Source organism: Terrapene carolina, unplaced genomic scaffold, assembly GCF_002925995.2.
Source record: "Terrapene carolina triunguis isolate 2854851 unplaced genomic scaffold, T_m_triunguis-2.0 Scaffold85, whole genome shotgun sequence".
NCBI lineage: Eukaryota > Metazoa > Chordata > Testudines > Emydidae > Terrapene > Terrapene triunguis.
Window position 1 is genome coordinate 40242320 of NW_020664436.1, and position 144179 is coordinate 40386498.

Consider the following 144179-nt stretch of genomic DNA (forward strand, 5'->3'; position numbering starts at 1 on the left):
ATACTTTTGGGCTATTCAATGTCTTCCTACGGCTAAAATGCGTGTGTTAGCAATAAGTTAAATATCTACTTCCCTTAGTTTCATAATCTTAGCAACTGTTGAGGTCATTTAGATACATTTTGGTTGATAAGAATTTCAATGAGAAAAGTTTTAGTTTGCATTGTGTAATATTGTACTCCCATATTAAATCTTGGATCATGGACCTGTAACCATGAATCAGTTAAGGACTGGTACAAGTTTACCAAATTAGGGACTCAATGGTTCAAGAAAACTGAGGTACCACACAGGCCCTTTGTATTACTATCTGCTCTTTCCTGGGTACTGGTACTTTTTTAATCTCTACAAACTGATCTATACATATCACTGTATGCAGATAGACTCTTTGGACACATACCCACCAAGATGCTTGTAAAGACTTACAGCTTCACTTACAAGACTTTTCATTTCACAAGCAGTTTAGAAGTACTTTGACTACGATAGTGAGTGCTTACACCCTAAGAAATAATTTCTGTTTTGGTGTAGAAAATAGTGGGTCCTGTGAGTTACAGGAACCCAATCTTTTCCACATCAAAACAAAGATTAATACTGTAGCTGTTATAATTCAAGTATAATTCAGATATGTAGTGTCAGCTAGTATACACCATATAACAAGGACTGTACATTTGTATAGTGCTTAGCACTGAGGTTTCAAATTGGTTGAGACCGCTACATGTGATCTCAACAAATGATAATTCCGAAGAACCCTCATCCAATACATTTGATCAATTCTGATATATGCAATTATAAGGTTGAAAAACAATTGACGTAACCAACTGTTCTCATCTCTATGACTACAGATCATAACACCGCATAACTATCTTAACAAGAGTAACATAATATTTCTGTAGCCAATGCTAACAGCAGGTTGGATGGCCAAAATTGTATATATCTGTAAATATATTACAAAAACAGGTGGCCTTTTTTTTTATTTTATTTTTTACGGTTACCTCATATATAACGAACCACTTTCCAGCAGGTGATTTATAACATCTGCATAAACCTCCCCTGCTAATTTCCCTTCCCCCATTTTTAAAAGAAAGAAAATGAAAGAAAAACCACATATTATAAGTTCAATTACACTAAGAGAAATAATGTTTTTTCCTTGCAAGGGTTTTAAAACAAATTCATAAAAGAAAACCAACAACTGAAGCATACAAAATATTCTATAGCCATAGCCTTTGTCAGTGCTACAATGACAATGTTTTTTTTTTTCAAACAATTTCCTATAAACTTGGCTGATGGATTGACCAAGGAGAGTTACAGAGGTATGGCCTGATGGGGTTTGTGCATTTCAGTTTCACTTCACACAGGATGATTTTTTTTGCCATAACCCATTTTTTTCCATTGCTTATAAATCACTCAAAAAAAGCTCAGAGGCATGCAGAGGGCTAATCTCCTAAATCAGAAATAAATCAGACTTTCAAGATGGAAAAGATCTATTAAATCATCAAGTCTATCCCCCTGCAAGTGCATTATATAGTCCCCAGATAGAGGATGCATCAGATGTAAAACAGATTTAAAATTTTTATTAAAGTTAATGTTTAAAGTCAAATTTACACAAGTTAAAAGGGAAGGTACTGTACATCTGGGGTCAGGCTTGCTGCTACACTTCATTTTAGCCAAAAGGACGAGAAAGATATTGACAAACGGTCATATGCAATCATTGAATAACCAAGTATATATTGTAAAATGGGTAAAATAACATTCTGTTATCAGATCACACTGGAAAGAATGACAAATGTCACATGAAATAATCCATAACACAATGAGCAATATTTTAAGGACAGGTAAAGATCTTCATAGGCTGATTCTCAAGTAGAATCTTGCACTCTCACTGGAAAATCTTTTCAACTGGGAAGACATGTTCCAATACATAATTTGAAACCTTACCTCATAACAAAATACGACTCTCTCCAATGAGATTTAAGTAGAAGCAGATTAAGTACCACCACCCATTCCCAAGACAAAAGACTAAATGTTAAAATAACAGTAACAATACAGATAGGGCAAGCCAAACATTTAATGGTAATGATATGGAGTAACTGTATATTCCAGATAATTGAAAATCTATTTTGCCGTAAGGGTTGCATAAATATTTCATTTCCTTGATTTCTACAAAAGCCATTTTTAAACCATATGATCAAAGACAAAATATAATTCTTTTTTTTTTTTTTAACTGAAATGTAAATGGGCATAATGAAGACATGGGTTTTCTAGGTCTGATGTAGGACTATTTCAGTTTTAATAACGGCAGAGGGGACGGAGAAGCAGATATGGAATTCCCTGTAGCCACGTTCAGTGGAAATAAATATACAAAATCTGACTTAAACAGGAAAAAAAAGAGTAATCATTTAAAACCCTGTGGCTATTGCAGGTCTAATGTTTTAAATTTTATCTGGACTTCACTGAGGTAGTAAATTTTCATTTTTTTTCACCAAGGCATACTCTCCTTATCTTTTTCCAGTTGCACCTACACAATGAATACAAGTTATTTTTGACAAATGGCATTGTTCTGATTTTGGGGGAGGGGGAGAGGGAGGAGGATGAAAGATATACAAACACATGCTTGCTGGAGGGAGGGAGGGAAGAAGTTTTCACTGATTTCAGAGAACATTAAAAACCAGTGGTCCCCACTTTAACACCATTAGGATTTGTAGCATATGTGTTTAAGAGCTGAACTGACTAATTAAGTGTTCAAACACAACAACAACAAAGTCATTATTTTTCACCAAAAGAAAGGGATAAAAACAAGCCATGATAATAGGGAACAATGCTATTCTCACAGAGTGTTTAGCTCTTCAAAATACACTCATTGCAAATACAGTACTTCAACTCAGTACATTCTAAGCATTAGTTAGCAGTAGCGATGGCCCCCTCCCCATCTGTTGTGATATTTTTTGTCAGTGACCCTAGGAAAGTCGTCATAACATTCTTCATCACATCTGAAACAAGCACTAGTTTCTATTATTCTGGTTACATCCATAATGGAAACATACAGCCTCTATCAGGGACGACGACAGGATAGTGGCACTGAAAAAGAAAGCAGGCAGAGACCATTTTTCCAGTAAGATTCCCTCCATTTATTTCCAACCTCAACTCCCACCATTGACAAGGCCTAGCTCAGATGGTCTGATCTCAGCTCATTCTGGAGCATGTCAGTGTTGCTTAATGGGTGGTGGGTGAGGGAGAAAAAAAGGGTAGGAGGAAGGCTAATGGGAGGTGCTCCATATCCCACAGATGCTTACATGCTACCTCTACTGTATTTCCAGGTCCTACCAGCATGCAGAGCAAGGCACTAAAACTCAGATCACTACATTTGCCCCTCTTTGCTTCTGCTGTCTTTACTCTTTGGCTTTTAGAATGCCTGATTAAATTTAAGATTCAAGAAACAGCAATGACCATGTAAGAATCTGAATGTCTTGAAAACACATACACAGTAGAACTGTATCTAACAAAGCATTATCAGTAGAAATTCCTGTATAATCTTTTTTTCCCTGCTGTGCTCTAGACAGCTGTTCCATTTATGTCTCATGCTCTTTTATGCTTGCTTGGGTCTGACACCATAAAGCCCCACCCAGCCCACAAACCCTGGTTCTTCTGAGATTTGAAAGGACAGTCCACAGCTGGCTCAACAAAGACAGCTAAATAGGCTGAAACTCCAGGATGAGTTTCAGCAAAGATAACAGGGCTGCTTAGAGGTCAAAGAGAGGGAAGGAGGCACCCAAATCAAACCTTAAATAAAACCTACATTTGGTTGAAAATGTGAACTAGAATTCAGATGGGTTTTACCCATCTTGTATTATGTTGACACATAAGTGGGTCTGTGTGTGTCTAAAATTCTTTACAGTAAATATGAACACAAGGCAAGGACTTTTAAAATAGACACAACATGGGTCATGTTCAAAAAATAATTGAAGAAATGGTCTTAGTAAATTTTCTCATGAGTGCTAAATATTATTCATGTTTTGGCAAAATAATTATCTGTGTTTTTCATTAGAAGACAATAGTTTTCCACCAACTGGATTACCTAATCTCGGTAGAAAATTAATATATCATATAGCAATTAAATACATTACATTTTCCCTTTATCATTTGTAAACAGTGGAACAGATTATTGGCTTTTAAAGTAACAAAATTAGTTGTTCCTTAAAATTATGTCATTAAATCTTCTCCGTATGCCAAATGCACTCTGAAGGGTCAGTGTCTGCAAGAGCTTTCTATGTAAGTATTAACAGAATGATAATAGATTATCTTAATTTATCTAAAGGCTTGAATATTTCTTAGTTCATAATAATCCCATTTTACATACAGCATAAATGGAAACAGAACAGTATCTCTTTACAGCAGTTGCACATGATTGTGCTAGAGTTTTCTGAAATATTGGAATTGTCCATTTATAACTATTTGAAAATCCAGGGGTTGTTAAGAATCAGGCCATAATGCAGCTGTGACAAGAAAATTATTTTTATAATAGCTAAAATCAAGCTAACTCAATTCTAATGCAGAAATGTAGTTGCCTGTTCACTGCACTAAAATCAAAGGAAATAAAGAGGAGGAAAATAAAAGGCTGAATTGTTTACACAACCTTTAATTATAATATAAAAATCAGGAATGTTAAAGCTGTCCCTTTATTTCTGGTATGTTGAGCGGGGCAGGAAAAGATTTGCTTTACAAAAAAATTAAAATAAATAAATCTAAAATGCAGCTGGTAAGTCAAGCTTAGGGCCATGCCAGCCTTTAATGTTTTCTATTTTAAGAAGCCTATTTAAAAGGCACTGATCATCACGGTGTCTAGAACATGAGTTTTCACGTGACACACAATTGTTTGCATGTTTCAAGCACTTTCCTCTTTTTCTACCCTGGTTAATTCTTGTAACCAAGCACTTTATTGCCATTTATGAGCATTCTGCTTTTACTGTACAATTAAAGTAAACTTTACCAGAGTGCTTATTTTGCTGGGGATGCAGGAAACAATTTTAAGGATCAGAAGGACAATATGAAAGTTAGTCTGTAGAGGCAGACAATGCAACTGGGAATTAATCAGCTAACTGCCATTTGTTCCTTTAGAAATCTCCTGGGTAATGTTTAAGGTAACGAAGGCAACATTTAAGTATTTGTGACCTTTGTAATGGCCCTGTGAATGACAAATGTTCATTGAAATTAATTAACCAGCTTAAAGTACACACCAACTCCCCAATTTCTTTCCAAAATGTTCCGGCAAAAGAAACTGTCTGAAATAAAGAGGCAGTACAAAAGCCATGGAGGTACAGGGCCTGATCCAAAGCCCATTAAAATGCAAGGGAGTTTTTCAGTCCACAATATTGAACTTTGGATCAGGCCCCAATGACTAAAATATCTATTAGCAAATTAACATGAATGAGGAAAACAGTTATTTGAACTCCTTCCTTTTTAAATGATAAACTAGCAGAGCTCCACCTTGAGTTAAATGTCTGATTAATTCCTAGCTCATGCTACAATTAATGTAAAAAAAATGGTAAACCTGAGATTCATGCTTCAGTGAAATGGCCATATTAACTTGGTCTGGAAAACTGATGTATAAAATAAACACTTATCACAGTTGTCACTAAAATAGTTTACATTAATTTGCCTTGCCATGGTACATACCACAAAGCAAACCTGCTTGGTCTACCACAGCAAACCTCTGTTAAATGCCACAATAATATATTCAAATATAGATATATATGTACAGAAGTCAGGAAATTCAAAGTATGATTGCATTATTTAATGTTTTGCTTTTCTCTCTGTTGTGTTAACTTTAATGAATATTTACTGGAGGGACAGGGGTAGAACCCTCATCAATAAGCAAAATACATTGTACCAAATTTTCACAAAACATATGTCAGGCCTTTCAGCATGCAAAGAAAACAGAAACCAACAAGTCCACATCCTCAAATATACCCATAGTTATTATAATGTGACACTATAAATATGGGACCATCAATGCTCGATGATGGCAAGCACGAAACCTTGTGTTTAGCTCCTGGGCTCCCTTGGGACATGACAAAGGTGAAGATCTCTGGATACACAATAGGGTAGAGTAACAAGCTATAAGCAACAAGCTTACACAACACATGACTAAGTTTATTAGAACTGGGAGGGTTACTGCTCAGGTGCCATGGTAGTCCAGGCTTGCAGCTGAGGTAAGCGAAGACAAGTTTTCCCCAGAGCCCCACTGATTAGACCTCCAGACAAACTGGAAACTCCTTTGGAGACAAAAGTTAAAATGAACCAAAGAAGACTGGCATGTAAAACCTCAAACTTCATCCTGCCTGGCCCTTGAATTCTGTTTCCTAACAATGATCTGCTAGGACAGGTAAGTCACAGAAAATGCCAGAAAGCTGAGCATGGTTATGGGCTGACAGCCAGAGCCAGAGACCAAATGTGAAATAATAGCAGCTGTGAAATTGACAAGAATGTCAATTTCACAGCTGATAGGCTCCCTGTTGTGAAACTGAGCCCCAACCCACTCTGACTGGCAGCCCCAGGGCGGAGGGGCTCTAGCTGTGAGCCCCAAGTGGCGGTCAGTGCCCCACACTCCAGCTGTCAGTGCCTCACAATGCCCCACTTCAGCTGGTGCAAGCACTCATTGTGAGGACACACACAACTGGCAGAAGGAGTGTATTATGGACACCGACAGCCGATGTAATTACTGCAGTGGCTGTAAGTCGACCTAGTTTTGTAGTGTAGACAAGCCCTTACTATAATTAGTAAGGACCCCTCCACATGAGTAAAACACATCCTTCTTTTCTAGTTACCATTGCAGTACATGGTCATAAAACACAGAGACAGACAGACATGATTAAAGAATGAAATTAAAAAACTAGATTTAAATTAAAAACTATGGAAACTTCTTTCCACAGCTGAAAGAAGTGTATACTTTTAAAAATGTTGTCCATCACTTAAAACAAAAGTAAGATAGCCCTAACAGTGATATCAACTGTAAAAACACTGATTTGCCAAAGAAGAAATTTCTAAATACCACACCTGTTCAACTTAAATTCAAAGTATATTTCCCTTTTTTTATTCTAGCCTTGAATCCAAAACAAATATTCTGCATTAAATTTTTGAATTGGCTGCCACCTTGTGGTATTCTCTATGGAACATCAGATTAGGTTTATTCACTGTAAATTGCCCAATACATGTAAGAACTAGATACAGAGAGTGGAACAACATACACTTTTCTCTAGCGTTTATTATTATTTGTAATACAGTAGAACCTAGAGACTCTAGGATTGTCCCTTTGCTAACCGTTTTGTAAAAAAGAATTAAAAACACGTACAAATTTCATATGGAACATTTCATAACAAGTCCTGCATACTCTTAGGCTTGGTCTACACTGGCGGGGTAGAAATTGATTTAAGTTACGCAACCTCAGCTACGTGAACAACGTAGCTGAAGTCGACATATTTAGATCTACTTACTGCAGTATCTTCACTGCGGTAAGTCAACTGCTGATGCTCCCCCGTCAACTCCTCCTGCGCCTCTTGCTCTGGTGGAGTGCTGGAGTCAACAGGAGAGCGCTCAGCGGTCGATTTATTGCGTCTTCACTAGACACGATAAATTGACCACTGCTGGATCCATCGCTCCAGAGGTAAGTGCAGACATGCCCAGAGACTTCAATCAACCTTTTTCCATTGTCCCTCAGTGCTAGAAAGAGTTCTGCTTCTCTCTGTCCTAATACGGGAAGCACTTGTGAATTTCTTTAGGTCATAAATTATATAACAGTACCCTCATGCAAGTGGTCCTATTGGTATGGCAGACAGAAGTGGGTGTCTCTTTCTAGCACTGTGGAAAAGGGTTGATTGAAGTACATGAGTGCATAAAACTTGTTTTAAATTGTGTGCGAGACCATACACTTGTGTGAACACCAGTGTATGGCTTGCAATCTAAAAAAGTTCACAAGTGGTTCTATACATAATATTCCGAAGCAGGGCTCTTAACGTCTCAATGAGCTAAGGCTTTTGAGTGAACAGGGGAAGGAAAATTATGAGTGCTATAACAGTCCCAGCAATGGAACAGTGAGCCTGCTCATGAATTATATAGCTTGAGATTCGTACTGCCACCCAATATTATAATATTGAAGCACATTCCACACAAAATAGATTGACAGAGAGGTCCCTACTGAACTTCATGAAGCATCTGGCTCTTCTCTCTTTATGGGTTATAAATAGCTCTGCTTGGGACAGTTTTAACGTATCTCCTCTATACGTTTATTATACAGCCAGCTTCCTTCAGCTACCATCTCTTCTGCTTCCACCCCCAATCATCATCATCATCATCAGGCCCCTCCTCCAACCCCTCCTTCAATCAGGAAATAAAGTCAAATTCTGAGAGAAATCTGAGGTCAAAGCATACGCAAACTGATTTTTTCCTCATTATTAATTATCAAAAGGAACTGGAAATTTAAAAAATTGTGGGAGGATGAGAATGACATGTAAGAGCAACCCTTTAGATACTACATAAAACAGTTATACATATGCTTACAACGCATTTTTCTTCATCTCATCCAATTACGATATTGCTTTTAAAAAGAGCTTCACCACTTACAGTTAAAAAGGGGCAAAAGTCAGTAGCACAATTCTGACGTTATTCTTGAGTTGTTAGTTCACAACAGTGTTTTCTGATAAGTTGCTATTACTGTATCTGTGAAATTATACCATTAAATATCCTCCCTCCCCCAAACCTATGCTGAAGCATAAAAATCTCATGAATTGTAACAATTTGCACTAGTTAAAATATTCTAGTGGCAGAGGGTATCTCAAAGTTTTGAATGAACCCAAGCCGTCTTAAATTATTTACTTCCTTTTGTAAATTGTCAGAATCATCCTACAATGTTAGAAAACGTTAAAAAGACTGCAGAGTTGCTGAGTGGATTCTTATGATTTGACATTAGAAAATATTTACCTTGCTCTGAAGTTGCTGTGTTTTCCACTGACAGCTCATAGTCATGGCACCTTTTCTCTGAAGCAGGCACTGCAAAGAGGCTTCCAGAGGCCCACAAGTTTCCACTAGTAACACCTTCTTTCCATCTACAGTTTTAACTGCTTGACAAGAAAAGCCATCAGTCACTTAAGCTGTCTATTGTAGGAAAAGACATTCAATACTAAATTTCACTGGAGCATGGAGCTAGCCCACAGATGTCCACGTAAGTGGACTTTCTGCCATTTGCCTTACTAAGAGACAAGGTTTTTAATTACAAGAAGCCCTATAAAAGGGCTCTATGTGCTAGTAAACTTCTGATCATTGCAATGTTGAAAATGCCATACACTTGTCTCTGGAAGAACTAACACAAAGGTAGTTTCCAATTTGTTTATGTGAAAAGTGACAATCTTACCCTGATTAGTGTGAATGTTCAGTATATATTGCTGAATTAAATGGAATCTGGGTTTGTTTGCATATAATCCTTTAATTTATCCAGTTGTAACAAGGTACTTCACCATTTTATTTAAAATTCGCCTACTTTTAAAGGACAATTGCTTCCAAAATTCAGAAGCACAATGGGATAAGAGTCTATTTTTGAATGATTGTTGTAATTGATTTAAGCCAGTACACAGGGCCGGCTCCAGGCACCAGCTAAAGAAGCAGGTGCTTGGGGCGGCCAATAGGAAGGGGCAGCACTTCGGCCACTGTTGGGGCGGCATGTCCGGGGTCTTCAGCGGCAATTCGGCGGCGGGTCCCTCAGTCGCTCTTGGAGCGAAGGACCTACCGCCGAATTGCTGCCGGGGGGGGGGGGGGCGCGGGCGGGGCGGCGGTTTTTTTTTTTTTTTCTGGCCGCTTGGGGCGGCAGAAAACCTGGAGCCGGCCCTGCCTGTACATTGATAGTATCTTTATAAAAGATGTAAAAAAACCCAAATTTTTGATTGTTTACAGGTAAAGTCATCTGCAATTTCAATGTTACCAAATATACAATGTAGTCCAAAACAAAAGATCCATTCATTAATAATCTACAGGAAAATTTTGATTTATCCAAATTTTTGTGTAATCGAAAATTCATCTCCGAACTCCTAGGTAAAATCTGTGTCAATTCTGTTTTTATAAAAGTTTCAGGTATTTCTGGAGACCTTTTAAAATGGGTTTGCCTATAGCAGCATCCAAGCCAATAAAACGTGAGTCTATAGACAAAGGCCACAGTACTACTCCTAGAAACAGATCTGCAGTTCTGAATTCAGATCTTGCTGAGATTCTCCATCAAAGAGAAGGAAGCAAGGACCTGTTATTTCAAATGTAAAATTAAGCAAGAAAAACTGTGAGGCTGTGTCTGTACATAGTAAGAAGCAAAACAAAACAAAGTTTTGCTTTACAGTTCATCTCTATGTCTATAAAACGTATGTGTTCCCGTAGAGCTGTGACGGTCAGTGGGACCACGGTCTTCATTTTACTTATATACATATATACATATATATGTATATATATAAAAAGAAAACAAAAACCAAGTCAAACAGGTGTTTGCAGGATTTATGTTAACGTGTTACCATGGTTTTGCAGGAGGCAAATCCACTACAGTGCAGTGAGTTTACATGTTTATTTTGTGCATATCAGAAAAAAGCATGAAGAAATACAGAACAAGACTAATGTATGACAAAAACTGGAAAAAAAAATACCAGGGAAAGATTTCATTACCAAGGATCTTATACAGGAATCTCACAAATCATCAGGAATACAAAACCTTGTACTTGGCAATATTAGAAATAGAATCATGCAAGATTGTCTTACCTAGTTTTTCAAGAAGCTCCATCACAGCGCTGGCAGTGGGAGAAACTGAACAGTTGTAAGTATCTCCACGCACCAACCGTCCCAGGTTTACATCTGATACTCTATAAAGGAAAAACATGGAGACATATAGAACAGAATGTGTGTGTGAGATATATTTTAATTAGAGCTTGCCCTGTGGGTTACATCCTATGTGTTAAAATACAGACTGGATGGCTCATAGAACTAGCAATAGTATATGGTTACTAGATTATTTTAATCTCTAAACTCCTATATCTAGCACTACCCCCAAGAGTTTAGATTTCAAACAACACAGAACTGTCAAGATAGATAAAAAAAGGGGAACAAGGGCTAGAAGAAATAAAATGAGTGCAAGACAATTTGTGACACGTTCAAGTAGAATATGAGGGAAAGAAGGAGGGAGGAAAAACAGAAAGAGGCGCATCTGTCAGAGGCGGGTGGAAAGCTACATAAAAGCAGTGGGGAGTTTAGAGAGGTTTGGAAGTACTCAGGATATCTGACGCACAGGAAGGAATGTTATTCCAGAAGGTTGGAGCAGTGTGAGAAAAGGCAAGAGTGAGAGGAAGAGACAAAAGGAACAAAATGGTACGGCAGCCCAGGTCTGTTGCTGTAATTTAGACAGGACCCTATGACTGTTTAAGTTATGCCAGGGCCTTTCCAGCCCTTGGAGCAGTTCAGGATAGACTGGGAGGGTGCAAATGTGACTTAAAACTACCTTAGACCCAGGCCCCCTTTAGAGATTCAGCCAAGACTCTCACCCTGGAGCTTTCTTTAAAAATGCTGTCAATGAAATTAATAAGAACGACAACCACGGCGGACTGGTGGATGAATGAAGAGAATAAAATAGGAATATGGTTTTTGTTGCCTTTATGTAACTACTTCTCAGGCTTACAGTTAGCAAAGATTAAAGCACAATACTATCAACATGACTTAAGCAGACACCGTTTGCTTGACTTTATAATCTTTTGTCCACACTTAATGACAGTTAAACATGGTGACTGAGGAATCTATTAGTGAAAAGTAATGGGGAAAATAGATTTGAGCCATAAAACTTGTATCTGCTCTGGCTACCTCTCACTACTTAGCTTACCCATCCACATCCTTCTCTGGTTTTACTGCATTTAATATTTTGCTGCTGTATGCATTTTCAGAAAGGTGAAGGGCAACGCCATGAACCGTAGGATCTTCATTGAGTCTCAAGATTTCACCAACAATCTAGGAAGTTAATAAAATGCTTTAGAAGACAGGATAAAGTCAAAAGTAGAACATTATGAAATAAAAATGGATTGTAGCTGTAAAATAATACTTATAACACATGGCATTTGTCATCTGTCTAGTTCTCTCATGCTTTAGCAGAAAGAGAAGCATGCAGCAAATCTGTGCCGTACACACACAAAGCTTAGTGAGTAGTAAGTACATGAACAATTATCCCCATATATGGAGTTGCAGGGGTATAACTGAAGGAATTTGTCCCTAACATTGCTGAAATGATGATCAACAGATAAATGTATGTAAAGAGACCTGTTCCATTGTGAAGGAAAAGGGAAGAGAGCTTAATTATGATATTTAAAGGGCAAGGACACAAAATAAGACCCTGCAAAAACAATTTCCATTAGCCATATTAAAACCAAAAACAAAACTAACTAAAATTCAGAACCATCCAGATGTTTACATGGTTAAAACTGTGTAACAGTGTGATTTTGTTGTAACCTTTGTCCTACCTCCCATTTTCCCCCAACTCTACCTCCCCATTTTCTCATTTGTTGCATCAAAATCACCTCCTGCACTAGATATCAGTGCACGTATTCCTATGCACTCTACCCATATTTAAAAACCAAACACACAAAGTTCCAAAAACAAGTGTTTTTAGTAAGACCACCAAAATAAATGTAAACACTTGTTTTTGGAACTTTGCGTATTTGTTTTTTAAATATGGGTAGAGTGAAGACGTGATAAACTAGAAACAAAAGAAAAAATAGATATTTTAAAAGGGAAAAAACTTCCCAGAAGAATTAAAATGACTGAATGTAAAGTTTGATTTAACAACCAATTGAACGTTTTTGTGCTCAGCTGGTGCAAATGTTGTTCTTCACCAAACAAACGATAACCTCTGTATATAGGAATACATGCACTGATATCTAGTGCAGGAGGTGATTTTGATGTAGGGTTACCATTCGTCCGGATTCCCCAGGACATGTCCGGCTTTTAGAGTTAAAAATAGCGTCCGGGGGGAATTTGTAAATGTCCGGACTTCTCCCCCCCCCAGAGCACGCGCTGCTGACAGGGCAGCCGGACGGATGGTGCCACTTACATGGGGCTCCAACAGCCAGAGAGAGCCCCTCCTCCACTTCCCCCTCCTCTCCCCTGCAGCTGAGAGCACTCCCTCCCTCCCTGAATTCGCAGATCACCAGCCGGCCGTTCGCACCGGCAGTCTGGAGCTCCTCCCCCTGCTCCTTCTCCTCCCCGGCACGCTGGTCTGAGCGGCAGATTAAGGGGGCCAGGGGGTCGGAGAAGGGGCAGGGGGGGTCGGGGGGGAGCGGTCAAGAGGCGGGGGGGGGTCGGGCAGGCGGGGGGGGCTTTCGGGGGGGGGGGAGTGTGGATAAGGTTTTGGGCAGTCAGGGTACAGGTAGGGGGTAGGATCCTGGGAGACAATGCCTGAGCTTTTAGCTGGGAAGATACTATTTCCAGGCTCCAGCCATAGTTACAAACACACGTGACAGACTGATGCACAGTCTGCTGGAGGATCTGAAAAAGCAAAATCTGCCTGACCTTCTACCCCAGAGGTAGAGCCCTAGGGTAAGATGGACATGTTGTAGGCCTTTTGTTGTGTAAAATACTTTTTCTCTTATGTTATGCTCTGTTATTTTTTAATTAATTTGGCCCTTTCACAATGTTAGTAAGGGTTTCTGTATTTAATACATACAGGCCCAAATCCTGACCTCAGTTACATTAGTTCAGTGCCTCTGACATAACTGTGCAACCAAAGTGAGAATTTGGTCCCCTCAATGTTACTATTAACAAATGAAGGAATTTATTACGGCTATTTTTAACATTATCTCTGGCGGTGATATAAACAGCCAGTTACAAACATATTTAAAATAATTCTAAAAATAATATATTCAGTTTAGACGTTTCTCTGGCTAAAACCTGGTCTAATACAGTGAAGGAGTATGTGTATTCTGGAGAGCATGGAGGGAACAGTAACTGCATTAGACAAATATCAAGTTAGGGTCCCAACTGTGAAAACTCTCTGTATATAGAATTTCCACTGACTTCAACAGAAGTTCCACACGTGGAGTGTTTGCAAGATTATACCCATGATGCACTCTGTTCTTATGGTTAAGGTACTAAACTGATAACCAGGGGATCCAAGTTCTGTTTTCTGCTCTGACACTTTCTCTCTCTCTCTCTCTCTATGTATGTATGTATGGGTATAATATTTGCCTACCTACACAGGACTGCTACGAGTATACATTTATGTAATGTCTGCGAAGTGCTCAGAGGATTCAATGATGATGAATGCCATAAATATAATTTTAAACATTTCCATTTGGTGTTATAATTCAAGTATGAAGAAAAAGATTCCCACAAAGTGCTACAGTTACCTCATCTTCACTGCTACCCTGAGGGAGGCAAATGTGAATAACGTGCAGACCAATCTGCCAAGAGAAAACAAATATTTTAAGTTACAACAACAATCAGAGGGCTCACAATTAAAATCAACCACATCTCCTAATCCTCACCTCTTTGGCAAAGTTCTGGTTTACTTCTTGCACCAAATCTTCATCACTCACCTTAAAGGGACCAAAAAAAAAGGCAGAATGTAAGTAATCTAAGGACAGAATTTAGCACCAAAGATTATATAGGATTATATTTTAAGAAAAATTGTGTGTACTCTGATACATAGATCTACAGAAAGAAGGTGGAGTGCAAACATTTCTCTTTCCAAGGTGCTGGAACTAGGGATGTTGCCGCACCCCCTGGCTTGAAGCAGTTTCCATCATATACAGGGTTTACAGTTTGGTTCAATGGCTCTCAGCAACCCCACTATAAAAATTGTTCCAGCACCCCTATCTCTTTCAGTAGTGAAAGGAGGTTAAAGCTGCCCAGTCTATAGGAATCTGACAGAAGGCCAGCTTGGAATATTTATCTTGGCTTGGTATGTTGAAATACATATCTTAAAGATAAGAGCTGGATGTTTTCCCTACTTTAAGCAAATTTGTTTAGTTAAAAAAGGCGCCAGTCCAACAATACTTGAAAGTGAAGTTATTTTTGCATCCCTATAACAGGTAAAGCACAGTCAATGGCAATAAAAGCATTTTCTATACTTCCCCCAAAATATGCCACAACTCAAGTCTTTTCCACCTCTACTGAATGTGATGTGAACCACTATCTACTGGGAACTGGACTAAAGTCACCAACTCTTTCCACAGACTCCAACAGAAATTTATCTTATGGTAACTGTTTTTAGCACCTATTGATCTGGGACAGATTTGAACCAATGACTTAGAAGTAAAAGGACCTGCATCCCACCACTATCCTTCTAGCTGTCTAGTCCCTGTAATTTTTGCATTTTAATAACTCAGTACAATGGATTATTACACATCTTCCCAGTCTGGAAGCCTTAGACACCTAAAGAGAGTTATCCCATGACTTTCTGTGGAAACCAGCTATACACCACTAAGAATGTTTGTATATTTCAAAGACAGCAGCTCTTTAAGACTTGGCAATAAAGCCAGCTGTTGATCACTCATGAGATGCTCAAATAGCAGAACTTGTTCCTACTTTTAAAAGTTATCAATAAAACTTTGTACGTATATAGATTTATTATTAGATCTCATTCCACAGCTTATAAGAAGCTAACTAGGAAACACCAATCAGTACAAGTGCCCTTCTATTATAGTCTTTTCTGCTACTCTACTGATAGTACATATAAAATTATTTTTTAAAATGTTTCAAAATGAAAATAATAAGAAACAATCCTTTAGTTAAATATACAAACAAATAAATACTTTACCTGTACAATGGCAAGTGTCGGCTTAAATGTAGGGTGTCCTTTCTGCAACGATGCCAGGACTTTCTTTGAATTCTGAATGATTTCTCTGCAACACAACAGTAACATAGTATCAATGTTTGTTACACATTTCCCTGTTACACCATTACCAGAAAGCGGTTGACATTAATTTCCCATACTATTTTAGTGACAGAATTCAGAACTACTGAATAAATATTTAAGCATGTTCAATGGTTTTCATTTTCAAAGCAATGTGTATATATTAATAAATACAGTAACATTTGGCAGCTAAGTATAGAAAAACTGAAGTAGCAAATCCAGCCACAATACCTTCATTATTTAACTTGCATTTACCATTGCTCCGACATGCCCAGTCCTTTAGATTCTGCACCTCTAATTATTCCACAAGGCTTGGAAAATCCACTCAACAGTGAACAGGATACTTTAATAGTTACAGGGGAGTGGTAACACTGACATACACACTTTCTGCATAGTTTGTTTCATTTCAACTATCCCTAAAACCTGGGGGTGGGAATGATTTTCAAATGTGATCCAAACAAGTAATATCTTCCTGAGACTGCAGATAGCTCCAGTAGCTCTAGGGCTGTCTATAGCTTCCCCAAGCAGCAACAAAGTAAACTTGCTAAGATTAGACTAAGTTTCAATGCTGCTATTCACTACCTGTGAGCAGCACTGAAACAAATGGAGCCTTGTCCAATTCACTGCTGTTTTAATGGGGAAACAAATCAATCAATCAAAAATTAAGGAAATAAAATACATAAGCTTGTAATGAAGAAAATAAAACACAAAAACATTACAAACTTTGAAGTCTACATGTAAAAAAATTACAGTCTTCATAGGAACATTTAAGGAATACAACTTAAAATTGAGCTTGTAAAAACAAGCTCTAAAAAACCCCAGAGAGCAACAGAAGTTTCCCACCTCTCTGCAGGGTTTGAAAGACAAGCAGTGCAACACTAAGGGCTTGTCTACACTACCGCGGTAGTTCGACGGCTGGCAATCGAACTTCCGGGTTCGATTTATCGCGTCTGGTGTGGACGCGATAATTCGAACCAGGAAGTGCTCGCCGTCGACTGCGGTACTCCACGTCAGCGAGAGGAGTACCGCGGAGTCGACGGGGGAGCCTGCCTGCCGTGTGTGGACCGCGTCTGAACCGCGGTAAATTCGAACTAAGGTATGTCGACTTCAGCTACGTTATTCACGTAGCTGAAGTTGCGTACCTTAGATCGAATTGGGGTGTTAGTGTAGACCAGGCCTAAGAATCTGAAAATGAAACTGATTACAAACAAAAGCTTCAATGATTCTTATTCTCCAAGCTGAAGGAAATATGAGTAATAAACAAAGGGCAGAAGAAGAGAAGTACATTTCATCTTTTAAATTCTTTCACGTTTACTAACCTACGGTATTACTAAAACACAGTAAAGGAATCAATTCACAGCCTCTGATGTATAATGTTAATGCACGGTGGATTTTTAATACATAATTTCATACTGTAATTTAATACATAATTGACTTCATGGAGAGCAGCATTTGGTTTTACTATTTATGTTGTTACACAGAACCCATGAAGTACGTGCAACGTGGCAGCGTTAGCTGTACTCGGGGAGCCCCTCATTTAGTTTTCCCTTTCCTGATATCAGGGCACGTTGGTTTGTAACAAGGAAGTTTACGTGCACATGAGTGTTGTGCTGGAGTAACACGCGACGCGAGGAGAGCAACGGGAGCCCGCAGAGCTTGCCATGCCCAGGGGATACTGCAAAGTGACTCCCCCAGGGGAGGTGGCGCAGGCCAGTATCCCGCTGAGGCGCGAGGCCGGAGAGGAAAGCAGAACCTCCCGGGGGAGGGTGACAGCACCCGCCTCTGCCCCAACTCCGCCAAGCTCTTACATCAGACGCAGCGGGGCGCAGGCAGCCTGGGCCCCCACGTGGAGCTGTGGCCCGGCGCTAAGCGGGAAGACCTGCGCGGCCGCCGCGAGGTACCAGCCGGGGGGCAGAAAAGACCCTGCGGCACCTCCACGTCCCTCCCCTCCCGCAACAGCTCCCCGCCCAGCCGCAGCCCCCGGGACACTTGGCTGCGCTGGCTCCGCTTACCCGGCAGCCGAGCCCCGCGCGCCGCCAGCCTGTTGCGTCTCCCAGCGGCCCCAGGTACTGGCCGTGCCCCGGCGGGGCGCGGTCCCCTTCCTCCCCGCTAGCGGGGCGGCGGCTCCCCGGCTTAGGCGACAGAGCGTGGAGAACCTCATGCTGCGGCGGCGGCTGGAGCTGTGCGGGGGCCGGGCTGGGCCGAGCCGGCTCAGGGCCAGGGGGAGGGACGCCGCGCAGCAGCTCCGGCGGAGGGTGAAGCAGGAGCCGCTAGGGGCGCCCAGGGTCGGCAGCTAGTTCCGCCGCAAAGGCAGAGCGGGCCCGGCTGGGCGGGTTCCCGTGGCGGCTCGGCCAGACTCCGCCTGCAGCATTGGCCCCTAGCTAGAGTCTGTCGAGCCTGCCTTGCAACGCTGCGCTCAGCCTCGGGGAAAGCCAGGGCCCCCTTCCAGCCTCACAGGAATCAGGGAGCCTGGGGTCAGCAGGGAGCCTTCGGCAGCCAGGGCCTAGGACCCAGAGGCCTCCTGAGACTTGGCTCCAAGCCTGCTGTTGTGCAGCATGGCACAGCTCAAGCCTCAGAGGGGCTGTATAGTGCAGTATGGACAGCAGAGCATGAGCCTGGGACCCGGCTCCAGCAACCCTACAGCCAGGTTTACAATGCAGTGTAGATGTTCAAGGACAGGCTTAGAAACCTGGACTCCACCAGCCCAGATCCTACAGCTGCGGGTTTACCCCATAGCTTTAAGTGCCATAGGCCTCCGTTTTCCCATCTTTATCATGGGCAGCACACAGCACGGCCCCACCTAGTACACATGATTACAGTTTAAGTTAGGATGACCAGCTGTCCTGATTTTATAGGGACAGTCCCAATTTTGGGGCCCTTTTCTTATATAGGCTCCTATTACCCCTCACACCCTGTCCCGATTTTTTGCACTTGCTGTCTGGTGACCCTATTTTAAGTTGACATTGTTCCTTTAAGATAAAGTTTCATAAAACAGTTTAGTGCCTGTTTCAATGGAACAACAAGCTTAGACTAGGCAACGTCACATTTACCTCTATGTAATATAATATTAATAGCCTATGTTCACCAAAGGTCATATTTCTAATTTGTGTTGAAAACTAAATGTTGCTACCTGCTATAAATAAATGTATAATGTAAGCAAACAACCTCCAATGCTCATGTGCATTCAGACAGAAATATTTTGTGTTTGCCTGCCCACCTCTGCATCATGATGTCTGGCTGTCGTGTTAACCCACCACTATCTAGTCAATGGGCCACAGTTTGATAAAGATCAGGATGACACTTTATAGTATTGCATTACTGTAGTTTCAATTGCTAAGGGTCTGTCTTAAGGGGCTAGATATTAAATTAGCCAGTCCCCTCATCTTATTTACAATTTGAAAGGGAGAGGGAAACCAGTTCTGTGTATGGGAGCTTTTACAACGTGAATACACACACACACGCACGCCTGTCAAAATTCATTATTTTTCTCATTCCATTTCTAAAAATCCCGAGTGTTTATTTTCCTCACTCCCCCCATCATATCTCTGAATTGTTTCTGTTAAACACACATACATATTTTATGGCTGTATGCAAATCAGTACAATATCTATAAAGTACGACTAACACATACACAGAGTTAATGCCAGAGTAAATACTGGAAAATTTAGTAGGAACGTGCACACAAGTGGGGCCTCATGCAGTCTCTTCTATAGATTTCATTACTGAAACTCAGGGAACAAGTATGCATTAAGCACAGTATTCCTGTTTCCTGACAAGTGCCTGGTCTTAATATCTGAAACATTTCTTTTATTTATATTCATTAGCACCACTCCATCCAAAATTGAGAGTGATTTTATAACATGAAAATTTACAATAGTCCAAGTGCAATGAGAAAGTGTATTAGTAAGATTAATGCTTACCCACCATCAATAATAAAATAACTTTGCCTAATTATAAACTATACCTATACCCTATAACTTGCCCTTACCCCCAAATACTCATTTAAAAAAAAAAGTCACTACAACAACCTAACTAAGGATAAAGATTATGATTAAACCCTCCCTGGTTTAGATAATCATTTAAACAAGGGGTTCTCTCACCTTGTTTCTTAATGTGTCCGCTCACATATTAACAAACAGATGGTCTCACTCTTCAGAACAACCAAGAGGCCGAGAACAGATCCCAGAGTCTGCTGATCCACTTTAGTTTAGATGGTACACACCCTCGGACTTGTCCATCAGATGTCTTGCAGTATAGTGAATGACACTGATATGAAAGCTATGGGGCACAAGAGACCTGTATGCAGAAATCGGCTTTAGGCCTAGCAGAGATGTGCCAGGCCTTTCATATTTTAATAGGGTGTTCTGTTTTCCCATAACCAAGCAGGATAATTAAGAGGAGCTTGCTCAGCAGGAATATTTTAGAGGGAACCAAGTGTCGGCTAGGGATCTTAGGTGAGGTTTGGCACTGGTACCCAACACTTCCTTTAGAGTAGAGCAGCAGGATTTCAGCAGAGATAACAATGTGACCATTGAACATGGGATGTAATGAAAAAACAGGATTTTAGGGGACAAACAGGAACTTAAGATACGCAGGGAGAGCAATGGAAAGTCATTTATTACCTGTAGAACAGGTCTTTGACACTAGACCCTTTCAGTGTTTCCACAGGCTATTAGCACTTTTACATTCACGCCTCACTGTTCTCCCAGGGTGCTCTATAACAGTCATTCCTTCTATTCTAGATGGCTGTAATTTTGTCTCCATAAAGTGGTTTGATACTATGAGCATACCTTTTATGAATGTAACATTAACTTTTAGGCAAGAAAATGGTGAATCATTAATTCTTTCTTGTGCGGGCAGAACTCAGGCTGTAAAGCCAAGGTGGCCTAAATGTACAGAGAGAAGGGCATGATAGCACAAGCTATCCACAAACCATGTGCTGCTGGAGAGCCTAAAGCCAGCTGGTGCAGCTGAGACAGCATTCAGGCTTGGGCTGACTGGGAGATGCCCTGAATCAGTGTTTCTGTGGAGCCCTAGCTGGAATTTAATGCTGCCTTCCCCTGACAGTAACTATGTGGATGAACCATCATGGTAGCTTTGCCTCCCCTACCCTCTTGAGGACTCCAGAGGAGGGTCAGCACAGTGATCCTGCACAGCTACTGTAGTCTCCTGAAGCCAGCAGGAGTAATTTGAGCCCCTTGTCTGAACATATAAATGCTTTGTATCCTTCTTTCTTCCAAGAACAGGTACTGTGAGTGACTCTAAAACGTCACTATGTAAATCTAGGAACAGAGAGAGGAGGATACTTACCTGTAACTGGAGGTTCTTCAAGATGTGTGGTCCCTGTCTGTATGCCACTGTGGGTTACGCATGAGCACCGTGCGCCCGAAGTCGAAGAATTTGAAAGTAGTGTCTGTTGTTCATGGGCTCTGGGTCATCTCATGCTTCTGAGGTGATAAAGGGTGGGGTGGACCGACTGCCTCTTCAGTTGGTTCTCCGCCATGAATCAGAAAATATCTGAAGCAGAGGGGAAGAAGGGCAAGTAGTGGAATAAAGATAGGGACCACACATCTTGAACAACCTCCAGTTAAATGGTAATTAACCTCCTCTTCTTCTTCAAGAGATGGTCTCTATTGTATTCCACTGTGGGTGATTGACAAGCAGTACCTACGTAGGTGGAGGGTGCGAGGATGAGAATGGTAGGGTCGAGAAGAGAACTGCTGTTCCAAAGGAGGCATCAGTAGCTGAGTCTTGTACCAGGGTGTAATGTCTTGCAAACATGTGGACAGAAAAGTGGCCACTTTACAGATGTCTGGAAGGGGTATGTCCTGAAGAGACCATACAGTTGTGGCTTGGGCTCTCATGGAGTGAGCTCATACCCCTGGAGTGGGAGGAGGAGAGGTTTGAGAGCAGACAGAGTAGAATGCAACCAGATATCTGTTTAGAACTTCTCTGGGTGGAGATGGTGTGTCCTCTGACTCCGCTATAGCGACAAACAGCCTCAGGGACTTTCTGAATGGTTTTGTTCTCTGCAGGTAAAAGGCCAAGGCTCATCAAATGTCTAGGGAGCGAAACCTATGTTTTTCAGTAGCTGCGTGCGGTTTCAGGAAGAATACAGGTAAGAATGGATTGATACAGGTGAAATTCCGAAATCACATTAGGGATAAATTTGGGGTGTAGGTGTAAAGAAACTGTATCTTTGTGAAATAGCGTATGGAGGGTCTGCCATCATTGCACCAAGTTCACCAACTCTCCTTGCCAATGAGATGGCTGCAAGAAAGATGACCTTCATGAAGAAGAGGAACATGGAGCAAGTCCCTAAGGGTCCAAAGAGGGGTGGGCATGTCAGAACCGAAAGAATGAGATTTAAGTCCTATTGGAGTGTTATCTTTCAAGGAGGTGGGAAAGTTCTTATCAGGCCTTTCCACAATTGCGTGGTTAGTGGGTGTGCAAAAATAGAGTAGCCCTCCATAGAGGGATGGAATGCACTGATAGCCACCAAATGGACTGACAGGGAACTGAGGGATAGACCCAATGTTTTCAAAGGGGTGGAGGGGGGGAGAGATGCTGAAGCCACCGTTTCAGCTGGTGATAATGATGATGACAGTGTGGTAGTACTCCTACTCCTCTTCTATCGGATCCAAAGGTAAATTTGATCGTTCCCTTGGAGGGACCACAGGTGGTGACTTCCTAGCAGATCAAATAGATTCAAAAGGGGGGTACTTGTGCCAAGGTCCAGAGTATGGCCATTAGGTGGGGTCTAAAGGTGGTGGCAGTGGTCCCCATGGCATGGGGTACCAGTCACGCTGAGCCAGGTGAGGTGGTGGTTGGTCCCAGGGTCGTGTGGGTCTCTTGGGGAATGGGTAATGGTGGTACAGGAGGAGTGGTTCCAAATCTCCTGAGGAGGAAAGAGTTAACTCGGGTTCCAATGGCAGTATCGTCAGTGCTGATGGAGAGATGGAGATTGTGTGTGTGTGGGGTGGGGGGCGGTGATAAACTCCATCCCACCAGCAGATCTCTCGGAGGCAATATAAACTCTGGAAATGGGGAGTTCTAATGGAGCGGAGGGATTCTGAATTCGGGAGAGCAAAAATGCCCTGTGGGGCAGTCATGGATCTGGAGCTCCCTAGTATAAGAGGGTCTCTTTCTGCCCAGGCCATCGATGCCAGCAATGATGATGGTATCCTGTGGTAGTCGGTCTTCCATTAACGGACTTAACCTCCATGAATGTATCTAGTTCTCTTTTAAACCCTGTTATAGTCCTAGCCTTCGCAACCTCCTCAGGCAAAGAGTTCCACAGGTTGACTGTGTGCTGTGTGAAGAACTTCCTTTTATTTGTTTTAAACCTGCTGTCCATTAATTTCATTTGGTGGCCCCCTAGTTCTTATATTATGGGAACAAGTAAATAACTTTTCCTTATTCACTTTCTCCACACCACTCATGATTTTTATACCTCTATCATATCCCCCCTTCGTCTCTTTTCCAAGCTGAAAAGTCCTAGCCTCTTTAATTTCTCCTCATATGGGACCTGTTCCAAACTCCTAATCATTTTAGTTGCCCTTCTCTGAACCTTTTCTAATGCCAGTATATCTTTTTTGAGATGAGGAGACCACATCTGTATGCAATATTCAAGATGTGGGCGTACCATGGATTTATATAAGGGCAATAAGATATTCAGCTTATTCTCTATCCTTTTTGAATGATTCCTAACATCCTGTTTGCTTTTTTGACTGCCACTGCCCACAGCGTGGACGTCTTCAGAGAACTATCCACGATGACTCTAAGATCTCTTTCTTGAGTAGTTGTAGCTAAATTAGCCCCATCATATTATATGTATAGTTGGTTGGTTTTTGTTTTTTTCAATGTGCATTACTTTACATTTATCCACATTAAATTTCATTTGCCATTTTGTTGCCCAATCACTTAGTTTTGTGAGATCTTTTTGAAGTTCTTCACTGTCTGCTTTGGTCTTAACTATCTTGAGCAGTTTAGTATCGTCTGCAAACTTTGCCACCTCACTGTTTACCCCTTTCTCCAGATCATTTATGAATAAGTTGAACAGGATTGGTCAGGGCTGTCCTTAGGCATATGCAGCTGCGTAGGACACCATGAAATTTGGGGCACCAAATTGCCCCACATTTCATGGTGCCCTAGGCAGCTGCGTGCTGCATACACGGCAGCACCAGCCCCGGTGACCAGCCCTATCCCTTGGCCGGCCCCCCCGCAAGGGGGTGTGGGGCCCCGGACAACTCCCTCTGCCCTGCCTCTTACCCTTCCCCCCTGCTCCACCCCCGGTCCCCCCCCTTTCCACCTCTTCCCCCAGCAACCCCGCACTCGCCGGCAGCAGCGGAAAGCGGAGCAACCCGGACCCAGTCCCTCTATTCCGCCAGCTCCCAGCCGCGGCGCTCTGCTTCCCGCCACCGGTGAGTGTTGGGAAAGGATCGCACTCACCGATGGCGGGAAGCGGCCCCAGCCTGCTCTGCTTCCCTTGCCCCGGCCCCAGCCATGTTGCTCAGGTTGGGGAAAGGACCACCCCCGGCTCTCACTGGCGGCAGGAAGCGGAGCTCCGCGGCTGGGAGCTGGCGGAGTGGAGCAGGCTGGGGCCGGGCTGCTCCGCTTTCTGCTGCTGCCGGTGAGTGGAGGGGAATCCCTTCCCCCAAGACCCCTTCCCCAAGCGACACGGCTGGGGCCGGGGTGAGGGAAGCGGAGTGGGCTGCTCCTGGCCCCCCGCTAATCCCCCGGGCCACTCAAAAGTACCCCCCCACAGCTCCTGCCTCCCAAAGCTTGGGGAGGGGGGCTGGGGCCCCACACAGCAGGGGCCTGCGTAGGGCACCCAAATGGCTAGGGACGGCCCTGGGATTGGTCCTAGGACTGACCCTTGGGGAACACCACTAGTTACCCCTCTCCATCCTGAAAATTTACCATTTATTCCTACCCTTTGTTCCCTGTCTTTTAACCAGTTCTCAATCCATGAAAGGATCTTCCCTCTTACCCCATGACAACTTAATTTATGTAAGAGCCTTTGGTGAGGGACCTTGCTTTCTGGAAATCTAAGTACACCATGTACACTGGATCCCCCTTGTCCACATGTTTGTTGACCCCTTCAATGAACTCTAATAAATTAGTAAGACAGGATTTCCCTTTACAGAAGCCATGTTGACTTTTGCCCAACAATTTATGTTCTTCTATGTGTCTGACAATTTTATTCTTTACTATTGTTTCAACTAATTTGCCTGGTACTGACGTTAGACTTACCGGTCTGTAATTGCCTCTAGAGAGCCCTTTTTAAATATTGGCGTTACATTAGCTATCTTCCATTGGGTACAGAAGCTGATTTAAAGGACAGGTTACAGACCATAGTTAGTAGTTCCGCAATTTCACATTTGAGTTCTTTCAGAATTCTTGTGTGAATGCCGTCTGGTCCTGGTGACTTGTTACTGTTAAGTTTATCAATTAATTCCAAAACCTCCTCTAATGACACTTCAATCTGTGACAATTCCTCAGATTTGTCAGCTACAAAGGACGGCTCAGGTTTGGGAATCTCCCTAACTTCCTCAGCCGTGAAGACTGAGGCAAAGAATTCATTTAGTTTCTCCGTAATGTCTTTATCGTCTTTACGTGCTCCTTTTGTATCTCGATCGTCCAGGGGCCCCACTGGTTGTTTAGCAGGCTTCCTGCTTCTGATGTACTTAAAAAACATTTTATTATTACCTTTTGAGTTTTTGTCTAGCTGTTCTTCAAATTCCTTTTTGGCTTTTCTCATTACATTTTTACACTTAATTTGGCAGTGTTTATGCTCTTTTCTATTTATCTCACTAGGATTTGACTTCCACTTTTTAAAAGATGCCTGTTTATCTCTCTCTGCTTCTTTTACATGGTTAAGCCATGGTGGCTTTTTTTAGTTCTTTTACTGTGGTTTTTAATTTGGGGTACACATTTAAATTGGGCCTCTATTATGATGTCTTTGAAAAGTGTCCATGCAGTTTGCAGGGATTTCACTCTAGTCACTGTACCTTTTAATTTCTGTTTAACTAACCTCCTCATTTTTGCATAGTTCCCCTTTCTGAAATTAAATGCCACAGTGTTGAGCTGCTGAGATGTTCTTCCCACCACAGGAATGTTAAAGGAATCAAAAGTCCCTGGTGTGGAGCCAGTGGAACCCTAGGTTTCTGTACCTTCTTGTTTTGCTTATGGGATTTAGGACATACAATGTCCTCATGGGCCGAGCCAGTGGGTTTGCTGATAGGCATGTTCGATATCTTCAGAATGGATTTAGAGGAAGTCTTAATTCCTTGCTTATGGAAGTGCTTTCTAATCTCCTGATGAGGGCCCACCCTGGGGGCAGCAGCGTAGCTAGTGGGGTACAGGGGAAGCAGCCGCTTCCCCTCAGCACGTTTTCAAAGAGCGGCACGCCTGCCAGCCGGCACTGACCCCCCTACAAGCAAGGGGGGGCAGCACGGCTGGAGGAGCCATGGGGAGGGGACGGCATGACCGGAGGAGCGAGGGGAGGCGCAGCAGGGCGGCCCGCACAGCGCCGCCGGCAGCCGCAGCCGGAGGAGCGAGCGGGGGGCGCAGCAGGACGGCCCGTACAGCGCGGCCGGCAGCCGCGGCCAGAGGAGCGCGGCAGCCGGGGGAGCAAGGGGGGGGGGGGCAACAGGGCGGCCAGCAGCCACGGCCGGAGGAGCAAGGGGGGTGGGGTGTAGCAGGGCGGCCTGCAGCCAATGGGGGGGCGGGGTGCGGCACAGCCGGAGGAGCCAGCCAAGGGGGGGGGCGTGGAGCGGCTGGAGGAGCAGCCAAGGGGGGGGTGTGTGCCTTTTTTATGTTTGTGCCCCCTGCTTTTAGATCCTGGGTACTCCACTGCCTGGGGCTGGATCTTCCAGCACTGGAGTTGGACTTTGCAGCAGGAGGCACACGCCTTGCTGATTTATGCCGATGTACGGGGAGGTTGCCCAGCCTGGGTCCGATTGGGGGCTCATGGCCATCTGTATGAGGTATTTACATAGGTGATGTGTCTGTCCTTCTCGGGTACATCTAGGGAAGGACTGACAAATACTGCACCAAGCCTCAACATGAGCCTCTCCCAGGCAGTAGAGATAGCGTTGCTGGTTATCACTGACTGAGAAGGATCGCAGGGAGGAGGCGCAGAATTTGAAGATCAGAGCTCTGGGCATAATCTGCTACCTGAATGGGGTACAGGGGTGCGGGGACTTCCATAGCCTAATATAATTCTAAAACTATCAACACTTCTAAATCTGTATGTTATTAAAGCTTCTAAAACTATGAACTATTTACAGCTAAAATATTGTTCTTCAGAAGAGCCAAGAACACTTAAGGTTCCAACCCAGACCATGCAGTGATGAGTAGTAACTGAAGAGGCCATTCGTCCGCCCCGCCCTTTATCAATTTATTCCATTACCATTTCCGCTGTGGTGATGGTTGAATGTTTTCAAACATGTTCACATTTCCTGTTTTTACAATGCCATTTTTCAAATCTCCTTCCATTTTTATTTTATTACTGGTAGCCTTTATGCTGTATTCTAGCTGGTGACATTTGACATTTGTAAAAAAAGGAAACATTTGGTGTAATTTTTATAGGATCATCATTATTTTAGGATGTTACTTATATTTATACTGGTATTTATTGTATCCCATTCTCCTTTCTACTTCACTATTTTACTAGTTGGGGGAGGTCAGGTCAAATCAACTGTTTCCTCTACACCAGTGGTTTTCAAACTGTGGGTCGTGACCCAGTACTGGGTCGCGGAATGTAAGGTACTGGGTTGTGGTGGTGGTGGCTCTGGTCAGCACCGCCGATCAGGCCGTTAAAAATCCCGCTGGCAGTGCTGCTTGGCTAAGGCAGGCTAGTCCCTACCAGTTCTGACACCGCATTGTGCCCTGGAAGTGGCCAGCAGCAGGTCTGGCTCCTAGGCGGGGGGTGGGGAGACAGGGGCACAGAGCTCCGCGTGCTGCCCCCGCCCCGAGCACCAGCTCCGCACTCCCATTAGCCGGGAACCGGCCAATGGGAGCTGGGGGAAGGGGGTGTCAGCGGGCAAGAGCTGCCTCCGCCTAGGAGCCGGACCTGCTGCTGGCTGCTTCCGGGGCGCAGGGTGGTCCACAGTGCCAGGACAAGCAGGAAGCCTGCCTTAGCACTCCTGCTGCGCCACTGGACCAGGAGCTGCCCAAGGTAAGCTCCGCCCCAATCCCCTGCCCCAGCCCTGAGCACCCACCAACCCAGAGCCCATTCCTGAACCCCAAACCCCTCTTCCCCATCCCCAGCCCAGAGCCCTGACCCCCTCCCACACCCCAACCCTCTGCCCTAGCCCAGAGCCCCCTCCCACACCCTGAACCCCTCATTCCTGGCCCTACCCTGCAGCCCTCAGCCCCACACCCCAACCCTCTGCCCCAACCCTGAGCCCCTCCCACACCCAAACCCCTCATCCCTAGTTCCGTTGCGTTACGGACATCAAAAATTTTCTTCAACCACTGCTCTTCACAACATTTACCTGAGTTCTCCAATTGCTGGGATGAGCAAACCTTAACAAATCAGATGGGCCAAGGAGAAGATGTTCAGATCACAATTAGGTTTAAAACAGGGTTTGGGTTCTAGTCTAAAGCCAGACCAGTGTAATAAAGTGTCAGCAGCAGAGATAGAGTCCTGGACCTCTGGATCTAAAACCATGAGACACTACTGCCTGAGGCCTTGCCTGCACTGGCAGTGGCATGCAGCATGTGTGTAGCTACACCCACTGTAGTGAAAAGCCGGCTGCGTCCATATTGCTGTGGGAGGCTCCAGAACAGGTGAAGCAGTGGGGAAAGACTCTGGTAGGGGGGAGCTACTGGAGCCTCTCCTTGCTGCTTTCCCCTGCCAGAACCTCTCTCTACAGTGGGGAGGCAGTAGGAAACTACACTGTTAAAAATAGTGGCATAAACATGAGAGGCATTGCTTGGGCATGTAGAGAGACGTGTACAGTATATATCCTAAGAGTCTGGCATGTCATTACTCTACTTGCCTAAGCAGTGTCTCACCATCTACAATGCTATTTATATCCATGGTAGAGGTACGTGCTGTGTATGTACTCTACACGCTGCTGTAAGTATAGATATACTCTGAGTTAAAGGACCCATCTCTCTTTGCCAAAGCTGTAGCAAGTTCATCAACCTCTGTGTGACAGAACACGACATGAAGTACATTTTGTTTTTTGATTCAATTGGTAAAGTCTGATGAACTGTTCTTGCAAGTATTTGGCTGGATTTAAAGTAGAAAATTGGCCCTTTCTGGTTTTGCATCCAAACTGGAATTAGAACTGAGAGGCAGATTTTAGATCCAGGGATTCAAATTCACCCATACTCCCAATATCTGAAGGTGTTATATTCAAGGTTCTAGTTCTGGCCCATCTCCACAGCATTTTGGGATGGAGGTAATATACAGGCAGAGAAGTCAGTGGCTATACATATACTGAAGGATGGAGTCCTGTTACAAGATAGTATTGTCCTATAAACAGTTCATTTAAACACTGCTGTTTTGCAGACAGCTTGATTTTTGCAAACAAATTTAGCATTTATTGCTTTTTTTTTTCCTAAGCAGTACATACTTACATGCTTTTCTTAGTTTTGGCATGCTTTAAACTCAGCTTTTAAGCACAACAAAATGGTGAAAAGCTTGTCTTAAGAAGTTTCCTACATGTACATATATTTTTACATATTCTTTACAAAACAAGTAATTAAAAAGTGCGATATAAGTTCCATCTCTTATCCACAAAACAAGATATTACATATATATATATATATATATATATGTGTGTGTGTGTGTGTGTGTGTGTGTGTGCAGAAATTAAGAACTATACAGTTAAACTTGGAACAAGTAACTTCATTTTTCAACTCTTTGTCTGGTAGCATAGTGCAGGAACTACCAACAAATACAGAGGCTTAAACAATACAGAAACATGGGAGTTTTACCAGCAATATTACAGGATTAAAATAAATTCTCTTTCAAACAAATTTGCTTTAAAAAAGATGGGTTTATTGCCAAAGGGAGGAGGAAACCATCTATGGGACAGCAACAACAGAAAGAGACAAATGCTACAAAACCATCAATTTTTACCACCTGTATTACAGAACTGTTGCTATGTTTATTCCATTCACATTTTTGTTGCTCTGAGGCTGCAGATAATTCACATTCTGACACTCTCACATCAGCTTTGTTCTGTTCAGAAAATGAACTTTTTAACCTTTGCTGTGAGACAACTTGTTCTTAATTCCTCGCCCCTTCTTCTCCCCCCCATCAAAGAAAGCTCGCACCAAGCTAATTGAGTCTGGTGGAGTGAAGTCTAATACAGTCTGAGAAAATATGCAGAAAAATGTTTTTCTGCAGAGATATGTACAGTATCTCCAACTCCATGCATTTATCAAATAAGTATTGAATTAAATCAATATGGATTTTTCTTGACATTATTTCCATGTCTTTGTAACATGTTTTTTGGGTGGAAATCACCATAAGAACAATTATACTGCACTTAATCCTAATGGATCGACATTTTGCAGTTGATATTGACTTTCCTTATTCCTGTTACTGGGCATTTTATTTTATTTATTTGTAAACTGTAACAGGAGCTGCCAACACAACTCAAACTTCCTACCAGTAGAGCCTAGGAAATATTTTTCTATCTTTTCAGATCTCATTTATTCATGGAAGAGCTGAAAGCTGTTAATCTTGTTTTACCAACAAAAATGTTTCCAGTGCTTAGCCTTTAGTCAATTTCAGCTGCCTATCTGCCAATAGCAAACTAAAATAATTTAAAGTACCCAAAATTAAAAATCATATGAAATTGATCCCTGGAAACAGTTACACATTGTTATAACTCCCCTCCGTTTTGTTCCATTGACTACATGAGATTTCATTAACTTCTGAAGTTTAAACAGAATTCCTAGTAGTTTAGACAAATCTAGATATGCTATAGTTAACACACAAATGTTAATTTCTATTCATATTTACATTACTTTACAAGCTATATTAAATAAATATCGGCATTACTAAATTTCAGTATCTTAAATATGTACAACATTATTCCTCAACTGTGTTTCACTAAATGCAGGTTCCCAAACTGTTGGAACATCCACTATAACAAAAATGACTGTGTATAACAAAAGTGGAACTTGTGGTACAATGATCAAATAAACTTCCAAAGTACACATTCCTTAGCAATGCAAAGACTTGTGTAGTAGACAGTTCAACATAATCAACAAGCAACTCCTGAAATCTGCATCTCAGCAAAACAGAAGTCATTGAATATACCCTGGCAACTTCAGATGCATCTCAGAATAACCTATACAGTAATAGTTGACAATTCTAAAATAATTAGGTGGACTACTGTGCTTTGTAATTGAGGGAAGTAATGCATTATTAGTGGAAACAGAACATTAATAAGACCATGCTTAGTACAATACATTTAACTTTGTATCACTTCAGCTACTTCTTCTGAAAAATTTAAAGCACCACAAAAACAGATTTACAAGATATATCCAGGGCTGTAGAGTACACACATTTAGACTTTCTTTTAAGTACAATGTTTTCAAGTAATGGAATCCAAAGCTGTGCAACAAAGAAAATAAAGGGAGCTAAACAGAAGCCAGTATAATATGTATCATTTGCAAAAGAATGGAATGTATTCTGAATTGAAAAGAAAGCTGTGTTGTTTTTGAACCATTGTTTCTAAACACAATGAGCCAGATTCACCTCTTGCTCGTTCAGAAAGTGCGCCAGCAAGGATCACACTTCTTATATAGGAGATTCACTCCATCAGGAAGGGCAGCTTGAAGTTCAGTCAGAGGCATTAAAGGAGCACCCTACTAGCCAGACCTGCAGCAAGGATGTGTTAATTAACACATCCCCCAGTCGCCCTGGTCAAGCCCCTTTACTCTGCCAGCATCACCTATTTTGGGGCTGAGCAAATTTCTTGCAGGCCCCAGCACATGGGAGTTAGAGTTGCCAGCTGGCCGGTTTTTAACAAGCCTTGCCAGTGAAATGATTTAATGGGCTGCTCCCCTACCCTGAGGATAAGGGGGGAGGAAATACTCAGCAGAGACTTCCCATAGGCCTCTCCCTTTAAGACCTGGGCCTGCCTTGGAGGACTTAGCTCCCTTCCCCTTCTTCCTGACATGCTCTGGGTCAACCAGACTCTCTAGCCTCCATCTAGATAGGAGAAAGGGGACAAGTGGATTTGTTATTGTGGGGCCACCTTCCCCACCTGCATATGGATTTGACCAGGGCCCAGAGCCACCTTCCTTCCCAGCCAGACAGGATGGGGGCAGGCCACGGGTGGGGTGCAGGGAGGGTACCTGAAAGGTGAAGGGGGGGGGGATCAGGCTGGTGGGGGCAGTGGCCAGTTTTTCTGCATCTCAGAGGTGGCAACTCTAGAGGTTGTAGATGTCTTGCACACTACCACACCTCCATAGCAGCCTTGTCATTGCTGGGGGCTCTGAGCTAATGTCCACACTAACTTTTCCCTGCATAGGCCCTGAAGAGAATCTGATAAAGTAACATAAAAGTAGTTTGTGCTTTCCCATCAGGAGCACCTCAAAATTGTGGGCAGATTTTTAAATGTTTGTACTTCCACTGGTATTTTTTTCCTCTCTGGGAAGCTCAATTTGATTCCTAATGGCTAAAGTCAGGCTGGTCTCCTTTTCCAGCTAGTGAGGATTAATACTTTTAAAAGTGCCATCCCCAGGGTTTTCAGGTACGCCAACTGAACAGGAATGGTTCATTAGCATTTTTAGCCACTTTAAAAATAAAAGCATTGCATGATTTATGTGACCAGAAAGAGGGAAATGGGATAAATCTTGCCAGGAACAGAAGAGAGGACATTAAGAGAGGAAAAAAACTATTTTGTGTGAAGGGAGAAGTGATTGTTCTCTGAAATTGTACAAGATGACATTCATTATCTGTCCTGCTGGCATGGAAGAAAAGCTAGGAATGAATAATGAGATTTGGGAAAAATCACATAACACACCATTTTGGAATTAGATCAAACATTGAGAATTATGTTTATAAGAGGTAAAGATGCCACCCTCATCCCCTATTTAATCCCAGATATTCCATTTTGGTCTGTATGACAAATGAACATCACTGTATAGGTCATTTTATTTCTAAAGGTAGTGAAAACCTGGACCAACAAAAGGTATCGGAGAATATTTTTAAGTCAGGTCTCTCTTACTGACTTAAAAGAGAGAGAAAGTGAGAGAGAGAAAGAGATCTTTCTACATATTCTTCCCTGACAGAGAAACTGATACTTTAGTGAAAAGTTTGAAAAACTCTCTCTTTAGGAAAATAATTGCCAATGCATCATGCCCTCTCAATTTTTCTTCCAACTCCTTTTATTTATATGTATGTAACAGGAACTTTGGTCTTACATGACTTATTCTCCAGTTTGTTCACAGATGGCTGCTAACCAAAAAGTAATGTTGTCAAAAATTGAGGATTATGACTTTAATGAGAGTTGAATTAGGCCCTCAAAGTCAATGTCAACTCAACCTTAAGGTATTTCTTGCCTTCAGATGATATGAGCTAATGACTTTTGACATAAAGACATTTGCTATTATATTTTGCTTCCTTTAACTTTTCTGATATTCAAGACAGAAATGTTACTACTCATATAAAGAAAAATACACGATTTCAGAGGGTCTTTAAAAAAAAAAGTCTTCTTAGCAGCCATACACTATTGGTAATAATGAAAGTGTATGAAGATGATACCTCATTTCTAATGTAGATAGCACGACCCTTTTTATCTTTTACATTAAATTAGGTTGACAATGGACATTTTGAGAACTACAGTATGTTCAGAACTAAGAGAGGATCAGATTGCAAGAAGCCCCATCATGAGCATTTGGTATTGAATGACAAGACCTATAAATGTAGCCAAAGGAACCCGCCATCTTACAAATACTAGAAAAGCCAAGAGCTTTCACCTACAACTTACATTTATCTGCTACTGATGGTCTTGTTCTTAACAGAAAGATGTCCATGTTATAAACACCACAATCACAATGAGCATTTGCAGTCTCCACAAGCCCAAACATTGAATTGGCCTAGAAACTGAATTACCCTCTCATTTCCTAAAGCTAATAAGCCCCAGAACAGGACTGAGGCACTATGCCAGGCTGGTACAGGGGAAGATGCCATTGCCTGTGCTTTAGCTGTTATGAAGCTATAGTAAGGATAATGTCTTTAGACACCAGGGTTATCAATCTGGCACCATTCACAAGCCAATTTATTTAAAATGTAATAATTCTATTTTCTATAGTAGTCGTATATATTGTGTTTTATGCATTGGTCCCACAGACCTGGAGCCTGATTTTCAAAAGATCATGTGCAAAAATGTATGTGCAACTGCACACCGAGTTTGTTGGTGCAATTCCCCCAAGTGTGCTCAGAAATCTGGTATTTGCATAGTCAGATGGCTAGATGCTCAACTGAGCACTCACGTGCAATTACAGTAATTGTACATGCATTTTTGGACTCAGCACTGGCTACAGTCTGAATACTAAGATTTCCACATGGAGAGACAAGAGAAAGAAGGGAGATGTAAAATATATGCAAAGTTAAATGAGACAGATTAGGAGAAATCAGTCTGCATTATAAAGATACAAGTAGATCTTAATCCCAGACAGTGCACACCTGGCCACTTTAACTTTCTGTACTGTAAAAAAGGTACATTGCACATCTACATTTCCTAATATTACTGTGATACAGTGCTCGATGTCTACACATTATTAAAATACAGGATGCCAGTATTGGTTGTACTAATGTATACTTTGACACGTTAAGGCAGTACAATTAGAAATTATTGAAAGTGTCAAGCAAAACTACTTGAGCTAAGACACTGAAACTTCTCCCTTAAAGACTGGACAATATTCTGCTGATTAGGAGATGGAACACTCCACAGGTAGTCATTCAGTTTATCTGAATCATTGTATGCAGTCAGGTACGGGGTAAGGGCAAGTTTGCTATTCACTGGTTTTGCGGGAGTACAAGACATGCTTTTGCTACAGAGAGTCTCAGAAGAAGCAGAGTCTACATTGTTTATCTTTGGGTCTGATTTCTTTGTTTGGTTCTGGGAAGTCTCTAAGTCAGACCCCTCATCTTCAGACTTTATTTCAACATAGTCATCATCATCCTCTTCTCCATCTGCAGTATCTTTGAAATTAGAAAAATAGTTCTGCGTAGCTATTTGTGCATTTAGTGGCGAGTTCTTGTTCACTCTCAGAACTTTTTGAGAGTCTTGAAGAATCATCTCTGAACAGTTTTCAGGGAACTGCTTCATCACATCACGTACTGTGAATCCTGAAGCAGCATTTGGCACGGACTCCTGGCTGTCAGATCTAAAGTTTCTATTTGAGTACAGCTGTTTCTTGTCCATTTCATTTAAGTAAGTTATTGATTCCTCAGACCGGTTGGCCACAATTGAGGAAGAGGACTGTGACCTGCTGTACGCTTGTGATTTTGTATGATTTGCTTTCTTTCCTAGTGAGTTATAAATGTGATCTTGGTGTAAATTCTCTTTGTTAGGCTGACTAATAATAGCACTCCACCTTTGTGCTGGGACATGCAGATGTGTAGAAATCTGAAGGGAAGGCACTGAGCAAGCTGATGGCAATTGTTTTGGCTTGATTTTTATACCGCTCCCTACAGAGGAGCTCTTTGACTTCAGATCGTGGACTTCGGGCCAGGGAGAGAAATCAGCTAGTTCTCCATTACTGTATGTAGAATGCAAAAGCCAGTCCTCTGCCCCTAAGCGTTCACTAGCTAACTGAGAATGAGAAGGAGATATTGACACTGGGGATGAATACCTTAAGGCTGATGGTTTCTGAGGAGTGGCCCATGTATCCTTTTGCATTTTGGGTGAAGTCTCTCTAAAAACAATCTGGTCATAAAGCTGGGAATATTCAGCAATTCTGGCACCTGGAGAAGAGAAATATTTAACTAGTCAAAATTAACAACAGTGTAAAACACAAGTTATATGAAAATTAAAGTTTCAGACTAACTCTTTTAAATCTTTGTCTTTGACCATTGTAAACATCAACATTTTTCAGCCTTACAGTCCACAAAACAATGCAATTCTAGACTCCAACATTTCAGATCAGTGACATGTACACAGTCATTCATTATACTAAAACATGAAACTGACAAGCATGAAATGTTTTGTGACAAAACAGCGAACAACCATGCACCATACATTCTGGGAATAAGATGCCAGCATCAATATGATCTGTAGTTATGAAAAGATAAATTATGTAACTGTTAAAAGCATTGCTACTGCTAAATATCAAGCAGTTTGGTTCTCTTTTTTAGTTCACCATTTCAAAGTTGCTGGAGTATTTATTTCTTCTTAAAAGAAAACGATTTCACATATATATTTCCTTCGATCTACTGATTTTGATAGTTCAGACATTCTCAGTCTTAAAACCACGCAGTGTGGCAGGGATACCTCCCCTTTCATTTGCAGTCATATGGATCACCTTTCATCCCAGCCCTCTGGCTGCAAGTCCATACATGGAAAGTAACATTAGGAAAGTGATCTATTTTTAGCTGTATTTCAACGTGACTGAGCAGCTGGGGAAAGGAGAGGAAGAGCCAGTACCATGTGTCTAGTCAGCCCTCCGCAGACCACCGGCAAGTGCTCCATGGACCACAGTTTGAGAACTTCTAATAAATAGATTAAATGACTATAACACTAAGGCATACTGGCAACATCCCCATTTGGGGGTGGAACACTCCCAGTTTTTTGCCCTGTCTTAAGTGGCTGGTTGGGAAGAATATTTCACTACAATGCTCACCTTTGGTCACTAAAGTCTCCTCCTCCTATTGTTTCTGGGCAACAAGAGGCTGAGTCTTCTCCTACAATTGTTCATTGCTCCTGTGCTGGCTTTCATAGGCATGGAGGCAGCCTGCAACCCCTCCAACAAAGAGAGCACAGGTGCCAGGTGTGGAGGGGGACGGGGGGGAAGGAGACTCCTGCATTTGTGGAAGAGGGAAGAAGAGGAGGAAATGGAATCCATCAAAGGTGGCAGAGAGAGAAAGAGATGGGAGATGCCCCCAGGGAAGGGCTGGAAATAAAGGAGAGAGGACCATGCTTCAGAAAGATGCCAGAGGGCGCAGGCCTACAGGCTGCCTTCAATTCACACCAGCCAGGGTAACAGACCTTGGGGCTCCCCCCAGAAGTTACCAAGGGAAGGGATAGCTATGGGGCACAGGGTCATGCAGTGTGCCGGGAAACTCAGAGATTTAATTAAACATCTGCATCTTGGGATGTTCATCCCAACTCCGAACTTTGGGGCTCTCCCACTTGCTAGGTTTGCTGTTCTCACATGTTTTTCAACAGTATATCGTTCTGATGAAACATCACCACTGACTGATACCATGTCACACAATGCAACACAATGGGGCACAGAACATACTATTGTATTTGGTGGATATTTTTTGCTGGTAAAAAAATCTGATCTTTAGGAGCATCCTGAAAACTGCATCAGATATGATAAATAAGATATTTCTATTTTTTAAAATTCTATAGATACAATGAGATGCACAAACTCTGGTGACTGGGAGTTTGCTGAAGTCCCCAACTTATTTTAAAATCGTCCATGGAAAAATTTCTCACAGGAAACTTCTGTTGTTCCACCCTGCTCTGTGCAGTGCAGGTGCTCTAGAAAGGGGTAAAGACCGAGACTTTTTCCTTCCATGACCCCAAACCCATGCTTGCAAGCAACAAACAGGAAGTTTTGATAAAGGAGCTGGACCTGGCTTCTGTGATGGATGGTATTCTATGGCTCAAGGGGCCACAGAGAAGGAGTGACTAGGCCCCCTTCTCAGCTGAAACCTGCAGACCACCCTAAGCAAGAAAACAACTGCTTTTTTTATAAAAGGCCAAAGAGTGCCCAGGATCACACTTCTATTCCCAGGCTATCCTGAACCGACCTGTTCTGTGAAAGCAAGATGGCTGACATTGCTCCATTCTTTCCTCTTCTCTTCTATCAACGAATGGCAAGGTTTTGCTCTTAATATAGAATTGCATTTATATCCTTTTTGCACTAACGTTACATAAAGAACTCAATTTAATCTCAGTGGTAACACATTAAAGGTAATACTGTCATCATCATCCAACTGGTGGATCAAGAGGTGACCAGGGTTATAGCATTTTAAATCAATACATACATTTCACCAAAAAGTTATTAAAGAAATCGATTGGGGGAGGAGGGGGCGGGGAGAGAGGTTGAGAAGGACAATATTTTTAACATACCAATGGCAGGACCACCTTGTTTCTTCTCCTCCAAAATGGCTGCAAGATCTTTGTGCCTCAGTTTCTGTTGCTGGCTGGATGGCTGTTCCTGCTCTGGACTTTTTACCTTCAAAAGCTGATTGGCCTTCTTAATTTTTTGACTGTATTGCCTTGCCATCATAAAGACTCTGTTTTTTGTTTTATCCACAATATCCATTTCATTGTCAGTGCTCTCTGTATGTGCATTGGATAGAATACTATTGGCAGATTCATAAGGGCTGTCTATAAAAGGCAACTCACTGGAGAAGGAAGATCTGTTAAGACTCAGAAATGAATTATCTTTAGATGATGTTGCTTCATCAAATCTGAGACTGGCCTCACTTAATCTGGCTACCCTGTGTTTCAAAGTTTTAGGGAAAACAGGCGTTTCTGGCAATGAGAGTGTGGAAAGTGAATATTCCACATCTTTACTCAGTTCAGGAGTACTTCCAACATGGAGTCTTTCCTGCATATCATCTTTACAAACGGGAAAGGCTGCCAGGACGTGGTCTCTTGTCTTTTCTTCATTCTTCTTGATGTAATTCTCCAGGTCATTCCAGATCTCATCTACTTCTTCAGATAGTTTATCGGCTGCGGACTTGTGGGAGAGTGAATCAGAGTTGGAGGAACTATCTACTAAGCTCAAATAGTCATTATCTAAAGGAACATGATGATATGGACTTTCATCTTCACTGAACTGGAGACTCTCTTCAGAAACAAACTGCCTTAGATTATCACAACATGCAAAGTCTGTTTCCAGGCCCAAAAAACTCCTCCTTTTAGAGCATTTAAGACGGTTGCATTTGAAATTCAATAGTGGTGGTTCTGGAAGCACTATGGTGTCATAGATGTTCTCCTCAACAATCCTGAGCTCATGTGAACTTAAAGTTGGTGCCTCTCTTCTGAGTAGGATTTCATCTTTACTAGCAAGAATGGAGGTCCTATTTTGATTTGCCTGCCTTTTTTCAGAGGCTGCTTCCACCAACCTGCTTTTGTTTTGGCTTTTGTAGAGAGAGTCTCTAGCAGATCTTTGGGGACCATGACCAGACTCTTCCCTTCTAGTCAGACTCATCAGTTTTAAATCTTCATAACTTATGTTATCATAGACATGCTCTATATCATCAATGGTCAACTCTTCTGAAGATTCTGGGTAAGGATTGATATTGCCCACATCAGTTGTAGAACTACTTTTCACTTCCCTTCGGGAACTGTGCTGGCCAAAGTCATTGCCTCTATGTCTTGCATTATTTGGGCAAGAGTTACTTTCACCAGCACTACTGGCCCGTCTAACAATTCTATGATGACTGGAGCCGGAGATCTCATTTTGATTAATTAATCCCACATGCCAACTGCATGGACGACCTGAAGCGCCCCTCTCTTCACACACAATTGAACTTGAATTGGATGTAGATACCGATGGTACAAACATCTGATAATCATCTTCATCCTCCTGAGGTGGCCGTCTACTGGGAAACAAGGCTTGTCTGATCTGATGGTCAGTCCAGATGTTTCTCACAGTGGTAGTTCCCCCCAGGATATCCATGATTAGTGAGTTGTTCTGCGGTGTGCTAAACTGTCTAGATGGCTGCCTAGCAGAACAGGAAAAGGAAAGGTCTGTATTCACCTGGGTAGATTCTTCATCTGAAGGATCTTTGGAGCTCTGTGGAGATTTGAAATACACAGTTTTGTTAGTCTCTCTCTCTCTGCAGTAATGCAGGAATGTCCTTGATACGGAGGACTATAACCTTGATCCTAATGCTGTGCAGTGTGGAGCCTGGCAGAGGAATGTAGAACGATCTGGCTCCATTGTTTCAGACCCCTTATCACCCCTTGCAAACCGAGGTGGATGTGTAAAACTTTGCCACCACCCCCAATCCTTTCCATTATCTAGCAGTTGAATATAAAAGTACGACTCATCCCCCCTACATATAGGAGGACTACAGTTGGGTGGCAATAAGCAGGTAAGACTGATCCCGTTAGTCATCTTTTCCCCTAAGCAATATGTATTGGGGTCCCCTAAATTCACATCACAGGGCATAGCCTTGAATATATAATATAATAAATATAATATAAGTTAATCACAGTTCACTACAGAAAGCAAACTTTTTTTCCTTGAATACTTTCATCATTTTATGACTCTTCACTGGATTCTTTCCAAAATATCAATGACTTCATTTTTAAGAGGTGGCCAAAACTTTGCAAAGTATTCCAAGGATGTTCTAAAGCTGCATGGGCTTGATCCTGCATGTTACTTAATACCCTGAGAGATGCTGCACACCCTAAGCTCCCACTGACTTTATGCTTGAAGAATTAAGAATATACTTTAGTGCTTTGCTGAATCAGGCCTTTCATGGGAGTTTGATGCTCATTACCTTGCAGGATTGAGTCCTTTAAAAGAAAGTACAGTATTATCTACCAGGTGTTCAGCCTCCCAATATTACATCAAGCTATTTTGTAATAGCATCGGATTAGTGGGTGTATCTAGTAATCATCATAATCAGATAGAAGATTCTGCACTAAAATGTATAGTATTTATTTTTAGACAATATGATTAAAATTTAAATTAAATAACGTAAAACTGTAGTGCATACAAAATAGCACTTTGGAGTGATAGTTTTAATGTAAAGGAACACTAATAAAATTAAGTAAATGTTCATTTGCTTTTAAGATCACATATTGTGAAATACTTGCAGACAGATGTCTAATTGCAGTTTGTTGGATTCATTTTTTTACAGATTTTACTTCTTACTCTTTTAATGTTTATTTAAGCTTTAGGGAAAGCATTTCTGAGCATAAGACGTTACTTAGCTATCATGGCAATTTTATTTTTATCTACATATGTCCATTTAGAAAGATACATATAGATGCCTATGACATAGCTATGATATACAGAGATGTAACAAAATAAGAGAATCAGGCCTGACACATTTTGTTTTAAATACCTGCATTTCACATTTGTTGAGATTAACACTTCTTCGTTTTTCAACATTTTCAGCAGCTTGGCTATTAAGTCTTTTTCTACCTCCTTTTGGTTTTTGCTGTGAATTTTGTTGTGTGCCCTGTGATTAAAAAAAAAAAAAAAAGGATATATTATGATCTACAATTCTTCGAACCGCAGAGTATTTAGTCACAGCCAAATCCGGGAAATGCCGAAGTTCAACATGAAGCAACTAAATCAGAATTTGCAGTGGAAGAGACATTTTCTTGTGCTATCCCTTTTGTGTTGCTAGATATCAGAGACCACATTCATTGCAGGATGTTACTTGCCTCCAGAATTCACAATAAAATTCTCAGAGCAATGCAGTTTACCATGGCATGGCAGGCAGCAGGCTCAGGGAGGAGTTTTCAGAGTGGACTCTGTCACGTCCTTACCAGAGCACCCCTTGCAGCACAACCACCACTCAGCATTAGTTTCCTAGCTGCTCTTCCCTGCTCTACCCAGCCCCCAACACCTTTCTGGGTTGTAGAACTTAGCCCTCTAGCTAGGTCGCTTATAGATCTATCCCTGCTGGGCACTCAAAGTCCAAAACAAATACGAAATAAACTCTTCCCTTTCTTCCAGAAGTTCCACCCTAGCCCCTGGCCCTAGCCAGCCTTCTCTCTGAGGCCTGGTCTACACTAGGAGGGGGGATCGATCTAAGTTACGCAACTTCAGCTACGTGAATAATGTAGCTAAAGTCGATGTACTTAGACCTACTCACCACGGTGTCTTCACTGCGGTGAGTCAACTGCTGCCGCTCCTCCGTTGATTCTACCTGTGCCTCTCGTGGCGGTGGAGTACAGGAGTCAACGGGAGAGCGCTTGGGGATCGATTTATCGCGTCTAGACTAGACGCGATAAATCAACCCCTGCTGGATCAATCGCTGCCCGCCGATCCGGCGGGTAGTGTAGACATACTCTGACAGTGAGAGCCTTATGTCTGCTCTCTCTCTCTCTCTCTGCCTGCTCCCTCCAAGCCTCTCCCTGGAAACCTGCCTCCAAGCTCCAGGTGGCTCAGTTTGGGCTAACTGGGCCTTCAGCAGCCCATTAACCCCTTCCTTCCATGCACGGGGGCTTGTGTGCCCCATTGCAAACTGCTTTATGTAATGATGAGTAGCTCAATTTAAAACCGTGAGTGCCTAGACGTATCTCCAAATCACATATCTGGCCACTCAAATTGGTATTTAGGACTACTGGATAGGTATTTATGTTCCCTAGCATAGATTAGAGCAACCAAGTGTGGGATTTGGACACCTTGTTAATATGTCCATATTTAAAAACTGGGGCCTACAGTCATTCAGAACAGCTGCACATGCATGAAGATATCCCGTAGAGTGGAAAGGGTACCATCTGTACAATGAACGTAATGGTAGCCAATCACCTTCTTTAACGGTATAAGTTAAGCTCATACAGTGACAAGTACCAGAGCAATAAGAAGATAGCTCTGTACAATGAGTAAAAATAGCAACATTTACATCAAAGGCAATCTGGAGGAGTAGAAAAGACTGAGTAAAAACAAATGCTTTCTGTAGGTGTAAGTGCCCTGATCCTCTGCACAGGGGTGAATTTCACCCCCAGAGTGTAGTCCAGAAAGAACTTAGTTCCTTCCTCTCTTGGATTGCAACAAAGGATTGATGATGTCTAGATGCAAATGCTTATTTTGGATGTTGCTGTCATTATGGTTACAGTGTTCCAAAATTGAAGCTCCTAAAACTCTACCACCAAAGCTCAATGAATATTTGGGATACATCCCATGGCTTAAGGAACAATACTCAGAAGCAGCAGCAATTATAAGCAATATATCTACACCTTTAAATGGGCATTAGTACAACATTTACTCTGCCACATGATAGTTTTGTGAATAAATTTAAGCCCCTCTCCCTCCACCCCTCCACAGAAAGCAAAGAGATTACCTGTTCACACTCTTCTTCATCATCAGCATCTATCTGTTCTGTAGCACATGGGTGGAGATTTTCATCTTGATCACTGCTGTAGGCTGGTTCAATGGACCCTTGAAATTCATTCACAAGCCCACTGAGATTCAATGAACCTTTTTTCCTAGAACTGAGCAGGGCTTCACTTGATCCCAGTTTGGCAGCCTGAGAAAGCAGGGCTCCTTCAATACTGCTCCGCTTAAAAAAAAAATTAAAACTAATTAAAATATACAACATAAAGGGGATACTTAAACATGCCATGATCAACATTTATTTATGCTGCAAGATAAAAATCACAAACAAAGCCCCAAAATACAACATAAGTTTTTGCTGCATTCATCTGTACCTAAGTGAAACATCAAAGAAAAGAACTTAAATTGATCACTAAACTTTCCACAAGTGATATATAGGGATCATATGATATACCCTATAAAAGGACTGTGGAAAAATGGCATAATGGCATTTGATGCTACTGTGTCACAGTGATGCCAGATAAAATGTGCTCCATTTGCATGTAAAAAGATTCTTTCCCCTAAGTGTCAGCCCTGCTAACTCAGACTAAGATCTGAAACTCAAGATGAGTCTTTCCTGCTTCAATTAGAATGTCATTAACAATTCTTTATTGCAAATGGACTCTTTTCTGGCTTGTTGAGCTTACTCCTCCATATTGACTCTGCATGGCTAACAGGAGTAATGTGTATTACAAGCTTATTTTTGCCAGAAATGTAACATGTGACTCGAAATGCATACAAGTAGCAGAACTGCCAAAAAAAAAAATGCTATCTTTGCATAGCACTTTAGTTAGGGTGATCAGACAGCAAATGTGAAAAATCAGGACAGGAGGTGGGGGGTAATAGGAGCCTATATAAGAAAAAGACCCCAAAATCGGGACATCTGGTCACCCTAACTTTAGTTATCCTAACTGCATTTTAAAAAGTATTTTTACATTATAGATTTATTGCACTGTATCATAAAATCTAGGCATGCAGACATGTATCAATCAAGTTCTATTTATTAGGTATTGCTGCAATAAAATGTGTACTTCTTTATAATGTTATTGGAGAGTCTCCGAAATGTATTGTTCTTGTATCCTATTTAAAACCAATAAAACACAATACATTCTGAAAGTTTTATAGTTATTAAGTATTCTGGATTCAAACAACCCGATGTACTATTTGAATCTACTGAGATATGGAATACAAAAAGGACTTACCTTGTGCATCTCTGGACTTATTTCTGAAAATATATACAAAAATATGTACAGCATGATAAATCATAGAAGGGTCAGTTTGTGCCACTTTATTAATGTTACATTAATATTTCAAGTCTGAATCCTGTTGTCTAAGATTTAGAATTAATTTGCTTAGTGCTAAAGCCTTACTTTCCCCACAAATAAAATTAAATAAATAATAATTACAGTTAAAAATATTAATTTTATTGTTGCCCCTTATTGACCGGAATGGCAGTCGAAGTTTGGGGCCCTGGGGATGTTCCAGCTGGAAACAGAAACTGATGGAGTCTGGTATGTTCTTTGATGCTATCTTTATTTGCAAGGAATGTACAAAGTCCTGATTCTCCAAATGCAGGAGGAACCAAGAGTAGCTAGATCCCCAAGCATCTTCAGCCAACAACAAACTCAAAGCTCTCTAGCTTTCCCCCTCACAGTCATACACCATGCTCAGAGGCTACTGTTGGCCTTCTTGCTTTTTGCTGCAGCCTCTCCCTCTGTTCTGTGTATTCTCATTTTCTGTGTGTTCTGCCTCCAACCCACCCACCTCTAACACAAATCAACACTCAACAAAATTCCTCTGCCCACTCAGTCCAGAAACTCCTGGGCAGGTTCACAAACCATTTTGTCTTAGGGGGTGGGGTAGGGGTGGGGCTTGTGATTAATGTATCCTGACAGTGATGTTTATTGAAGGGCATATTCACACTCTGTCTCCAAGAGGTTGTGTTATCAGTCTCTCTCAGCATGTTATTATGATGGATCCCAATTAAGTTCCTGATCCTGCAAACATATGAATAACTGTATGTATATGGGACTATTTACTTGCTTCAGTGTTTGCAGGATCAGGCATTGCAATTTTCTCAAGGCTAAGGTTGCATACTATGGGCAAGATAGTCAGCTGATGTAAATCAGTGCAACTTCATTACCTTTAACTACATCAGTTTACAAAAGCTGAGGGTCCAGCTCTACATGTGCTGCAAACTAAGCACAATGGGAAGAGTCATGAAGAAGATGATAGCACATCTTTGAATTTCATTATGTTGGTTTACCTAATTTATGGTATATACTGCTTAGCATGTTGATTTTTTACTGTTAATAGCATATACTATTAGATACAATATAACTTACCGCTTGGCTTCATAACTTTATGGACTCTAGATGAAGGTTCTGAAAAGGATAAACATAGTTAACTACAGTGTTCCAAAGAAAGTTACTGGTATCTTAGCCAACATTTTAAAAAATAGATGCCAAAATTTAAGCTCCTGAGTCCCTAAATAGGGACCTTGGATTAGATAATGGGACTTGTGCTCCTAAATCACATAGGTGATTTTGAAAATCCTGTCCCTTAGTAACTAGCTTGGTTTGCATAAGTACTGAGCACAAAACTGAAGTCAATGTATGTGTTTGAAATCAGTGGGAGTTGCTTAGCATTTCTGAAAAATCAAGCTACTTGTTTAGGTGCCTAAATTTGTACTTAGGAGCCTAATTTGAGGCCTCCACTTTTGAAAATAGGTCTAAATTGCTGGAGATTTACTGATCTATTAGAAACAGGTTCCAAGGTATTAATTATTCACCTTTAAAAAAAATAAGCATGTCAGTGCTGCATAAAGTACTTGGCCTTCTTATATATGCATAAATAAATAAATATACACCCACAAACATCCATTGTTTTAAAGTATGCAGTTTGGATTTTATGTTAACGTAATAAAATCAAATGGCACATATACCACAAGACTATCGAAACAACCTGTCAAAAGATGCCTATATTTTTTCTCTACCCAATCCATGAGTGATTTACTATGGCTTTAAAATCTCACTTTGCCATGATACTCGGCAATATGCATTCTAGATGTGGAAATATGCAGCTTCATTTGAAGCCCCCCCGTCACCTCACGAAAAAAACTTAGCTGTAAGTAATGTCTCTCTCTCTCTCTCTTTCATACACACACACACACAACCCTCAAGAGGGCCGTCTATCACTTTCAAATATACTAGGCACTGAAAAGGCTCAAGTTCAATTTTTTTATTTTTTTGAAATTTTAGTTTAGTTTAGTTTAGTTTTCGGCAGGGGCGGCTCCAGGCACCAACGCACCAAGCGCGTGCCTGGGGCAGCAAGCCGTGGGGGGCGGCCTGCCGGTCGCCGTGAGGGCGGCAGTTAGGCAGCCTTCGGCGGCATGCCTGTGGGAGGTCCGCCGGTCCCGCGGCTTCGGCAGCAATTCGGCGGCAGGTACGCCGAAGGCGCGGGACCGGCAGACCTCCCGCAGGCATGCCGCCGAATCTGCATTACCAGCGGACCTCCCGTAGGCGCGACGCCGAAAGCCGCCTGACTGCCGTGCTTGGGGCGGCAAAATACATAGAGCTGCCCCTGGTTTTCGGCACATTGCTACTTTTCTACTCAGTAGATAGAAATAATATTGTGTCTTTCTATAATACCTTCTAAGAATCTCAAGTTATCTCTCAAATATTAATTAACTTTTACAATATCTGTGTGAAATGAGCAGTATTAAACCCCACTGTATGAGATTAAGTGACAAGCTTAAGGTTACTATGGTACAGTCAGGAATGGAACCCAGGTCTTCTGGCTCCCAGTCTTGAGTTTTATAAACCACAGAACTTTCTCCTCATCATTCTCCCAAAACATCTTAAACTAGGCTAGCAGCTTGTGAGGAAAGACAAAACAAAAAACAAAAACACACACACTTTATTATGTATTTGAGTTTACGTGTATGTGTTTTGAGTTTACGTGTATGTGTTTTGAGTTTACGTGTATGTGTTTTGAGTTTGAAAGAGAAAAATTGATAAGTAGAATAAACTGAAAATTTTCCAATGGGCCGTTTTTCTGTCAGAAAATGCCATTTGTACCATTCAGTGGGAATGTCCAATTACTACAGAAACAAGGCAGGTTTTGCCATGGAAACCTGCCAGCCAGCCAGGTTTTGAAACCTGCCAGCTTGCCTGCTTAGCTCCACAGGAGCCTGGGTTCCCAACTCCTCAGCAGCCAGCCAGCCTCCTGGTTCCTCCTCAGTAGCATGCCCCCGCTGTTGTTAGCCCAGGAGTAGCGCTGCTGGACAGGGACCTGGAACAGGTAGCAGCAGCACCGGTATTTTTCCATCATGGAATATTCCCTTTTGCCAGAAATTCTGAGATTTGAGGTTTTGTTCTGATTCAGAATGAAACAAAATCTCCAAAACTCAGAATTTCCGATGGGATGGATGGTGTTTTCTGGCCAGCTCTACTGATCATTTTATTTCAATTGGGAGAATTTTAGATTAGGAGTTATGTACTGATTGCAAACAAACATGACAATCTGTAGGAGGCAATACATTTAAGTTTTAAAACAGCAATCAGTGGAGGGTGTTTTCTTTTCACATAATGCCTCTTACAGTAACTCAATCTTTGCCCCTTCCACGCTATGTATAATTTGAAAAAATTTCAATACATTTTCCTTTAGCTTTCTTTGACAGTACACATTTTAATCACCTGACTTCCTTCTCACCCTCCGTGGGGTAAGACCTTCTTTAGAATTATATGATGCTTTCATTTCTCCCTCCGGAGTATAGTGGAATCCTGGATGATCTATAAAATAATCAGAGGCATCAATAAACATTACGTATTATTTGATGTGTCACATCAGCACTTCTGGGAAGCGTTTACCTTCCTTTTGTGTCTTATATTGTGGAACGTGCTTTGTCAGAGCTGGACAACTAATAACTGATAATGGTAATTGTTGTAGTGTTGTCAATTAGCTACTGAAAAAACATTACATATTTAATACCACTTTACCAATGGATTGCTAACACAGCAATATTGTTGCACAATTACTGTGTCTAACTTAATCTGGATGTGTGTACTACAGTCACAGTCAGTGCCCTCCTGTCCCATTTCCCACAAAAAAAATATGAGTCTGCTCTGCTCCAAGACTTATTGGGCATTTAGCTATATTGTGTTTAAATCTATAATTGGAGTGAATTTTGCTAACTTACCAGAGATTTCTAATAACATAGGGAACAGGGAGAGCTGATCTGAACATATCATTAGTAAAAGCAGAAAGTGAGAGAGAGAAAAAAGACAGGGTAAGGTGGGGGTTGGGCTCATCTTAGAATGTTAGATAATGTTAGCCTTAGATATTGCTAACTCTGGCGTGGGACGGACACACGCATGCACACACACCCCTCAAAAATATTCATGGGAGAGAACTCTGGAGGAAATGGAAACTATCCCAGGGTCCCATTATGGGGTTTTCTTGGGGTGGTTCTTTGAGTGCTATTGCCTCCTATGGAATATCCTGCAATTCTACTCTCATATCCTCCTAGATTGCAAGAGGGCGAGCCCATCCATGAGGAAGCCTTTTGCCTCCCTGGTGGCTCTGTCTGGACTCCAGACTTCTATATTACCAGAGAATCCCTAGTTGGCAGCTCCCCTATGATGCCTGCTTTCGTAGGTTTGCCAGCATGCAGAAGAGACAGAGAAGTGTTAAAGCCTCTGTGACATTGTGCAGTCTATATGGTTTTATAAAAACATGATAATAAGTGAATATAACGTAACTGGGATATGCTTCATGCAAAAGGTCTCTTGTAAGGTATTATTACAAAGCTTATAATCTACTGAGTTTGATCATCCGATTTGTATAAATGTACCACTCTTGTATCTAAAACTAGAAATATAAAATATAACTCTGAGGGCCTATTGTAATTATGTAAAGTGTGGGCCATTAATGATGGTTTGGAATCTTGATGACTCCCATTAACCAGGACCATTGTCTGCAGATGGCTGTGTTTACCTGTAAGTCTTCCTGTATATGTGTGTGCTGGCAAGTGGGCAATGAAGTCTTGCAGTGACATGTGATCATGTCACCTGAACTGGAATCCATCTTTAACCTGGTGCTTTTCCAGTGAGGGGGGGTGGAAACCCAGAGGGACAAAGGGTTCCTGCCTTATGCAAAAGATATATAAAGGGGTGGAACAGAACAAAGGGGGGATAGGAGCCATCATGAAGAATCCCCTAGCTATCACCTGAGCTGCAACAAGAGCTGTACCAGGGGAAAGAATTGTGCCCAGGCCTGGAAGGTGTCCAGTCTGAGAAAAACTTACTGAAGCATCTCGGAGGGTGAGATTATCTGTATTCAGTTTGATTAGACATAATTTTGCGCATTTTATTTTATTTTGCTTGGTGACTTACTTTGTTCTGTCTGTTACTGCTTGGAACCACTTAAATCCTATTATCTGTATTTAATAAAATCACTTTTTATTTAGTAATTTACTCAGAGTATGTATTAATACCTGGGGGAGCAAACAACTGTGCATATCTCTCTATCAGTGTTATAGAGGGCGAACAATTTATGAGTTTGCCCTGCATAAGCTTTACGCAGGGTAAAATGGATTTATTTGGGCTTAGACCCCATTGGGAGTTGGGCATCTGAGTGCTATAGACAAGCACACTTTTGTGAGCTGTTTTCAGGTAAACTTGCAGCTTTGGGACAAGTAATTCAGACCCTGGGTCTGTGTTGGAGCAGACGGGAGTGTCTGGCTCAGCAAGACAGGGTGCTGGAGTCCTGAGCTGGCAGGGAAAACAGAAGCAGGGGTAGTCTTTGCACATCGGGTGGCAGCTCCCAAGGGGGTTTCTGTGATCCAACCCATCACAGCCTCAAACTGCATTTAACTTATTCTCAGCTTTTCAATGGGTCCTGGCCAGGAGGAGATAATATTGCAGAGGCAGCTGACCAACCACACCCTGTCTCTGTTCAGAATAAGAAAGAGCCAGATGGAGCGGTCTATCAGTGGTCTGATCTAACCTTCCCATTTACTATCAGCCACATCCTGTTTGTTGCTGAGTGGCCTCAATTCCCACTGATCTGCACAGGATCAAGCCTTATTTTAAAGAACATACGCACAGGTTTCTTGTATTTTAGATGAAATCTAGAGAATATGTAGCTAAAGATGAATGGTTGAAAAAATTATATAGTGAAAGAGAAAAACTTACGTATGGCATCCATTTCTAGAATTGCCTGCTTGGCCTGAAAGATATAAATTGTGCAAAACCAGGTCACATAATACAAATATACTAAATATTTGTCACGACACATACAGGAGCTCAAAAATTAAAATGTATTTCTACCCAATAAACATTATAAGCAATTTTTCTTTGGTCAACTTATATACAGTGTAGATCAGGGGTTCTCATCAAACTGGGGGTCGTGATCCCTCAGGGAGTCCCAAGTATTACGTGGGAGGCGGGAGGGTTGTGAGCTGTCAGCTTTCACTCCCAAACCCCACTTTGCCTCCAGAATTTATAATAGTGTTAAATATAAAAAAAGGTGTTTTTAATTTATAAGGGGGGGGGGTGTCACACTTAGAGGCTTGCTGTGTGAAAGGGGTCACCAATGCAAAAGTTTGAGAACCACTGGTATAGATGGTTCCACACACTATGCATTATACTGGACTGGCATTTTACTCTTCCAAGTTTAGTAAAATAAATTTTCCAGGTAGCAAGTAACAACTGCTGCTGTTCACTGTACAGATTCTACCACAATTCCCCTTGCCACCCACCATTCCAGCAGTGCCAAGGGAGCAGTGAATGGCTACATTGTATTAGCTGGGTATCTTTCTAGTATGAGGAAATACCGGCAGGTGTGAAGCTGGCATACCTGACTATACCAGCCCCTCTAGTGGGTATGTTGAGAACATGTAGCACTTTGGCTAGATTTGGCTTGGCAGACAGACCCTTATGGGACTGTTGTCAGCTGGTGGAATTTGGAGCAGCCCAGAAGCTGCTCCAACCTCTGCTGGGACCAGCACAAAACTGGCATCAGGATCAGGGAGCTGTAACTAGTTCTCTAACAGCTCCTCCTACTATCTACCACATCTGCTGTGTTCAAAATCTTAAACATAATTTGGGGATTCTAAATATATGTCCATTTGAATGTGAATACTTTCTGGAATCTTGAGAGTTATCATAACCACAAAAAAAAAAAAAAATCCAAAAAAGTTAAATTGGAAAACTACTCGTTTGTTAAGAGGAGAAAATTTATTGTGTGCCATGAAAAACAAGTATCATCCCTGCTCCCTCTAAGAAATTTCTAACCCGATTTATTTTTTAAATGTATTATTGGACGTCATCTGCCCTCGAGACAAAAAGTGCCACCAAAAATTAATATTTTATACTGTTTAAATAGCAAAGTCAATATCCCAAGACTTTTCTTGTGTTTATATTTCTAAAGAAAAAAATATGAGCTATCATTGGGCATATGATGATAAGCCAAAAAAATAAAATAAAAAGCTTAGTGTTTGAATGTCTAAGGATGCAGTTCAGTTAGCTTCCACTAGGTGTCATGAATTGACTACCACTAATATGTGAAAAGATGCCGGGGGGAGGGGTGGGGGAATCAACACGTGAGTAGACAACACTAGATGTTTATTTTATTTGGCTTTTTTTGTTAGCATAAGTGTAAATTATTTCTCAGGGTTGCAAAGGGATAACTAAGATTACTCTTTGTGATTGTATTTGGGCAGGAGACTTGGGTAGAAAATGTTTTTAAAAATCTATTAAGGACTAAAGAGAGGTTAAGATTAATAAGTAGCTTGGTATAAATGTATCTTATAGTGTGTGTCCAGTTTTCTATTATAATGTTCATTATATTACAAATATGGGGCCATATCCTTCCATCAGTTTTTATGCAAAACTGCCATTGACGCCAGTGGGAGTTCTACATACAAGAATAACCAGATAAGACCATAGCTTTTTTCTAAGGCCTTGTCATCAGTTGGGTGTAGGCAATTCCAGAAATACATTGCTTTAGCTATACCAAGGTAACTGCACCAGTGCAAACCCCCAGAGCAGAAGTACTACACTGGCATAAAAAGTGACTTGCGTCAGTCCAGCTTACCCCAATTTTAAAACAAGCTAAATTATACTGATGCAAGTCACTTTTTACACTGGTGCAATGTATCTACACTACAGGTTTGCTCTGGTGCAGCTACCCTGGTATAACTATAGGTGCAAAAGGACAAATCCCAGGGTAGACAAAGAGTATGACAAACTGATGAGATTCTAGGATTGTGTGCCAACTCCAGTAGATGTTTTTGCTGGAGCTTTTCCCTTTCAGCTTTATGAATCGTTTGAAGATGTAAAAAATCAACATATTACCTGAATTTCATTTCATTCACAGAGGACTTTCGATATAAAAAGCTGCTTCCAAATTGTTATGTGACTGTCTGCTAATATAAGTGCCTTAAATAATACAAATATTTACATTAGAGAGTTAGTTTATTTACCTTAGCAGGAATTTTAGCAGGGTGATTTTCTAGAATTAATCTCTTCAAGTGAAGAATCCAAAGGCGTTTATCTTGCTGTGATTTAGCCTGTTGTAAAATCATGAGAGAGTCAAATAACTCATTACTGTACCCACTCAGGGATTGGGAATATAGATACAGGGGTATACACGGAGTACTTAAGGGCAGAATCTGGCCCCCCATTACCACAAATATTAGGGGAGATGGGCTTTAAATACAGAAAATTGGGTGAATGTTTTATTTGGCACCATGTATAACAACATGTAAGGTTATGTTCAGAATAGGGAGGTTTCTGTCATACCTGCACGGTGTGCTGCATCTTGGGGTTTTTGTAGTGGAAGACACTAAAGCTAAGTGGTTCCTTTGGTATTACCTCAACAAGCATGAGATTGCCACACTGTACAGAGAGAAGAGATAGTGAATCATGGAGGGGAGTATAAAGAAAGCTGGAAATTGGTTCAATCAGCGCATTACAATGTGCTCCATGACATACCAGTATATGAGCTTTGTATGTAAACATTTCTTCTCTCTTCTTTGTAATAAGCAGCAATTTGTCAAAGAGGAACAAAGTGCGCTCATTTTTGGCTCGTTGAATGCGGAATGTTCCTTCTAAAACCAGCTCCCCATAGCTAGTGAGATCTGGCCCTTTCCAGTTAGTGAGTAAACTTTGTATCTCCTGAAACAGAGAAAACAATGCACATTCTGAACAGTATTTTATTAAATGAGTTTTAAATTCAAAATACGATCTACTGAGGACATTAGGACATGTTCTCTTTCAACTAGAGCTGGGTGAAATTTTGACAAAACTTTCTGTGAAAAATGAAAATGTGCTGACACCAAAACAATAAGCAAATTCATTTTGATTTTGCCGAATTATTTTGGTAGAAAACCTAAAAAAAAAAAAAAAAAACCCCTGAAAATTTTGAAATTTTTATTTTCAAAATGAATTCTTTAATTTTAATAATAATAAAAAAATCAATCAAAACATTTTTAAATTGTCAAAATTGAAATGAAATGGTTCAATTTTAACAAAACAATGTATTTTGTTCAATCCAAAAATTTATTTTTATTTATTTTATTTTTCTGTTCACTGAAAATTCATTTTCAGGTCAATCCAAAACAATTTTTGCCCCAGTTTTTCAGAATTACCAGCAAACTGAAAAATCTGTTATTAACTCAGCTCCATTGACAACCAACGTTCAACAACGTAAAATTCCCATGTGAGGGCTGTTTAAGTGCCTATGTGAAAAGAGTTTGGGGTCTTTATGGTGGATGACAGGTGTCCACATTACAAAAACTACCATCACAATTAGCTGAATGAACAGTCTTGTTGCCATTCACAGCCGAGATGACAAGGACTGAAAAGCACGGAGACTGAATGTTGGCAATGTTGCTACCTCGCAGCACCATTACCTGTCCTGTGAAGAACTATAAAACTTCAGTTGCTAGGACTGTTAATCTAGCACTTCTCACCAGCACTAAAAAAAAAACACCCTTTTTTAGTTGCCCTATTTTGGTCCAATTTTTCTCAACATTCTTTCTCCACGTGATTCTTGTGATTGGCCTAGCAGGGGTTAGATGTAGGCAACCTGGAGAATAAAAAAAATAATTTACAAATATGGACTCCAACTTGCGCTGCTCCCCCACCCAGTCTGAAATAGTCCAAATTTGGTGACCTTCTGGGAAGGCTGCAAAAGACATCTGTTTGACTGGGCTTGGGGAGAAAGCTGAGGGCATGCTTCCTAGATGATGGAAGGGGAAACGGCTGGCTGAGTTTCTATTGAATTGATCATTTAATGTGGCTGAGATATATTTGTATTGCTAATGGTATGTTCGGGTGACAGCACAGTTATTATTTAAATCAAAATAAATAATACATAAAAATAAACAAAGGTTAGCACCGTGATAGCCTTAAGAAAATGAAGCTCTACACTATCGCGCTCTCCTTTCCTTGTTTCTTCTAGTTGCTTGTTCTCCAACTCCATTGGCATAACTTCTATAAGCATCACATCTTACATGTCCGGTGCTAGTAACCCATGGTTAGACCATTTAAGGACATTTTCAAAAAATTTCCAACCAAAGCTAGCACTGCTTTAACTCTGGTGGTGATAGCAATGTTGGGGAAAAACGTCCTTATTACAGATATGACCCTACAGAATTACATTTCTGAGATCGCACACAGCTATGCGCTTCTTTCAAATAGCACAGTGATTGCTGTACATCTGACAATACATTAAAGCAACATTTCTGGAATATACACAAGACTGTGATTAAAAAACACAATGAATGGAAAAGTTCCAATTGTATCACTTCTCTCTATAACTTGTACATCAGTTAAAGTGTACCCTAGAGATCAATTTCTCCACTTTGGAAGAGAATTCATGCAGAAATGCAGCCATAGTAGCTGCAGAATTACAGACACTTCATTATATGATAGTACATAGAAGAGACATCACTACCCCTGTAGAACACAGAAATTACTGTTAAAATGACAAACTGAGCCGAAAAATTTTCCCCACCCCACATATTTGCCAGCTCAGACTGTAAATTACGAAACTAAGTTTTCCAAAGCATCTAACCAACTTTACTGCCAAGTATTCCAGATATCAATATCCATATTTATGTCAGTGACTTAGGTAAGGTTACATGGGCTCAGGGAGGACATTTTAAATTTATATTCCCCAATTAACAGACAAATATGGGATTTTGTGAGCACCATCTCTGCTCAGTAATACAAGAAACAAAGAGTAACTTCTAGATCACTTGAAGGGGAGATGGCTGCTTCCCCATACTCTTATCCCCATATCCCTGCTGGTTTCCCTAACACAATAGAAAGTGTATGCAACCCTTTGTGAGGAGGTCTGGAGTCAGTGCAACTTTGAAAGGGAATGATGATTCTTCATACAAAGTCTGCACAAGAAAATCTACTATAGACTACAGCAGGGATCGGCAACCTTTCAGAAGTGGTGTGCCGAGTCTTCATTTATTCACTCTGATTTAAGGTTTTGCATGCCAGTAATACATTTTAATGTTTTTAGAAGGTCTCTTTCTATAAGTCTATAATATATAACTAAACTATTGTTTTATGTAAAGTAAATAAGGTTTTTAAAATGTTTAAGAAGCTTTATTTAAAATTAAATTAAAATGCAGAGCCCCCCGGCCCGGTGGCCAGGACCCGCAGTGTGAGTGCCACTGAAAATCAGCTCACGTGCCGCCTTCGGCACGCGTGCCTTGGTTGCCTACCCCTGGACTACAGTGACTACCTAGAGTTGCTCCCTTTTCAAAAAATGCTTCATTGCAGAGCAGCTGGATTTTTTTTTTATAAGGCATATTGCTGTCTCTGACCACTTCTCTGTATATTTTACACAGCAACTCATAGGCAGATACAGCCACACTTCAATAGCTAAGAGGAAGAGACAAAATAAGCAGTAAGATGAGAAATGTCTCAAACAAAACAAAATTAAACAGGACAAAAGTCTGAAATAGGGACCCACAGGAGTTCTCAAAAAAATATGCCCTGTGGTTAAATAGTAGTGGTATACAATGGAAGTGTCAGGAAGACAGAAAAAAGTTATCTGTAATTCTGAAAACAAATATTTAACAGGATGCTGCTTGTAAGATAGTTCATTCGGAGGTTCTTCTGTGGCACCTATGACCAAAATTTCTGAGTTCAAACAGACACACTCACAGTATTCAACTAGACTCTAGGATATAGCAAATACAGGCACAAATTAAAACAGAGCAATAGAAAATGCTGATAGCATATGTATTAACAGCAAAAGCAAGTCACTGACACAAGAGAAAAAGTTGCCAATAGCCCATGAAATATCTTTGTGAACTCACCTGCAGCCTGATAGCATGTTCATGTTTCCTCTTCATGTCATTAATATGCCATGCCACTCTCTGCATTGTATCTATGGCATCCAGCACTACATCATAACCCTCAGTGTCCTTGTCAAGGTGGTTTTCTATTTCCTAATGAAGAAACCAATAAGGAGCCAGTTATTTTCAGCTTAACTTTTCAAATTAGATGCAAGGTTTATGGTCTTGGCATCAAAATCCCTGAAACCAGTATTGCTTCCTCTGATATTAGGGTGTTATTGTCACCAATTTGGGCTAGGCACAATTGGCAAGGCAAACCCTTACAGCCTGTAGTGCCACTACTGATGCAAATGCACACACTAGCAGAATGAGACTTGAGCCACCAACACAGTATGTATTAATATATACATGTGTATACACACACGGGTGACCATCCACCCCTAATTGGGCAGGACAGTCCCAAAATGTACATTTCAAGTCCCGGTCCTGGGCTGAATGACTCCGGAACAGTATTTGTCCTGGATTCCCTGTAGCACTGCCCAAGATGGTGGGGGGGGTGGGGAAGAGAAGAGAGAGCACCAGTAGCATTACCACCTTTGAAATGCAAAAAAAAAATGCTCTCCACCCAGCCACCAGGCAAGCTCACCGGCAACTGGCAACCCCAATCCCCAACCATAAGGCAACTCTGCAGCTGCCCCCGCCCAACAGCCACCTCTAGTCTCTAGAGAGCTAACACATATAGATAAGATTGATAACATTGTGATGTGCTTGCATGGGGGCGAGCAGACAGCTGCTGTTATTTTCAGCAGTTCTGATCTGTTATTACTTAAACTATGGAAGTGGGAACTGTGCAGCATCTTTTTAGGTGGATATAGAAACATTTAACATTAGATATCCCAGAGTAATGTGCTAATAACACAAATCTTTAGACCCACGTAAAAAAAACCTGGCAGATTAAATTATTTTTCTGGCAACTGGCAAATTCATAAAAAAAAACCCAGCCAGGGTGGTCAAATACTGGGCCAGGTGGTAACCCTAGGTGCCAGCCTCTTCCCGGTTGGGGGAGGGGAGGGGGGAAGAGAAGGGAGCAAGGGAGCTGCGGTGGGCTTAGCTTCCCCCCTCACCACGGGCCCTGCCCCCTACTCCTCCTCTTTCTCCCAAGGCCCCACCCCTGGCCAGGCCAGAAGTCAGAACCAGGCAGTAGTAAGATCTGCCCAGGAAGCCCCAGACCCTCCCCCTGCTCCAGGGAGGGAGAAGGACATGGGACGGGGGCTGCTCTTGGGCACCCCATACCTCCACCCAGGGCAGGTGGATGGTCTGGGGCTCCCCTAAGCGGCTCTTACCACAGCCTGGCTCTCAGGGCCGGCTCCAGTGTTTTTGCTGCCCCAAGTGGCCCAAATAAATAAATAAATTAAATAAATAAAAAAGCCGCGATCGGTGGCACTTCGGCAGCAGCTCTACCGCCACCACTTCATTCTTCGGCAGCAATTCAGCAATTGAGGGACTTGCCGCTGAATTGCCGCCGAAAAGCCAGACATGCTGCCCCTTTCCGTTGGCCGCCCCAAGCACCTGCTTGCTGCGCTGGTGCCTGGAGCCGGCCCTGCTGGCTCTGTCTCCATCTCCTGGCCTAGGCAGAGACAGAAGCAGCGACAGAGGCAGGGGCCTCAGGCAGGCATAAGCACTGACTTTTGCTACCACCAGTGGGTGCTCAAACTCCCTCTGCCCCTGGCCCCACCCCGACTCCACCCCTTCCATGAGGCCCCGCCCATGCCCCGCCCCCATTCCAACCCCTTCCCCAAAGTCCCCGCCCCAACTACGCCCCCTCCCTGCCCCTATTCCGACTTCTTCCCCAAATCCCCACCCCGGCCCCACCTCCTCCCCTGAGCGCACCACATTCCCGTTCTCCCCCCACCCCCAGCCCAGCTGTTTGGCGGTGTCAGGAAGTGCTGGGAGGTAGGCGGAGGAGGGAAGGAGAAGAGCTTGGCTGCTGGTGGGTGCAGAGCACTAATTTTTCCCTATGGGTGCTCCAGCCCCGGAGCACCCACGGAGTCGGTGCCTATGCCTCAGAGTGAAGAGGAAAAGCCGGAGGCGACGTCACAAGGAGGGGCAGGCAGTGATGAGCTGCCAAAAAATTAACAACCGGTTCCCTCCTCCTCACCCCTGGAGGGGGTCGTGCCCCCCCCCCCGACTCCCCCCCCCTTCACCCCCCCCCGTCCCTTGACCCCCCCCCCCAGGACCCCTGCCCCATCCACCTCCGTTCCCTGTCCCCTGACTGCCCTCTGCCGCCCCATCCAACCCCTGCTCCTTCCTGACTGCCTCCCCGGGACCCTTGCCCCCATTCAATCCCCTTGTTCCCTGCCCTCTGACCGCCCCAACCCCTATCCACACCCCCGAACTCCCCTGCCCTCTTCCAACACCCCCTCCCTGCTCCCTGCCCCCTTACTGCGCTGGAGGCCGGGCTGGGGGCGCCGGGCCGGGCCCGGGCTGAAGCCGCTCGGCCAGAGTCGGGGCACTCGGCCGGAGCCGGGCCAAAGTCTCTTGGCCGGAGCCGGGGCGCTGGGCCGGAGCAGGACTGGGCTGGGCCGCGCCATGCCTCCCTGGAGCCCTCCTCGCGCCCCCCCGCCCCAGCTTACCTTGCGAAGCCGCCGCTTGTTTCTGAACCCTCCCAGGCTTCCCGCGCAAACATCTGATTCGCGGGAAGCAGGGGAGGAGGAGGAGAAGGGGGGGCAGAGCGTTCAGGGGAGGAGCCGAGAAAGCAGAGGTGAGCTGGGGCCGGGACTGGGAGCTGGAGCTTTACTAGTTGTTAAATTTAAAAGCCCTTTTAGAACCAGTTGTCCCGCACAGGACAACCGGTTCTAAAAGGGCTTCTAAATTTAACAACCTGTTCCTGCAAACCGGTGCGAACCAGCTCCAGCTCACCACTGGGGGCGGGACTCCTGCACATGTCCCATTTTTGCATTTTGAAAAGGTGGTCCCCTTATTACCAACCCCCACACTGCCCCTTTTTAGGCCAATGCTCATTTGATTTCTGGAAACAAATGGGTGTATGTACCCTGCCTAAAAAATTTGATCACATTCAGCATTAGGCTGGGGTGGGACAAAAGGGATTCACCAGACACTTCAAAATCTTTCTGTCTTTACTTTTAATTACAATGTGATCTTGTAACAGAAAACATATGTGGAAAATGTTAACAAAGCAGGAATTCCTGAGAATGTTCTGAATTCAGTCCAGTGGATACAGAAATGGTTCCTGCTTCCCCAATCATTACTCCTCACAAAAATCATACAAATAAATGTGTTTGTAAATATTTATCTTCCCTTCTTACCGCCCCCAGCATTTGGACATGGAGAAAAAACTGTTTTTCATCTGAAAGAAATGTTTGCATGAAATTGCTTACTCCTGACAGCAAGATACTCCCAAGCAAGATTGAAATTACAGACCGGAAAAAATCTAATTATTTGGATGCATTAACCTATTCAGTGTGTCTAAAACAATTACCATATGCTCCCCACTCAAAATGTATTTATATATTGTCAAGAGATTAGAGACAGAAAATGCTTCCACATGTAAAAAACGGATCGACAAAAGAATACACATCTTTATAAAATCTAGAACTGTCCTAACCTCCCAGTGTAGTAATACTGCAGGGAGGTGGAGGCACAGCAGTGCTAGATAGATATGTTTTTGTGTGGGCACTTACATGCAAAAGCAGGTGGTACTTTAAGATTCGTTGGACAGGTTTTAAGAGATATGATCCCAAGGGGAGAGAGTGTTGTAAAGCTTCTTGCCGTTCTCTGAAGAACTTGGCCAGTGTCTTGTTCCTCATGCATTCTGTTAGCACAGCCACTGATCTGAAAACATATAATAAATCTCCTTAAAGATATGCTGTTTCTGTATCTGTGTACCTACAGCAAGGAATTGTTTTTCCTTCCTTCCCCCTACTGGGAATATCAAATTCCTGCCAATCATGAAATTCCTGTATTAGTTTTGAGCCCAATCCTACTTTCCTTTCATATGCAGAATTCTTTGGGGAATTTATATTGCAGAATAAGGTCCTGATTTTATTAGTAGTAGAGGCTAATGGGAATTTATAAAATAATAATAATCCCTTACATAAGTACTTTTCACTTTTTGCATCATCATGAATTGAAAGAAAAAAACAAGCAAGTAAATAACCACCTTTGTGTATATGAATAAATATTTTTGCTTGTATTTTAAGTGTATTCTTTACCTTCTAAAAAGGGACAACGCAGGAAGAAACAGCAAAAAGGGGAACAAAATATTCCTACCTTGGATAATTGGTGCAGTACTGTGTATATATGTGAAAATCTTCACTCTATGTGTAGGGAGGAAAGATTATTAAATAATCAGATTTTATCAAAACTACCTACAAACAGTAGGATCAATGCACATTTTTCATTTGACAATGTAAATTCAACTGTATTGTTGCCACTTATTACACTAATATTATCCCCTCCCTACAAAGTGTTTAAGGTTGTTCCTTGGCTACTCCTTTTGCCCAAATCCTAATTGGATGCCTACTTTCACATCACTCCACATCCTTGGGACAACTGCCTATGAAACATCTGCCAATCTTCCTTTCCCGGTCTTCAAAAAATTCTAAATTCAACTATTGTACAAGCCTTTCAGTGAAAAGAAACAAACCACACTCTTTTCTCTGGTTACTATTCTTTATTTACTAACTGGCATGTTAAGGGTCCTATCCTGTGAACTGCTGAATTCCCTCTATAGGCATGTGGACTGTCCTCAACTCCCACTCAAGGCATCCAGCACCTTGCAGGATCAGATTCAAACTCTTTGGGAATAGGGAACCTTATTGGTTTGGCATATTTACATGTCAACAGCCCCACAAACATAACAGTTCTATATAAATAATCTATACAGTGTTGTTGTAGCTATGTTGGTACCAGGATAATAGAGAGGCAAAATGCGTGAAGTAGTATCTTTTATTGGACCAATATCTGTTGGTGAGAGAGACAAGCCTTCAAGCTTACACAGCGCTCTTCCTCAGTCACCTGTTCTGTTCACTCCTTCTACAGCATCTGGCACCAGCCACTGTGAGAAGATAGGATGCTGGACTAGATGGACCATTGGTCTGACCCAGAATGGTCATTCTTATGTTCCTAAGCAATTAACTTTTGAATTTCCTAACTAATGAATCTTTCATCTTGACCGTAACATCTTTGACACTACCTTAAAACTATTTTGCTTTATATTTTTAAAATAAAGAAAAGACAGAAAGGAACAACATGCATGCATGTATGCACCTGTAGAGTTAAGGACATTTCTACTGGGCATGTTGAGTATGCAGTTTTCAGACTGTCATAAGTAATTTCACATTTGAGCAGAGACTAAGCATGTATGAAAACAGGAAGTTACCTCTGAAGCTGTTTTGTAATTAACTTTAGTGGGGTTACCTGGCACTCATTGAAAAATGCAATTTCATAATAGCTTTTTGTATCAATTGGGTTCTAGGCACCAGAACCTGGTTTCCCTTGCATTCCTGCTTGCTCCACAACTTCCCCCCTACTCATCATCACTTTATTTTGCATGGGACCTTAAAAACAACATTCTTTTTTGCATTTTGATGTGATGTCTGACTGTCACCCTAGTCTATCCCATGTTATTGGTGTGCAATTTTTGCAGTGTTTTGGTATCCTGAGGATGAAAAAAAAAAGTGTTGGGTAACTATAAAATATTTTTGAAGCAATCACTTTCTCCATCCTTGTTTACTAGTCCAGGGGTAAGTCCTGTAATAACAAGACACCCAGATTCCACTACAGATATCTTCATAAGTTGCCTGTCTTCCCAGCTACACTTCTTTCAGTTACTTCTCTCTTCCCCGCTCACCTTTTCCAGTCTCTTCACTATAAGCTAGCTTGGGCCAACTTTACTCCCACTGAGTAGTATGTTACTTCACAAGTAGCCCCAATGAATGCATTGGAGCTATTTGCAAATTTAGGTACTACTCAACATGATACAAGGGTGGTGCAATTTGGCCCTATATGTGGAGTCAATTTTGGGGACAGCTCAGTAATTATTTCAGCTTTTATCAGTTGATTTTAATGTCTTTTTAAAAAAATCCTTCTAATTCCAGTCCAAATTTCTCAAGGGGAATATAGTTCTCACAGGACTCATTTGTTCACTAATGTGCTATGGTCTGGTATTTCCTTCTAAATACTTCCACATCTCCGTTACTGATCATTTTGGTTTGGTCTTGACATAGATAAAGTTCAATAATTTATTTTAGTCTTTCATGCTTGGACTAATTTTGCTGTTACTGCTAGTTTTCATGGTGGTTTACATACACCCTGTATCCACACCCAGAGACAATGAGCTTGTGTCATAACCTATTAACGTACATGCCTGGAACTAACAACTAAGGGTAAAAACCATCTCAGCTAAAAACTAGGAATTAACCCAACCTCAGCCTGTAGCAGACATTACACTGTATAATTTTCTTAAGCAACCATTATCAATCTAGCTATCACTCTCATTAAGTCAGGAGTGCTATAAAGACAATAAATATGATGAAATTCAGTATCTAAGTAAGACAACTATCGTACAAAAAATATCAAATGCAAGTCGGAAAAGGCAAAATATAACAAGAAATCCTACAATATTACGAGTAAAGTACAGTATATTCCCCTGGCCACTTAATCATAACATACAATTTATAAACATCACCACATGACTTAGGTACAGCACATAACATTTTCTGGGACCAGTAATTCATAATGCTTTTCTTCTGTTCAACGGAGAAGAAGGGCTTTAAAACTAGGACATGAGGGGAGAAGGTTGAGAGAGATTTGTGGAAGCTTCATGCCTCCCTTCAATAAACAGGAGCAGGAAAATCAGCTAAATGAAAATATAGTAAGGGATAATGGAACACCACAAGCTAAAAAACCTGGGTGAAATCTGAGAGAAACAACTGAAATACTTGTGTACGAATGCAAGGAGTCTGGGCAATAAAATGGAGGAACTGGAACTACTGGTGCAGGAGGTCAAACCAGCTATCATAGAGATTACAGAAACATGGTAGAATAGCACACTCATGCCTAGAACACAGATATTGAAGAGTATGTGCTGTTTACTAGACATGGAAATAAAGGTAACGATGGTGGGGTAGTTTTATACATCAGTGAAGCAATACATTGTAAAGAAATATGAAGTGATAAAATGGACAAAACAGAATCTGTTTGGGTCAAAAACACTTTGGGGAAGGATTGTAAAAGAGGTCCTTTGGGATAGTGTTAGGGGTCTGCTATAGACCCCCTGTGTCAGACTGATATGGGTAGTGATCTCTCTAATATTATTAGAGAGATAAATACTTTGGGGATTTGTGTAATATGAGAGACTAACTTCCCAGATATAGATTAGAGAATAAATACCACTAATGTTGGTAGGGCCCAGTTGTTCTGTGATAGATAACCGTTTTCTTTATCAAATTGTTGGTGTCACTAGGCATAGCTACCAGGTAACTCAGGGGAGTAGAAGGCCAAAGAGCCGATGAAGCTCTTCTGCTCTGGGCCTACCTGAGCCACAAGACTCCATCTTGTGCACTCTCACCTACCTCTGTGCTAACTGCTTACATGCTCTGAAGCATGCTGAAGCAGAAATGTAAGGGTCAGCTTTTCTCTAGCATACAGCTGCTGTTTTGCTCAGGCTGCTGTAAACAGGCCTTGCAAGGCCAAAAGATAAGCAGATGAATGGGAATTTTTCTAATTGTAACTGCTACAGAAGGGAGGGGTGGGAGGGGTAAGAGGGAGTAACAGACAAAGGCTTGCATAGAAACAGTTTGGAGTATAAAAGGTAAAAAGTTGTTTGTATGTGTTGCACTGAATTTGAGACATGCTGGTCTCCTAGTGCCATTTCAGAGCTCTGAAATAAACTTGGCTTGCTTTCTCCACTCGGTGTCTTTATTGGTGCCAAGCACACCGGACGACGGACCTGTTTGCCATCTCGAGGCCTTTTTAGGCAGGCAACAAAATCATCACTGAATCAACAAGAGGTGGATGCAATTTTAGACTAGTAAGTAGTGAGAACTTTATGGAAGAGTTGGTTGTAAGAAATAACCTTGGATCGAGTGATCATGAGTTGATTCAGTTTAAATTAAATGGAAGGATAATCAAAACCAGTGTTATGCCTCTGTGAAAAAGGCAAATGCAATCCTAGGATGTATTAGATGAGGCATTTCCAATAGAGACAGAGGAAGTGTTAATGCGATTCTAAAAATAATTGGTAGGACCTCATGTGGAAAACTGTGTACCGTTCTGGTTACCCATGTTCAAGAAAGATTAATTTAAACTGGAACAGGTGCAGAGAAGGGCTACTAGGATGATCAGGGGAATGGAGGGCCTGTCTTATGGAAGGAGGCTGGAAGAGCTTGGCTTGTTTAGTTTAGCAAAAAAAAATAAAAATAAAAAAAAAAGCTGAGAGGGGTATGATTGCTTTCTATAAATACATTAGGAGGGTAAATAACAGGGAGTTTGAAGAGCTATTTAAGCTAAAGGATACTGTTGGCACAAGAAGAAATGGATACAAACTGGCCATGAACAAATTCATGCTGGAAATTAGAAGGTTTCTTACCACCAGAGGGGTGAGGTTCTAGAACAGCCTCCCATTAGGAGTTGCAGGGGCAAACAACTTAATTACTTTTAAGAGAGAGCTGGACAACTTTATGAATGCGATTGAGTGACGGTGTTGCCTGTGATGGTGGGGGGCAGATCTCAACAGCTCTCAGGCTCACTTCTGGTTTATAAACTCCCTAAAGCTCATGCTGCAGGGTTTCAGCCAGCCACCAGCAGGGCTCAGGAAGGGATTCCATCCTCTCTCCCCACCCAGTGTATTCTGGGAGGATTTTTTTTAAATCTCCTTCCTTTGAAGCATCAGATATGGCCATGATTGGAAATGGGACACTGGGCGGGGTGGGCCAGGGCTCTGAGGGGGAATTCTCTCTCTCAGCTTAGTTGGCTGGTGCTTGCTCATATGCTCACTGTCTAACTGATCGCCCTGTGTGGGGTTGAGAAGGAATTTTCCCCCAGGTCAGATTGGCAGTGACCTTGGAGTTTTTTTGCCTTCCTCTCAAGTGTGTGGGTCCGGCTCACTTGCCAGGATTATCTGGGTAAATCGGATTTAACCATTTCCCTTCCCTTGTAGTAGCCTGGAGCAACAGTGCATCTCAACCTCTCCTATTCTCTGCCTGTGGCACATACTAGCTTAGTCTCTTGGGGGTCTTATTTAGTTTGATCTCATTTCAGTTGTTGGGTTTATTGTGCAGGTGCTGGGTGGCCTGTGATATACAGGAGGTCAGACTCTTCTGACCTTAAACTATGTCTGACTTCATTTGACTGTCCTGCTTTTCAAACTTCATGAAAAAGGATATGTTGTAAACTTTTAAAGGACAACATTTGTTGTTAAATAAAAAACAATATCTCTATCTAGCTTAGAGTTTTACACTGCTGCCCATCACTGTAATATCAGAGGATCTTCCTTGTAAAATCAGTAGCAACAAAGAAGTCTTCTTCATGGAGTCTCTGGCACATCTCCCTTTTCAGGGTAAAATTCTGCTTTGGGCAGATAGGGTTGTCTGTTTTTTAAATAATAATAAATTTTAGTCTAGCTATAAGGAAGGAAAAACCTATACATTTAAAATAAAAATAAATTTTAAATAAATTAAATGACAAAATAAAAATGATCTGCTTATCTAGTGAGATAGCACAGAAAATACTTACACATACAACATTTTAAAGTCTTTTTTAAAATAGTGGCATGGACACTGTTGCCCTCTGAATTGGGCCAGATGTATACTTTATACTCAAGGTATCTTTGGATTCACAAATGCATTTTATCACAACTAGGGCAGTATCGTAACTGCATTAGATTTTAATAAGTTAGGTAAGCAGATAGGCCTGTAGATAGTCAACCATGAACATTTTATCTCCAGTATGGTATAATTTAGACTCATTCAAAGCTATAAATCTATTAGTCAACATCATATACTTTCCTAAATTAGTTGCAGAATTCCTTTTGATGTTAGCAAGAGCTAAGCATATGGATGAAGATCAGCCTATGGGCATAAATCTGCAATTTATGGTATGCAACAATCCTGAATTCTTAGAAACATTAACATCTTGTAGTGTTAAAAGCAAAGCAACCATACTATGTAAACTTTCCTAGATTTTACTTATCTAGTTTAAGACATGAATGTGCCGTTCAACAAGACTCATGGCACATGTACAAAATGTAGTGAAAAATAAAATCTACCTCGTTTCAGAGCTAAAGAAAGAGAACATGACCTACAAATAATCAAATAAAATTCCCCTATATCATGACCTGGTACTCATCCTCCCTCCTGCCCCCTCCTCCCCCCCACAAGAAGTCCCAGAGAGATCAGACGGCTTTGCACTGCACTTCTAAAGCCAAAATAATCAAACTCCCTGGACCAGCTAGGGATGAAAGTCGCAGAGTTGAATGTTCCTCCACTGAGACTGCTTGGTTACCTGTCTCTCTACATTTACAGTATAGACCTGTTAGCTCAAATGCCTCAGTTGATATCATCTGCTTTATAACAGATTCTAGGGAGAGGGTTGTCCTACCAGGGTATGTCTTCATTACAGAGTTAGTCCGGGTTAGCCTAGCTCAGGTGGAGCATTCCCACTGCAAAGTGCTACTCATACCAGACCCATATAACTGGGATGGATTTCTAGTGCGATATCCCATGGTTCTTAGCAGTGTATTAAACTGGGCTGCTCTAGTCATTTGCCAGGTGCTCAGTCTCTCTAACCTAGCAGGGAGCTGCTGTCCATGCCAGTGACACGAGAACAATACTTTATGTAAATAACTTCCAAGGGAAGTTACTCATTACTAATACAGACTGTTCTGAAGGTGAAAGCAAACAGAATTTGGCAGCAAGAACTTTTAATGAGAATCTCACTAAGGAATTCAGTCTGCAAACCACAAAGTGATTCATAGGGCAAACTGAGTGACTTTCCTGCCTCTCTGTTTCTTTTCTGCCCACTAAACAAAAAATGTCATTTGGGATACATTTCCCCAAATGATGGATCTTACTGATAGACAAGGTGAGTATGGTGATATCTTTTATTAGACTAACTTCTGTTGTGAGAGACACAAGCTTTTCAACTTCCATAGAGCTCCTCTTCAGATCTTACTGGTGTCACTCCACAGCTTTACCAGAAGGCGATGCCAGGTTTTGGCCAAGTGGCAGCATGGCAGGGGGATTTCTTGGACAGTATCTATTTGCAAATGTTGTGAAAGTGCAGCAAAAATGGAGCAGACAAACATGGGGTTAAAACATAGTACAAATGAAGGGAGCAGCTAGACAAGAAAATACAGCCCATATAGAACTGTGGGATAGGACTAGAGGACTAACTGCACCCAGGTTTGATTAGCCTGTGTTCTCGCTGCAAAACAGGTAGGTTGCCAGCGTGGGCTGAAGTGAAACCCAAGTTAAATCATGTACCCTGAGCCATGACTGTTAGCTTGGGCTTAAAGCACCCTCAAGGTCGGGTTAGATGTTCTTCTGTGTGGATGGAAGGGAGGCTGGGGAGGCACTTGGGCTACAGCCCAGGCTAACTTTGCAGTGAAGACATAACCACCTCCCACAACCCAGAGCCCAAACCAGAGAGACTAAAGTTAACACTTTGACTTGCACACAGAAATAGCTAGGAAGCCAGCAAAGTGGTGAAATAATATGTTTCAGTAAATATTTTAAACTCGAGGAATCCCACTACTGGGGAACCTACAGACTGGCTAACTAACTGGACTATATTCCTTAGAGAGTTCTGAAACCCAATTGTATCTTTGTGTGGAAGCTAAGATGAACCCTGGCCTATGCAACAGCAAGAGAAGGTCTGACCAAGCCAAAGTTGTTATATTGACCTCTGCAATCACCAAACTAGATTTCAAGTGTGGTCATCTCTGCTTGGAGTCTGAAATCACCTTGTATGGGCCCATGAAGTTGCCATGAAGTGTGTGTGTTCCCTCACCAACCCAAAAGAGCTCCTTACATGGACTATGAAGCCTCCTTAAGCAACAAGCCTTGGCTACCTCAGTGCCACCTGTAAGAAAAACCTCAGTCAATTCAGCAAGGATTTCAGATGCAACAGGACAACCTGTACACCTCAACTATACCTTGCTTATGCTTAGCTCAATCCAAGAGTAACATGCAAAGTGAATACTGTCAAATCTTATTTGGAACAGGATGTCTCCTACACCTAACATCAGGCAAAAACAACCTCTCCAATCCTCTCTCAACTTTTGCTGCACTGTGGTTTTATATATACATAAAAGGCACTTAAAAGGAAAATAAAGGAAAAAGGTAAAAGATGTGTCAGAGTGCAAGCATTTGTGGTGCTGATATGCTGAAGTCAACTGCCTACTTCTCCTCTTTTGTTAATGATCTTGGAAGTTAAAAGCAAGTCTCCCTATCCTCATTAAGTTGCTGGTTGTGTTTCAGAAGCGTACATTCTAAATTTCTGGGTGCTGAGTGAGAAGTGCAGAGTGCCAGAATTAAACACTCCCTTACAACTCCTCACTTAAATGTAAATGTGTGGAATACTGAAGTCAGTCTTCTAATTAACATTGGCATTCTTACAATGAAAATGAGAGAGTGGGAGCTGGCAAGAAAATATATAAACACACTTTTATGTGAATAATTAAGCCATAGTTAAGCTTGCAATGGAAGCCTTTTATCAGCCTCTGATTACCGTTACTAGAAAAAGCCAAAATGTTTCAGAAAACTAATGTACTGAAGCTAACATACTTCTTCTAGATATACAAGCAGAAACCACAGTTGGTGTAATCTGGCATTACGCCACTAGCTTCAATGGAACTACACCAGTTCATACCAGCTGAGGATCTGCCCACAGTGTATTAAAATATTGTTAGTTTCCATCCTTCAGGATTTTTTAAATTCTATTTATGACCTATGAACAAATGACCCATTGGCAAACTGTGAGGTAATTAAAAATATATAGAAAATTATCTTTTGTCCCTTGCCAAACCATTGACAGCCTCTAGCAATAAAATACAAGGTGGTATGAACAGGTTTTTATTTAAATAATATTGTAAGTTATTATTAAATATTTATGTAGTATCATAGCTTTGCATGGTTCTTTTGTCAATTAGTGACTTTTACATTATCAGCTGGTTTACTACCCAAGGTGTGTTGAGGCCAACAAACCTAAGCTGCTGTTTTAGTCTGTATTTACCATGGGCAGTCTGTATTTTGTTTACTAAGATAAAGATTCAAATCCACAATCACTAGTCTTTGCTGAAAATGTGCTAACAAGTTCACAATTCTCAGAGCAGTTGTATCAAATCATGGATTTGCACTTATTTTTAAAGGCTGAATGTTTTCTAGGTGAAATTCAAATGATCAAGTACAATGTGACTGTGAGCCTATTTTCCTTTGTATATATGATTATGCAATGAAAGCAAAATTGTTATGTGGCAAATTTTATTTAGCACAGGGTCATATGATGAATTCAAGTTCAAAGGAACTGAGTATGGTCAAATTTGGACCAAAATTATATTTTGCAAAATGAAGCTTATTAAACGCAGACACACATCAGCCCTAACACCATACATAGTTTCATGAATATAATATCAGTCCAATAAGCACAGGATTTTTACAACAAATCTCCTGCATCCTATGCCCTCAAATGCTGTAGCATTACATAGTGTTTGAGAGCCTGAAAGTGAAATTGACTTACTATAACCAAAACTCAGCTAAACTGAATAGTCTACTTTCAGTTTCAAAGCTTAATGAAATGCAAAAAGTAAACAAAATATGAAAACAGTGGGAAGTAATTTTTTAAAAAATGTATGGAGCCAGATCCAGAGCTGGTGTAAATCAGCATAGCTCCATCGAAGACAATGAAACTTTGCCAATTTATACCACCTAAGGATCCAACCCATGATGTTTAATGTGATAAATGTCCCTTTCCATGTTTATTTCAGATCAAGGTTCTTGCTTTGTAGCACATTTGGATCAATAGATCACCAGAGTCCCATATGACCCTATTGAGCATATGCAATTCTTTAATGCGGCAATTTTATCTCCATGATCCTAGGCTTGTAAGATACTAGAGACCCAGAACTGACTACTGGAATCTGCTAAGACATAACCAGAGATTACCATACTGAATTCTACCCCAACAAAAACAGAATGTGGGGTAATTTGGTTTAGAATCATAGAATTATAGGACTGGAAGGGACCTCAATAGGTCTTCTAGTCCAGTCCTCTGCACTCAAGATAGGACCAAGCATTATCTGGACCATCCCTGACAGGTGTCTGTCCAACCTACTCTCACAAATCTCAAATGACGGAGATTCCACAACCTTCCTAGGCAATTTATTCCAGTGCTTAGCTATCCTGACAGTTAGGAAGTTTTTCCTAATGTCCAACCTAAACCGCCCTTGCTGCAATTTAAACCCGTTGCCTCTTATCCTATCCTCAGAGGTTAACGAAAAATTTTTTTCCTCCCTCCTCCTTGTAACAACTTATTATGTACTTGAAAACTCATTCTTTTTTCTCCAAACTAAACAAACCCAATTTTTTCAATCTTCCCTCATAGGTCATGTTTTCTAGGCCTTTAATCATTTTTGTTGCTCTTCTATGGACTTTCTTCAATTTGTCCACATCTTTCCTGAAATGTGGTGCCCAAACTTGACACAATATTCCAGTTGAGGCCTAATCAGCATGAAGTAGAGCCGAAGAATTACTTCTTGTGTCTTGCTTACAATACTCCTGCTAATACATCCCAGAATGATGTTTGCATTTTTTGGCAACAGTGTTACACTTCTGACTCTCATTAACTTGTGATCCACTATGACCCCCAGATCCCTTTCTGTAGTACTCCTTCCTAGGCAGTCATTTCCCATTTTGTGTGTGTGCAACTGAGCGTTCCTTCATAAGTGGAGTACTTTGCATTTGTCCTTTAGTTCTGTTTTTGCTTGTAATTGTCTGCAATTGTCTGGATGAAGTTAGGACTTCCTGGGATTTTGCTTGCTAAGACTTCACACTCCAAAAGCTTCCAAGGCTGCTTACCCATCTGACCATTACCCAGTCGCTGGCCAATTATACAATCACCCACAGCATTTTAAAAAAGGAAACCCAATGGACAGAAAAGTGATTCTTCTCCTCTGTTTTGTTCTGAAAGGATTATCTTGTTGAAATCACTACCAGAAATCAAGTTTAGGTATTCAGAAGTTAATAGTTTCATCTTAATCTTGCATACAGTGGCAAGATGTTCTTCTGAAGATTCTTGAAGTAAGATTTTATCACTTACCTTTGAAACAAAACATTCTGCAATAGCCACAGGGTCATTTTCACAGTTTTCCAAATCTTGCAAAAGTTCACTAATAAAACAAATAAATAAATAAAAAGGAAGAAAAATTTAACATATTTACAATATTTTTATACACACACACACACACACACACACACATATATATATACATACACACACACGTATTTATGTATGTTTCTTCTTTGTCTCCTCTCAAATCATAACAGCCATCGCTTTTTAAGCATTAATTATAACCACACCAACATTCATACCTACACATTTCTTGTTTCCTTCTGCAAAAACACAACTGTAATTTGCGTTTCTTCTGTGCTATTTGTGTTATCCCCCTTCATTAGGCAAACTTAGTCATACACAATCGTATGAAAATACTGATTTGTGTGCACACCCAATGGGTATCTGCTCACATATCTGCCAATTCCACATGCATAAAATAATCACACACAAATGTATGTCTAGAATTACATGCATCTGATTCAGGGAGTTTCATTTTTGACACTATATTAAATGGTCAAAGAGCAGCACTTATACTACTACCCAAATGAATTCAGATTTCTCTCTCTCAGGATTTTGTACTAGACCCCATCACCATTGCACTGGAGTGTCTTTCACTTTAAATAGACTGGCAAAGCAAAGTTGTTAGTGGACTTCATGGGATCCTCTCGTCTTGTCCCTTACCTAATTATGGGAACTCTGGTTGCGATAAGTTTGTTTTTGGAAATGGGCTCTTGGAAATGACATTCCAGCATATATTATTTATAGGGTTACCATATTGAAGTCCTGGAAAAAGAGGACACTCTAAGGGGCCCCGGCCCTGCCCCAACTACGCCCCTTCCCCAAAGTCCCCGCCCCAACTCCGCCCCCTCCCCTGAACGCTCCGCCCCCTGCTCCCCGCAAATCAAATGTTTGCGGGAAGCCTGAAACAGGCAGGCAGGCAGGCAGGCAGCAGGTAAGCTGGGGTGGCGGCGGTGGGGGAGTGCGAGGAGGCGCGGCCCAGTCCAGCCCGCCCAGGCTGAGCGGCTCCCTCCGGCGGCTGGCCAAGAGGCTCTGGCCCTGGCGGCTCCGGGCTGTTCCTCACTACCTCAGCTGCAGCTCCTGAAGCCCTGGATCGCAGGCTCTCCTCCCATATGCTTTCTATAGTCCAAGCTTTGCCTGCAGAGAAGCTGACTATGGGGGTTGCGGGGGGAGCTATGGTGCCAAGCACCCCCCTCGCTGGGCCCCCCAGGCGGGGGGTGAGGTGACACCCCCTCGTGCCCCAGGCCAGGCCGACCCCGGGTCCGTGTCCCTTTAAGAACGGGGCCGGGCTGAGCTGAGCCGGCGGGGGGTGGCTCCGCTCCCCGCTGCAGGCTGATGCCGGAGCCTCCGCTCCCCGCTGCAGGCTGATGCCGGAGCCTGGGCTGAGAGCCCCACTCATCTCCTGCACCAGCTCCGGGCGGGGCTTTGCTGCGGCTCCCCCAGTCCCCCAGGGCCGGGCTGCCCCATGGTAGGGGCGGGTTGCTTGAGGCAGGGCAGGACCCGGTGGCGCCGAGGGCTGAACAGGCCCGGCAGGGCGGTGCGGGGGCTGCTGGAGGGGGAAGCTGGGGAAGGGGTGGCACGGCCTCAACCCCTTGGGGCTGCCTGCCCCGCGGAGGAGGCAGAGGGGTGCAAGCCGCAGCAGGACCCCAACCCCCCGGTGGAGGGGATCTGGGGCCAGCCCGGGGAGGCAGGAGCAGCCCCGGGGGTGCTAGGCGCATGCAGGCCAGAGCCCCGGGAGAGCCCCAGCCCCGCGGTGGGCAGTGCTGCAGAGGAGCCCGCGCCCCGCGGCGGGCAAGGGGACCCCGAGGCAGGGGGAGCCGGGCCACCCGCACCCACCTCTCGCGGCCGCTCCATGCTGCTCCCAGTACCGCTTTCCGCCGGCGCGGCTGCCCTGTCAGCTGCTTTTGGGTCTTTAAATAGCCGTCCGGGGGGAAATCCCGGACATTTTTAGCTTTTTACAAATTCCCCCCGGATGGCTATTTAAAGACCCAAAAGCTGGCCATGTCCGGGGAAATCCGGACGTATGGTAACCCTATTATTTATAAACCGCAAGTCACAACACTATCATGGGATACTGATCTTCTAAGAAGAGATGAACAAATTCTGTGACTAGAGTCCCTTCTAACAAACTTGAAATATGCTAGCTGTAGTGATTCTATTCTACTCACACCAAAGGAGTTGGTCAGCAGTTACATTTGAATATCAATAGTGATGTTCATGTACCGTGAAATTTAAAATGCAGTGAAGCAAATGTCCTATAGTGTAACAATTTCCTCCTGACTTCCATATGTTCTAGTAGGCTAGAAATACCTAGCCTGATAGGAGATTAGGAGAAGTTATCTCAGCTACTCTGAGAATCACAGATGAGAAGCAGGAATGTATTACATATACAGAAAGAATAGTAATAACTTCAGAGTAAAAAAACCAAACCCTTATCTACGTTTAAATAACTAGAAGAAAGCAGCTTTTTCTTTGAAAGAAAGGTATAAAGATATAAACTGGACCACTGGATGTCTGGAAGAAAATGCAGAAGAAAATAAAACCCCTAGAAGTAATACTTCTGACACTCTAAGCATGAATTCTTTTATAGCGTGAGCAAGGCACTGAGAGAGTATGGTCACTGTTGCACAAGATTCCATTCTTGAGGGCGGAGTCAAGAAATCGTTTGATCATTCTGATTTTGTAGTGTAAAACATATAGAAAATGAAGGCGAGAAAATTCAAGCAGAGGAAGAAAACCTCTGAGCTCTCTACAGTCTTCAACTTTGTTGAGCTGCAATGATAGTCACACTTAAAACAAAATTAGGAACAATAATCCTAATTTCCTGTCAAACAAATTACTTATAGGACCTAACTGCCCTTAAGGAGATCCTTCCTTAGGTGACATTTTTGTCCCAGATGAGAGCTGGCTTCTTGCGTGCTGAGAATTCTAAGTTTTCTTCTTCCAGTGGACATCAATTCCCACTTGATAACAAGAAAAGCAGTAACAGAACTAGGAGTCCTGACTTGTATTTTGCCCCTCAAAATTCCAAAAAGATCAGCGTGTCCAGTAGTTGGACCATGAGTCAAAAAAGAGTTGGGTTTTCTTCCCAGCTTCGTCACCAACTCACTATGTAATTTTGGGCAAGTAATTTAACCTATATGCCTCAGTTTTCCCATATGCAATATGGGGGATAATGCTACCACTTGCTGAAACTACATATCTGTAAAGCTCTGTGAAATCACAAATTAAAGGTGCTGTAGTAATGCCAAGTTATTATTTTAATGACTGATTCCTTTTTTGCAAATGAGTTTTGGAAATAATGCCAACTGTCCTGAACAGCCCCAAGAAATTCCTGTTGTCCAACAGCAGAAGCTCTCTTGAGCTATTAGAATATGTAAACACTCATGAGTTGTTACATATTGTTAGCTGACCTGAGGAAGAGCTCTGTGCAGCTCAAGAGCTTTTCCCTTCCACCAACAGAAGTTGGTCCAGTAAAAGATATTACCTCACCCACCTTGTTTCTAACACTTGTGACAGACCCAGACCAGTGGGGTACAGGAGTCTGGTAGAGGGCAAATATACTGGTCACTGGATGAGTAGTTTTCTGTTCCCTGAGTGATCAGAGCAGGGGCTGCACTAGAGTAATCAGGAATCTGCCAGAACCAGTTACGGCAGGCAGGCTAATTAGGACACCTGGAGCCAATTAAGAAGAAGCTGCTAGAATCAATTAAGCCAGGATAATCAGGGCACCTGGGTTTTAAAAGGCTCTCACTTCAGTTTGTGGTGTGAGTGTGAGGAGCTGAGAGTGAGAGGGTGTGCTGCTAGAGGACTGAGGAGCACAAGCGTTATCAGACACCAGGAGGAAGGTCCTGTGGTGAGAATAAGGAAGGTGTTTGGAGGAGGCCATGGGGAAGTAGCCCAGGGAGTTGTAGCTGTCATGCAGCTGTTACAGGAGGCACTATAGACAGCTGCAGTCCACAGGGCCCTGGGCTGGAACCCGGAGTAGAGGGCGGGCCCGGGTTCCCCCCAAACCTCCCAATTAACCTGGACTGTGGGTTCTTCCAGAGGGGAAGGTCTCTGGGCTGTTCCCCAACCCACATGCTGAATCTCTCAGGCAAGAAAATCCGCCAATAAGCGCAGGACCCACCAAGATAGAGGAGGAACTTTGTCACACACTCATCTTATCAGTTCTACTGATATTGGCCTTCTCTAATGCTATATTATTTCTCTCAGAGGTGCCAGTGTCATTACCTATAAGATTCTCTACATTGCTTCAGTTGGTTCTAGGAAATGAACATCATGAACATCAGCATTGGTAAGAAGGGCCTGCTTGTGGGGGAGTAGTATAAAATAGAGGAGTACTGCCCAGGGGTTCTAATCTGAATAACTGAATCCCCTGTAATAATCCCCTTGCCTCCCTTGTTGCCAATCAGCAACTCAAGTTTCCATGTGGCAGTTGAGAGAGATGCCATCTTGCAAACTGCACCTGAAAGGGAACTAGAGGGTTTGCAAACTATAAAAAGGGATACTACCCAAGTCCTACCTATCACAGTTACAGCTAGGCACCTGACTTGCTGAAGTGGCCTGGGGGAGTCCAATGGCATGAGAAAGCAGCAGCTCTCTTAGCCTTGTTTGCCATATATGTTACAGTTTTCACAGACAACAGAAAAAAACAGTCCTCAGTATTTGTGACACTCTTATGCTCACTGGCCACAGTCATAATGAGTGTACAGAATGAGTACTTTGAAGCAGCTAATATTGTTCTACCTAAATTACTGAAAGGAATCAAAGTGGTGTGTGCTGAGAGTTATAATCCAGTTTGGTTGACAAACTGGGAAGTACAGCAAGTGTTGCAATGGGCTGGATGGGCAATGATAACAAACAAGTACACCTCTACCCCAATATAACGCAACCCGATATAACACGAATTCGGATATAACGCGGTAAAGCAGTGCTCCGGGGGGGCGGGGCTGCGCACTCCAGCGCATCAAAGCAAGTTCAATATAACGCGGTTTCACTTATAATGCGGTAAGATTTTTTGGCTCCCGAGGACAGCGTTATATCGGGGTAGAGGTGTACTAAAATGCAGTGATAGGGAGGGAGAGAGAAACAGAATTCACAGATAGGTTTTCAATACAACATTTTCCTTTTAGCTGGTCAGCTTTTTCACCATAACCCCTTGAGGGTTCATTGATTAATTGGACTGAGTATTGGTTTCAAGGCAAAATACTGTGAGTGGCCTAGCTTACGGGAAGATTTCAAAGACACAAAGTGTAGTTAGACACCCAACTCCTATTGGAAAGTCAGTGGGATTAAACTCCCATTTGTGTCTTTGAAAATACCTTGCATGCTGCATCTCTTTTGCTTGTACATGAAGTTAGGCATGCTTTCGTTATGTTCATCATCTGTAATCAACATACTGCTTTCAACAAAGAAAGAAAGAAGCAGCTGAGGACAAGGCTTTTTTCCCCTTCCTGACCTGAGATAGAGCGGAACTGGGAGGGGAATGATGAGTGTATGTGGGGGAGCATTTTTAGTCTCCAGCCCAGTGCAGAAAGTGCAGGCAAGTAATTAGTACTTTAATAGTGATTTTTAATTTTTCAAGTGTTTTGACAGGTTTATGCTGAAAACTTCAGGCTACCGGTAAAAAGGAAAAATCAAGGGAGAAATACAACACCAACATAACCACATGTAGCCCAATAAAGTTCCTGTGGCCAAAATTACTTAGCAGACACATACTTCTCTTATGTTTCTTCTATTTTAAGATAGTTATTTTTCCCCCTAAGTGTAGCACCTAGAGTTATTTCTAAAAAATCCTTCTCTTGATAACAAACCAAATGATGTCAGCATGAAGATTACAGAGCAGGAATCATCTAACATGAGATATTTATAGACAGTGCTCCTGCCCCAGTATCTGTGTAATTGAATAGGAGGGTAATGGCAGGTCCAGGCCAGCAGAGTGGTAGATGCAGGATTCAGGTCAGCAGCTTTCCCTTAATTCCAGCACAGATTCGGCACATGCTGGCCCCCTTCCACCATGCTTAGGAAAGGTTAGCTGCAGTACTCAAGAACACTTCAATGCAGAACTTCATTTCAAGTTGTAGATACAGTACCTGACTGGGGTGGGGAGTTGGTCTGAGATTATCTTTTACACTGAAAAGCATTTGTAAGGACTCCTCTGGGAAGGTGGGCCAGAGAAGCAAGGCAGCAGAAGCTGGTTAGGAGAGGGTTTTTCTTCCCTATGTATGGAGTGAAACAACATAAGCCACATCGGAGAAAGAGAGTGGGGGTCTTCCTCCCAGATATGAAGCAAGACAGAAGGAACATATTCAGGTGCTCTCCCCTGAGAAATGGCAAGGGGAGCTTTCAAAGTAGAGGAGGCCATGACGCAAGCTCTGGAACTAGCAGTCTAAAACTTAACAGTGGTTCATCTACAAGAAGCAACTTGAACTAGATCACAGTCTACCAGGTCTAAGTAAAGGCCACAAAATCCCAGTATTACAAACCCTTATGAAATCACCATAGATAAATCCTACCATGTGTGTACAATAACCACCTTTTAAAATTAAGTGACCGATCTTTATTTCTCTGAATACCCATAGGCATCAAAACCCACATTCCAGATGAACGGCCAAAGACAAGTTTGGAAAAACAAACTCACTTGGAAGCTATAAACCCACACACATGCACATATTTGAAACTGCTAACTCATAACTGCCAAATGCAACTTTTTTCAAATATAAAAATAAATAAAGTAAGCAAGCAGATTCTAGAGTGCACTTAAGACCCGGATGCTACATGCCAGGTTTCAGACAGGAGTAAATTTTTAATAGAGAAGTAAATCCCTGAATCTATATTGGGATCTATAATGAAAATGGTCAATCTTCAAAACTACAATTTCCACATGGAACTTTAAATTGGGAGCCTTGGAAATCATTAAAGATAAAATTCTTCCAAAGTTCTAGTAAAACTAAGTGTAAAGCACATGATGGTTCTCTAAAGTTGTAGCACAACTATATCTCCTCAAAAGTGATTTGAAAAGTTTTTTTTAACTTCTTAAGCTCTTTGTTTGCAATACTGCTATTCCCCTGCAACAGTCGACATACTGCTAAATAGCACATATACTAAACAGTATTTACAGTTTTGCCAGAAAAACTGCATCTACACTAGAGGCTATTGCCAGTACAGTTCTGTTGGTCACAAATCACACCTCATCCCATCCCTGACTTATGTAGTTATGCCAGCAGAAGTTTGTAATGTAAACCTTGCCCCACACAGAGTAGGTGGTGATGACTGACTTCCTCACCAGCTTGAGAATTCAAGCACTTTACCCAGTTTCAGGCTGAGACTGGGATATGGACCGAAGCAAGCTGTCTGGAGGTCACGCCAAATAAGTCAAATGTGATGTTGGTAGATTGCAGAAAGGAACCTGAACATAGTGTGAGTATTATATGGGTCCCTTAAATTGACAGTATTTGTCTGCTGTTTCTTACTCAAATTGGGAAGTTGGGGTTCTTGCTGTTGGAGGATTAGGTGACAGCAATGGCCAAGATTATTTTTCCCTATGTCTATCTAAGAAGTTATAATCTCAATACCATGATTTTATGACTCCATCATCTTATGTTTAGGCTTCTTCCATATGCTTTCCATAAAGTTACACCTTAAATCCATTCAGAAGCTGAAGATGGTGCAAGATGCAGCAGCCCACTTAATGTGCAGGGTACCATCCTGTGAGCACATTGCACCAGTTTTCCATGATCTGCATTAGCTGCTTTGGGTTTCTGGGAGGAGTTCTAGGCATTGGTTTTGTCCAATAAAGCCCTAATGGACCTTCCTGAGAATCCACCTCTCTTTCCATCTGATACTGCTCCAGTTATAATCAGCAGAAGCATTTTAGTCTGGCAATCCATAGGGATGCGGTCTATTGACAAGGATATTCCCTGTGATGAACCCTCAACTTCAGAATTCACTTCCCCATTTTGGTTTGAGAGAGTCTGAATCTGATGACCTGCAGGGCATAAGGAAAAACAACTATTTTGGGCTTTCTGGAGAAATAAGCAATGGGCAAGGGAGTTGAGGGAGTGGAGGACACCAATATGATCAATAAAGTTTGCTTGCTTGTTTGTTTTTGTTTTGGGGGGCGGATTGTTTTTGGCGGTTGACCTTGAGTATGTAGGCGAAATTATGCTGCTAGATTCAATAGTGTTTTCAAATGTTCGTGAATAATACCTGGAGCATGGGATAGAGGTTTTTTAAACTTTTTATTATATAAACCAAAATTAGCTTGAGGTGGGGGACTTTGCAGATAGTTCTAAGCAATAAAGGAAGAACTAATTCTTAAACATTGATATTTTAAAATATAATTTATTTTTATGCATTGTTTTGCAATTTGAAATAAACTTAAGTACTTTGCAAAATGCTATCTTTATAGCGCCAAATTTTGTTCCTTTGTGGGAAGAAACTGCATATGGGACAGGAAATTCAGAAGCAAGTTTCAGTTTGCAGCATTTCCTTCTAAATGTTCAGTCAGAACTGGCAGGGTTGTGGTTCTGTGCCTGCAGATGTTGCAAGGCCTGCACAATCTGACAACGCCTGTCGAGACTAGCGAAGATTTCCTCCCCTCCAAAGACAGAACGGAAAATACACCAAAAAATGAAGGGAAATAATTACTTATACAATCAGCAGCTAAAATTATCAGGATGGGCATAGATGACCTAACAAGAAACAAATCTTGTTGAGTATCAAAGAAATATCAATTTCTTATTTTATATTCATTGGCTGTACAAATCCAGGGAAAAGTATTTGTTTGGTTCCCCCCCTCCCCACCAATACAGTCTCCTCCCTTGTTTTCACTTTGTCAAATATTAATTTACCTGTTGAAATGGTAGATATCTTGTATGTTTCCAAACAGGGCTGATTGTTCTTCTGTCCCCAGTGAGAGCTTGGATTGGTCAGTGATACAATCAAGGTAGTCCTGTGAAATAAATGAGAAGGAGGCCTTAAACACTCCGGTTCTTTTCTAGATCAGTAAATGGAGCTATCTTTAATTGTGCAAGAGATGAGTCCCTTCCTATCAGTTTCACATTATTATTACAGTAACCCCTCAGTAGCTCTTCCGTGAACAGTCATTCTATTATGAAAGATAACAATACTTATCTGTTCACTCAAACCAAGAAAATTACTAAAGACTGAATGCTACACTATATTGCTTACATTGGACAGTGTATATTTTTTATAGCGACAAACATACACATTTCACCCATGACAGTTGAATTGTCTCCGTTAATTACTCAAAGTCAATGATGTTCTTCCACATTCATTTTCTTTTTAAATCAGTGGTTTTTAGGATTTTTTAAAGTGAGTTATATTGGTAAGACACCTGGATTTAATAGTGATTCCATGATTAGAGGCTTGGAAAATGAAACCGTTTCAAAGCTATAAAGAGGATTTGTTTTTAATCCTAAAAGGAAGAAAATGCACTCACCACCAGTTTGTACAGGATAGAACTCCTATATTTTTATCCATAAGCACACAACTGATTCATGTGGACTGCTAAACTGAATGTTACATTGACATATACTCTAGCAAAGATTTATTTTCATGTCTAGAAATATGGTTTATTTAATGGCATATAAAATAGATAACTTAAAACAGTCAGGACAGTATTATTCTTGCAGGGTAATAGCTGCCAAACTCTTCCTCTGGTTCTGATAAGGGCTCTAGTCCCCAATGTGTCACCTTTCATTATTGTGCAGCTATAGTATTAAGGTTCCTCGGATAAGGGCAACCAAATCCACAGAGCTGTTTAGCAGAGCATAAGTCATAAAGCAAGGAACCCAGCGTGTCACTACAACATTTATAAAGAAACGCTGCAGGAGGAAGGAAAACAATAAAGGAAAAGTGAAAACAGCTGAAAATATGAAATGAAAATAAATAAAGGTCCCCTTACCCTGGGGCTAGACAATGTGGGGTGGCACCCTACCAAAAGCAACACAACATTCCACAGCACTAAAAGGAAGGAACCCTGTGAGATGTCTGCTAGACCATGAAAATCTTTACAGTATAATGACATTCCAAAGACAAAGGGGGGCGGGGGGAGACAACACACATACAGGACCAGATTCATCCTCAGTGTAAATCCAGTCAAGACAAATGATTTACATCAGGTATGAATTTGACCTTTGGCATTTAGATGCACTCACAAGGAGGGTTTTGAAATACAGAACCTGAGTCTCCATTCACTGATGCCTGTTTCCCACTAGTGGAACTGCACTGGCTTCAGCACAATCACAGGTGTAAGAAAAATCAATCCTTCCTGCTCCTTTTTGTTATACCATTCAGTCATCTGCATTCCCTCCTTCACTTACCTCACACATTCTAACCCCAACATTCTTCCTAATTAAATGGATCATTCACCAGCACTATCTAAAAATAGCATCTGATTTCTAACTGGTACAGCTGGAAAATGATACTACTCAAAGACAGCTTCATATGTGGCAAGCAGCAAGTAAGCAGCATAGCCTTTATTCTTCAAAAAGCCATGGTGTCACCTCTGCAAGGCACAGCCATACCCCACCACCACATCTAGCAGCCTGTGACCTCGTAGTCCAAGTCTGTTCTTGAAGTATGTTTGCATAATAAGTCCTCGGAACAAAGTCCCTGGGGCTTTCTAAACCCTATAACTGACCTTTTGTTTTTTACTCAGGAGCTGCCTAAGAGCAGGCAATTTAAGAAGTTTGGTGGGGCAGCTTAGATTGCTGCATACAGCACTGTAGGTCAAAGAGCCAGAAGAAAATGCAAAATAGAGCTGGGATGGACTCTTCCAGCTGTAATTTTAACTTGTGGTTCTTTTCAACAAAATGTAAAGAATGAATGAATGTAATAAATTAACCTTCCCTGCACTACCAGTAAACCCAACCATGTAAAAATGAATAATATGGAAATCTCAGGCATAATTCCCATCCTTTAAAAATGTTTAATGTTATTTTTAGCACCGCAGATTGCAACAGAATCCTGGTGTTACATGACAGAACATGTTTAAGAAAACACACACACACACACACACACACACACTTTTATTGAATAAAGGAAAAGTTTCTTCTGCACATTAGTGCTATCTTACCTGGTGGTCCATTTTCCCCAAAGAGGAATATTCCACAAATACTTTTACTTTTTAAATTTTCTTGTAGCCAGTGTACAGATAATGACCTCAGTTTTGTGACTTTTTTCACATCTCATCTAGTTATACTCCACATACATCTCACAGACCCACACACTCTTGTGTCCATCATCAATTCTTAGTAAGGAATACAAAAAAAACAGGGCTTTGCAAAAAAAAAAAAAAAAAAAAAAAAAAAAAAAGAAACTGCTCCACATGAGTTGGTTGGTGATTTGGCTGCTGTCCATTGTTTGACTAGCCTATGTTTTGATACAGTGAAACTACAGATTCAGAAACTGCTTTTCTCTTTTGAGAAATTTTCCTTATAGCTACATTTCATCCTCTCCCTTCCCCCAAATTACTTTAAAGAGAAGTTAGGTACTAATTGTTCTATTTTTGCTTTTTGCAGATTAATGTGAACACAGTGCCCCCGTTAAAGAAGATGACAGGGTTAATGAAGGGTATACTCCTCACTTTCAGGGAACTACTGAGATCCTTAGGACTGCTTTTCATAATCCTAATGTCTTTTGCTAGTACTGCACTCACAGGCACAAGTTCTGCAACTATGAAAGTGATGTTCAACAAAGCAGAAGAGGAAAGGGGAGAGAGAAATCCTGTCCAAAAAGTGTCTCCCTCAGATCATCCAGATTTTTTTAAACTAGGGGGGATGAAATTTATTTTTCCCAATTTAAAAAAGTACACTTATTTTCTTTTTTCCGTTTGGCTGAAAGAAACTTGAGAGAAGAAAGGAAAGAAAATTCTCAAACTTTTTTTTTTTTAAGCCAGACACGCATATGTTATAGGTCAGAACAGGACATCTGGGGAAAGCTTGTTGGCTTTATTAACAGCAACATTTATATTTCAGTAGTACCCAGGGGCCAGCCAAGTCAGTGCTGTACAAACATATAGCAGTAGGTAGTCCATGCCCGAAAGAGCTGTCAGTCTAAACAGGACAAGTTATAACAGGTGGATGAAGCAAATAGGCAGGCCAGGGTGAGGGTGGGGGAGAAGGGTAAAAGGGCAACAAAAATAGGATGTATGTAATTCTTAGCCAATCAGGAGCAGTTGTCACAACTCACCACCTGCCTAGCCCTTTTTCTGGCAGCTTTCTTTATGCCTAATGGAAGAGATGAATTTTGAGCAATCTTCACAAAGTGGCTTTGACAAAGGCCGGGCACAAAGTACAGAACAGCACTTGCATTAGTAGATGGAGTGCACCTTAAGCAAATATTATCCCCCTAGTTTACATCAGTTTTATAATATCATACATGCTATCTTTAAGGCTTTATGAACTCATTCAGAAAATAGACGTGGTATTAGGATGCAAACCTTCAGTGGGTCAATGATGCAAGCAGATCAAAGCTTTACAGACATGATTTCTTCCCTAATTTTAATGACCTCTTTAGAATATGATACTTTAACCCCAAGTCAGTTACTGAAATCTACTGCAGCATACTGCGTATCAACAGCTGTAATCATCTGAAGTCATAATGAAAGGTTTGAAGCTCTCTGATAACAGGCCAGGCTGCCGACATAATGATACGGTGCAGAAACCAACAAAATTTATTGGGACTGAGCACAAGGCTTAATAATTGTATTTGTTTCTTGTCAGCACTCATGGCCCCCCCACTGCCTGCACTGAGCGATTTGTTTGTAACCTTTGCCTTTATTGCTGTTTTATTGCCTCCCAGAAGGTACAGCAAAACATATACTTCACTTTATGAAAAAAAGAAGCCTCCTCGAATTGATTTATGGAGCAAGGATTGCTTTAATGACATCACACAATTTTCTAGTCCTATTTCTTCAAACCTTCCCACAACTAGAAGAGTCATGCCAGATTCCCTCTAAGGATTGCTCTGCGTTCCTTGCTGGGTTTGACATTTTCTCCATTCATCTTTCATCACCCTTCAAATCTATTGAGAAGAAAATCTCCTAAAAGCTCTTATCTCACACTTCCGTCTCCTCCTCCATAATCATGTGAGAATGACCTGCAGGGCTATGAAAAGGAGATGGAAACTAACTTCAGGTTATCCAGTAAATGATCTGCAATTAGGAAATGGAATAAACTGTCAATTTGTAAGAAAAGAGCTTTGTGCAGATTCACTTGTTGAGTAAACCAAGTTTTTGAAGTCCAAACCTCAGGGAACTAAGCGCCAATTAACTGGTGGCACTTTTACCAAACTAATCACCTATGCATTTCTTGCACGTGGAGCTATTCCATTTAAAAAGTTAGCCTTAGAATAGACTGCTCAGATTGCAGACTTAAAATATGGGAATACCTATTGCATAGAGTAGCGGTTTTCAATCAGTGGTCTGTGGACACGTTGGAGTCTGCAGACTATGTCTAAGATTTCCAAAAGGGGTCCGCACCACCATTTGAAATTTTTTAGTGTTCCGCAAATGAAAAACAGTTGAAAACCACTAACAGAGGGTAGGAACTAGATTACCAAAACACACTGCATAGAAAAGATATGGTTTCATGCCTTTGTTTTATAAGATATATTCAATTTTTATTCAGCTCTGCAAGAAATTTCATGAAAGTTAGAGACGCTCCCAGTTATTCATTTACAGGATGGGACTGAACATCTTTAAAGAAGAAGGTACAAAAGACACAGGTCAATGGGTAAAACTGCTTCAAACAAACTAACAATGTAGACATTCTCCTTTGTAAAAAGGCAAGCACATAAAACATACATGACAAGTGTTGATCAATGTCAATATTAAAATGATTCTTACCCACAAAATAAAACCAGATATCAAATTCACAGTCATCCTCTTCAGACAAAGGCCTGAGGTGGGGAAAAAGCAGATTGACCATACATTTTGCCTTCAATGTCTTAGTGTCTCATTCAACAATTGAGGGCCCTTCACTGCAAACACTCTCCTCCAGCCCCCAACATGCTCATATCTAGGGATTTAGCAAGAATGCCTCAGCTGACTTCAAGTGTTGTAGAAGCAAGTAGGAAGATAGGTGGTAGTGAGCAGCCAAGACTTAAACCATATGTGTCAATATCTTTAATTGCAGCTAAAAGCAAGTGGAAAGCCAGTGCAGCCTTTGGAGAATTGTCATAACATGCTTCCTGTGACTAATACTGCCAAGCAAGTGGGCAACTGCCATCTGCACCAGCTGCTTATTTTGTGTATATATTTTATCTACAGATTTACCTGGCACCCAATGCCACAGCTTCTGGATACCATACAAAGATTAAAAACAATATTGACAAATATGTTGGTCACATCAAGCAGGCAGAATAAGACAGCTGAATGCTGGATTCATATGAGAGCAGCTCCTTACAATTAATATAAAGTACAGTGAAAATGCAGTTGTAAGTAATTCACAGGTTTGCTCCTTGTTACTATATCCTATTTGCTTGACTAGAGGGATCAGTCTAAGGGTTAATTTTATAAATTGTTTAAATCAATCCACTCGTTTAAAAACCAAAACTATTTAGTTAGGACTTCTCATAAACAAAGGGAATTCTCTCTGTAATATACTCACTTACACTGGCAGAAGACAGGTCACTATTTTAAAACAGCTCTCACTTACTCTGTAGTTGCTAATGAATACACCTGCTACATAAGAACAGTCATACTAAGTCAGATCAATGGTCCATCTAGTCCAGGATCCTGTCTTCCAAAAGTGTCCAGTGCATGTGCTTCAGAGGGAACAAACAGAACAGGTAATCATCAAATGATCCATCCCCTGTCGCCCATTCCCAGCATTTGACAAATAGAGGCTGGGATACTTCAGAGCATGGTTTTGCATCCCTGCCCATCCTGACTAATAGCCATTGATGGACTTTTCTCCATGAACTTATCTAGTTCTTTTTTGAACCCTATTATAGTCTTGGCCTTCACAACATCCTCTGGCAAATAGTTCCACAGGTTCACTGTGCGTTGTGTAAAGAAATACTTCCTTTTGTTTGTTTTAAACTCACTGCCTATTAATTTCATTTGGTGACCCCTAGTTCTTGTGTCACAAGGAGGAGTAAATAAAACTTCTTTATTTACTTGCTCCACACTAGTTATGATTTTATAGACCTCTATCACATCCCCCCTTAGACGTCTGTTTTCCAAGCTGAGAAGTCCCAGTGTTATTAGTCTCTCCTCATATGGAAGCTGTTCCATATCCCTAATAATTTTTGTTGCCCTTATCTGTACCTTTTCCCAATTCCAATATATCTTTTTAGATATATCCAGATCTGCACGCAGTATTCAAGATGTGGGAGTACCATGGCAATATGATATTTTCTGTCTTATTATGTATCCCTTTCCTAAGGATTCCCAACATTGATAGCTTTTTTGACTGCTGCTGCACATTGAGTGGATGTTTTCAGAGAACTATCCACAATGACTCCAAGATTTCTTTCTTGAGTGGTAACAGTTAATTTAAAACTCATCATTCTGTATGTATAGTTGGGATTATGTTTTCCAATGTGCATTACTTTGCATTTATCAACATTGAATTTCATCTGCCATTTTGTTGCCCCATCACCCAGTTTTGAGAGATCCCTTTAGTCTGCTTTGGACTTCACTATCTTGAATAGTTTTGCATCATCTGCACATTTTGCTACGTCACTATTCACCCGTTTTTCCAGATCATTTATGAATATGTTGAATAGGACTGGGCCCAGTACAGAACCCTGGGGGACACCACTATTGACCTCTCTCCATTCTGAAAACTGACCATTTTCCTACCCTTTGTTTCCTATCTTTTAACCATCTTTACTGATTCATGAGAGGACCTTCCCTCTTATCCCATGACAAATTACAGTAACTCTTCACTTAACGTTGTAGTTATGTTCCTGAAAAATGCTACTTTAAGTGAAACAATGTTAAGTGAATCCAATTTCCTCATAAGAATTAATGTCAAGGAGGGGAGTGGGGGTTAGGTTCCAGGGAAATTTTTTTTGCCAGACAAAAGAAAAAAAAAAAATATATATATATATATATATATATATATATATATATATACACACACACACACACACACACAGAGTATGAGTTTTAAACAAACAATTTAATACTGTACACAGCAATGATGATTGTGAAGCTTGGTTGAGGTAGTGAAGTCAGAGGGTGAAAGAGGGTGGGATATTTCCCAGGAAATGCCTTACTGCTAAATGATGAACTGGCTAAGCCCTCAAGGGTTAACACATTGTTGTTAATGTAGCCTCACACTCTACAAGGCAGCATGAATGGAGGAAGGGGAGACAGCACGGCAGAGAGAGACAGACACACACTGTGTGAGAGAGAGACAGACAGACAGACATGCATTGCCCCTTTAAGTACACTGACCCCACTCTAAGTACACTGCCTTTTTAAGTAGATCAGCAAGTTGAGACAGCAGCTGCTGCCAGCAAGCTCTCTCCATCCTGAGCCCTGTCGTGTTCCCCCCCTACTCTTTGGAGATGGGGGGCAGGAGCAGGGCAGAGGGGAACACCCTGACATTAGCACCCTTCTACCCCCTCTCTCCCCCCCGAACAGCAAGCAGGAGGCTCCCGGGAGCAGCTCCAAGGCAGAGGGCAGGAGCAGCACATGGCAGTGGGGGGGAGGGACAGCTGAACTGCCCGGCAATTGATAGCCTGGTGGGCGGCTACACAGGGAACTTAGGGGAGCGGGGGGCTGCCGGGCCATCCTGGTTCCAAGCCCCCACCAGCTAGCTCCAATAGGCTGCTCTTCCTGCAAGCAGTGGACAAAGCAGGCGGCTGCCAACCGACATTATAAGGGAGCATTGCGCAACTTTAAACAATCATGTTCCCTAATTGATCAGCAACGAAACAACGTTAACCGGGATGACTTTAAGTGAGGAGTTACTGTATTTTGCTTTAGAGCCTCTGGTGAGGGACCTTGTCAAAAGCTTTCTGAAAATCTAAGTACACTATATCCACTAGATCACCCTTGTCCACATGCTTGTTGAACCCCCTCAAAGAATTCTAGTAGATCAGTAAGGCATGATTTCCCTTTACAAAAACCATGTTAACTTTTCCCCAACAAATCATGTTCATCTATGTGTCTGATAATTCTGTTCTTTACTATAGTTTCAACCAGTTTGCCTGGTACTGAAATCAGGCTTATTGACCTGTAATTGCTGAGATTTTTTTAAAATTGGCATCACATTAGCTATCCTCCAGTCATTCAGTACAGAAGCGGATTTAAATGATAGGTTACAGACTACAGTTAGTAGTTCTGCAATTTCACATTTGTGTTCCTTCAAAACTATTGGGTGAATATCATCTGGTCCTGGTGACTTATTAGTGTTTAATTTATAAATTTGTTCCAAAACCTCCTGTACTGACGCCTCAATCTGGGACAGTTCCTCAGATTTGTCACCTAAAAAGAATGGCTCAGGTTTGGGAAACTCCTGCACATCCTCGCTGTGAAGACCACTGCAAAGAATTCATTCAGTTTCTCCGCAATAGCCTTATCTTCCTTGAGTGCTCCTTTAATATCTTGATCATCCAGGGGCCCCACTGGTTGTTTAGCAGGCTTTCTGCTTCTGATGTACTTAATATAAAATTTTTGCTGTTACTTTTTGAGTCCTTTGCTAACTGTCCTTCAAATTCTTTTTTGGCCTTCCTAATTATATTTTTACACTTCACTTGCCAGAGTTTATGCTCCTTTCTATTTTCCTCAATAAGGATTAAACTTCCACTTTTTAAAGGATGCCCTTTTGCCTCTAACTGCTTCTTATATTTTTTGTTTAGCCACAGTGGCACTTTTCTGGTCTTCTTACTATGTTTTTTATTTGGGATATCCATTTAAACTGCTGGAAAATTTCCTATGACCATACTTAGCAGATTATTCTTATTGCTTCCACCCTTTAATATTCATCCCTTCCCCAGCGCTCAAGTTATTTTAAATCTCACAGCTTTCTGCCACTGCAATTTTAAATCTTCACCAGACACGCTGACCTGTCCTCACAGGGAAGGCTGCAATCCATAAATGTCAAGATAATTAGCTACCTTAACCAGCCACATCTAAAACTCATCTGTGTTAGCTGCAGCAACTGTACTTCAATATATTATTTGAATTGGCTCTTTCAGTAAAATATTCATAGAGAATTTTTTTAAATGCTCTGCAGAGAAAGGACATCTTTCATCCACATGAAAATGTTACTGTTAGACAGATGGTGAAGGGATGCTATCTAATGGAAAATATTTCTAGCCCCACACAATATCTATGCTATCCATGTGCATACAATACCCATGACTAAGGTGGCAAGTCAATTTGAAATTAGTCAGAAATTGACTTGAAATGTTGGTTCATTGTATGGCTTTAAGTAGATTAAAAAATTAATTGCAATGAATCACAAGATTAAAAAATTAATCGCGATTAATCAAAAAGATAAAGTCGAAGCATGAAGGGGCATATGAATGCAATGCTGGCTACAACAATGCCATGCAAATGCCTGTTCTCACTTTCAAGTGACATTGTAAATAAGAAGCAGGCAGCATTATCTCCCATAAATGTAAACAAACTCGTTTGTCTGAGCAATTGGCTGAACAAAAAATTGGACTAAGTGGACATGTATGCTCTAAAGCAGGGGTGGGCAAACTTTTTGGCATGAGGGCCACATCTGGGTATGTAAATTGTATGACGGGCCATGAATGCTCATGAAATTGGGGGTAGGGCTGCGGAAGAGGTCTCCAGGTTCCAGGGATGAGGAGTTTGGGGTGCAGGAGGGTGCTCCGGGCTGGGACCAATGGGTTCAGAGGGTGGAAGGGGGATCAGGGATGGGGCATGCTGTTGGGGCATGGGGGGGAGGGCGGGTTCTGCTGGGGATGCAGGCTCTGGGGTGGGGATGGGGATGAGGGACTTGGGGTACAAGAGGGGCTCTGGGCTGTGATTGAGGGGTTCAGAGGGCAGGAGGGGGATTGGGGCTGGGGCGGGGGATTGGGGTACAGACGACTCCGGGGTGCAGGCTCCGGGCGGCGCTTACCGCAAGCAGCTCCCAGAAGCAGCTCCCCCGCTCCAGCTCTGAGGTGTGGCCAGGCAGCTCTGCCCGCTACCCCATCCGCAGGTGCCACCCCTGCAGATCACATTGGCTGGGAACCGCGGATGGGGCAGCGTGCAGAGCCACCTGGCCATGCCTCTGCGTACTACATAGGAGCCAGAGGGGGGTCATGCCAGCTGCTTCCTGGGATCCGCATGGCGCAGGGCAAGCACCCTACCCCGCTCCCCCGCCTGTAGCGCCGGAGCGGGCCAAACCCCCGGTGGGAACTGAGGGCCAGATTAAATGGTCCGAATGTGGCCCACAGGATGTAGTTTGCTCACCCCTGCTCTAAAGATTTACACTGTTTTGTTTTTGAGTGCAGTTATATACAAAAAATAATTCTACATTTGTAACCTGCACTTTCATGATAAAGAGATTGCACTACAGTATTTGTATGAGGTGAATTGAAAAATACTATTTCTTTTCTTTATCTTTTTTACAATGCAAATATTTGCTTTCAAAAATAATAATATGAAGTGAGCACTTTACACTTTGTATTCTGTGCTGTAATTAAAATCAATATATTTGAAAAGATTAAAAAAAATCCAAAAATATTTATAATAAATTTAAATTGGTATTCTATTATTTTTTTATTTGAGTTAATTAGTTTTAATTTTTAGTTATAATTAGTTATAATTAATTAGTTTTTAGTTAATCCCGTGAGTTAACTGCGATTAATTGACAGCCCTACTTTTAAGACCAGCAATTCAATACACAAGAACATCTACATTAATTTCATATATTCTTTATGGACCAAATTTTTCACATCAATAGTTATCCCAAAGGAGATATTTCATCCTAGCCCTTTGTCTCAATAAAGAAGCAGTAAAAAGGACTAATGTAATGCAATTTTTTTCACATAGAATATATGAAATTAAGCTGGAAATTTTTGTTCTACTGAAGGGTTGGAGTCAAAACATACATTGTGTTAAACTTTAAATACATCTTTGTGTTATCTGAATCAAACAATTCACAACTTATAGGCACACACAAAGCACACTTGCACAATGTCACATATGCAAGCTATTGAGTCTTCCAACTCAGTCTCTCATTGTAATAATGACTCCAAGCATTCAGAAAAGATGACCAGGCTAAAAACGGTATTACTACACCATCTACACAACCTCTCCACATGCACAATTTACAGCTATTTGCTACTAAATTCAGTTCCCCAAATAAATACTTCTTAGGATAGCTTCTCTTTTATATTAGCATTTTATATTGCTAGTGATCCAGTTGCTGAACTATTGTGATTCCCAATTAATGTTTTTCCTTCAATTTTATAATAGCTTTACTTCAGAAAGCCCTCATCTCACCACCAATTTTTTTTTTAAAAAAACCAGAACCATCCATAAAATTTGTTGGCAGTTTTGTTTGCTACAATTTATTTTGATTAAGCAATTTAATCATCTCATATGTTTTTACTAATATTTCACGACCTACCCAAATTAACTGTGAACTATATATATTCTGACAGTACATAGTAAAGTATCAAATATTTACATTTTACCGAAACGTAAACATATGTATATTTACATATGTACGGTTTGATTGCCATAGATGTCTGATCCATATATTTCTTCTGTTACATACAATGTATGTTTATTTAACACAAGATACTAATAAACCAAATGTCTGAAAATTCTTAGCACTTTTTGCCATCAAAAAAGAAAGATGGTATCTTTATTCACAAGATCGGGACGGAGGGGGGGGAGGGGGAAGTGGGGAAGGAATTCAAAGCAAATGATTTTCAGTGATACATGATTTCTCTAAAATTAAACAGTGAGTCTGGAAGCATATTTTCCGGGCAATACTAAACAGACTCAGTTCAAACCTGTCACTCATTTGCCAGATAATTAAATCCTTAGGTTGCTCATTTCACATAAAACCGCAAAAAAAGATTTTATGTGACCCCACCCTTTTCTGATGCATTTTTAAAGCAGTAACTCAAAAATCATGTCATTAAAGAATTATTTAAAATTCATACTCAAAGAATGGTTAAATGATTTTGATGTGGCCCTGAAACATACAATTTTACAAAAGGGAAAAAGTTCTTGGTCTACAGAACATGCACTTTTCATAAGCCACTTAACTGAAGTGAAATCTTTTCCTCATCCTGTATCTATCCTTGTTCATACACTCATGTCTTGTTTATCCTGTTTTTCTTGAAGACTATGGACAACCACAGAACTTATACAGATATACTAAACAAATAAAACCTGATCAAGAGGGGATGGTGCAGCTTTCCCAGTCTTTGCATACAAACTGACGGTGTAAGGAACCCACTGGGAACCTTACCTCCAACTCCAGTTGATTTGGAAGGATGGGATCTAGACAGGGCATTGGGCTGCTCAGTATGACATGAAACCAGAAGAGGGTTCCATAATCCCACAGTACACAGGAATAGGAAGCAATATCCTGAGGTCAGAGGGCAATAGGCTTGAGAGTGCTCCAGAACCAGCATTAGAGCAGGAGCTCCAGCCAGAGGCAACAACATGAGAGAGGGCTGCTGAGAGAAGTCAATCTGGGCGCTGGGACAGGAAGGCTGAGAGCCAGGCAGAGTCACATCCTGTTGTTGGCAGGGGATTAGCAGTAGCTGTAGCAGGAGGCTAGAGGAGAGCAGCCTGTATGCATGTAGGATGGGGTAGAGAAGTTACAATTATGCCATTAACCTTATACTCCTTGGGGTCTGAGTTAGGAACTGATCTTCACTGGTACTATAACAAAGCAATTGTGCCCAGGATATCTGCACATTTTAGTTTCCAGTAGCCCTCGTACAGGAATGATCTGTTACTCAAAACATGAGAATGCGTATGGGAACCTTCTAGGGCTAGAGCCTATAGAGCCTCTGTGCTTGGGAACGCCTACAGCGCTTGCCTCCAAGCTCATGGTACACAGAGCACATTATCAGACAGCTAGAAGGACTGCGGTACCAACAGACTTTCAGCAATACCCTGTGGTGGGGTCGGCAACAATCTTCCAAATACCGCATATAAATATTTTCTTTCACTTTGTTTGTAATCAGCAAGTTTTACCTGTGATTTAGGTGCAGAATACTGCAGTTCTCTGATTCCAAAGGATGTAGAAAATGGTTCCATAGGTTCCTTTTTTCTTTACTTACTACTGAATCACTTGGGTTTGTGGCGAGAATAAATACCAGCTGACAGGCAATCTCACTTGGTCTATGGTTAATTTCCGCAGTTTGTGCTGGACTGATTAGCTTACATATTCATAGATTCATAGATTCATAGATTCTAGGACTGGAAGGGACCTCGAGAGGTCATCGAGTCCAGTCCCCTGCCCGCATAGCAGGACCAAATACTGTCTAGACCATCCCTGATAGACATTTATCTAACCTACTCTTAAATATCTCCAGAGATGGAGATTCCACAACCTCCCTAGGCAATTTATTCCAGTGTTTAACCACCCTGACAGTTAGGAACTTTTTCCTAATGTCCAACCTAGACCTCCCTTGCTGCAGTTTAAGCCCATTGCTTCTTGTTCTATCCTCAGAGGCTAAGGTGAACAAGTTTTCTCCCTGCTCCTTATGACACCCTTTTAGATACCTGAAAACTGCTATCATGTCCCCTCTCAGTCTTCTCTTTTCCAAACTAAACAAACCCAATTCTTATGACCTATGAAGGAAGGCTGAAAGAATTGGGTTTGTTTAGTAAACATATCAGAGTAAAGAGGTCATGACAGATTTCCCCATACACTGTCCATAATTAGGGGCTTGCAGAACAAGCTGAATTTTTATCCTTACCAAAGAAACTGAGAAAGATATCCCCATATCTAACTGAATGAAAAATTCCTCCATAACCAAGGTGACTTCCTCACAACACTCATTTGAGAGAGAACTAATACTGTCCCCATTTTAGAGAGGGAAATAGACAGATAAGGACCAAAAGTGCTGAGATCTGGAAATGGCCATTGACTTCATCTGCACTTATATAAGGCCATAGAGGAATTTAGTATCCTAGCCAAGATTAGTAGTCAGGAATTCCTATCCCCCAGCCCTGTGCTTAGACCACTAAGACATGCCTTTCTTCATTTCTTAGATATATGGACAAAATAGTGCCAGTCTTTGAAAGCTGACTTATATGCAGTAAGTAGCTTGTAGTTACTTATTGTTTAGAAATCTTTCATGGTGTACAATGGCAACAGCATGGCTTAATCAGGAGACCTGGTTGTACGATACCAAGTTTTCAGAGTAAAGTCTGTCCAAAGAGTTCTAATTTGATCATTTTTGTGGTAAAACTTGTCCATATAGCTCTACGGAAAAAACAGTGAGGAACAAAGACTGGACTTTTCAAATATGTTTAAAACATGCCAGAAATTAATCAGGATTAGCCCCCTCTCCTTTTATCCATGCCTTTTACTCCAAAATATCTGACTACCTTTGAACCTACACATTAAATATATCAATCACAGCAGACCACTATACTCAAAGGTGGTGCTAATTTTGCCTTTAATGCTAACTGCACAACTAAAAACTAGGATTTTCAAAAATAATATCTCTTTTTAAAAGATTTTGAGAAGAACATGCTAAAAAAAAAAAAAAAGATAGACTTGTCATTGGTCACAAATTTAAGTTTGCACTGCCAAGAAAGATAGCTTTAAAGTTTGATGGCCAGACTAGTCAGCATAAAGAAGCTGTAGATCACTTCATACAGACAAGTGAATCTGTACTACAAACCTCTATACAGACATTTTTTCAAACGGCATGAATACCAATGTCAAATAGGGTCACCAGATAGCAAATGTGAAGAAAAGGACTTTTTTTTTTTTTTTTAAAGGGGAAGGGGTATAGTTACGTATATAAAACAAAGCCCCTAATATTGGGACAATCCCATTATTATCGGGACGTCTAGTCACCCCTAATGTCAAATAGCCTAGTACTAAATGTGAAAAGATGCAGTAGTCTCCATTTAAAATTAACCCTTTCGGTGCTTTAAGAAAGTCCTTGTGATATTTAGAGATGCTCATATGTGGCTCTATAGATGCAAGCTGTAGCGTCTACTGCAATGTTATCAGATCATCAAAATTCTAAAGTTTTGCATTAGTAGGTGAAAGGTATCACAGGACTGACAGAATATCATGCAACAGAAACATTTACAAAACTCTGACAATATTGTCCACCCTAGCACAAAATTAAACACTGCAGTGCTCAACTGGTCATACCATTTGTTAGTCAAACCTGTGCCAAGCCAGTTATGGGCCATCTTAGCAATGACAGGGCTAGCCAAATGGACCCTAGACAAAAACCTGTCTAATTCTTGGGACACCTAGTTCATCACTATGATTTTCTTTCTGCCTGTTCCAGGTTATTACATGGATCAGCGTTCATGTCGCAATCCTCGTCAGTACTGGCCCAAGCCGGGGAAGCTAATGATCTAGCCAGCAGACCAAACTCGGTGATTAATTCTGGTCACATGCCACCTGAGGCACGTTGCACATATGCTAAGAAGACTATCAAGTCATGGCTGCAGCCACAGACTGGTCTTTGGTATCTTTACTCATAGGAGAGTGGGTAGCAGTTAAATTTGGAGATTAGGAATGGAAATCTTGGGGAAAAAACCCACACCTTTAAGCAGTTTACTGACATTCCACTGACGGGCTTTGTGAGGTCACCATCCATCAAACTTTCCAGGGACTCATAAGAGAAAAGCACACAAGACAAAAGAAGCCATTTGTTCAGTAATTATGACACTAAATGGAAACATTAAACAGTAAGGCACAGCAATTAGTGTGTCAAATATTCTCTGGTCACTGAACAGATATAATAATCTCTCCCAAAGTTCCTAAAGCTAAAGCTGGGTAGTATCAATAGAAACTACCCACACTGGGTAGTATCAATAGAAACTATAATCATCACCCTATAGCCTAGAATTTTAAAAAATAAATAAATAAATAAATAACCTAACAGATGCATTTAGAAGTATAACAACTGACTTACACATTGTGCTTATGCTATATTCTATTACACTTTTCTGCATGCAAATAAAGCTATTGCACAGATACTTGTATTTACAAAGCACCTTTCATCTAAAAATCTCGAAGTTGTGAACACATCTTATAGATTAATCATCACAATGGGAATTGGTAGGTACTGATTATAACCTTTTTATAGACAGATAAAGCAAGGCACAGAGAAGTTAAGGTACTTGATGAAGTCACACAATGAAAAAGTGGCATGGCCAGTCAGAGAACCCAAAAGTCCCAAATCCTAGACCCCTACTCTGTTCAAAGAGCCTTCCTTTTATGACTAATTTATGGCATGGCTGAGCATTAAAAATCTTTAAAGGCATTCTAAAACACCTTCTGAATCAGTTTACATTCTAGAAGAAAAATTACATTTATTTTAAAATATAGACAGACAGGAAGTCTGGTGAGTCTGTTTTCCAAGGAAAAACAAAAACAAACAAAAAACTTAAAACCAAAGTATAATGAAAACAAATACATATGCTTTCTTCACTAGCCACATGGCCAAAAATTTAGGAGTGGATTTAATTACTACCATTTCAGGGTGAGTGATAAGTTACAATGCTAGAAGCAGGACATGCCAGAGGATGGTTTGTTACTGAAGGAAAAAAAGTTTCTTTTGTTTGCAAAGCGTTTTCTTGTGAAACCACAAAAATGGCAACTCTTCCCACCTCCCCCAAACAAACCCAAAAAATAAACTGCAAGACAGTACTCTTTCTCAACTCAAAGACATACACTGTCATGGGTTGTTTTTTTTTTGCTTTATCATCTATTCAGGTGTAAAGGTCAGAGGTATTCCTTAGCTAACAAAGAACAGTTATGACAGAATTTATATATAATAATAATTCAAATTTAAAGATCAATAGTCAATTATTTATATACTCCAGAGAACACAGTCATGATAGCTTCCTCATTATAAAAAACAAAAAAGTCTCAGAAGCTATGACCTGATTGGGAACTCACTTTGCTTTTCTTTTTAACTGGTTATATAACCAAAATTACCTTTTGGGTGAGTTTATTGGTTTGGGGTTTTTTTTGTTTTGTTTTGTTTTTGGGGTGGAGGAGGGAAGGAAAGGAAATTACAATCATTTTGCTCGGATCTGTCGTCATGTTCAAAAGTTATTGCAAACCTTAAAATCATCGCTGAAAACTTCTAAGCACAAATCTACCAGTCAGTTCTTCTGTCTACCTACTGTTAACTTACCTTCCCAGCATTGCTGGGCTTCATAGAAATGTACATAACACCAAGAGCTACCCATGTGCTACCTGGGAGTAAATCAGAGCCAGAGGGCAGGGGTTAGCAGATGTATTGTCTATGGCTTTTTAAATGACAAAGAGGTTCTATGGGTCTCACTAAATGGTAACACAACCCCATGGTCCAACCTCACTTTAGTTACAGAGACAACATTTCACCCTCAATCTCTTGAGGATGACAAGAACTCCTAAATGGTGCATTCCACATATAACTACACTTTTCCCCCCTCCCCTCAAAAGAAAAGAATCAAAGCTTTCCAGAACAGAAGTAGATTAACTCTCACCCTTTTATCTACTTTGATTTGCATTTAGAACAGCATTTACTAAGCTGTAAACAGACAGCATGGTTGAGTGATTTATCCATTGCTCCAAATAAAGTGAGCACAATAGCAGTAAGTCTTTTCAGCAATTCGATAGTTCATTGGAGCAGCAGTAGCAGCTATCTTGGCCACTTATCCTCCACTGAAAGCTTTACAAAGATTAACAGTGGATTTGTAGAAGGCTTATTTATTACTGTAGCATAATTTACCATTTCATACTGATCAAAAGACAGTGGGTTTTTAAAGTCAGCTTTAAGTTGTTAATTATTATTATTTATTTGTATTGTGGTACAGCATAGGGTCCAAGTCATGTTTGGGTAGGCACCGGGCAAACACAAAGAGATGGTCCCTGCCCCAACAAGTTTACATTCTAAAATGAGACACAACAGGTAGATACAACAAACAGATAGGGAAAAGCCCAAGGGGATTATTATTTTTTACATCAGAGTTTTCCAGCTACTAGAGACATATCGAGCAAGAGATAGGAACAGCTTTTACTGTGAGAAATGAGATAAGGCAATTATAATATCTACTGGAAATGAAAGTATGAGAATCACATTGTCAAGGCTTTATGTATCTCGTATGAGGTTAGCCTAGAACCAATCCTAATACGTGCCTTAATTTGCACATAGTATCTCCGTTTTAAGCTCTGCTCTGTTGGGTTAGAAAGATATCCTTTGTTTACAATATACTTTATTCATACTGTAATAAGCCCCTTCTCTGGGCAAAAATGACTATAGCAAGAAAGAACCTTTTGACCAGGGTGCAGGCTGTAGGAGTCATAAAAGTGTACATAGTTGGCATAAGGTTTTAATTTTCTAGAGTAACTTGGAGTATATAGAATCATAGAATATCAGGGTTGGAAGGGACCTCAGGAAGTCATCTAGTCCAACCCCCTGCTCAAAGCAGGACCAATCCCCAACTAAATCCTCAAATGGCCCCCGCAAGGATTGAACTCACAACCCTGGATTTAACAGGCCAATTGTCAAACCTCTGGGCTATCCCCCCTCCCCAGTATAGGAAACTTTTTAATCTGAAACAATATAAGACAAACATATAGTAAAGAACAGTATATGCACACCCACTCACTCACTCTGGCTTTAGGATATTTAATATGGCCTATGTCCAAAAAGCAAAAATACCATGTGCAAAACTGAAAGGGCCCATTAAAACAATAATATTTTGCCTCAGGAGGCAAAGGTTTGAGTTACATTAGCCGATTCTTGCAGGAAGCAAGAACAACTGTTTACACATGTAACAAGACCAGGTATATTTCTGAACTAGACATCTCACCCTCCAATAATCTTAAATATGGATTACAATAATATACTTTTAAAAACACCAAAAATAGAAAAACACTGATATAAACATTTAAAATATATTCATTTCTAGAAAGAAACAGCAAGCTCCTTACTGGTTATTTTACAGAAACCATTTCCCACAGCAAGGAACACAGATTAGGTTAATATATCAGAATTCTGTTCTAATTTACATTGGTATAAATCCAAAGAAACTCCATTGACTTCAGGAAGTTACTCTGAATTTACATTGGGGTAACAGAGACAAATTTAACCTCAACTTTCACATATGAATACAATTAGTCAAAATTCTCCCTGCCTTTGCAGCCATTTATCCTCAGGGAAGTCAGTGAGACTGCACAGGTATGAATGAAAACAAAATCTGACAATTTTTCCTTCATGTCTCAGTGTGCCAGCAATGAGAAAGTTCACCAGAATAAAAGACCTGTGTATCTAATACCATCCACAATTAGAAAAATCTCATCAGTATAATTATTTTTAATAGCCATGAACAAATTGTATTTGCAGGTAATTTAAATTGCTCATCCAAATCTTTTAAAGACCTACAGAGCTATTTCTGGTTAGTATGAAAGGAGAGTGAGCTAATGGAAAACTAATCTGCTTATAACTGCTTTTTAAAGTCTTACCTTTACTTGGAATTTTATCTTACTACAAGGGGAAAGTGGCACTAAGAAGCAAGATATCTCAGTATGAATTTTATTATTCTACTTTAAATCTAAACTGAATGGCTTTTCTCTCAGTAGGGGGGGGCAGGCAATGTAAAAGTCTTTAGCTGGCCTCCCAAAGGGGGAAAAGCCTGTTTCTAAAGTGTCACACTGTTCATGGAGAAAATTAAAGTGAACTGCTTGAACACCACACACCTATCACCTGCATTCTCTCTTTTGTGCAGGAGATTTAAAATAAATAAACGAACCCTGTCAGCAATCTTTCTGAGGCTCATATTCCCTTGCCAAACAGTAATGCCTATCCCTGAAGCTGTGGTATCGCCCTGCAGCTTTACAGGCATCATGATGTTAGTGCATACCTAGTCTTTTGGGTTTAATGTGTTCAAGAAAATACAGATTGTGAGATTGGATGTCAGGTTCACAATAGCAGCCCCTCCCGTATCGGGTGATCTCAAAACACTAAGAAGAACGTTATCGGTTATAATTATTACTATTTGCTGATTACAGCACTGTCACAAAGCGCAATGGATTTATGCCGGTCTTCAGGGGGCCTAGTAAAGACTTTTTGCATCTCAGCTATCTTTTCAACTATGTTCAAGTAACTTTCCACTGAGCAGCCTCTGGAATGTTCTTGTCTAGGAAGCATTGCTTAGAGAAGGGCATTTGCTATAAGACAACCTATTTCTTTTTTGATGGGTACCAGAGTTTGTATTCTTAAATGGAAAAAACTACCAGTTATTCCTGTTTTTAACATAATTTCCACATACAATTACATATAGGAAACATCAGGCACCATACTTAGGAGTGAAAATGGTAGTTGGAGAGGGAAAGACAATGGGAACAGAAGAAGCCTATGTCTTTAAATTTGCATAAATGTGGCAACACATATTCTATTAAGAGTAATGTAGTTTTCATACTCTAGACGTGCAGAGCTTCCATTTATTATAGACCAGGCTAGTAGCACTGGTATTGTTAAGGTTACCTGAAACTTCCCATTATGAAGTTTTCATAAAGTATACGGGTTTTCAATTGCTCATAAAATTTTGCCAAAGTTTAATAATTTGGGCTGAAATGTTAAATCCTAGGCATCTGCCTCAGGCTGAATTGTTCTGGAAGTTTTCAGCCAAAACAGTTTAGCCATATATGAGAAAAGTTCTAGTGAAAAATACATTGTTTTGCCCACGTTAAATTCTGGCAAACTTTTCTTTCAAAAGCTCTAGTGCTCCCTTGCTTTGGAGCAGGGAGTCTAGAAGGGTGAGACTAGGACTTGGTGGTACTCGGATTAGAATCCTGAGGAGTGGAGACTGGCGAGGTAAGAAATGTAGGACTGAAAGAGACCTCAATAGGTCATTTAGTTCAGTCCCCTGCACTGAGGCAGGACTAAGGGTATGTCTACACTACAAAATTAGGTCGAATTTATAGAAACCGGTTTTATAGAAATCGGTTGTATACAGCCGATTGTGTGTGTCCCCACATAAAATGCTCTAAGTGCTCTACTTGGCGGACCACGTCCACAGTACCGAGGCTAGCGTCGACTTCCGGAGCACTGCACTATGGGTAGCTATCCCACAGTTCCCGCAGTCTCCGCCGCCCATTGGAATTCTGGGTTGAGATCCCAATGCCCGAATGATGCAAAACAGTGTCGCGGGGGGTTCTGGGTACATGTCGTCAGGCCCCTCCCCCTCCATCAGAGCAACGGCAGACAATAGATTCGCGCCTTTTTACCTGGGTTACCTGTGCAGACAACATACCACGGCAAGCATGGAGCCCGCTCAGCTCACCGTCACCATATGTCATCTGGGTGCCGGCAGACGTGGGACTGCATTGCTACACAGCAGCAGCAGCTAACTGCCTTTTGGCGGTAGACGGTGCAGCATGACTGGTAGCCTTCATCGGCTATCTGGGTGCTGGCAGCCATGGGGCTGGTGTATTACGACTGGTAACCATCCTATTACAAGTTGGATCATCGCACATTAGCAGAGTCTTCCCTGAGCAGCAGATCGTGCAATAGGCCTGAAGGCCATTGTCATCATACAGGAAAAATGTGGCTATCAGTCTTAGTAGACTAACTGCCAAGCGCCCAGTATTTGCTGCCAAGCACCCAGAAGATGCCGAGGGCTATCAGTCATGCTGCACCGTCGTCTTAAGATGTAAAAAATAGATTTGTTCTGTATTCATTAGCTTCCCCCTCCCGCCGTGAAATCAACGGCCTGCTAAACCCAGGGTTTTGAGTTCAATCTTTGGGGGGGGCCATTCTGTGTGACAGTTGTTTGTGTTTCTCCTTGATGCACAGCCACCTTTGTTGATTTTAATTCCCTGTACCTGTACGCCATGTCGTCACTCACTCCTCCCTCCCTCCTTCCCCTGGCCCGTCAGATACTAGTTTCGCGCCTTTTTTCAGACCAGGCGCCATAGCTAGCACTGGGATCATGGAGCCCGCTCAGATCACCGCGGCAATTATGAGCACTATGAACACCACGCGCATTGTCCTGGAGTATATGCAGAGCCAGGACATGCCAAAGCAAAACCGGGACCAGCCGAGGAGGCGATTGCAGCGCGGCGACGAGAGTGATGAGGAAATTGACATGGACATAGACCTCTCACAAGGCACAGGCCCCAGCAATGTGGAAATCATGGTGTTCCTGGGGCACGTTCATGCCGTGGAATGCCGATTCTGGGCCCGGGAAACAAGCACAGACTGGTGGGACCGCATCGTGCTGCAGGTGTGGGATGATTCCCAGTGGCTGCGGAACTTTCGCATGCGTAAGGGCACTTTCATGGAACTTTGTGACTTGCTTTCCCCTGCCCTGAAGCGCCAGAATACCAGGATGAGAGCAGCCCTCACAGTTGAGAAGCGAGTGGCGATAGCCCTGTGGAAGCTTGCAACGCCAGACAGCTACCGGTCAGTCGGGAATCAATTTGGAGTGGGCAAATCTACTCTGGGGGCTGCTGTGATCCAAGTTGCCAGGGCAATTAAAGACCTGGTGATATCAAGGGTAGTGACTCTGGGAAATGTGCAGGCCATAGTGGATGGCTTTGCTGCAATGGGATCCCCAAACTGTGGTGGGGCGACAGACGGAACCCATATCCCTATCTTGGCACCGGAGCACCAAGCCACTGAGTACATAAACCGCAAGGGGTACTTTTCAATGCTGCTGCAAGCCCTGGTGGATCACAAGGGACGTTTCACCAACATCAACGTGGGATGGCCGGGAAAGGTACATGATGCTCGTGTCTTCAGGCACTCTGCTCTGTTTCGAAAGCTGGAGGAAGGGACTTTCTTCCCGGACCAGAAAATAACCATTGGGGATGTCGAAATGCCTATCGTGATCCTTGGGGACCCAGCCTACCCCTTAATGCCATGGCTCACGAAGCCGTACACAGGCAGCCTGGACAGGAGTCAGGACCTGTTCAACTACAGGCTGAGCAAGTGTCGAATGGTGGTGAAATGTGCATTTGGACGTTTAAAAGCGCGCTGGCGCAGCTTACTGACTCGCTCAGACCTTAGCGAAAAGAATATCCCCATTGTTATTGCTGCTTGCTGTGCGCTCCACAATATCTGTGAGAGTAAGGGGGAGACATTTATGGCAGGGTGGGAGGTTGAGGCAAATCGCCTGGCCGCTGATTACGCGCAGCCAGACACCAGGGCGGTTAGAGGAGCACAGCAGGGCGCGGTGCGCATCAGAGAAGCTTTGAAAACGAGTTTTGTGACTGGCCAGGCTACGGTGTGAAACTTCTGTTTGTTTCTCCTTGATGAACCCTCCGCCCCACCCCACCCGGTTCACTCTACTTCCCTGTAAACCAACCACCCCACCCTCCCCTTCCCTCCCCCCTTTGAGCACCACTTGCAGAGGCAATAAAGTCATTGTTACTTCACATTCATGCATTCTTTATTAATTCATCACACAACTAGGGGGATAATTGCCAAGGTAGCCCGGGATGGGTGGGGGAGGAGGGAAGGAAAAGGACACACTGCAGTTTAAAACTTTAACTCTTATTGAAGGCCAGCCTTCTGATGCTAGGGCAATCATCTGGGGTGGAGTGACTGGGTGGCCGGAGGCCCCCCCACCGTGTTCTTGGGCGTCTGGGTGAGGAGGCTATGGAACTTGGGGAGGAGGGCTGTTGGTTACACAGGGGCTGTAGCGGCGGTCTCTGCTCCTGCTGCCTTTCCTGCAGCTCAACCATACGCTGGAGCATATCAGTTTGATGCTCCAGCAGCTGGAGCATCGACTCTTGCCTTCTGTCTGCAAGCTGACGCCACCTATCATCTTCAGCCCGCAACTTGCTCTGTTCATCCCGCGATTTAGCACGCCACCTCTCCTCTCGTTCATATTGTGCTTTTCTGTAATCAGTCATTGACTGCCTCCACGCATTCTGCTGTGCTCTGTCAACGTGGGAGGACATCTGGAGCTCTGTGAACATGTCATCCCGCGTCCTCCTTTTTCTCTTTCTAATCTTCACTAGCCTCTGTGAAGGAGAAAGATTTGCAGCTGGTGGAGGAGAAGGGAGAGGTGGTTAAAAAAAAGACACATTTTAGAGAACAATGGGTACACTCTTTCACGTTAAATTTTGCTGTTCACATTACACAGCACATGTGCTTTCGTTACAAGGTCGCATTTTTCCTCTTATATTGAGGGCCTGCCGGTTTGGTGTGAGAGATCACTCATGCAGTGCCAGGCCACAGATTTCATCTTGCAGGCAGCCATGGTAAGACACAGTCTTTTGGCTTTTTTAACCTTCTTAACATGTGGGAATGGTTACAAACAATAGCGCTCTCATTTCCCATACCAAGCACCCGTTGGGTTGGCCATTTGAAATGGGTTTGCAATGTAAAAGGAGGGGCTGCGGTTTCAGGGTTAACATGCAGCACAAACCCAACTAACTCCCCTCCCCCCCACACCCAATTCTCTGGGATGATCACTTCACCCCTCCCCCCCACCGCGTGGCTAACAGCGGGGAATATTTCTGTTCAGCAGAGCAGGAAGGGGCACCTCTGAATATCCCCTTAATAAAATCGCCCCATTTCAACCAGGTGACCGTGAATGATATCACTCTCCTGAGGATAACAAAGAGCGATAAGGAATGGATGTTGTTTGCATGCCAGCAAACACCGGGACCATACGCTGCCATGCTTTGTTATGCAATGATTCCAGACTACGTGCTACTGGCCTGGCATGGTAAAGTGTCCTACCATGGCGGACGGGATAAGGCAGCCCTCCCCAGAAACCTTTTGCAAAGGCTTTGGGAGTACATCCAGAAGAGTTTTCTGGAGATGTCCCTGGAGGATTTCCGCTCCATCCCCATACACGTTAACAGACTTTTCCAGTAGCTGTACTGGCCGTGATTGCCAGGGCAAATTAATCATTAATCACGCTTGCTTTTAAACCATGTGTAATATTTACAAAGGTACACTCACCAGAGGTCCCTTGTGTGCCCTCAGGGTCTGGGAGCACGCCTTGGGTGAGTTCGGGGGTTACTGGTTCCAGGTCCAGGGTGATAAACATATCCTGGCTGTTGGGGAAACCGGTTTCTCCGCTTCCTTGCTGCTGTGAGCTATTTACATTATCTTCATCCTCATCTTCCTCGTACCCCGAACCCGCTTCCCTGTGTGTTTCTCCAGTGAGGGAGTCATAGCACACGGTTGGGGTAGTGGTGGCTGCACCCCCTAGAATGGCATGCAGCTCCGCGTAGAAGTGGCATGTTTGCGGCTCTGCCCCGGACCTTCCGTTTGCTTCTCTGGCTTTGTGGTAGGCTTGCCGTAGCTCCTTAATTTTCACGCGGCACTGCTGTGCGTCCCTGTTATGGCCTCTGTCCTTCATGGCCTTGGAGACCTTTTCTAATATTTTGCCATTTCGTTTACTGCTTCGGAGTTCAGCTAGCACTGATTCATCTCCCCATATGGCGAGCAGATCCTGTACCTCCCATTCTGTCCATGCTGGAGCTCTTTTGCGATCCTGAGACTCCATCACGGTTACCTGTGCTGATGAGTTCTGCGTGGTCACCTGTGCTCTCCACGCTGAGCAAACAGGAAATGAAATTCAAACATTCGCGGGGCTTTTCCTGTCTACCTGGCCAATGCATCTGAGTTGAGAGTGCTGTCCAGAGCGGTCACAATGAAGCACTGTGGGATAGCTCCCGGAGGCCAATAACGTCGAATTCCGTCCACACTACCCCAATTCCGACCCCCTAAGGCCGATTTTATCGCTAATCCCCTCGTCGGAGGTGGAGTAAAGAAACCGCATTAAAGGGCCCTTTAAGTCGAAAGAAAGGGCTTCGTCGTGTGAACGTGTCCAGGCTTAATTCAATTTAACGCTGCTAAAGTCGACCTAAACTCGTAGTGTAGACCAGGCCTAAGTATTATCTAGACAATGCCCTGACAGGTGTTTGTCTAATCTGTTCCTAAAAACCTCCAGTGATGGAGATTCCACAACTTCCCTAGGTAATTTGTTCCAGTGCTTATTTTACACTTAGGAAGTTTTTCCTAATGTCTAGCCTAAACCTTTCTTGCTGCAATTTAAAGGCCATTCCTTCATGTCCTGTCTTCATTGGTTAAAGAGAACAATTTATCAGCCTTCTCTTTATAACAATCTTTTATGTACTTGAAGACTATCATCATGTCCCTCCTCAGTCTTCTCCAGATTAAACAAACCTAGTTTTTTCAATCCTCGGTCTTAGGTCATGTTTTCTAAACCTTTAATCATTTTTGTTGCTCTCCTCTGGACTTTCTCCAGTTTGTCCACATCTTTCCCTGAATTGTGGTGCCCAGAATTGAACACAATACTCCAGATGATGACTTATCAGTGCTGAGTAGAATGAAAGAATTAATTCTTGTATCTTGTATCAGAGGGGTAGCCGTGTTAGTCTGAATCTGTAAAAAGCAACAGAGGGTCCTGTGGCACCTTTGAGATTAGTCTCAAAGGTGCCACAGGACCCTCTGTTGCTTCTTGTGTCTTACCATTCCTGCTAATACATCCCAGAAATACATTTGCTTTTCTTGCAGCAATATTACATTGTTGACTGATATTTAATTTGTGATCCACAATAACCCAGATCCTTTTCTGCAGTACTTCTTCCTAGGCAGTCATTGCACGTTTTGTATTTGTGCAATTGACTGTTCCTTCCTAAGTGTAATACTTTGCATTTGTCGTTATTCAATTTCATCCTATTTATTTCAGCCCATTTCTCCATTTTTTCAAGATCATTTTGAATTCTAATCCTGTCCTCCAAAGCGCTAGCAACCCCGCGCAGCGTGGTATCATCCACAAACTTTACAAGTATACTCTCTATGCCATTATCTAAATCATTTATGAAGACACTGAACAGACCCGGACCCAGAACAAATCCTTATGGGACCCCACTCGATATGCCCTGCCAGCTTTACTGTGAAACATTGACAACTACTCTCTGAGTACACTTTTGCAACCATTTGTGCACCCACCTCACAGTAGGTTCATGTAGGCTATATATTTCTCTAGTTTATTTATAAGAAGGTCATGTGACAGTATCAAAAGCCTTACTGAAGTCAAGATGCATCACATCTACCATTTCCTCTCTATCCACAAGGCTTGTTACTAGGGCTGTCAATTAATCAGAGTTATCTCACGCAATTAACTCACAAAAATTTATCGTGATTAAAAAAGTTAGTGATAATTTCACAAATTATCTGTGAAACCCACTGAAGAAGTGTCATGTCCCCCTTTAGAGCTGTTCCATGTAGAGGATGGTAACCTACTATTGCTACCAGTTACTCTGTTAGCTCAAGCAGCACAGGTCCATGCTGTGGATCTAAAGTTCCAACCCTGCTGATGACTCATGTTGATGGCAATATGATGCCACATGATGGAATTTCTGGTTTTTTAGTTTACCAGAAAATTGGCCACAAAAAATGTTTAAAGGTTATTAATATTGCAAAGTCAGATTGTCAAATGCTAGGAAATGCCAGAATTAAGGTTGCCTGTGCAACCTTCATTTGTCCCTCTTGCGCCTATGCATTACAATACAATATTTAATTACATACAGTATATAATACTATTTTTTCCACTGGACCCTTGTCTTATTCAGTGCACAGAATGGATCTGCTGGGGATTAATTAGGATTGTGTAGTGAAGGAGACAGTTGCATGTAGAATCCTTGCTTCAGTTGTTGCAGAAGCTGGAGGAGGTGTAGCAAGTACTGTATCATAATGCACATGCACAAGGGCGTCAACTTTAGGCTGCACTTTAATTCTGCAACTTTAATTCTGCCATTTGCTAACTCTTTAGAGCTTGAGTTTGCAACCTTAATAATGGTTCTTTTAACATAGTTTTGTGTGTGTGTAATAAGAAGGTCATACTGCACCTAGCACGATGGGGTTCTGACTTCTGCTACTATCACAATATAAATGTTTATCAATAATAGTCATTAGTAGCCAGTGGTAGAGTAACAACAAAACCATCAAATTTTTCAGTTTTCCAAAGATTTTTATAGCATTAGTTAACCATTATGAGTGAATTTTATTTGTCTTACGTATTTTTTTTAATTGAATCAAGTTTTGAGAAATTACTTTTAAGAGGAGAAAACATTCTTGCCTTTCTGCTTCCCTGTGTTGTAGGGACTCACTGGAGTTGCAGACACTGAATCCTTGCTGTGGACCAGTGTGCCTGCTATCAAAGTGAGGCAAGCAGAAAGCCCAGCTATCTGGTTTGGTATCACTAATTTCCCAAAGTAGGCATCAAGCTGAACTAACTCAAAATTATAATGACCCCGTAAGTGTCACCTGATTAAACATACCTAACAGCAGAAAAAAGCTTGTGCTAACCCAATTGCTATGTCTGTCCTCTGTATATCCCATGCCTAAGAATCACAAAGTCATTCCTCAAAACAGTAATAATTAAACTACATTTCTAGATAACATACAAAATGGTTTCCCTGAGTAGACCATGTTTTTAAAAGTGTCCCCGCCTAGGGCAAGAGGATCATGTAGTGAAAACCCTGTGCTAACTCCGGTCATTCATTTTTTAACTGTCTAAATACTTCTGCATAAAAATGTACAAGAAAACTGGGGAATCTCAGCAGGCCTCCAATATCAGTTAAAAATCACAACAGCCATTTGCTACGAAAGACCTTTTTGCCTCTGTCCAACAGTTTGGTGTTGTTAGCATCGAGACCACCCTACTTTTTGAAGACTAAAGCAATGCTGACAAAATTTCACATTTAAATAATTGACAACCTCCCCCCACCCCCCACAAAGTGAAATTTTACTTTTCCCACCCACCCCATCATCTCTCAACTTGAGCATGCTAACTGCAACTTTCTTAAATGCTCTAAAAAACAACAGGGGCAGAGAGGGATACTGCCTGAGATATTACACTGGTCAGTCTTATCCCATGTCTAGCCATCACCATGTTCTTACGTGGAACTTCAGCCAGCCAGTGTTAATGAACCATTTTTATAGCTCTAAGCTGGTCTTATTTTTCATTTTAGTTTGCAGCCCAGAGTCAATCTTTTGAGAAGTAACCCACCAATGTTTTTATGTATTTCTTTGCAGGAACAGAATCACAGCTACATTACGGATGATTACCTATTAGAAAGATCCTCAGAAACATATTTCACTGGCAAAGCATACATAGTTTCACATTACAGATTCATACAGTGCAGTCCCACCCAATTCAGTGTACTTTCTACCTGTCCACATAACCCCCACCCCTTTTTACTCTCCTTGCTTCCCCGTTAACCTGTGCTCCAGTTTCTCCTTTATTTCTTACTCTGTTCCTTCTATATTTTCTTTCATTTCCTTCTCAATTTTTGTCTCCTGTGATTTGCGCTCTTATTTCCCTTCAACTTTGCACTGGTTAGTTTGTTCCCCTTTCCTCACACCTTCCTTCCTCCAGTTATATCTTCATAACCCACACTTCACACTCTCTGGTTGTCATCCTTTGCCGCTTCCTTCGCTTTTCTTTTCTCCTTCTCTCCCTGTTTCCTGACAAAGGACCAAATCCCGACCCATATTTATGTGGTAGTGTGCATTAGCTGCTTCTCATTTAAATTTGACTCCCCACTGGCTCCAAACCTGTATGGGCCACTTATAGAAGGCTGGGGCTAAGAGACTCATTGCTTCAATGTGTGGCCAGGAGCCACTGAACTCAGAGTTTGGAATGATCATACAAATAAGCAGATCTCCATGGATTCTGCCCTTTTTTCCCTCTTTCTGATGCTTGGGCTATTAGGCAAATTCATATAGTATCACTGAGGTCCTGTGGATGGGGGGGAGGGGAAAAGGGGATCAGAGACAGGGTCATGTGCAATGGGTTAAAAAACCCAAACACCACATGAACACTGAGGGAGATGGGGTCCCACTCTTGTCCAATTATCCTTATTACTTGGGAACAGATTTCTTTGCTATGATGGGACCCTATCCTTTACAGCTAAACTAAAAATCCCCTTGCCTAGTATTTTGACTTTCAATTAATCTGCCAAAACCTCACAAAGCTGTGAAGACTTCTTTTAATTAGACATTCTAAATGCTTTAACAGTTTCACAAATGCTCTCCTGAAGAGCAAGTTACAGCACTTTCATAATTGCAAGATGATTTGTCTCATTTACTCAGCATTTGGTGATGCTTAAGCTGTTTCTAGCAGGGATTTATTGGCCATTCTAAATTTAATTGGGTAACTTATTTCAAGATTATCTTTATTTTAGATTCCAGTAGTGTGGTATAATTTATTGTATGTATCTGTATAACATGTGCAGAGAGGAATGGGGGATAAAAGGTAAAAGCAGGCCATGTTTACTGGATTAATCCTGTGTGTACTGAATAATGACGGTACATAAGATGACTTGTTTTAACATTGTAATACAATCTTGCTTTAAACCCTTACAAAAATGAAATCTGAACAACGGATTTTAGCGTAATCCCATCAGTCATAGAAAATACTGTAATTCTGCAGGAAAAGACTTGTGTGAGCTTTTTTTTTTTTTTTTTTTTTTTAAAGACATGCATTGGTATTATCAAAGCCCCAGTAATCATTTCCCCCCTTCACTCTTCTAAATCATTTTGCTTTTTGTCAGTAACAGACCACCTTTTCTTTTCCAGATTAGTGATGCATTTAACACATATAGCTGCCTAAAGCTACATACTATAAAGTTACCAGACTAGACATTCACCTCCTGTGAAATCATCTTGTTGTTGTAGTAAACCTATACACACAGGGCAGGAGGTCAAAGAGACATAGGAGTCATTTTAATAAGCAGGTAAGGTGCGCAGGTACAGTGGTGATGGGCATGGTATAAAGAACTTAAACAGAATTACATACAGAGCCCTAAAAGGCAGGGCACTGTGATCCTTTCCCTGTAGCTGGAAAGTGACAGTGGAGCATTTTTTTTTTTTTTTTTGCTGGGGGCCTGGAGAAATCTCTTTGAAGTTGGCAGGTGTAACATTCACCCTGAAGCTCCTTTATAGAATAGATAGCTGAAACAATAAGGGTCCCTGCCCAAAATACAGGGAGATGGGGTCCCACTCTTGTCCAATTATCCTTATTACCTGGGAAGAGATTTCTTTGCTATGATGGGACCCTATCCTTTACAGGCTGGAGGAGAAGCTGAGCCATATGGGCCAAGGGGCTTCCAAGGGATCTGATACAAAAATGCAGGGGTGGGGGATTGATTGAACAGCAGTTGCACATTTGTGTGCGCGCACACAAAATGGAAAAGCCACAGAAACAGACAGGGAAGGCAGCAAAAAGCCAAGGACAGCTAGAGACAGATTTGTAACGTGAACCTGAGAAAAAGCTGAGAGAGCTTTTGTGTAAAGTGTTGGCTGGAAAGAGGCTTGGAACTGTGCAAAGATGCTGCCTCCTGTTGTCTGATTCTTACTGTGCTCAGGGAAACAGGACTTTGTGTACATTCTTTGTAAATAAACAGGGTAGCATCAAAGAACTACAGGACTCCACCACCAATTTTTCTTTCTAATGAAAACAATGCATAAGACCCTGAACATATTGGCTAATCACTTGGGTTACAAGGGGTACAAATATTAAATACAAAGGTTATTTTGTTGTTTTTATTACTAGTTAATTAAAACGAGCATTAATTTACGTTAACCTACCAAAGAAGCAGGGCCGGCTCTGGCTTTTTGGCCGCCCCAAGCAAAAAACAAAAACAAAAACAAAACGGGGCGGCCAGAACGGCAAAGCTAAAAAACAAAAAAACAAAAAACAACACCTGTGGCACGGCCGGAGCACGGGTGCAGGGGGACCGGCTTGGGGGGGGAGGGGAGGGAGCGGGCAGGCGAGAGAGAGAAGGGGGCGGCCAGGGCTACAGCAGGGGCGCTGCCACACGGCCCCTCCCGCTGTGCCGCCGCCTGCCGTGAGGGCTCCGCTCCGGTCGGCGGGGAGGGAAGGAAGAGGACTGCCCTACAGGGCGCTCTGGTTCTCTGTGCTGCCGCCCCCTACAGGGCGGCCGGTGCGGAAAAAAAAAAAAGCGGCCGTGCCGCCCTAGGATTGGGCGGAATGCCGCCTCGAACAATCTGCCGCCCCAAGCACCAGCTTGCTCAGCTGGTGCCTGGAGCCGGCCCTGCAAAGAAGCTACAAATGCTAGCAGTAATTATGGTGTTTTATGTGTTCATTCCCTGTTGTGTCTCTAATACCTAGGGACCAACACAGCTACAACAACATTGCATACATTTATAAAAACATTGTAGTAAGTTTATATGCGGCTCCTGGCAAGTTGTCAGAGCTGCCTGCACTACTGCAAAGTTTAAGTGCCCTGGTTATAAGATCACATAATTTATGGATCCTTTTCTTGTGCATCTCCCCTGTAGAACACTCATGTGATACAATTTACCAAATTAGGCAGTTCTAACCAAGCCTCCTACCTTTACAATGCTCTTTAAATCCTGCACGTACGTCCTCTCGGTCTCCAGAATTTCTTGGACAACTCTGTCAACGTACAGGAGCTTTGGACTTGTGGGCTCTGTGACCAAGGATATAGCACAGTTTTTGTTCGTTCCCTTAGATTCAGCTTTCCTTGGCATATTTGGCCTTTTTTCAAGGCTTTCCTTGGTATTCTGTTGCTCTGTGGGGTTACATCTTTGTAGCTCGTTGCTGCAAAATCGCCTGGTTGGAATCAGCTCTAGTTTTATGGCCCCTGCTTCCTTATCCTGGTTAAACAAACCCAAATGGCTGTTTGAAACTAAGGTCATTCTGCTGCCAAAGGAACTGTGGCTATCCCTGGAGGAGACAGAGGAGGATGTGGAACTAAAGCTGACAGGACGGTCGCTGTCTGACAGTTCCATGGTATTTATTCCACAGTAGCGGAAAGGTCTGTTCCCCCTGCACAAGTCTTCCTTTGTTGTCCTGGGGCCAGGACCCTCTGTCACAGCCGGTAAGACATCAAGAGGCAAATGGTAGTCATCTGAAAAATAAGTAAATGTTTTCACTGTTACAGTATCTCATAATACAAATTATCCAACAGTCATCTAAAACCACATACACACAAAACAAATGCAAATCTGTTGGGCCACAGACAACTGAAACAAAAGGCTTTGGAAGGCTCAATGGTGGTCACTGTGACAATCTAACACCTTTCACCACTAGGTCAATGTGGCTAATCATTACAGCTATCCAACAGTGGTTTGGTGGCCTGTGAGAAAACAATTTGGTGGTCAAATTAAGCAAGAAAATGCAGTTTCCACAAAATCAAAATTTCCCACAGGAAACATCTTGATCTTGGTGAAAATTGAATTTTCCATTAGGAAAATTTAAATGAAATATTTCAGTTTGGGTCAGTTGGACTCAAATCAGAATATTTTGTTTTGTTGATCTGACCCCAATCTTTTAATTTGTAATCAGTTCAATAAAACATTAAACTGCTTTTGCCTATCAGTGCATTGGGAGTTGTAGTTCGGGCCTCCATTCTTTCCTATGGGCTGAGTTCCCTGGAGGACTACATCACTGATAATGCAATACAAATTTCCCTCTGGCCTAGCTCTGTGTGGTGCATCATGTGAGAGTGTCAAACTGGCTAGGGAGCCTCGCCCACAGGAGAGAATGGGGGCATCGGGGTCTCAAACTACAAATTCCCATGAGGAAATGCACTGAGAAGAAAATGCAGTGTAACATAGAAGTGGCTCAAAAATAAGTGTTTCATGTCATTTCAACAAATCAAAACAAATTTTTGGAATGTTTAATTTGGGGGGGGGAATGTTTAATTGTTTTGTTTTGATCAAAAATGTTGAAACAATTTCGGAATCAATTTTTTTTAGTATTTCCATTTCAGGAAAGTTTTTGCAACTTCACATTTTCATTCCAGTTTCGAATGAAAACAAATGCGGAAATGTCCAAATTTCCAATGGGATGGACATGCTGAATTTCACTCTGCCCTAGACTTAATTCAATGGGCAGCTGTCCACAGTTGATAAACCAAGCTTCTGTCTTAGTAGAGAAGCCAAGAAGTGAATGAGCTTGTGAACTGAACCTTCCTACTCTTGTAACTGGCCCCTCCAGGTCAGAATTGAGGCACACTGGAGGTATGGGAAACTTGCACTGCCACGACTTATGCTGCACCTGGTCTGTGGATAGCCAGAACCTCATTCTCCAGAGAATGCCAGACTGGCAACTTTTGCAAACAAGCACCAAACTCTTTTAAAAATACTTACATAAAAGTGGGTTGCTCTGACTTGTCTACAATATATTCTGCCCTCTGATGCATATGTGTTCATCAACATTGAGGGGTACTGCCAAGTATATATCAGAGGACACAATTTGGCCATTAGAGACTTAAAGGCTTGATTATCCTCTCATTAACACTAGCTTAACACCATGCCCTGTTTTATGCTTGTAAGGAAGAGAAGGACCAGATCTTAAGACTATGCTACCTTCCACCTTTCCCTGTCTTCCTCTTGCATGTAACATTTTCTTGAATAAGCTCTGATAGCAAGTGCAAACTCCAAAAGGAACAATATAAAGGAAATATATTTTTGCAGCAAAATATTTAAACTGAAGTTTATTTTATTGATTTTGATAAGAAAAAAAGTATGCATTTTTGTTATCAGTGTGAAATCATCTTACAAGTTAAGTTAGAAATTAGAGGCTAGCAGTGCAGAGTTAGAGGCTCTTGAAAACTGCACAGGATAAATAAGGTAACGGGGATACCCTTACACTAACTTATCATAAAATAGATTACTAAAGTACACGACAAAGAACACATGATTAGTTGCATTTGGTTGGAACATAAAAGGTTCCTGTTTCATTCAATTACTTCATACTCTGTCTTCCTGTTTCGCTGATATGTTGTCTGGTTTTCAGATAACATGAAGGTATTACTAAGTAATGTTTGCTCCACAAATATTTGTGCCATTCATTAATTTTAAAAAACCCAACAATTTGGGTCAGTAAAATTGAAGTTGTAAGAAATGTTAATAGAAGTTTTTCAAATAAATATATTTATAGACACAAGGTATAAGTAAAATTTAACATGGCCTTTTCAACCCTTCCATAATGTTCTCTTTGATTGCTTTACAACAATTTAATGGCCTATAAAACAACAAGGATTAGTTGCAGTAGTTAAAATGCACTTCCTCTTAAAAGCCTACAGAAGTGTGACCTTGGCAAACACAACAGAGTTCAGGGCACCTGAAAGCAGAGTTACCTGTACATAGAACACATTTGACCAAGGATCATCCGTTTTCGTAAAAGTCATTAAAGGTAAACATGCAGCACCATGTAAAAGTATGCAACTGAATGGTACACAGAGTACACCAGGCAAACCATTTACCCCCTTAAAGATCTTGTTCTGTTTTAGCCTTCTTCCTGCTCCCCTGAAACTATTTTTTTTCTTTAATTAAAATTCTTAGTACTTTTACAGCCATGTGTAACTCTGCAGTTTGGCTTCACAGCGATTTATGAGAAACTTTTTTTTTTAAAATCAATAGGTAAGTGATCCTATAGATTCACTTCTCAAAACTTCATGCTGAACCCATAAAAAAAACTCAACTGTTCTGCATGATCTCAGTGCAAGAACTACAAGTCACCCCAGGTTGTTTAATATGGGTTCAGGTTCTACAAAAAGTTTGTGAATCTCAGCAAAATTGTATGACATGCTTGACTGGAGTTCTGAGCTTAAAACAAAACCAGAAAGCAGATTTGTCTCCAGTGTTTTTGTGTTATATTACAAACATTTTGCACAGCTGCAATTGCTTTTAAGTTTTGCTTAGTATAAGCCTAGAGACTAGCCCTAATAAAAATTGGATCTGAATGCCACTGAACTTCTGTTCTACCTATAGGTTCTTCTAACAGCCCCCATCACCATCATATCTGAGTTTTTCCCGAGTTATCCCCACAAAACTCTTGTGAGGTGGGAAAGTATTATCCCCATTTTACAGATGGGGGAAATAAGGAACAGATAGATTAACGTATTTGTCCAAGGGCACATGAACAATCTGTTGGAAAAATCCAAGAACTGAATGCACTCCAGAAGCCTAACTACAAGCCCATTCTTCCTCCCTTGGTGAAGTTCAGATTTCTGCTTTTGTTGTTTGGGCCCATCTCCATTGCAAATACCTCTTCAGTAGATTGCCCAAATTGTTTACCACCTGACTGGCAAAATAATCTCAAAGGTGTTAACAACGGAAAAAATCACCACCCCTAATAAAGATTTGTCTAATATTATGATCCCAATGATTTAACTTCTTTTACTGTGTACACCTCAAAGAACACTGAAACCTCCCTCAAAATCCTGTTTCTCTCATAAACTTCTCTTCATAATGAGCAAATTCATTTTTCAAACAAACTGAGGGGCTGGTTTACAGAGTTGCTGAGTACCCACAGTTCCCAATGACATCATCTGGCCATTGTGTAGGTGCACCGTACTTCCGGAGCAAAAAAGAGTCTAATCTTTTGCCTACATAAGTATTGTTCATGCAAGGTCTTCTGAGAAGTATATAGTTACATAAGTGTTGTACTCTTTGACCTACATTTGACCCAATGCATTACCTGTTACTCTGTTATGTGTTTTGTTGTTTACTGAAACTTTTGCAACAACAAGTGAAAAACAACAGATCTTTTGGAAGGGTTGAATAATGGTATTTAACTTGTGTTCTGAAAAGCTGAAATTTGCATACTTTAATTAAGGAATAACAATAATTACTTGTTAGTTCAGCACAGAGATGAGGATAATTACATGTTTGTCCACACTCATGAGGAAATGTGCTTCAGGAGCAAGATATTTCTTTTTCCTGGCTTTCCATTAATCTAGGCCTTGTCTGCACTGCCAATTTACAGCGCTGCAACTTTCTCACTCAGGGGTGTGAAACCCCCCACCCTGCCCCGAGCGCTGCAAGTTTCAGCGCTGTAAAGAGGCAGTGTAGACAGTGCCCCAGCACTGGTAGCTATGCCCCTCGTGGGGATGGTTTTTTTACAGCGCTGGTGCCACGACTACACAGCCACGTTAAAGCACTGCCGCGGCAGCACTTTAACATTGCTAGTGAAGACATACCCTTAGTTAGGCTTCCCAATCAGTCTGGCTGACTCCCAATGAAACAACATGCAACCCACTTGCACCTCCCCAACAGGAGAATTTTAACTAATAAAAACAATGTTGTACATATTCTATAGCAGTGCAAGGTGAATAATACATTCATTCCACACCAACAGGCAACTGGGATGCTCGTTATAATGCTTAGTAAGACTACAGATAAAACCTTTATATATATATATATATATGAGTAAGACTTAGTAAGACTACAGACTTTTTATATAAAAACTAATACTCAAAGGCTTACTTTTTGTTTCTATCTCAAATTGCATTATACTATTGTGTGTGTGTGTGTGTGTGTATATATGTGTGTGTGTACACACACACACATATATATACACAATAGTATAATGCAATTTGAGATAGAAACAAAAAGTAAGCCTTTGAGTATTAGTTTTTATTTCTCCGTGTTTAGTACTTGTAATTTTACAGATATATTACACACACCTCACCAGCAACTTAAATTTTACTATTCAGAATTTGCATTACCTTTCTTCTCGTATGAAAATTAAGTTTAAGTTATAATCTACACAATCACTGTTTGCAGAAATCAGTCTTTACTTCAGATGCTCTGAAAGTTCAGCTGAATAAAAATTAAACTATAGTATGCCTTTCAATCCTTAGTTATAGTTTTGTTTAAAGCTTTAATAATAAAAAGGCATTGGTCCATGCTGTATATGTATTTAGTAGAAGTTTTACTAAACCAATCTGCTAAATATATTAAATTTGAAATTAAAGGATAGCCTTATCTGAAATTAAACAACAGAAAGAGAGAGAGAGGAGTTTCCCTTTTGAAAAAGGAATAAAAGTTACATTAAAATGCATACACTGCAATGATGCCACTACATTACTATTTACATAAATACATTCCTCTGATGAAGACATTCTCTACTATGACTATTAGTAAAGTGAAGAACAGTCCTTTGTAAAAAATAAAATAAAAAAAAACCATACAACTGACCTTCCTATAAAGTATTCAAGTTTGGAAAACTCAACTTTCAGCTTTTACTTTATTACTGAACCCCTAATATAAATGTACATGAACATAGTATCATCTGCAACTTAACACTCCCTGCGTGAACAAAATCACATTGGAAAGACAGTACTTGCAGCATTAGAACACATAATATTGTGGAGTCACTCGTAACCCTCATGTACAACAGCTATCCAAGTACTTTAAGTGAACTTTGAGCAACAGAAATCCCATTTATTAGAGATCACAAGAAAAGGGGAGGAACGAAATTCATCAACTAGCTTGCCTCCATAAATTAATCTCCCCACTGTTCCATATTTAAAGTAGAATAGCCTTCTGTCATATCAGACCACACTAATGTCCCAGAACATTGTTGTGAGGGAAAACCCTCTGCGACAGTATCTCACCACTGTGGAATGTCTCTGGCTCCTTACACAGTGAATGAACAAGTTCCTCTCTGTATCTCAAATGCTCTGTGAACAACTCACAACCTACCTGTGTGTAAGAGAATAAATGCATCCTCTGCCTTCAGCGGCTCCAGAATTACCTCACTGAGCACTTAGGTAAAATGAGAAGCTCTTACTAGTCCGTATAACTCCTTCGGTAGAAATATTGCATGAGTCAGCTTTTTTATATAAAAAACCTATACACAAAGGCTTCACAGAAACCTGATTCACAACTTTCTCACTGCCTTTTTCCCCAGTGTACCCACCACAGTCTTCAGCATCACTAAGAGCCTTTAATGAAACATGACATCATTCAATTCAGGGACAGGACAATAGACACCACTGTGGGTAACTTTAAAATGCACACTTCACTGAGCAACACCCTGGAACTTTTATTCTTTCAGGCACAAGGCTGTAAAAACATCAAATACAACCCACACTTCCACAGCATATTTTACGCTTCACCCTTTGATTCACTAGACGATATTGATAAGCATGCAAAGTAAATAAATCAACTTAATGGTACTGTGAAATCCCTCAGTGCTAGAAATTCCATGTGAATTTGTGCTGCTAATTAAATAGGATCATTTTGGACCTTATGCTGGCTCTACAGCAGGTCCAGAAAAACTTTTCCAGTAAGTTTGTAAAATCTTAATATTTTTAGAGTTAAAAAATAAGAGATTTTTAGAAAACAATATTAAACCCACACATTGATCAATCAGCACTGGAATGTGGTGATGCGGGGCAGGACAGAAAGGAGCCTGGTTAAGGGACAGGGAAACAGACAGGAAAAAGCATGGAGGGGGGGGAGGGAAGAGAGAGAAAGAATGAAGAAAGTAAGGACAAGAAAAGAAAATATAAAAACAAAACAAGAACAAAAACACACTTAGGAGGAGGAGAAGCAGAGTTACAAGTGGAGAAGAACAAGAAATGAGATGTGACTCAGAGCAGGGGAATATTTTTTGGCCATACAAATTAACAGAGGGTACAAAACACAGTGAGTTGGGAGAGGGAGACAGCATTAGAGGGAGCACTGCTGGATACATCCTATTATCCCTGCTGTTGCCCTTTACTGTGTCATATCTAGATTTTAATCTGAAATGGGAGAGGGAAGAAGGGGTTGGTGTTGCCTTGCTGAGAAGAGGAAAAATGTGGGCACTGCTTTTCTCTTCCTCCAGTGCATACCTTCCTGTGGCCAGAATGGTCTCCTGCCTTAGTCCCACCCTGACGGGGTCCCAGATTTTCCATATTGCAAGTCTGGGCACCCTATTCCTGGCTCTTCACCTTTGCAGGATTTTGTGTTCTCAGTGCAGGATCAATGGAGGCTTTCACCTGTTCTCAAATTGCCTGTGAGTTCTTCAGTGCCACTCTCTCTTTAGTTCTGCCTGCACTGGATAACTAGCACTAGAAAGAGCATTTAAACACCGTAATAGTAGATTAACTTTGCCTTGGCCTAGCAGGGAGAGTGAAGAAAAGTTGCAAAACTGAATAGCCAGGAAAGGGATTTTTTCTCCCATCTCCTATGAGAGGAGGAGATAGTATTTCATGTCACACTCGAGGCCCAGCAGAAATCAGCTGGGTTTCCAGTGGTGGCACCTAATTCTCAGAACGGCAATGGAGAATGTATCTATGGCAGCAGGCCCAACTCTGGCCTGCATAGGATGTAGCTTTTACACCATCTTTGAAGCCATTCCTTATGCTCAGAATTCCCTCCCTCTCCTTGTGTATCAAATGACCTCTGTCTCCATTTAAATTTGTACTCTAAGGCCATGAATAATTTTCACCTGCACCTACTGCTCTGCCAGGGTGAGGGTCCCTTTTGTAATGGGGTAGATCAGCTGCTTATGAGCCATGAGGATACCAGCTAGGCCAGTGGTTCTCAAACTTTTGTACTGGTGACCCCTTTCACATAGCAAGCCTCTGAGTGCGACCCCCCCCTTATACATTAAAAACACTTTTTAATATATTTAACATCACTATAAATGCTGGAGGCAAAGCAGGGTTTGGGGTGGAGGCTGACAGCTCGTGACCCCCCATGTAATAACCTCGCACCCCCCTGAGGGGTCCTGACCTCCAGTTTGAGAACCTCTGAGCTAGGCTCTATCAGTACAAAGATACGTGAACCCAAATGCTCAAAAATCAGAAGACGGATAAAGAGAACCCCACATTTTTTAAAATCTCACTATTTATACGACAATCTCATGATTTTTTGGATGCTTGGATCTAGCTGTCCCCCACCCCTACCCCTTTCCCTATCTTATCTATTTGGGTTGTAAACACTTTGGGGCACGGATTATCTCTTGCTGTGCTTGTATACTGCCTAGCACAATGAGGCCATCAGTTGGTGCCATTAGGAGCGATGGTAATACAAATTAACAACAATAATATACTCAAAGTGAAAAGGCTGCTAAGTTCTTTAACTTTTACTCACAAAAATCTTACGGCTTGATTTGTGAACAGTGGGGGCTGACAGGGTGCCAACAGAAGCTCCTTGATTCCCAGTAATTTGGCTCAGACATAAATTAAATCTGCCCCCTTTAATTTATGCTTCTGGCATAAGGTCCATCTGGTACCCAACACCAGCAAAGAACTGGGTGCAGCAGATCCCGGTTGTGTCATACCTCTTGTACCTCCTGCACACATCCATTTACCTTGCTGCTCCTGAAACACCCACTGCCTGGCATAAGGGAAAGTAGGGGAGATTCAGCCTACACAGGGGATTCTCCAATAAGAATCTTTGGACACTTTAAATTCATTTTGCACTACATAAATAAACTTGAAGAACTGCAGAATCCAGTCCTGAGTTCACACCATGTTATTAAAATATTTATGACACTAATGAAGTTCATAGAAGTGGTAGAGAAAAAGGGTAGCTGGGATAATGGGGTAGGAAGTAATTTTTATACTAGTCCATGTTCCATTTCATTTGGTTTTTGGCTGTTGTTTTTCTGAGGGTTACAGGGCTTTTTCTATGAAGTATTCAGAAGTCTTTGGGTTTGACTACCATAAAAACTCTGTTAATAAATCATGATCAAGTGTTGTAAAAATATTAATTTTTTTCTTTTAAAAACAAAGCCTTGTCTTTCTAAACTTAATTAGCAAACCGAGTTTAGAGAGGCTGGGGTGATGTCATTCTATAATTCATCATGATTAGTTAAGAACTTACTGAAAAAAAATAGGTTCCCTTCAGCAACATTAAAAAAACCCATAATTCAACAGTAAGAGTACACTCAGGCTCAAGTTCTTCTGTAGGACACGCTGACATCCTCATTGAAAGTGCAGTGTAATGTATTAATAACTCTCTGCAATGCAGTAGCTATTTAATCTGTATACAGCACTGCAGAGATTTCTAACAAAAGACACGTATCGTGCTGCTGATGCATTGCAACACAAGTAAAATGTATGCACCTAACAGTCCATTTACAGGCATTTCAAAAATATGGCTCATTCTCATTGTGAATTTATTTTGGAAAAATAAAAACTGTCACATTATTGTTAGTACCTCTGCAGCCTAGTTTAAACTAAACCATTTTCATACAGGTACATACATAGGAGTAAATACACTGTTCTCTCTAAATGAGATTACAGTACAGTTAGCAAAGCTTTTATATTCCTTTCTTCCCCAGGTGACAGTCAATGCAGAAGGTTAATGGTAAAATGTTTGACAGGATGCTGCTTGAATTCTTAACAAGTATGTACATTTCAAAATTTTTATCCCATTACATTAATAGTAATTCTTCTTTACTCACAGTCCCTTTCCTGTGCCCACCACTACAGAGGGAAATGCACAGTTGCTATGATGTTAGAAGACACACCTTCCTCATCTACATTACATCTTTGTAACCATGGCTGGACACAACTTCATTCTTTCATTTGCCCCTCCCTTGTTCAGTCTACTGCTCTGAATCTGCATATTCAGCCTCATTTCAACCAGGCTAAAATGTTGCTGAAGTTCACCACCTTTCAAGTTCAACTATAGTAGCATTAGGGCACAGGAATTCTTGCTGGTCTCTCCATGCATGAACACAACACACTTGGTTCCTTTATTCTGCCCATTGTTTTCTGAGATTAAATTAATTCTTGGCTATAAATAGGCATTCAGAATTGTAGATGTCAAATAACAAATGCACTCTAAAAAGGCATCACCTTTTCAATAACTGCACTGTGCAGCTTTAACAAATAATTCTTAAGCAGAATAGTTATACTTAGTAAGATAATCTAATTATGCCACCAAGAAAATGGCCTCTCTCTAGAACTCATCTCTTACACTGTAACTTTGGGGAATTCACAACTCAAAACATTCAACATAACAGATATTACTACCATTAAAAAGAGCATTTTAAAAATGTAAACTTTTAAGCTCTTCCACTAAAAAAAAAAAAAAACAATTACTAAACAAATGCATTTTGCAAAAGCCAGTTCTTTGAAATAGCTGCCTTTCTTCAAAACTAGATTTGGGGCAGGGATGAGCTTCAGTGGAATTAAAACAAAACAAAACGAGGACTCCTCATTGTTTTTGCTGATACAGACTAACACGGCTACCACTCTGAAACCTGTCACCATGCAAAGTGGAATTAAAGTTGGTCTTACCTTCCACGTCCAGCTAAATTATTTCACTAATTTGTTTTGAATTGGAAGCACTTTTTAGATCAGGGGTGGGCAAACTTTTTGGCCTGAGGGCCACATCTGGGTATGGAAATTTTATGGCATGCCATGAATGCTCACGAAATTGGGGGCTGGGGTGTGGGAGGGTGGGAGGGCTCTGGCCAGAAATGAGGAGTTCAGGGTGTGGAAGAGGGCTCTGGGCTGGGGCAGTGGGTTGGGGCATGGGTGTGTGTGTGTGTGTGTGTGCGCGCGCTCCGACTGGGGATGCAAGCTCTGGGGGGGGGGGGGGGGGGGCTGGGGGGGGGGGGGTGGGGGGGGGGGATCTGGGCTCCCAGTGCTCTGGGCTGGGACTGAGGGGTTTGGAGGGTGGGAGGGGGATCAGGGCTGGGGCAGGGGGTTGGGGCACGGGAGGGAGTCAGGGGTGCAAACTCCAGGCAGCGCTTACCTCAAGCAGCTCCCAGAAGCAGCGGCATGTCCCCCCTCTGGCTCCTATGCGGAGGCGCGGCCAGGAGGCTCTGAACGCTGCCCCATCTGCAGGCGCCGCCCCTGCAGCTCCTATTGGCTGCGGTTCCCAGCCAATGGGAGCTGCAGAGGCCGCGCTTGGGGCGGGGGCAGCATGCAGAACGGAGCCCCCTGGTTGCCCCTACATGTAGGAGCCAGAGAGGGGACATGCTGCTGCTTCCGGGAGCCGTGTGGAGCCACCGCATGCATGGAGCGGGGCAAACCCCCAACACCCCTCCCCGGCTGAAGCGGAAGCTCGAGGGCTGAATTAAATTGCCCCTGGGCTGTAGTTTGCCCACCCCTGTTCTAGAAGCCTCTGCATCTCAGAATGCTTGGTGATTGAAATACTGAAGTAATAAAACTGAGTCAGTAGTAACAGTAAAAATTCTTGCCTTTGAACTTCCTGTCTAAGTGTAACTTGAACAGGAAAACAAAAACAGCTTGCACTTTTATTTGTTAGGGAGGAAGGATGGCCCTATTCTTAAGTCACAGGAGTGGGAGTCAGGACATATGGGCTCTGTTTCCTTCCCTCTCAATCACAGACTCACTCTGTTACCTTAGGTAAATCACTTAACTTCTCTAAGCCTAATCTACTGGAAGGGGATAATGTTTTCTTAGCTTGCAGGGCTTAATTAGGGCCTGTTCCAAAACCATTGAAGTCAGATGGAGTTTTTCCAATGACTGATAAATAAGCCAGGCCTCTAGTAAAAGTTTCCAAATGAGCATGAGATTTTTAGAAGGGAAGGTGATATAAAAGTTCAAAGCATTATTATGAGTTATTATAGCAAAGAATAAAAAATTGTCAGGTTTTGCCAATAAGAAATACTGCAAGTAAGATAAAAGTGCAGTTTTCCCAATTAATTGCTATGTGTAATTTTAACTGGAAGAAATCTCTGGGCAAGTATTCTGCAAACCATTTTTTAAAAAGAAAACGTTGTAGGAACAGTTTCTAAGCAGCACAGTGCCCCTCTATTCCTCCTCTTCCACAATGCATGTGTGGGTACTTTATACAAACTTTGTAAAAGTCTAACAACTGAATTGCAGCAAAGTAGTTGGCCATACCAGAAGGTCAATCTGCTCTTAGTACTAGCACACAAGAGAGCTGCAGCTAGTTAATCATCTGTATTTTTCAGTCGGAAGCCAACCCTCACTTCCACTTTGTTGTTGATCCTAGAAAGTCCATCTAACACCCTGACCTTCCCCTTAAATCCTTGGTAGTCTTCCACTGTGTTGTTACTGAGCTTAACATGTCCCCGTGAAATCTGTTTCATGAAAAAAAAAAATAGATCAGCATCATGGAGGTGTGTTCAAAGAGGTAAGACAGTTTGAGGGAGTTGCTTTGAAAACTTCTATAATGTTTAATACAGCAGGCTTGGTATTACTTTTTACCACTATTATTATTTCTTGCAGGCAAACCATTGAAAACAACAATTCTCAGGACATAAACAATAATTTCCTCACAGCTTTGGACTCATCTGTTGTAACTAATAAACAAGAGCAAGAAAGATGAGCTTAGAAGATCAGTGCCACACACCCATGTGCAGATTACACTAATAACATAAGAACGGCCGTACCGGGTCAGACCAAAGGTCCATCTAGCCCAGTATCCTGTCTACCGACAGTGACCAATGCCAGGTGCCCCAGAGGGAGTGGACCAACAGGCAATGATCAAGTGATCTCTCTCCTGCCATCCATCTCCATCCTCTGACAAACAGAGGCTAGGGACACCATTCCTTACCCATCCTGGCTAATAGCCATTAATGGACTTAACCACCATGAATTTATCCAGTTCTCTTTTAAACGCTGTTATAGTCCTAGCCTTCATAACCTCCTCAGGCAAGGAGTTCCACAAGTTGACTGTGCGCTGCGTGAAGAAGAACTTCCTTGAATTTGTTTTAAACCTGCTGCCTATTAATTTCATTTGGTGACCCCTAGTTCTTGTATTATGGGAATAAGTAAATAACTTTCCTTATCCACTTTCTCCACATCACTCATGATTTTATATACCTCTATCATATCCCCTCTTAGTCTCCTCTACCTTGATATAACGCGACCCGATACAACACGAATTCAGATATAATGTGGTAAAGCAGTGCTCCTGGCGGGGGGGGGAGGGGAAGCATTGCGCACTCCGGTGGATCAAAGCAAGTTCAATATAACGCTGTTTCACCTATAACGCGGTAAGATTTTTTGGCTCCCGAGGACAGCGTTATATCGATGTAGAGGTGTACTCACAGTAACCCATGCTCCTTTCAATATCTAAGATTAACAACTCCAGGATTCACACTTCAAAGTAAAATATTACAGGGCAGCAAGTAAACAGATTTGATGTAAAACTCAGGAACTACTTAGTTGATTCCTTCTGCCAAGAGTGTTCCTCTGAACTTTCTTCTTACAAAAACAATGAGCTTTCTGGCTAAGATCAAGCAAATCAACTTAATATCAAATACACCTTCTATGCAGGAACTGCATTCCTCCTTTGCAGACAGCTACATGCAATTATTTTATGGGTCTTAAAAGATTTCATTCTCTAACTTCCATGATCCTATGAAAAAGGTCACACATTTTAATAGAACCTTATATTAAATGCACATCACACACTTTTCCCTCACTGTGCTATATGGAAACTTAGCAAAGAGGTATCTTAAAAGTTCTAGTAGCAATCTGATTTTTTTTAATAATATTTTTCAATCAGGAAAACCAACCGAACAAAAAATCCGAAATTAGAAAGGAACAAGGAAAACCTTGAATTTATCTTGTTCATAAAAATGTACTGCCCCAAGTTATGGGACAGTATCAGGTAAGTGAAAATCCAATTAAAATGTTGAGGAAATGTGTCACGTGACAAGTGCATTAAACTGTCTTCTCTCTGCTTCATTTACTCCAATGCTAATTACAGTCTACACCATGCTACTTTTCTGTCACATTTACCAAACATAATACAAATATTTATTTTAAATTAGAGGGTATATACTGGTCCAGATAGCCCAAGCATTCGAGTGTATGTGGACAATATTCAAGTTGGCCCATACAGTGTGAATAACTGAATTTATAGCTAACAGTATTCAGTAAGCAAGCTGTCAAAAAGCATACAAGCATTCAATTTCTTAGCATGCTGAGCAACTTCAGTTTAAGTTCTTATTGAAATCCCTCTTGTTAACAAGTACCTCAATGTGGATTTATTTTCTGGGATCTTCTCTTTCACATGAGGCATTTTTCTCTGCCTGTTCAAAAAGTGAGGTTTAACCCTATGGGGGGCAGGGTGGTATGGTTAGGGAGAAGGGGAGGGTTTTTTTTTTTTCCTTTTTTTTTTTTTGTGGTAAGGGGGTTTGTAAATCATCCAATCTTTAAATTAGAGATGGGAACCAAACTAAAAGCCCAGATCCAGCAACCCACTCCCCTACGCCAAACTCTGGGGAAGTTCAGCTCTGGATGCAAACCTTACAGTACAGGCTAATCTTTGTTAACTATGGACAGAGATTTTAAACCTTTACTGTAGTAATTTTAGGAATTGCTAAACTAACTGAAAGTTGGAGGACAGCTTTTGTTTCAGGTAAGTTTTTAAATAATTAATTAAAAAGTCACCCAACTCTCCATCCTACATAAATATGAATTCCTAGTAAATTCAATGTATGGCATGCCATTTAAGAGGCACTCTTGCCACTTACCTGTAGGCATTGTTCCTTAAAAGGAAGACCAATAAAGTAACATCTGTTTTTTTCTAGATCCTGTGATCAAAATAAGAACTTTAAGCTGCAAATCCTCAATGAAGCTTCTCCTGTCTTTTTCATGCCTTTCCTTCATTTGAAATGGAGTTTCCTAACTTCTCCTGAGACAAGCTTCCACTTAATATCCCACCATGGATCTCATGAACTGGAAAGAAAATAAAGAAATCCTTCCACATTCTTTTTTCTTCTGCAATAGGTAAAGGGCTGAGCTGAAAAACTTCCCTAGGGGATACACCACCTACCACTGAGAGACTGGCAAGGCAACCTGACTCAGATGGTATAGCATGAACAGAAAAATCCTCCTCCCTCCCCCCTACTTTCTACCCCACACTTCCTCAAAGCCAAGTTATAAGGAGGCTACAAGTTTAAAATCAGTTTCTCTTGCTCTGTCCAGACATACTTATAGCTATCAGATTTTTCATTGCTGAACAATGCTACACATTCACTATTGAGCTCTGAAGCACAGTGAATCTCTAGGAGGCCACTATATTGGTATTATTTCACAGAGTACAGCCTGTTACCACAGCTATTAGCTGGCATGCTCACTTTTCAAATCTCTGGAAACCCTGACTACTATTATTTTATTACAAAGAGCCACATGTTAAAAGGAGTGGCTAAGGTTTACCCTATTCTTCTTCTTTTGCTTTAAAAATATATTAAGGTTCTCCTTAAAAAGGTCTCTCTTTTACAGTAAATGTACAGAAATAAATTTATCCATTTTAAGAAATATATATATATTTAAAAAGTCTTAGCAAAAGCTCTAACATTTAAGTCAGTAACAAAGAAGAAAGATTATCAACTATGACTATTTTTACCAGACATTTAAATACATTAACTGATTTGGAATTAGCAGTTCTAAATAACCTCTTAATTAAACTTATTACAATTTTTAAAAGTGTTATCCTATTTGATAGAACCTGCTTTTTTAAAATAAAAAAAATAGTTTTTTCCCTGGTTGTCTTCTCTCTTTCCACTACATTTTACATGAAGCCATAGATGTGACTAATATTTAATAATGGTATTTGTGCAATCAGACTCCATTAATCACCTAATAAAATAAATTACAGCAATATGGCCATATTTTCTCTTAAACACAAATAATCCAAAGAAAGAACAATTGGTTCATTTTGCTTGTGTATTTGGCCAATATAATCTGATATTGCATTTACAGTCACTGTAGTTTCAACTGTGAGCTCTTTCAGCTGTCTAAAAAAAAACCCCAATTTACTAATCCAAAATACAGGACTCAAAACATTTTAAGTATGAATTGAACATGCCAATTATAAATTAATTGCAGGATAGTTTCAAGACTAAAAAATGTTTTTGGGTAGCTTTCATTTCCTGTAACTAGAGCAGAATTATTTTAAAACATCATCAATAGCAACGGCTTCCAAGCACAAATAGCTTGGACATTCAACAACAGGGAAAGCCAAGTTGACCATGGTCATATTGTTGCTATTACTATGGCAATTGTTGCTCTGCTCTGAAAAAGCGTAAGTGCTGCATGGACAAATTGTAACATTTGTGTTTTACATTAAAGAATAAAATCTACTACCAGACACAGTAGAGTTATTACTGTAAGACTAAAGTCATTATTATAGTGACATTACAAATATTACCAGAGGGGCAAATCCCACCCATAACTCCACAGTTGTGGAGGGCTTCTATGGAGCAGAACTGGTGCAACAGGGCAATGGAAGACTTGGGAAGCTGCACAAGATGTCCCTATGCCCTTCACCACCTGGCTCTGATGGGGCTGCCTGTACAACAATGCACAGGAGCAGTCTCCGAGCAGGATAAGCCTCTGATCTATGGATTCTTCTAGGAGAGGGCTGCACTAGGGGCAGGGAGGGCATTTCAACCTCTACTGAAGGGCTCTGTTGCCTTAATGGGAGGATCCCCATCCCCAAATCTCTCCAACTAAGAAACTGAGATTGGGTGCTGGAACTGGATTTGTCCCTACAAGTATAAAGAATATGTTCTACATTATTGCTCATATTTACCCGAATAACTGTATCAGCCCCACCAGATTAACTCCTAAAATGTATTTATCTAGCTAAAGAAAAGTGAGTAAATAAGCTGTGTCCCTGACATATCTGTCTTGCTCACCAAAAACAAGTATAAACTCTACTCTAAATTTAATCACTACCGTAAATGCGTATTGACTTTTTTACTTATATTGTTTTATTTTAAAACAAGTACTGGTGTCTATCAAGAACAAAGTTTTCAACATTAACAAAACATAGAAGAGAAATTCTTGACATAAGGGATATTCTGTTGCTAGTGTTTTTCGATCTGCCAACAGTTCAGTTTGGGAAGAACACTGCATAGGTAGAAATGTGTCAAGTTAAAAGGACTTGAAAGAATTATGGAGGTTAGCAAATAAACTGGCCTATCCAAATCATTACTATTCTGTTAGTCTGCAGGATTTTGAGTTCTGATTTTCTATCTGTAGGATTCTTTTAGCAGTCACTTACTAGCGTAATAGCCATCCAGGAATTGAAGCAAGATCAGAAACTGATTTTTTAGAACTCTTAATGGAGTGACTATCGGTTATTTGTTATCATGTCTCTGTACTTTGAGTAGGGCACTTGGGGACTTTGGGTATTCCAGTGCAAACCTTATTTTCTCATGGCAGGATGTATTTTAAAAATAAAGCTCAATATGAAACTCAGACAAACGATCATGGTGTATGCGCCAATCCTATTACATTAGGGGACAGCATTCCCCCCCCCCACCACCACCACACACACACTTTAACCCTATATCTATCTATATTTTTTATAAGAGGTATGTGACTCAACAACAGTGCATCATGCATCACTGGACCTCATGTCTGAGAGCACTGATAGTCTGATTTGAAACTATAATATTCCTCTAAACTACCCATTTAGTGGTGCAACTAGCCATCCCTTCACAGCCCAGAACAGAGGTGGGCAAACTATGGCCCGCGGGCCACATCTTCCTTCCCGGCCCCTGAACTCCTGGCCTAGGAGGCTAGCCCCCGGCCCCTCCCCTGCTGTTCCCCCTCCCCCGCAGCCTCAGCTCACTGCGCCGCCGCCGGTGCAATGCACTGGGCAGCAGGGCTGTGATCTCCTGGGGCAGCGCAGCTGCAGAGCCCGGGCTGACCCAGTGCTCTGTGCTGCGCCGTGTGTGGCTGGCTCCAGCCGGGCGACACGGCTGCCTGTCCTGGTGCAGCCGCGCTGCCAGCCACTGGTGCCCCAGGAAGCATGGTAAGGGGGCAGGGAGCGGGAGGGTTGGATAGAGGGCAGGGAGTTCACGGTGGTGGTGGTCAGGGGGCGGAGGGGTGGATAGGGGGCGGGGCAGTCAGAGGGCAGGGAACAGGGGGGTTGAATGGAGGGCAGGGGTTCCATGGAGGGCAGGGGTTCCGGGGGGTAGTCTGGAGGGAGAGGGGGGTTGGATGGGGGGGCAGTCAGGGGCGGGGGTTCCAGGGGCGGTCAGGGGACTGGAAGCAGGAGCGATGGATGGGGCAGGAGTCCGGGGGGGGGGCAGGCAAGGAACGTGGGGGGTGGGTGGGGGAGGAGTCCCGGGGGCGCTGTCAAGGGGCGAGAAGCGGGGGGGGGGGGGGGGATGGGGGGCCGGTCCACGTATGGCTGTTTGGGGAGGCACAGCCTTCCCTAACCAGCCCTCCATACAATTTTGGAAACCCAGCGTGGCTCCCAAGTCAAAAAGTTTGCCCGCCCCTGCCCCAGGTGACAGCAGAATCTTCTATTCTCACAATTTTCATTCACTGACAGTATGATGATGAGTTCCACAGAAATGTAAATAAAATAAATAGAATAAACATACGACAGTTTAAGAATATCCTGAAAGTCAAGTCTCCCACAGAATGACAGGCCACAGTTGAAATCATCTCCCTCTCCCCCCCCCTTATTATAAAGACAACAGTGGGTGAAATAAGGCGTTAGCTTTATTCAAAACTAGCAAGTAATAAAAATAATTTACTAGATAATTTCACACTCTCATATGAGAGGATTTTGCTTAAAAACGCTTTCAGATTTGCCAAAAATATCCACAGAAACTAGATTGGAAAAATGTCCATATTTCTACTATGTCTAGTCATCAGACTTTTCCATGACTAGGCCTAATGAAGTATTTATAACATATTTAACCATGAACTGAAATAATTTTAAAAAAGTTTCTCATTATGGTTACAAGTTAAAGAGTATCTTTTGTATTCACTTAGTGGCAAACTCTGTTTTGCTGCTGGATTTTACAGTATTACTAATGATGTGTTCGGGCCTTGGATAGGCATCTTTTTAATTATTTAAAACTAGATAAATAAAAAACAAATCCTCTAAGGGGACTATATTCTACCCTGCCATAAAAATGAACTTGATTTGATTATTTTTTCAATGTATAACTAGTAAAACCTTATTGCTTACTATTTCTTTCTTCTCCACTGTAAAACATTTAAATCAGATTAAAAATGAGATTTGAAACTCTACTGCAACTAATATTTTGGCGTTTATCCCATGAACACGATTAGTTGGGAGATTGTAAAAGAAAGACTGAAAGAAAAAATAAACGTGATAATTTTTTCCTCCATAAGTTGGCACACAAGATCACAGATGATTCAGGATCACAATGTAGTTGTGTGTACCGTAGACATGGAAACATATTGACTAGTAGCAGCCACATGGATTTTCTGCTTAAATACCACTTTAAAAGGGAAGCCATTTAATATAAACAATGTTAGGAATAAAACAGGACACTGAAGGCAAAAGTTTAGGTTCAAGATTTCAGTTCAGCCTCCTGGTTTCTTTTCCCTGCTCTAACACAGACTTCCTGCATGACCTTGGTCAAAATATTAGACACACATTTTCACATTTTGATTTGGGTGCCCGACTTGGGACACCTGCTAGTCAACAGTGTTGGGCACTCACAACTACAGTTGCAGTCCAGACGAGCTGCAAGTTCTCAGCACCTCTGAAAAATTAGGCCCCGGGGGCAGATCTTCAGCTAGTACAAATTTTCATAAGGTCATACCTATGACAATTTACTCTAAGTATCTCAAGTTGGGCACCCAGAAAGAATCCTTATCCTCTGTGATGCTACAGCTTCTCTTCCTGCGGCAGTAGGAATTTATAAACCCGATGGGGGTGTAAGGCTAAACTAATAGTGGTAAATACTTTGAAAGAAGTTTCTATACGAGGAGACAGTTGTGTTTTAATGAATATAAGCATGGGGAAAGTAGTAAACTGTTACTATCTTCCAATATCTTTTTACATGTTTACCCCTGCTGGTCCTAAATACTAACACTACAGGTTGTTACAACCTGATAGTATCTTGCTTTGTAGTTAAAGGCTGCTGGATGAAAAATTAATCTGTCATCATACCCAGCTGTTACAAAACTGCCATTTATAATGGGAGATGTTGAAAAGGTTAAGTAGTGTTGCTATAATGTTGTACTTTCAAGGTTAAAGGGCTCCAGGTGTGATAAAAGTAGGATTGGTGTTAAATTGCAGAAGCCTACAAAAAGATCTAATTGCTTTGATGAATAGAAAACCCTATGACAGAGAGGACTGATGAAGCTACTTTTTTTATTTTAGCAACAAAGAGAACTACATGCACCAGTGATTTGGGAATCCATTTAACAGCTTGGCTTTAAAGTATAGAGTTTGGGGCAAAAGACACCATGCCATTAAAATACAAGTAGTATACAGTTTCAGTAATTGATTCCTTCGTGAATGTTTGAACTTTTGAATTAAACTGCTTATTACAATGTTAAAGGTGTTTCAGTGTCTCCCTATGAAAGTCAGTTGCTTTGATTTTTCTTGATGACTATCCCCCTCAAAGCGTCCCAAAAAACCAGAAAATAATCGTTTGACAGCTTAGAGTTTTCATTGTAAAATATGGGGGGAAAGTAAATGGTTTAATTGTGATTAATTAATTTATAAGGCATCTCAAGAAATCTGTGCAGGATGCACATTGTTATTGTGGCAAATCACTGTTCAACTGGATGGGAGGGAAGAGTTGTCTCATAAGCAGATTTTTGTAAGTGTACCATATCGTGTTATGCTACGCTAGATTTACACTCTGATCATTCACAAAAGATGTTCCTTTCTGTAGTCCTTACTGTGTACTTACATCCGCCATCAGGAACACCAAGGTCAAGAAGAGAAGAGAGAGATTCCCTCCAGCTGTGCAAGAGCAGTAGACATAATTTCAACTCCCCAATTCAAAGGAGATAAACACAATAAAACCAAATGTTTTGTGTTGCTTTAAATGGGAGGAGGGGACAATTAAAATCAGCCTAAAAATAAACATGGAAATAGTTAAACAAATGGTCTGGGTTTGAGAAAACTGGATGATATCCCTTCAATTTGGAAAGAAAAAGCATCTAAAAATATATACCCACTCAAAGTGTCTCTCTCCTATTATGTATAAAAGAAAAACATTTTAAATAGTAGTTATTTGACACCATAAGAATACAGTACATTAAAAATAAATCATGGGTCAGAGTTAAGGTTGTTCTGTTATAAAATTTCCAATTTTTGTAACATTTATTATGTGGGCAGAGTCAGATTTATGAGGCCCTTAACTATTCAGTTATTTGTTTCAAGCACTTGTATTTTGGAAATGATGTGAGAGTTACATTTGTCACTCAGCACCTTAACTTTTTCTTCTTTTTAGAGATGAGATGGAGGGTCACCAGCTCATAAAATTAAAAGAATGAGCAGAGCTTGCCAAGATAATGACTGGAGAATCAACATCTGTATTCCTCTAGCAACCTTGAAATTGTTGTTCAAATGCCCTGTCTACAGTGAAATGCATTATCAGAAGCTAATGCATCACCCACGTATGTTTGTAAGGGTCGTGGAAAGCACTTGACTGAATGAGCACACTGTATACAAGTAACAGATCATCCCTGTATCTTTGCTTTTGTAATTCAAAGAATTAACCAACAAGGGCAGTCATAGTATACATTCTGCATCGGCTTCTGTTCTTAGTCAGCTTCAAAGGATCCAGAATCATATATTTTTTTAAAAATAGCAAATTCTTAAACATTTTACTATGCCTATCCTTGAAAACTTCCTTTTCAATGAGCCAATGGCAACATCCATCTATCTAGCATTATAAAGTGCTCGCCATAGTAGTTGTATATGGATTAAAAAACAGCTATAAGCCTTGTCCTAGATAGTGAGCAAAATATACTTATATTTGTAAATTTTGTGGTATAACAATTTCACTGGGAAGGTAGAGGAAATAAAGGTATGCCATTTTAGGGAAAAGATTAAAAAGGACCCATTTTAAAGTTGTTTACTCTCAAAACAAGTTTACTCATTTTATTTAAAAAACGAATGACTTTTTACTAAGACATATATAAAAAATTACAAGAATGAGGAGGTTTTTTTAAATCTGGAGTTATAAAATGGATCAACTACACTAACAAACCAGACTTGAGACTAGAGCCCTGGCCTCACAGCTCCAAAAATCACAGGTATCTAACATTACAACTACAGGAACAGCTACCCACCACCAATGGATGCTTATGTTCTTTGCAAGCTATTACCAGCCATTAGAAAGATACATGCTCACATATATATATATATATATACACACACACACACACACACACACACACACACACACACACACAGAGACCCCAATCCAGTAAAGCATTTAATTATATGCATAACTAACCATGAGTAGTCCAATTGATTTCACTGGAATAACTTATTTACTTAAAGATATGGATGTGTTTAGTGGTTGCTGACTTAGGGCCAAAGCACATCCCTACATACATCCACTGAAGTCAGTACGAGTTAACTCTCACTGAAATTAATGATAGTAGGACTGTCTCTAAAAGCACCCGCAACAAAAAAAAAAAAAAAATCACTAATAACTTTGCTTAATTACAAGCTATTTTCTCTTAATATATCAAATGCACATTTTTTTCAAGGAGTAGTAGCTATATGGAACGTTTAAAGTATACAAACAAGCTATTTTTAAGTTAAAGGGAAACAGAAATGCTAGACAAAAACCATTTTCAGGACACTTTTTTTTTTAAAAATGACTTGTAATTCTGAAACGGTTGACTCATTTTCTTAAATCATTGCAGAAACATTCTCCCTTTGCATTACTAGAAACTTTGTCTGCAGAGCAAATTTGGCAACATTCAGGCCAAATGTATTTTCCAAAAGTTTTAGGTGAACTAAAATAATACTTTATAACAGATGCTGATTCTGACTAACTATGAAGGGTTTACTACCTATCTGATCTGTATCTATCCATGCACATGCACACACAAACAACAAAACATTTGTTACACTAAAGCAGAATGATAAAAAATGTACTTCACTTCCAGGGCTTCATATGCCATCTGTTTTATTCTGTCAAAATTATAAACACACTTATCTTTTGAGAAAACCTTCAGGTACAAGTCACTGAACTATTCAGGCTAAAGCAGTACTTGAAGTATTTGAAAATAGTGGTATGACTCTCCCTCTCAGCCATCCCCCTCTTCCTAAATCCCCCTAATTTCTAGAGAAGTGATGTACAGCATACCCACCAATATGCTCATCCCTTCAGTACAAGCACTGAGATGCAAAACTGTTTTGTGTAAGCTGTGTATACAATGTAGTTAATATGATAATCAACATAACATCACATTTAATATTCTCAACTCAGGTTATAAATTGAAGAAATCATGACAAATGATTGATATCTTAGCAGTGTACAGCAGTGTCATATATTTGGTATCTAAATGAGCATGGTGCAATGAACTCCTTGGAGCATGATAATTCCATATTTTAGAATGCTACAATGCTGATTTTAGGGTAGTAAATACTCCTCTTCAAACTTTTGGCAGCAAAATACAAAATACTGCTTTGGCTATTTTCTCTTAATATTCAGTTCTGCAATATTTAGAAATTAAAATGAAAGGTATAGTACATTCCCTATTTATTTTAAATGGCTCTGAAGTTTTTTAAAATTATATTTATTTATATATTTAATGTTTAATAAATGTCATTTAAATTAATGGTGTACGATACAGAAACCAAAACCACTTAAAATGTAATAAGATTAAGACTATGTTAATAATAAATTGACAAATATCAATACATTATACATTTTTAACAAAGCATTTAAAGATGTTCCATTACAGGATTTTATAAAACTGAAACTTAGTAGTTTAGATTCAAAGAGTAAGTGGGTAGGGGAGGCAGTCGAAAATAAGAGGGAAAAAAAAAAAGAAATACTTACCCTAAATAGGCTCCTTCTACTCCAAAAAACACATTCATTTTTCACAGGCTGGACGCATAAACCTATAAACTACAGTTACTCCAATAAATCAATTATTCATTTTCCAAATAGCAATTGGCTTAAGGCTGCTTTCAAGCATTTTACATATAGAAATGCATCATGCTGTTGCCAGAAATACATCTGCAAAGTGAGCTAAGTGTGCACAGTTCAGAGAGTGCACTCCTGTGATTATTAATTCATTCCCCAAGAAGCAGTATAACTGGTTACTGTCTCAGAGGTGTTTAACACAGTATTAACAAGTGACTAAGAGCCATCCTCTGATTCCCATTTTAAAACTGCAGTTTTGATACCATACCTGGCAACCTGCCATCACTGCAGGCCTCAAAGTGGTAAAGGGCTTAAAAAGGGAAGAATTTTCCCAAAAGAATTTCTTTCAAGTCTGCTGCTCCACAGCATCTTCAATATTCTCAAGGTATGCATGTTTATTCCAATGCCAGTTTCACATTCCCCCATGCCAGAAAGCTTTAGAAATCTAAAACCACATATTCTTTTTTTTTTTTAAATTTAAGAATCCTCATGCCTTTCTTTTTATGAGCTTTCTGTCAAGGAACTGCCAATTGTCAAATTATTTGCCTGAGGTATTAACTTGAATTGACTGTATAAACTGCAGAAAGGACAGAGGAAGATGACTTCTTAAAATACTGACGCAGGAATGAACGACAATCTCATTTCTTCAGATATTTTGTATACTGACATCACTAGTTTATATTGAAATTAGAAGTACGGCAAAATGGGGGGGAGGGAAGAGAGAGAAAAGCTGAAGCACAATCTTATTTTCTCCTATCAGGAAATGAAAGAACTAATTAAATATTTTATGACCATATGTAATAATATGAGGATTTAAAAACAATAAAGTCAAACTTTCTGTGAGTATTCATGTATCCTCTTCCTTTTTCCTTTTCTTTTAAGATTAGGAAAATTAAAAATTAAGCAGAATAATATCAGACTTTGACATCGATTCATATAACATAAGCCACCAAATGCTTATTTTTATGTCTCGCTCAAGTGCCCAACATTGCAGTCTCTAGGCCTCAGAGGGAAAGGATGGCCTCATGGTTAGGAGGTAGCCTGGGACTTGAGACACCTGAGTTCAACTCCCTGCTCTACCACAGACTTCCTGTGGGATCTTGGGCATATAACTTGGGGCTTGTCTACACGGTCAGTTAGGGTGCTGCAAGCCGAGGTATAAACATAAGCGCATTGCAGGCTATGGCACTGATCTGGCTGTGCAAACCCTGCAATTATGGACTAAACGTTCCACAGTGCACTTTTACACGCTGCTGTTCAAGTACACTACAGAACTTTAATGTGCAGTAGCACGGTTTGCCAGTGTTGCCAACTCATGATTTTTTCACAAGTGATGGGATTTCAGATGGTTCTGGAGCTTGTGCTGGAGAAGCTCCAGCCCCCTTGGAGGAAGTTTAGTCCCGCTGGAAGCCAGCGGAATCTCTCCCCTGCCGAGAGGAGGAGGGAGCAAAGAGCCCAGCAGTTTAGTGCAATCCTGCTATCTCAGCCCCCTCCTGTCAGAAAGAGAGACAGGATAGTACATCTGCTCAGCGGCGGCTCCAGGCAGCAACGCTCCAAGCGCGTGCCTGGGGCGGCAAGCCGCGGGGGGTGCCCTGCTGGTCCCTGCGAGGGTGGCAGTCAGACAGCCTTCGGGGGCATGCCTGCAGGAGGTCCGCCGGTCCCGTGGATTTGGGGGCAATTCGGCCGCGGGTACCTCCCGCAGGCAAGTCGCCGAATCTGCGGGACCGGGGACCTCCCGCAGGCATGCCGCCCAAGGCAGCCTGCCTGCCTGCCGTGCTTGGGGCGGCAAAAAAGCTAGAGCCGCCCCTGCATCTGCTCCTCTCCCTCCCTCCTAGCATCTCTGGCCCGGGAAGGAGGGGCAGAGGGGAGTTAAGATCCTCTGGAGCTGCCTCCCCAAGCCTAGGAAGGGGGAGAGGGATAGTTTCCACTCCCTCATCCCCCGCCTGGGAGAGAAGAACCCCCAGAGATGCAGAAGTGAGCCTGGGGGACAGGATTAATGAAGGGCAGATGTGGGGGGTGAGAGCTTCCACAGCTGGGGCCAAAATCACCTTCTCCAATATATTTGGGAGAGTGGGCAACACTAATTGTCACACAAGATGGGTAGGGGAAGTTCAAAAATCAAAGGAGACCAAAGAACACCACTATAATTATTTTTAATCTTATGATTATTTTAGCCAATCTCATGATTTCGAGGGCGGGGTCAGACTCATTAGGATGGCAATACTGCACATAGTGACTTGGTGGGCGACAAGCTAGGACACTGCAGATTTACATGCTGGCTTGCTGCCAAGTCTCCATCCGGACAAGCTCTTAGTCTCTCCATGTCTCAGTTCCACAGTAGTGCCCACCAAAATAATAGCACTGCCCTACCTCACAGGGGTGTTGTGAGGATAAATCCCTTAAGATTATCATATGCTTGAATACCCCAGTAATGGGGGCCATATAAAATCACCTAAAATAGAAAAATACCTACAGATAAATAGACTGATAAGTTTTCCCCACCCTAACTAGTTATTACAGTATTTATGGAAAATCCCCCAGGGTCAGATATAGGGACCCTTACTTTTACTGAGTAGCACCTTACTGCATAAGTGCCCCCATTGATTCTGTAGTAGCTCACATAGCAAGTATATTTCTACCAGAATCTGTCTAGTTTCGAGTCAGTAGGAGTTTAGGGGCTAGGAACCTCACACAGGATCAAGCCCTTAACATACATACAGAATACACAAGTTTTATAACCAATTTTTATTTATTTATATATCTATACACACACACCCCAAATGAATAATATATATTTAAATAAAACATTTTTGTAAGTGAGCCATTTTCAAAACTGAAGAGAAGAAATCCAAAATTTGTAAACATAAAGAAAACAAACTGCTGTAGTATAGCTATACAGACCCAAAGCAACTAGACAGATTGGCTTTTTGTTTTTTAAAGGAGAAAGTTTGTACAAAGGTGTTCTTTTGAACTGAAGCTGCGTATGCTGCTGTGCCTCAGTCAGGAACTAAGAGAGTTATAAACCTCTGTAAAGAAAATGAGGTTTTAAATGGAAATGACAACAGTATCTCATCTAAACTATAGCACAGCCAGCAGATGTTGCTTTCATATAGATTTTTCTGCGTGGCTAAAACCTAACTGTTGCTGTAATAATATATACTGGTGCCTGGGGGCCAATGCACACATTACAACTAAAGGAAGTGTGAAGATATTGTTAGGCGTTAGCAGCCTAGAGGTGACAGATTTGTATGCAAACATGATTCAGGATTTTCACATGAAAGATGAGAGGTGAGCTTCTCCATGTGTGGGCTCCAAGAGAAGAGCTGGTTTAATGTTTGAGGCAGTCATTTATCTAGCTACAACGTGAGGCAACTACTCACTTTACACTTTTGGTGGAAGCTGGTAGGGAGGGTTGGGCAGAAAGAAGCTAGGCATTTTATCAAATTGTTCCATTTAAGAGAATTAATATTTTCACAGACTTCCAGGGAGCGCTGCGTCCTGTCCGTGGGAGTGGCGCGCGGTTTAGGATGGAAGACCCGGAGATGGATGGAGTGGTTGAGATGAAACTCAGAGACGACCTTTGGGAGGAACTTAGGGTGAAGGCACAGGGAGACCTTGTCTTTATGGAAAACTGTATATGACAGGGGTTCTCAACCTTTTTCTTTCTGAAGCCCCTCCCCCGCGACACGCTATAAAAACTCCACAGCCCACCTGTGCCACAACTGTTTTTCTGCATATAAAAGCCAGGGTCGGCATTAGGTGACAGCAAGCAGAGCAATTGCCCAGGGCCCTACACCACAGAGGGCCCAGCAAAGCTAAGTTGCTCAGACTTTGGCTTCAGCCTCTGGTGGTGGGGCCCCTGGCTTCAGCCCTGCATGGCAGGGCTTTGGCTTTCTTCCCTGGACCCCAGTGAGTCTCATGTTGGTGATGCTTGGCAGCCCCCCTAAAACCTGCTCGCAGCCCCCCAGGAGGCCCCGGGCCCCTGGTTGAGAACTACTGGTATATGAAGAGGTCATCCATCATGGCCGCCAATTCACTGACCTGCTGGGCACTAGTGATGGCCACCAGAAAGAGGGCCTGCATGGATAGGTGGGCAAGGAAGCATGTGGCCAGTGATTTGAAGGGAGACCAGATAAGGGCAGACAGCATGAGGCTGAGGTCCCAGCGGGGGGTGGGGGGGCAGGAATAGGGGTAAGGACCAGCAAGAAGCAGTTCATCAGGCCCCTCAGAAACCAGGTAGTTGTAGGGTAGGTAAACACCAACCGTCCATGTGACAGAGGAAGGTGCTGAGTGCCACAAGGTGGACGCACATCAAGTTGAGTGTGAGGCCCAAGTTCTTGAGCTCCAGGAAGGACATGCACAAAGGGCATGGAGACAGCATGGAGGGTTATGCCCAGGAGGTGAAGGGCTTTCATTTTGTGGTGTAGCATGCCCACTGTGTGTAAGGATACAGAGGACAGGTGATGAACAGGTGTTGTCTATGTGCGAGCCCCATCCAAAAACTAGGCCATCACTGTGTTGGGGTATCAAACCCTGCCATTCTTCTGGGTGAGAAGGTCCGGTGGGGTGGGGAGGCTGATCAGTGAGTGGGCTGACAATCTGAATAGATCAGGAAATGAAAACTGTCGGGGCTAGCCCGATGACCCTGGCTCGGTCTCAATGTATCTCGCAGAAGACCTGGGGAAGGAAAGGAACAGCACACTGAAGGTTGTTGCACCATGGAAGAAGGAGGCTGTGACCCTTGGAGTCCTGACGCCTGGCTCCCCGCAGTCGTAGAGAGGGAACTTGCAGTTTTCTTGGGTGGCAAAAGAGGTCCCAAAGGGAGGTGGCCCAGGCCCAGCAGATAAAATGGAGCGTGGGGTTGTGGAGTTGCCACTCGTGGTTGAGGTACCAGGTCCTGCTGAGTGCGTCCATCAGGGAGTTCCGTGCCCCCAGCAGGTATGCCACATGGGGCACAATGTTGTGGCAGAAACACCAGTTCCAGAGGTGGATGGTCTGTGTGCAGAGTGACCATAACCTGGTGCTGCCCTGTCTGTGTATGTACATCACGGTAGTGATATTGTCCAAGAGGATCTGGATATGCTGGTCGCAGAACAGAGGCAGGAACATGTGGCAGGCCCAGCAGACCGCATGCAACTCCAGTGTGTCGATGTGCATGCATGCCTCCCTGCGAGTCCACTTCCCGTGGACAGCGCGGCTGACCAAGTGTGTGCGCCCCACCCCACCAGGGAGGCGTCTATGGTGAGGGTGGCTGTGGGGACGGGGGATGACGAATGGGATGCCTCAAAGCACTTTGGTAGGATTCATCCACTAAGTAAGGAAGGAGCGGACCCAGCTGGGGACAGTCAAGGACGAGTCCAGGTGGGCAATGTGGGACCTGCAGACCAAGAACAACCACAGTGCATATGGAGGTGCGTGTGCAGCGTCATATCTGTGCAGGCCACCATGGAGTCAAAGAAGTAAAGACAACAGTGCACTGTCGCCACCTCAGCAAAGGATGGAGCCATCAGCAGTCAATCATCCAGGTAGGGGAATACAAAGTGCCCCTGACAGTGGAGGTGGGATGCTACAACTGCAAAGACCTTGGTGAAGCCAAATGGAAGGCCCTGAATTGATAGTGGTTGTCACCTACACAGAAGCAGAGGGATTTGCAGTGGGTCAGGTGGATGTCAATATGGAAGTATGCATCTTTCATGTCAAGGGCTGTGAACCGTGCCCCTTGGGGGAGGGAGGGAATGATGGATGCAACTCAGCGTCACCATACGGAACTTGGTCTTTATGATGAAAGTATTGAGTAAGCGGCAATCAAAGAAAGGGTGGAGGCCCCTGTCCTTCTTCAGGATGAGAAAGTACAGGAAGTAGAAGCCCCTGCCAATGAAGGGGATGGGCATGGGTTCCATAGCACCCTTCCTGAGGGTTGAAGGAGGATGTCGAGGGCAGGGCTCTCCAGAGAGAACCGGGAAGCGGGGGGTGCCTGGTGAGATGGGAAAGTGAGGAATTCTATAGAGTAGCCATGTAATATGATCTCCAATACCCAGTGATCCGTGGTCATCTTGCCCCAGTGGTGGGCAAATAGGGCAAGATGTCCCCCACAGGTGGCACAGGGGGCCACAGTCAATGATGGGGGGCAGGTTTCACACCTCCCAACCGTCACATCAAAATTGGGCATTCTGCAAGTGGCGAGGCATGGTGGTGGAGGTGTTGGTGGCTGATGGCCATGAGCGCTGGGATTGGGGACACAAGAGGTCCGGCTCTTAGTACGCGGTGTTGGTGGGTTAGTACAGCAGGTAGGGGCCCAGCTGGAACTTTTGCTTAGGTTGCCGGTGGTGAGGGGCAGGGGTAGGGTGACCAGATGTCCCGATTTTATAGGGACAGTCCTGATACTTGGGGATTTTTCTTATATAGGAGCTTATTACCCCCCACACACTGTTCCGATTTTTCATACTTGCTATCTGGTCACCCTAGGCAGGGGTGTAGATCCCAAGGGTTTGGAGGATTGCTCATGAGTCCTTCAGTGAATGCAGGGCTTCATCCATTTTTGTGGAAAACAGCTTGTTCTCATCGAAGGGAAGGTCCTGGATGGTATATTGGAC

The 144179-nt window shown here is 41.7% G+C and overlaps 2 protein-coding genes across 4 annotated transcripts in view; both read right to left on the minus strand.

Annotated features, from left to right (window-relative positions):
* MTHFD1L (methylenetetrahydrofolate dehydrogenase (NADP+ dependent) 1 like) overlaps nucleotides 1-18086 on the minus strand; it is a 219306-nt gene extending 201220 nt beyond the window's left edge. For 2 of the 3 annotated variants that reach the window (XM_026649762.2, XM_024200368.3), the window contains exons 1-7: nucleotides 17917-18086; nucleotides 15809-15893; nucleotides 14535-14585; nucleotides 14397-14450; nucleotides 11882-12006; nucleotides 10774-10874; nucleotides 8965-9104 (exon numbers count right to left, since the gene is read on the minus strand). In XM_026649762.2, the coding sequence (XP_026505547.1) occupies nucleotides 8965-9104; nucleotides 10774-10874; nucleotides 11882-12006; nucleotides 14397-14450; nucleotides 14535-14585; nucleotides 15809-15893; nucleotides 17917-18065 (705 nt within the window). In that variant the 5' untranslated portion in view covers nucleotides 18066-18086. The remainder of the gene's footprint in view (nucleotides 1-8964; nucleotides 9105-10773; nucleotides 10875-11881; nucleotides 12007-14396; nucleotides 14451-14534; nucleotides 14586-15808; nucleotides 15894-17916) is intronic. The other variant, XM_026649763.2, reaches the window with a different exon arrangement.
* Nucleotides 18087-34434: 16348 nt separating this feature from the next.
* Nucleotides 34435-113792, minus strand: PLEKHG1 (pleckstrin homology and RhoGEF domain containing G1). Its single transcript, XM_024200343.3, has 17 exons — nucleotides 113358-113792; nucleotides 80687-80787; nucleotides 71799-71868; nucleotides 60753-60799; nucleotides 60164-60314; nucleotides 56484-56615; nucleotides 53134-53316; nucleotides 52942-53037; nucleotides 52623-52709; nucleotides 50332-50365; nucleotides 47833-47928; nucleotides 45481-45519; nucleotides 44338-44360; nucleotides 43104-43322; nucleotides 41154-41270; nucleotides 38194-39871; nucleotides 34435-35858 (listed from the first exon to the last, which is right to left on the minus strand). The coding sequence occupies exons 1-17, from the start codon at nucleotides 113775-113777 to the stop codon at nucleotides 34753-34755; spliced, it is 4599 nt and encodes a 1532-aa protein (XP_024056111.2). The 5' UTR covers nucleotides 113778-113792; the 3' UTR covers nucleotides 34435-34752.
* Nucleotides 113793-144179: the final 30387 nt, after the last annotated feature.

Excerpts from the sequence above, each read along its gene's own strand:
- PLEKHG1 (XM_024200343.3), bottom strand. The coding sequence starts at position 113,777 with ATGGAACTGTCAGACAGCGACCGTCCTGTCAGCTTTAGTTCCACATCC. Across the intron at positions 53,038-53,133 it reads CATACAAAGCTCATATACTG|TGTGGCAATCTCATGCTTGT; the intron begins GTATGTCATGGA and ends CTCTCTGTACAG. Across the intron at positions 43,323-44,337 it reads TAAGTCCAGAGATGCACAAG|CGGAGCAGTATTGAAGGAGC; the intron begins GTAAGTCCTTTT and ends TTTTTTTTTAAG.